The sequence below is a fragment of the Micromys minutus genome (genome assembly GCF_963924665.1).
Source record: "Micromys minutus genome assembly, chromosome: 19".
Classification (NCBI taxonomy): Eukaryota; Metazoa; Chordata; class Mammalia; order Rodentia; family Muridae; genus Micromys; species Micromys minutus.
In genome coordinates this window covers 10544153-10687625 of record NC_137954.1, presented here as the reverse complement: position 1 = coordinate 10687625, position 143473 = coordinate 10544153, and the positions used below count along the sequence as shown (strand labels likewise).

General features: G+C 41.3%; 6 protein-coding genes across 10 annotated transcripts in view; 4 read left to right on the top strand and 2 right to left on the bottom strand.

The window, feature by feature from the left end:
• NDUFB3 (NADH:ubiquinone oxidoreductase subunit B3) overlaps positions 1-749 on the bottom strand; it is a 10243-nt gene extending 9494 nt beyond the window's left edge. The window contains exon 1 of one of the 2 annotated variants that reach the window (XM_080933353.1): positions 535-749. The gene's annotated coding sequence lies outside the window, so the exon portion shown is untranslated. Of the gene's footprint in view, positions 1-502 lie in introns of both variants that reach the window. The other variant, XM_080933352.1, reaches the window with a different exon arrangement.
• Positions 750-18380: 17631 nt separating this feature from the next.
• On the top strand, positions 18381-50479 carry HYCC2 (hyccin PI4KA lipid kinase complex subunit 2). The gene is made up of 12 exons (XM_080932734.1): positions 18381-18480; positions 22923-23003; positions 23637-23738; positions 28723-28902; positions 32601-32681; positions 34433-34548; positions 36188-36283; positions 40941-41057; positions 41568-41655; positions 43248-43407; positions 44142-44309; positions 48318-50479. The coding sequence occupies exons 2-12, from the start codon at positions 22953-22955 to the stop codon at positions 48914-48916; spliced, it is 1758 nt and encodes a 585-aa protein (XP_080788860.1). The 5' UTR covers positions 18381-18480; positions 22923-22952; the 3' UTR covers positions 48917-50479.
• Positions 50480-70594: 20115 nt separating this feature from the next.
• On the top strand, positions 70595-104095 carry ORC2 (origin recognition complex subunit 2). 2 transcript variants are annotated; one of them, XM_080933420.1, is made up of 17 exons: positions 70595-70779; positions 74133-74236; positions 74918-75061; positions 76680-76769; positions 79743-79832; positions 80362-80393; positions 89008-89068; positions 90770-90960; positions 91589-91687; positions 94448-94557; positions 95873-96005; positions 97865-97961; positions 98971-99105; positions 100079-100250; positions 101779-101840; positions 103029-103147; positions 103957-104095. In XM_080933420.1, the coding sequence occupies exons 2-17, from the start codon at positions 74143-74145 to the stop codon at positions 104041-104043; spliced, it is 1716 nt and encodes a 571-aa protein (XP_080789546.1). In that variant the 5' UTR covers positions 70595-70779; positions 74133-74142; the 3' UTR covers positions 104044-104095. The 2 variants fall into 2 exon arrangements, with proteins under 2 accessions (XP_080789546.1, XP_080789545.1); XM_080933419.1 differs by having other exon boundaries at positions 98959-99105.
• Positions 104096-124026, bottom strand: NIF3L1 (NGG1 interacting factor 3 like 1). Its single transcript, XM_080933421.1, has 7 exons — positions 124003-124026; positions 121579-122034; positions 119202-119364; positions 116178-116304; positions 113141-113279; positions 111499-111582; positions 104096-106890 (listed from the first exon to the last, which is right to left on the bottom strand). Exons 2-7 carry the CDS (start codon positions 122009-122011, stop codon positions 106706-106708), a joined length of 1131 nt encoding a protein of 376 aa, XP_080789547.1. The 5' UTR covers positions 122012-122034; positions 124003-124026; the 3' UTR covers positions 104096-106705.
• An 88-nt stretch (positions 124027-124114) lies between these two features.
• On the top strand, positions 124115-137590 carry PPIL3 (peptidylprolyl isomerase like 3). 3 transcript variants are annotated; one of them, XM_080932711.1, is made up of 8 exons: positions 124115-124387; positions 124938-124988; positions 126489-126563; positions 127566-127659; positions 131556-131623; positions 134330-134448; positions 134656-134734; positions 137239-137590. In XM_080932711.1, exons 2-7 carry the CDS (start codon positions 124986-124988, stop codon positions 134702-134704), a joined length of 408 nt encoding a protein of 135 aa, XP_080788837.1. In that variant the 5' UTR covers positions 124115-124387; positions 124938-124985; the 3' UTR covers positions 134705-134734; positions 137239-137590. The 3 variants fall into 3 exon arrangements, with proteins under 3 accessions (XP_080788837.1, XP_080788838.1, XP_080788836.1); XM_080932712.1 differs by lacking the exon at positions 137239-137590 and adding an exon at positions 135719-136280; XM_080932710.1 differs by lacking the exon at positions 134656-134734.
• Positions 137591-143121: 5531 nt separating this feature from the next.
• CLK1 (CDC like kinase 1) overlaps positions 143122-143473 on the top strand; it is a 10184-nt gene continuing 9832 nt past the window's right edge. The window contains exon 1 of the mRNA XM_080933377.1: positions 143122-143241. The gene's annotated coding sequence lies outside the window, so the exon portion shown is untranslated. The remainder of the gene's footprint in view (positions 143242-143473) is intronic.

Sequence of the window (143473 nt, the reverse complement as noted above, 5' to 3'; positions counted from 1 at the left end):
TATCTCAAATTTTCCTCATTTAAAAACGGAGATGGCCATAAAAATATGAGAAAATACAAATGAAATGCTATTACATTAGTACCCAATCCTTAATCCTAGGATTATGCAATAGTCTTGATTTTTTTTTTTAAATTTAAGTACGGTATCATAAATACTTACACCAGGGAAATCATACTTAAAATATAAGCTTGTGAAGCAACCATTGCAATTATTTCTTCTAGTTTTAAGTATTTTCGGATTAGAGTTGTCCTTTACCCTATTCCAACACAACCCAAAAAGCCAGGAGGCTAGGAGTAAATTGCATCTGCTAGCGACGGGTTAAAAGATCTCTGGAATTTAACCACCACAGTAATTCTCAGGGCATCCTTCATCCGCCTCCACTCGCCCAGCTGTGCCGGCCAGCAACGCACCCTCCTCCCGGTCTGAGCTGGTCCTCTCAGCACTGTCCACTTCTGCATTTCCCTGCTTAATCCAGAAGTCTCCCACCAACTCTCTAAATTACCTGACAGCAATCTGACCTCCCAGGACACTCACTATTCAACCTTCCAGCCGGAGCCAACCGGAAACGGACGTTGTTCCCTCTAGTTTCTTACGGCAGGAAAGTGGAGAAGACGGTAAACGTTCCGGAACTAGCGCAAGGCTCCCAGACAAGACAGAGATGACATGAAGGAGCCTGGAAGTCGAGACTGTTTCCTACACTTGGCAGCTGGAGTCTGACTGAGGTAGAAGGCATTGAAAAATAGGAGGCTGAAGCCGTGTTTTCCTTGCCCTCGGACGGAATCTTTAGGCGGTGCACCGAGAGGCGGGCCAAACCCGTAGCGCAGCCAATGAGAGCGGCTGTTATTGAGCGCGTGGGCCCACTCAATGAGAAAGCTGGTTGTTATGCTGCAGTTGGCAGGCTGCTGCGGGAGGCGGTGGCGGTAGGGAGCCTGAGGCTGCGGGGTGACAGGTAGGCGGCAGTGCTGTCTTGGGTGGGGGGGCGGTGTACGGTGCCGGGTGAAGAGGGCTTTCTTCTCCGGCTGCGGACACGGTCTCCGGCAGCTGACGAAGGTGAGGTAGGGAGGCGGCTGCAGGAATGTTGGCGGATCCGAAGCCCTGCAGACCTGAGAGCAAGCTCGGGAGGGTCGTGAGGAGACGGCTGCTGAGGCGGTTTGGGGATGTGTTGTGGGGTAACTTGGGGCCCTAGGAAGGGCGTTCGGGTGTCGGTGGCGCGGGCTAAGGCGGGAAGGAGGCGAGAGCAAGACACTGTGGTAGTGAGGGCTGAAGGAATGTCTTGCAGGAAGCGTCGGGTAAGAGAAGGACGCGGCATTGCAGACACCTGAGTGAAATCCTAGGGGTTGTTCTTAGGGCCGTTTCCTGGGATGGGGAGCCGGGCGGAAAAGAAAGATATTTATTGGTGGTCAGGTCTAGAAATTAGTGTCTGTACATTATGTAACCCCTGGCAGTTATTTTTTTTTCTTTTAAATAACTCGACTGATCCTGGTAGAGAAGAAGAGCTCTTGCAACCCCTTGATGTATCTGAACACTTTCTTCTTGTTGGCTCCAGTGTTTTCTCTACCGAGGTAGGGTCGGTAGGAGGAGGACAACTAGAAGGCAAGAGTAGTCACGAAGCGCTTATCCCAAATATGGACTTGGGTTGAGAGACAACACAACGTTAGCTTTAGCTGAATGTCAGACTCGTGTATTTTAGTTCATGAATTTGCTTTGCGGCTTTAACCTTCAGAAAAGTGGAGAGCCGTTTAAGTCTATAGAAGAAGGTAAATGTAGATTAGAAAATGAACAGTAAATGCGTAGACAACTCGCCCCCAGTGTTTGGATGTTAAGGGTTGTGCAAATCAGGTGGAAATCTTGGCAGAGGAGTGTCAACTTTTAAGTGATTTCCCTAGTTAAGTCTGAGAAGCTAGTTGTGAGTTGTGCCTTAGGCTTAAAAATAAGCTCATTGAATGTCCTGAACGTAGATAAAATTTTATTTACAAGTTTAAGACTTCTTGTTTTGAAAAGTCTTTTAAATCTATGGTTTGAATGGTGAAATACAGTTCTAAAACAAACTCCTGTCGGCGTGTATTGTGGAAAGGCTCTTTTATAACTCACTGGAAAAATATCCTCAAAGACTGGAAAACTAAAAAGTAGCACTGTAAATTACTAACATGTAAGCTGCTTAAGATGCTGCCGTCAAGTTAGAAGATTAGGACAAATGTGTTATCAAGGAAGTATATTGTCTTTCTGGGCTTGTTATTTAACTACGTGTTAGAAAACCTTTCAAAGATATAAATTTTTTCGACTAGTGATCATTTATACATAAACATTGTACATATACATAAAATATACATATAAAGTTAGAATATGGGCTTTTTTCTCTCAAAATATTGTTTGAGTAGATATGGCCATTAGTATTTGTTTTGAAATGACCAGCACACTGAGGTATTTGTTAATGCTTTGAATAAAAAATTTTAGATGATATTGGTGTTTTATTACTTGTCTTTTATATTTTTACAAGAATAATGGTATTTTCGTCACAAAGAAAACTTAAATTTTTGCTTTAGGTGAAATTCTATAGTGCTTTACATACAAAAATATGGTGTTTACATTTTATAAACAAATATTTGCCTTTAGGTAGGTTGGTTTAAGAGAGCATGTGTGTTTCTGTGTTTCTCTTATGTAACCAGCCCACTCTAGCTTTCTTAGAGGACTAATGGCTGATTTTCAGTGGCCAGTAGGTGTCATTGTAGAATGCCATAAACTGAACACTCTTAGGGAATTACCAAGAGTTTAAAAAACAGTCCCCAATTGGCCTCTGATGGTATCTGGATGATTATTTATAAATCATGGAGATTCTGTTTTTCAAAAGATTTCAGTGTCAAAGCTATTTGTAGTGAGTTGACCCACTGATTGTAAGAAAATATTTTTTTGCTTGTTTCAAAGTGAATCTTGAAAGTTTGCTTCTTAATAAACCTTTAATCAGTCTTCCTCCCTTCTTCCTTCCCTCCATCTCTCCTCTCTTTCTCTTCAGACAGTCACTGTGTAGAGCAGGCTGGCCTTGAACTCACTCCTCTTCACCTCCTGAGTACATGCACCACCACAACCAGTCCTAAAGTCTTTAATAGCTAGTATGGATTTGTTTCATCGCTGTTAGTACACAGCTTTTACATTTTATTATAGAATATTAAGTTCTAGGATGAGCCTTATTATAGAAAAAACAGTACTGCATAGTTAAAGTTAACTGCTTTCTAGCCACTGTTTTTTTTTTGGAAATTTTTTGCATTTACATTTTAGATGTTATTCCTTTTCCCACAATTCCATCCCCTCTCCCCTTCCCATTGCCTCCATGAAGATGCTCCCTCTCCCACCTCAGCACCTTGGTGTTTTCCAACACTGGGAAAACGAATTTTCACTGGACCAAAGGCCTCTCCTCCCGTTGATGTCAGAAAATGCTATCCTCTGCTGCATATGCACCTAAGGCCAGGGGTCTTTCCATTTGAACTCATTGGTTGGTGTTTTAGTCCCTGGGAGCTGTGGTGGGTTTGGATAGTTGATAATTTTGTTCTTCCCATGGGGATGCAGACCCTTTCAGCTCCTTCAGTCCTTTCTCTAGCTCCTTCATTAGGGCTCTCATGTTCAGTCTGCCGATTAGCTGCAAGCATCCTCCTCTGTATCAGTATGGCTTTGGCAGAGCCTCTGAGGAGGCATCCATACCAGGTTCTTGCCAGGAAGCACTACTTGGCATCATCAATAGTGCTTGGGTTTATTGGGCAAATATGGGGTGTATCCCCAGGTGAGGCAGTCTCTGGATGATATTTTCTGTTTGTCCCTTTATTTCCTCCCATGAATGTTTTGTTCTTCCTTCTAAGAAATACTGAGGAATCCACTTTCTGGTCTTCCTTCTCTTTGAGCTTCATAAGTTCTGTGGATGGTTCCCTGGGCATTCCAAGCTTTTTGGGTAGTATCCACTTATAAGTGAGTACATACTATGAGTGTTCTTTTGTGACTGGATTACTTCACTCAGGATGATAAAATATGGGTAGAAACCTCAACCAAGCTGTACTGTCAACAAAAATATTTTGTTGTTCTTTTTATGCCAAAGCCACAGACTTTTTTTTTTGTTTCATCGTTCATTGCTCCCCACCCCCGACCCCCACTGCCTCCAGAATATTTTCCTTTTTCATTTGTGAGTTTTGTAGACTATGTACTTTTCCCACTATAGGAACTGAATATTTCTCAATGTCTAAAATGTAATATAGTGGATTCCAGTGAGTGCTGGCACAGAAGTCTATGAAAGTGGTTTTACACCAGTAATACAGTTCTTTGCTGCCACAGTCTTCTGATGAGCTTGTTTTTTTCCTATGTCTGTTTCTTATGCTTGCCATAATATAATTCTTTTTAAAAGGAGGGGGATTTGAGGGGCTGGGGAGATGGCTTAGCAGGTATAGCACGAATTTGGATCCCCAGGACCAACATATATGCCAGATGAGCATTGATGGCCAGTTCATAATTCCAGTTCTTAAGGAGGCAGAGATGGGAACCCATCAGTACAAGCTGACTAGCTGGACTAGTCACCTTGGCAAGCTGTGGGGTCAGCTGAACATGCTTCAGTGTATGCAGAGTGAATGAGGAAGATACCGAATCAACCTCTGGCCTTTACATACATACATACCTGCACATATGTGCACCCTCACACAGCAACCACACTATGTGCACAGAGTCACACATGCACACTACTGATGAAAGAGTTGGACCTATTTTTGAGATTCCTCTATGAAGAGAGATCTCAAAATAGTCCAGGTTTTTTAGTTTGTAAAAAAGGACAGACACGTGTATGTTTTATCTGTGCTTCCCTTTATAATTTTAAAGATGGAATATGAAGAAGGTAGATGCATTTGGAGAGAGGGAGAGAGGGGATCCCTGAATGATTTGCTTTATATCTAGACTTCACTTTAGAACCTTTGATCTAATTCAGCTTCTGTCACTTGAGGGTATGAAGCAGTAACAGCAGCTTTAGCTGAGTGAACCAGCTGCCGGATCTATCGGGATTTTATAGCTCAATAAACTGTTTCTATTTAATGTCATAACTAGAGTAGTTTTCTAGCCAGAAGTTGAAGTTGCCAAAAATAAAAATGTGCTGAATGTTTTGGTTTGAGTTAGTTTCTACTTGGCACTTAACTACTTTCTATAAGTCAAACAATTTCTTTTTACAAATTAGTTTTATAATAATTAATTTACAAAGATATTTACTCATCTTATTTTCCTCATGTGTCAGAAAGCTATATTGTCTTAGAATTAACATTTAGAAATAAGAATTGCAAGTTTAGCTGGATGGTGGTGCCATACACCTTTAATCCTAGCACCTAGAAGGCAGAAGCAGGCAGATCTTTCTGAATTCCAGGACAGCTAGGGCTGTACAGAGAAATGCTATCTTGAAAATAAATGTTAAAAAAAAGGAATTACAAGTTTATTTGATTAAACAATTTTCAATAGAACATTGATATATAGATATTTGCTCAATAATATGTAGTAAACTTAGAATTGCAAATCTTTTGACCTTGAGATAGGTCAAGCTTAGAAATTTAAGGACTTTAACAGGTGGCACTGCCACACCTGGCTGTATTTTCTCTTTTATCATCTTGTTAATGCACTGAAGCTACAATCCTGATGTTATCTTTCTTGTTTGCTTTTGTTTCTGGGTTAGTTTGAGATGGGTTTCACTAGTAGTCCAAGCAGGATTGGCCTCTGGCTTCTTAATGATGGGATTATTAGTGTGCTTCTACCTAGCTTTGTAATGCTTCCTTTAACATTTTATTGATGGGACTGGAAATGTGGCATGACAGTTGTCAGTGTACTGAATTCCTTTAGCCCTTCGGCTGAATTGTAATTGTGGTGTGCCCTCAGAGAATAGAGGCTCTTCAAGCCAGTCTTGCTTTCTCCCTGCCCCTCCCATTACAATAGAAATACCTGACACTTTTATCTTTATTAGGTTGAGGCATAGCTGAAGTGGGTCCAAGGTGTCTAGTACCACAGATTTATTGCTAAAGTTAACTTTCCTCCTTACTGGTTGGGTATTGTGTTTGGATGCTAAGAACAAATAAAGCCTGGCAGTGGTGGTGCACATCTTTATTTAATCTCAGCACTTTGGAAGCAGAGGCAGGCAGATCTCTGTGAGTTTGAGGCAAGCCTGGTCTACAGAATAAGGTTCAGGACAGTCAAGGCTATGCAGAGAAACCCTGTCTCAAAAGTAAATAAATATTAAAAATAAATAATAATACATTAAAATCATATACGAAGCAAGTAACCTCTGCTTTAAAAATACAGTTCACTTCTTTGTTTAAATTTTTAAGAATCAGAAATAAAAAGTGTAGGACTGATACACTTGAGAGTTGCCAGGGATCCAGGCTCCTTCTTTGTTTTTCCTTTGTCTTGTTTACTTTGTGTCTTTCACTCTCAGGGTCACCTAATTATACTGGTTGCCCAGTTCTAGGCAGAAGAAAGAAACACGAAGTGGGCACTCTCGTCTTTTAAGAAACATCTTTAGAAACCCTATGCAGAACCTTTTTTTTTTTTTTAATTTTAATGAGTGGAACTTATTTGGTCTTTCATTATACATGATTGCAAATTAAGTTTAGAAATGGCTTAGTTGATTATATAGACTAGATCAGTGGACTCAGTGTTATATGTAAACCAGTAGTCTTTCATATTTGTTTCTCTTTTTTATTGTCTTTTGTTGATTGCCTGTTGTTGCTAAACTGTTCATTCAATATGAATTAACTTCTGTGTACTTGATCTTATTAAGAACTAGAAATGCAAGCCCAACAGAGACATACTCTGTTCTAGAGCAGTTGTAGTTTAATAATAAGACTTGAAAACTTCTATGCAAGTTTTAGAGGAAAAAGAATTACATTTTTGGGTCTATTGGGAATAGTTACCACTCTGCCTTTGTTTACCACAGCAGTTTTTACAAGGTGTGAAGGGTGACCTTTTTAGAGGAGCATTATTAAATGGAAAGGAATGAACTTTTCATGTTCTGAGGTAGAAGGAAAAGGCTGTCCCCCTAATCCCAAGAGAAAGGAGTCCTAAGAGTCACTCTTGTATTTTATATGTTTAACATTTTCCTCTGATGTAATATCTGTGTATTCAGTAATCTTAGATGTTATTATTTTTAAAGAATGCACTGATGTACCACCTCTTATAAGCATTCTGTATTCCAAAGGTTCTGGAGATGGTTTTAACATATATTTTCCTCTTTAAGGTACATTTATTAGTTTTGTCCAGAAAAACAACCACCAATAAAGGATGTTTCTGAGTGATTCATTCTGAAACTACTTAAAAATTGACTCATGTGGCTAAGTTAACCAGTCTCAAGAGCTGCAAGATAGTTGGCAAGCAGCTCAACTGAGTTGATAGTGTAGTTCCTGTCAGGGTCCAAATGCCTAAGAGCCAGAAATGATGTAGTTACTCTAAACCAAAACTGTCTAGCTTTAGATGCAGAAAGGTACCCCAAGGACAAGAAAATGGTGATGTCCTGGGGGAAAAGACATATTCAGGTAGGAAGAACACACTTTTACCTGGGGTAGGTTTAGCATTTTTTTGTTGTTGTCGTTCTATGTGGGCCTCCAATTGTGCGAAAACCACTCACCCCCAGCAAAGGAAATGTTTCATTTAGTCTACAGATAGTTAACTGCCGTCCACAGGAACTTCAAAGAAACACCTAAGATAATGTTTAACTATATAATGTTTAACTATGTACGTGAGATTGGCAATATTTTTAGCCAAGGTAGAGGCAGAAATATATCATGAAACAATAATGAACACAAATGATATTTAATGTCTCTAATAACTATTAATTTGATGATGAAAATACCAGTAACTTCTACTAGAATTCAAATCACAGAAAACTTTGTGTCCCCCATGTTCATTCATAATCTAATGAAAATGTAAGCCTTAGTTATAGGGTGATAAAAGAATTATAACTTTGTTCTTTTTGAAGTATTATGTTCTTTTCACAGTCCTGGACCCTAGGCTGACAACTTGGGGTAGGAGAGGAAGACTGCATTGGAGGAGACACTTTGTAAGGGGAGGTGATTCTTCATTTGAGAGTTGAAGGAGGGTAAGAAAGAGGCTTAGGCAGGGTTACAAATTGGGTTGCTTTGCAAGACTGGTGTTTTGTTTTGTTTTTAAGGATTATCTAATTTATATCACAATCTTGCTAATGGGGCCATTTGTTCCTAATCCTAGTAAGGAAAGGAAGTGCTCATTTAAAAAAACAAAAAAAACATTTAGCCAAAACTTTATATCTGTATCTCTGGTCACCTCTCTTTTTACTTCTTTCCTTTTATATCTTTATACATCATGTAAAGCTGAACCTACTGGGTGTATTTCCTTTTCTCCTTCCTAGTGGGCTATTTTGTTGTAATAATTCCGGTTTATTTTATGAAACCACACACAAACCAAAGTCATCTTTTCCTTTTGGTTGTAGGGAAGTTTACAAGGCCATAGGATAAGGTGGGTGACATGTAGTAGAAGTAAAAGCTGTAGATTCTAGAGCTAGTTCTTTTCTCTGGTGCTTTTGTGGCTTGCTGTAATCTTGTTGTATGACTGCTGTAGTCAGGGTTAGCTGATAATGTGGTCACAATAACAACAAATCTTCAAATAATAGCTTGGGTTGGTTGGTTGGTTGGTTTTTTAAGAAAAGGGTCTATTTATTGCTTTGTGAAATCTGCTGCAGGCCTGGGTGCTTACAGGCAGCTGTCTTCACTTGGTGGGTCAGCAATGCACCCTGGTGACTGCTGGCTGTCAGAACAGCAAAGGACTCATATGCTAGGTACTGCTTTCTGACAGCGAAATGCCTTTATAGAAGTCATTTTACCTTTTGATTAAAACAAGTTGTCAATTCACATGTAACTAGAAGATAGAGAAATAAAGGTCCTCTTTTGTGCACTGAAGAAGAGAAAAGAACCAATGTGTGTCTGTCACCTCCATTAATGAGGAAATGCTGCTGGCACCTTGTGGCTTGGTGAAGCAGACAATCAGTTCCTGAAAACGATTAGGTTACATGGTCACATTGGGAGCTTACTTTTTTGCAGGGTCCAAAAGCCAGGCAAGAGCTATTTCTTGAAAGGAGAATGATCATCTTCAGGAGACATAGTTCCTTTCTATTGAAGCAGTAGTTCTCAGCTGGGGCAGTTTTGCTCCCAAGGGGATATTTGATTACATTTGGAGCTATTTTGTCAATTTTAGAGAAAATGTGAGTGACCTCTTGTGGGTAATGACTTGGAATCCTCTAAGCATCCTACTTTGTATGCATAGGGCAGTCTCTCGAAATGTGAGGGATGACCAAAATGCAGGCTGCGCCAAGGCTGAGAACCCTTGCCTTATGTGAGTTCTTGGCCTAGTAGTCTGTTGTGGCTTTTCTATAGAGACATGCTGGTTGCTTTATCTAGCCACCTTATCATCTGTCATAGGCATTTGAATACCATCAAGTTTGCTGGATTTAAAGGCCAAATGGTGACGTAGTTGTACTGCCACCTTGATTTGTTGCTTGTTCTTGTCTTTGGCCCCTTTTAAAACTGGCAAGCTTCTGGGATATCTGGGAAATATGACAAAGCAACATACTAACATGATTTATGTTATTTCTAGAATATAAGCTGGTCTTTCAGATAATGTGTGTATTATTTTTTTTATTATTGTGACAAAATGCCTGACAAGAACAAGTGAAGGAAGGCAGGGTTTATTTTGGCTCAGCATTTAGGGCAGAGTCCATGGCAGATCATGGCAGCAGGAATGTAAGGTCACATTTCACTCACACAAGTGAGAAAATGCTGGTCAGCTCATTTCCATCACTTCAGTCCAGGACCCCAGCCCACCGGTTGGTACCTCCCACATTCATGGAGTCGTCCCTTTTCAGTTAAACCTTTCTGGAAATACCCTCATAAGACACATGCAGAGGTGTGTTCCCATAGTGATTTTAAATCCAGTCAAGTTGACAATTAATTATGATTAACCAGAACAGCTTCTTTGTAAGCGGTAAAGGCTGGCTGAGACATTCATTTGAAGGGCATATTTTGGTATACTCTGAGGGTATCATTAATATGGAAAACTGTTAAATCTTCATACAGTTCTTCTAATATGTGGCATAAATGTAACTTTTACTAAAGGACCTTGTTGACCAAGTGGAATAAACACGATGTTCGCGGCATAATCAACATGTGCGATATTCTGTGGATGACACCTTCAAAGTTTGGGTAGTCTTGCCAGGTGTGGGAATACATCCTGTAATTTAATCACCTTTAAAGCAGGATTGCAAGTTTGAGGCCAGCCTAAACTAGATAGTGCAAGACCCTATCTCTGGAGGAAAAACAGTTCTTAGAGTCTAGCTTGACAGTTGATCTCACTATTTACTAATTATGTGACCTTGGGAAAACAATTTAATTTCTCATTGCTTGTTTCCTCATCTGTAAAATTGGGATAATGACAGTTATATAGGATTCCTGTAGGTAGGTAGTTATGTAAAATGTCTGAAATACCACATGTGTGCTGACTAGTTTTATGTCAACTTGACATAAGCTAGAGTCACTGGTGAGGAGTGACTGAATTGAGAAAATGCCTACATTAAGATTGGGCTGTAGGTAAACCTTTACGGCATTTTTTAAATGTAGGAAGGCCTGGCCCATTATGGGTAGGGCCACCCCGCACAGAACAGCCATGGGGAGCAAGCCAGTATACAGTACCCATCCTTAGCTTCTGCATCAGCTCCTGCTTTTAGGTTCCTACCTTGTTTGAGTTCCTATCTTGACTTCTTTCAGTGATGAACAGTGATGTTTAAAGCATCTGCCAAACAAACTCTTTCCTCCACAACCTTTGGTCTTGGTGTTGCATTTTAACAATAGTAACCGTAACTAAGACACCAGCATAGCACATGTTATAAAATACTAAACTAAATATATTTGGTCTTTAGCCATCTCCCTTATTTAAAGCAGGGTCTCTTGCTGTTGATCGTTTCTACTCAAGCTGGCCCTTTAGTCTCCTGGGACTTTGTTGTCTCCAACACCCATCTCCCCTTAGGAATGTTGAGATTACAGACACGCTGCTATCTCCTCTGCTTGAGTTTGCAGGGCCTGATTCTGAACTTGCATGGCAAGCTCCCCGTCCACTCCGCCATCTCCACAGCTACTTTTTAAGAACATATACTTCGCAGTTTGCTTTAGGCCTGTGAATAATTTCCACAGTCATGAAAAACTTTAGTCTGACAATGTTTCTAACACTTCATTGCTTTCATGGAGGCCAGGTCTTCTGAAGCATTGCTCTGTTCTCACTGCCATCACCTGTGATTTCCAGGCTCATGCATTCTAGAGCGAGGAATTGGACAGGGACCTGTAGATAGTAAAGAAGACAGCAGGCTAGAGTTAGAAGATGATAATAAATAATAAAATGATGATAATCAATAATAAAAGGACTGTGACCCTTAGCTGTTTCATAGCACCCACTTTTTCTCGCATTATAGTGGGCTTGTTTAGTTCTTTATCATCTGGCAGTCTTGGTCAGGAAGCTTTCCCATCTTTTCTCTTGACTGGTGTCTTTGTTCTATTCTCAGCCTTTGTGGAAGGTTTTATGGGACCTTATTCTCCCTTTTCTTACCTCAGTGCCACTTACATAATCTTTTCTTGCTTGTATTCAAGATGACTATTACTTTGTGTAGACATTGTGGCTATAATAGGGAATAAATACTTCTTCCCACAGGAGCTTGTGCTTATATTCTAATACTATAAATTATTATTAGATAGTAAATAAATAGATAGTAAATAATAGTAAAAGTAACTTTTATTCTGTTCTAATTGTCATCTTGGAGGCTTACTGACTCCATCTACCAAGCTGTAAGCTAGGCCTCACTAGGCCTGGAAGCCTCGAACCTCTACAATTTTATCTAGGCCTATGATGGTTTCAGCCTGTGAGACTTACTGCTGAATAAGCTCACCCTTTCTAACTCTTTCTGAACTCTTGACTGGCTGGTAAACTCAGCTGTTCTGGCTCGGAAACTCCTCACCATGCTGACTGATTCAATGTGGTTTCTCATTTTTTCCTCAGTTTCTCCGCTTGGCTCATACTAACTTTGGCATCTGTTCTAATCTTCTAGCTTATTCTCATTCTCTGGCCCATTCTGTCTTTGCCTGAGACAAGCTTGTTCGCTCACTCCTACCTGTCTCTGTAGCACTGACCCAGTAAAACCGCCCTTTCTCCTCTCCTCTCTCTTCACTGCTCTCTTAAATAGGCTCTTTTTTCTCTCTGTACTAATGAGAATTGGGCATATCCTATTCTGTGGAATCTTTCTCTGATTTGTCACTTTGTCTGCTATTCAATTAAACATCACTTTCAAACATTGGTACTTCCTTTTACAAAGTAACTTTACCTTCATTGTTTGGGATTAAAGGTGTGTGCTAAGACTGAGCCACACCACAACTAGAAATAGGTTTTTCCTGTTAACAGTGTGATTCAAATATCCTGCAACAAATAAGTTTGTTTGTTTTTGTAATGCTGAAGATTGAGCACAGGACCTTGTATGTTAGGCAGATGGTCTACCCTTGACTACAGCTGCTTAACATTAAATAAGTAATAGTAACTATCATCAGAACAGTAAATATAATTTGGGAATCAAGAGTAATAGAAAACAGGTGGAGCTCTCTTCCAGGCGCTCATCTTCCTTTACACTTTGAAAAGTCAAGACTTGAATAAACTAACAAAACACTGTAAGCAGCTGGCTGCAAAGGCAGTGGCAACACAGCAAGAATGAGATCCACATGTTGAAGAGACAGCAAGACAGTGTCACTAAAGCAGGCAGGGAGCCAGGAGTGGAAAGACAGTCGTTATTACTAAAATTGCATAACTTAAAACCACTTATCTAGGGCATGTTTTGAGTAGTACTAACTGATAGTCATTGTTCTCTTTAGTTGACTGACCTTCCAGCACCATCGAGTTATATAATGGTGGCTTAATTCTGCATAGTTTTAAATTGAGTATTACTTGATAGTTCCTAACATTTAGTGTCTCTCTCACAATGTCTTGGTAATTAGCTGTTTTAGAAATTATCAAGTAGTGAAAAGTTTTTAATTGCTTTTATGAATGATTTTTAGTTTTTTGCCCTTCAGCAAGAATGCACCCTCTAAAGTTTCCATAACTCCCCTACTAATGCCAACTAGGGAGCATGTGTTCAAATACATGAATCTGTGAGGAAATGTCTCAAACACCCCATTCTACCCACGGGCCCCTGTAGGCTCATAGCCATCTCATGATGTAAAATGTATTTAGTCCAAATTCAGAACTCTTTACAGTTGTTAATACTTTCAAAACTGTTCAAAGTCTTTTTCAAAACGCTTACTATGACTCCTTAAGCTGGTTGTGGAGATGCACACACACCTTTAATCTCAACAATCAGAAGGCAAAGGCAGTTATCTCTCTGATTTTGAGCTGTCCTGGTCTACATAGTGAGTTTCAGGCCAGCCAAGGCAGAGTTTTATACTTTTACTTGTTACCTTAGAAGCTTCCAGATAACAAGTTATGTATTGCTTTCCTGTTTATAGTTTGAAGCAGAAGAAATTAGAAATACTATATAAGACACATAAAATGTAATCAGTAATGGTTATAATAAAGTATGTCTTAGGTCTTCCTTTTTTTCCATTGGGTTTCTAACTAGCTAGATTTCTAGAGCTCCCTGTGTAACTGGGAATGACCCAGAACTTGTGATCCTCTCACTTCCACCTCCAGTGTCAGGATGCGCAGTTGTGCACCACCACACCTGGTTTATGTGCCTTGTGTGCTCCAGAAGCACTCTACCAAGTGAGCTACATCTCTAAGCAAAACTGCATTCTGAAGATTACATAGACCTTTGTGTTATATTTTGGTTATCTTCATATTGTCAGTGTTCATAATATGCATGTGGGTATGTGCTGAGCCCAGTATGGCCTTGGTGGGGACAGAGTGACATGGTTCTGTTGTGCCTTTTCAGGATCTCAAACCCCAAAAGACAGCCAAAGAGCCAATTCTGATGCAATCACACTGAGGTCTTTTTGATTCAAGCTTGAGCTTGGGCTCACCACCAACCCTGGCACAGAAGGACGGGAGGGTGAAGCCCTGAGCCCAGTTTTAAGCAAGCATTTATAGAGGCAAGGAAACAGGCAAGGGGGTATTCAGCTTGGCACACATCTGAGTGAGGGTTATAATGGAATTTGCTCCCCTTTAAAATGATTGGCTGGTGCTGGAAGCCAAACCATAATCTTTTATAAGTAGATATCTTTACAATATGCATGTATAAGCACATTGTAGGGGCTACAGATAAGTGTTAGGTAAACTTTATAATTAAAAACTTGCAAATAAATATTATATATGAAAATTAAAGAGATGCAAAGTCTGTACAAGTCAGGGAACTTCTCTACAGTTAGGGAGGCATTTGAAATGGAAGCTGTGGAGCATCACAGTAGATTTTAGTTTCAGTATTGAATGTGATGTACTTAACCACCATCAAAAAATTCATGACAGAATTAGACTAGAAAAATGATTTGCTTTATGTCCTCTTTCATAACTTGTATCTTTTATAACTGAATTACCTGCATTCAGTCCTTTCTCTTTACCTAATATTTAGCCTTTCTTGATGTATTTTCTTTACCCAACTGTACATTTGTTTGCACATATTGACTGAATTCAATGAGAGAACATGTGAGGGTTTTGGTTTGGTTTTTGTTGTTGTTGTTTTCTGGAGATTGTGTGACCTTGCTGTCTTCATTAGGGTTTTACTGCTGTGAACAGACACCACGACCAAGGCAACTCTCATAAGGACATTTAATTGTGGCTGGCTTACAGGTGCAGAGGTTCAGTCCATTATCATCAAGGCAAGAACTTGGTAGCATCCAGGCAGGCATAGTGCATCCCAGGCAGGCATGGTGCAGGAGGAACTGAGAGTTCTACGTCTTCGTCTGAAGGTTGCTAGCAGAATACAGACTTCCGTGAAGTTAGGATGAGCCCAAATCCACAGTGACACACCTACTCTAACTAGACCACACCTTCTAATAGTGCCACTCCCTGGGCAGAGCATAAACAAACCATCATACTTTTTTAAATATTGTAAACCTGTCCATTTTTCTTCAAATTTTCAAACTTTCAGTTTTTTAGAGCTGAATAGTACTTATATTTTTCAAAATTTTTCATTATTCATTTATTTGTTGATGGGCAAATAGGTTGATTTAAATTCTTTGCTATAGTAAATGAACAAGCAATAAACTTGGGGTTACCAATATCTCTGTAGTAGATTATGGCATTCTCTGGGTGTTTGCCTAAGAACGAAAGAACTGGGTAGTTCTATTTGTACTTTTTTAAGAAATATGCAAACTGATTTCCACAGTGGCTGTATTTGCACCTCCACTGAACTAAGTGAATTCACTGACAGAAGCCATTCTGATTGGGTGAAGGGCTATCTCAAAGCATTTTAATTTGCATTTCCCTGATGTTCGGGGTATTGAATACTTTTTAAAAATAGTTGTTGGCCATTTTTATTTTTTAAAAAAAAACATTATTCAGTTAATTTGCCCATTAGTTGACTGACAGTTTTATTTCTATGGTATTCAATTTCTGTAATTCTTTGTAAGATCTGGCTAGCAGCCTCTTGTCTGAAGTGTAGCTGGAGAAGATGCTCCCCCATTGTGTGGGCTGTCTTGTATCTGCTGATTGTGTTCTTTGCTCTAGAGGAACTTCTTATTGTTAAGCAGTCCCTTCTGTTGATACTTGGTGTTAGTTCCTGTGTGGTTAGTGTTCTTCAAACAAAAAAACCAAACAAAAAAATCTCTTAGCTAACCTAGTATAGGGTATCTCCATGTTTTCTTCAAAAGTTCTAGTATTTCTGGTCTTAAATTAAGATCTATGACCAATTTTTAATTGATTTGTGTACAGGTGAACTATGCAAATCTAATTTTATCTTCTGTGGGTAGAAGTCCAGTTTTATCAGCACCATTTGTTGAATAGGTTCTTTTTTCCAAAGTATAATTTTACCTTCATTGTCAAAAGTTATCTGGGTTTAGCTTTGCCGTTTTATTTCCAGGTCTTCTATTCTCGTCTTGGTCTACTTTTCTCTTCTTATGTCAGTACCAGTTTCCTTAACATTCTGTCGTCTACAGTGGGATTTGAGGTAATGTTCTTGCTTCCATGTGAATTCTTTTCTCTAAACCTATGAAATAGGACATAGAAATTTTGGTAGGTATTTCATTAATTCTATAAAATAGTATAAACATTTTCATAATGTTAATTCTGCCAACACAGGAATGTGAGCTCAACAAACTAGACCATAATCTTTTTTTTTCATAATATTTTAAATTCACATTACAGCCCATCACAGCCTCTCCTGCTTTCCTCCCAGTCCCACCCTTGCAAATCACTCCCTGAATTATCCCCTCCCCTCTCCTCATAGGAGGGGAAGCACTGCTTAGGTACCATTCCCACCTTGGAATATCTAGTTGTAGCAGGACTAAGCATCTCCTATCTCACTGAGGCCTAACCAAGCAGTCCAGGTAGGGGAAGGGGATCCAATGGTAGGGAACAGAGTCAGAGACAGCCCCCAATCCAATTGTTATAGGACTCACATGGAGACCAAGCTGCACACACATCTGTTAGAAATGTGAGGGAGGCCTGGGTCTAGCCCCTGCATGCTTCTTGGTTCATGGCTCAGTCTCTAAGAGATCCCATGGACCCAGATCTTCTTGTGGTGTGCTTGACCCTTCCAGCAGCTCAGTTCTCTCCCCACTCTTCCACAAGACTCCCCAAGCTCCACCTAATGTTTGGTTGTGGGTTTCTGTATACTTTTCCATCTGCTGCTGAGTGAAGCCTCTCAGAGGACAGTTATTGCTAGGCTTCTGTCTGCAAGCATAACAGAGTATTATTAATAGTATTAGTAGTTGCTCTCTCCCAGGGGTGGGTCTCAAGTTGGATCGGTCATTGGTTGGTCATTCCCTCTGTCTGTGTTCCATCTTTATTCCTGTAGTTCTTGTAGGAAGGACAAATTTTGGGTTGAAGGTTTTGTGGGTTATTTTTTTTTTTTTTTTTTGGTGTGGGGGGGCAGATTTAAAAAATTCCAGTTGCCATTGTCAGTGCTTTTTATTTATTTAAAAAAGTGTTTGCCCAAGTCTGGCTCGATTGTGAATATCTATAATCTCAGTGCTTGGGAAACTGAGGCAAGGAACATTGCAAGCTCAGTGCCACCTTGTTTACATATTAAGGCCCTGTCTTAAAGGGGGCGGATAGGATTTAAATTTGCTTATTTACACAGTGTTTTGCTGTACGTGCCTCACACACTTAGATCTGTGTTCTAATTAGAATTTTCTTTTAAAGCATTTAATGGGAGGCCAGAGATGTTCATGCAAACACACACGCATGTGTAAGTCTGAACACTACTTTTAGAAGTCAGTTCTCAACCTTCCCCCTGAGGGTTCCCAGGATCATCAGACTTGGCAGCAAATACTTTAACCCAGTGAACCATCTTGCTGGTCTCTGGAATTTACTTCTGTGAACAGTATAAGGTTAAGGATCACAGTACATTGTTTTCCATAGAGATAGCCAGTTGACCTCTAACATCTTTAAAAAAAAAAAAAAACTCTTCTAACTGCATTGCACTATTATCTTTGTTATAAGCAAGTTAACATGACTTTATAAAATCTGTTTTCCACTTGTTACTTAATTATTTAGTTTAGGAGTGAAAATGAGTGGGTAGGTGAGGCTGTGGAGACCTAAAGAAAACTTGTGAGAGAAAGCATGCATCACTATCATGTTTCAAAACTTATCAGCATTTTTTGTATGGAAAAACTTAATTTTATAGATTCTTTTTCAGCTGAATCTCTAGTTATTTATATAATCTATGTAGTATCTTAAAGCTAAAATTGAGACTTTCGTCTCCAACATTTTTTTCTTAGATATAGTGAAGATACACAAGTACACTAGTTATCAATGTTAGAGGAGCTACAATGAGTAAGTGCATGTGCTTACTCACCAAGGGTCAGGGGCCTGAGTTGAATGTAAAAAGCCAGTGTTTCTGCCAGTGTCTGTAACCCCAGCGCTGGGGTGTGATACAGAGACGGGCAGATCTCTGGGACTTGGTAGCTGCCCGAGTACCCAGAGATGGTAGTGATCCGTACGCAGTACTGTGTGAGGGAGGGAGGGGTCAGGCAGCAGTCAGTAGAGCCACATGACCATGTGCAGCCTTGCACATGAGGATACATGCATGGTCAGTGATTATACACACACACACACACACACACACACACACACACAGGGGTGGGGAGCTGTTTTATGAATTTTCCACTTAAATTTTTTGTGTGTCTGTTCTTGAGAATGTTTTCTTAATATTTTCTTTTTTTATTTTTTATAGAGTTGGAAAATATTTAACTCTCAACAAATGAATTCCACACTTGAACTCTGCTGCATTCCTGTGCCACCTCCTCCTTTAGAAAACTGATCTTAGGACAGGTAAAATTATGACCTTAACTTTAAAAAAGTGAAGAATAAATTTTCCCATATTATTAAACATGTTAAGAATTTTTGGTAGTCTTTGGTGAGTAGCATTTTATCTGACATGATCACATTGTTCTGTCTTTGAATTCAGTTTTGAATTATTTTAGTAATTTCATTTAACAAATGTGTTATCTCAGTTTTACTTCTATTTAGTTCATTTATTTAGCATGAGTGTGATATCAGGGTACATCTAGATCACTGTTATCCAAAGTAACTTCTGTGACTGATGGCTGTGTTCTTTTTCTGTTCTGTCTGATATGGAAAAATAATCAAATGTAAATTCTGAGTATTTGAAATGTGGCTAGAGCAAATAAACTGCTCTTAATAATGTTTATTAATAATGTACAGAATATGCAGAGTCAAAGCCAGGTGTTGTTTTATGCCTGTAATCCTAGTACTTAGGGGGTAGAGACAGGATGATCAGACAGCAAGAAGAGACTAGAAGAGAAAAGAGAGCCCAAATAAATACTTATTCCCAAATCTTTTTTGCTTTAAGATCTTGCACACACATCCCACTGTTTATATAGAAAACCAGGACAGGTCAAAAGGAGAATGGGGGTTGAGCAGAATCACTAAATTGAATCTACCCAGGAAATCAGTTGGTTAGAATTCAGAAATGGCAGACAGGGCCAGCTTAGTAAAAGCTTTATACTGACAAGGTTCAAAATAGGGACAAGGAGCAAAAAAACTTGCAAAGGCAGTGCTTCTGCTACATGGAGTCTGACACCAGATCCAGCATTCTGACAAACAAACTGGTGTGTTTTATGAAATATCCAGAATGGCTGTAGGGAAGGGGGCTCAACGCCATCAGCCTGCTAAATGAGTAGATACGATGTAAGTTCACCAGCATAGAACATACAACCACATGTTGCAGGCTTTTTAACCTCATTGAGGTCTGACACTCTGGTTGTGTATGTGTGCATTCCTCTCCCCACCCCATAAGGGATAATGAACTTGGCTGGAATGGTCTCCTAAACTAAGAGTCTGTAATTGTATGAATCCACATTAGGAGAGCAGGATAACCAACATTAGGGCTCAAGCATTAGAGAAAATACTAGAGATGAATTTGGAATACAGGACAGATTGTCTCATGAAGTGAAGTCATCAGTAAAGACTTGTAAGGACAGTAATGCTATCCAGGGTACATTCTGTTAGATCACAGACCCCCCCCTCCCCCCCGTCTCATGTCTCTCAAAAATCAGGCATGGTTCTTTATAGCCAACAGGCTTATGTTATGAAGTCTAGAGCACATAGATAGGTCTTGGGAAGGAAGGGAGGAGATATCTATATGCACTTTCACATAATACAGTTTTAAGTTTTGCCTTAAGGAATTTAGTCTTTTCAATAACAGCTGCCATAATCTAAACTTTAGAAATACACTTTGAAATATCTTCATAGTCTTTTTCCTTTTTTTTTTTTTTTTTTTTTTTGGTGAATATTTGGTAGGGTTTGAGACAAGCTTTCTCTGTAGCCTACCTGAAACTATCGCTGTAGACCAGGACCAGGCTGGCCTTGACCTCAGAGATCTGTCTGTCTATGCCTCCCAAGTGCTGGGATTAAAGTCATAGGCCACCATGCCTGGGAATTTTTTATCAAATGTAAGATTTGGCAGCAACAGTTGTTACTGACAATCTCATTGCACTGGCAATTCCATAACTGTTTATTTAAGAATCTCGATTGCCTTAACACGTGAGAGCACCTATTTTCTTTTTATTTATCCTTATATCCTTAGCATTTTATTCAATATAGATAATAATTAACAATTATCACCCCAGAATAAAAATGCTTCTTGAATTGTCAGAAACCTTAATAATTGTATTATTACTATTTTAGTACTACTAATAATAACAATAACAGCTAGCATGGAGGATATATGCCAATTACTATTTTAAGACTGTGTTTATTCTGTTAAAAAAAAATCTCTTGTCAGCTAGGCATGGTAGCACATGCCTTTTTACCCTAGCACTGTAGAAGTAAAGGCAGGAGGATTGCCATGAGTTAGAGGTCAGCCTAGTCTACACACTGAGTTTCAAGCCAGCTAGGACTTCCCAGGAGACCTTGTCTCAAAAAACCAAAATAGACAAAAACTAAAAATGCTTTTGTCATAGATACTTCTATTGTCCTTGTTTTATAAACAAGGAGTTTGAGGTGACGGAGAAGCAATTCTTCTAAAACCACATATTTTCTAGGCGAAAGTTCTCTTTAACCCATTTGAAGGTATTGGCATTTTTCTTCTCACTGCGTGCAGGGAACAAGTTAGGCAGGCGCTCTACCAACTGAGCCACAGCTCTAGTCCTAGTTTCCTTTTTCTGAAATAGGGATTCATAGTTTTGCTTAGATCTCAGAGCAGTCTCTGAATGTACACTCCCCATAGCCTACCTACAAAAATCAGTAAATAAACAAATGTAAGACCCTTGTTTTGTATGTTGTATCAGGATTTGCATACTTGAATATCATGGTTATTGTTCATTATAAGACATTTCAAGCTGTAATAAAGATAGACTAATATCATTAAGTTTGTGTACTGGTTACTAAGCAAAATGGCTATCAATGTCGGATCAGTCACATTTTATTTCCGATGCAAGGGACTGAGGAGATGACTCCGTAGTTAAGAGTGCACACTGCTCTTGCAGAGGACCTGAGTTTGATTCCTAACACCCATACCTGGTGACTCATAACCACCTGTAACTCCAATTTCAGGGAATCTGATGCCCTCTTGTGGCCTTTCAGGTACATATATTCACATGCACATATCCACAAGAGACACATGTATACGTACTTTTAAATATTCTTATCTAATTTACTCTTTTCTTATCCTCTGCCCTCATTTTTTATGAGTCTCTCATACGTTACATCCCCACCACAGTTTTCCCTCTCTCCATTTCTCCCAGTCCCTCCCTCCGCCTCCCCTCTCTCCCATACCCTCTCCTTCACTTCCCTTCAAAACAAAACAAAAAAGGCAGGAAGAGTAGGCACAAACCCTCATGTCAAGGCTAGCCAAGGCAACCCAGGAAGAAAAGTGTCCCAAGCTCAGTCAAGAGTCAGAGATAGCCCCCACTTCTGTTAGGGGGTCCCACAAAAACAAGCTATACAACCATGACAAACAGGCAGAGACCCCAGCTCAGACCCACACAGGACCCATGTTCGTCAGTTCAGTCTCTGTGAGCCCCAATCAGTGCTGCTTAGTTGATTCTGTGAGGACATGTTTTCCTGCTGTCCTCCACCTCTCTGGTCCCTAAAATCCTTCCCTCTCTTCTATTTTCTGGACCCCACCTAGTATTTGGCTCTGGATCTCTGCATCTGCTCCCATCAGTTGCTAGATGATGTCTCTAATGACAGTCTGTCTTGGCTCCAGTGTATGAGTATAGCAGAATATCATTAGAAATCATCTCATTGCCTTTTTTGTTGTTGTTCTATCCTGGATCTCTGTGCTGTCTTGCCTCTAGAGGGCTCAATAGGTCAGTAGAGCCCATGAATCTCCCTGGGAAGGGAAATTGAATAGATTGGGGGTGGGGGGTTGACTGGGAGTGGGTGGGGATGGGAACAGGAGGGATTATGTGGGAATGGAGAACAGAGAAAGAGAGTACTGGAATAGGGGTGGAATATAGAAACCTAGTGCACTTGAAACTCCCTGGAATCTGAGAGTGACCCTCAGAAAGCCCCCTAGTAATAGAGGCTGTGGATCGCGAACTGGCTATCTTCCTTGACCAGGCAAGGCTCCCAGCAGTCTGGCTGGAGAACCAGCCCAGCCACAAAACCTTCAACCTACACAATCTGTCCCACCTGTAAGATGTGCTGGGGTGATGGTTTTGCAGAACTTGTGGGACTGGTCATGCAATAACTAGTCCAGATTGACAGCCATGTCACTGCCTGGGTGACCTCTGCCCCTCTTTTATTTGTCACCATTGAAATATGGTTTGAGTGAAGCTGTTCTAGTTTTTTTTTGGGCTCCATTAACAAACACCATGACTAAAACCAACTTGGAAAAGAAAGGGTTTTTTTTTTTCCATCTTACACTTTATACAGTTCCATCACTGAGGAAAACAAGGTAGGAAGGAGCTTGAAGCAGAGACCCATGGAGGAGTGAGTGCTTGCTTGAAGTCTCACCATTAGCTACACTTTTTAATCCATCCAAAGGTCCCCCAGCAGGGTACTCCAATCTGAGAGTGCCTTCTGGAACACTCTGAAGTGGGAAAAATGTGAAAGGATGAAAACAATGGGTTTCTGCTATATTGCTCAAAAATAGAATTTATTTTTAGTAAGTTTTATTTGTATGTGAAACTGAGGGTGAGCCACTATCTAAAATATAAACAAGATAACTTTCTTGCTTAGTGAAATATATATATACCTTTGGTAATGTTATCTTCAGGTTCATTTCTTTAAAAATTGTGTTTTAGAGAAAAAAGAAGAATAGAAGGTAAAGGAAGATGCTGGGGTCAGAAAGAGCTGTTGTCGAAGAATGGTTATCAGAATTCAAGGTAAATGGGTTGGGATAAGACAGAATAAATTCTATATGTCAGAGTTTAATGGTGCTAGTATGTTCTATGAAGAGCCCTACAAAAGCACTTTTAAATAGAAGTTTTGGAATATGGAATACTGCCTATCATCTGTGGTTCTCTCAAGTAGAGCTAATAGGAATAAGGGTCAAAGGAATTATGTAGAAATAAAAATAATTGTTAGGATCAAGATATATCCAATAGAAGATTGGCGTCTTCAAGTTTTAATAATAGTATTTGTAATAATAGTATTTGTTCCCTGCTTTGATTTCCTTTGGTTAATGGTTAAACAGATTTGATGGGAAAATGCGTAATGTATGAACACTTATGAGGTGTGTTGTGGAAGCATCAGTAGAGGAACTGGATACATCCTGCTCTCTCAGGATGGTAGCTTTAAGGTGATCTGTTTTTGTGAAATCTGTTATGTTATATAACTTATGATCATTTTTCATGGATAAACAGCTAGAAAACTTGCATGTTAATTATTTAATGTTAATTTTACTAATTGTTTTAAATGTTCTTACGTGGCTCTTACTCAAGTTGCACTCATTGTAAAATAAATTTGTTTTCTAAATATTAAATTCACTTTACTGTCCTTTGGTGGTTTTATCGTAGGCATTACCTGACACTCAGATTACCAGTTATGCAGCAACCTTGCACCGGAAAAAAGCCCTTGTACCAGCCCTCTATAAAGTTATTCAAGATTCAAACAATGAGGTAGGAAAGCTTATAAGAAAAGTAAGTTCTAAATAGTGAGACGAAATCTGTGCTGAAATCACATCCATGTAAGTTTGTAGTCTCCTGTCTGACCTGTGGAGCTGGGAAGCTTCTTTCTTCTACTTTTCACCCTGATAGTTGCTTTTGCTTCCCCACCTCCACCTTTACACCTCTTTTCCTGATGAAGGTGGTATGCTATGATTCTCAACTTCAGACACCTTCATCTCAATGGATTATTTATTTAATGTATTTTTTTCTTCATGTTCTCTAATGTTCCTTCTCTGGAAACCAAATTTTTACAGTATACTGATACAGCCTTCTTTATTTTAATATCATTTACCCTTATTTCTTAGTACTGTACTGATGTTTATAAGCACTCTGATCAGTTGTAAGCTGATAACACAAAATTATGCTATTTATTAAGTTTACCTGGAAATTATCAGAGGATGTGTTTTTAAAAATCTAAATAGCAAAGACCAATAAACTTAGAATTGACGGTCAACTGTTATTCAGCCTGTGATAGAAGATGCAGCAACTGAATCTCTATGTAAACTTACGTCAGATACACACAGTGTTTGTCCATTAACACACTGGTGTGACATAGTTCTCTCCCACTGGATTCGTGTATGCTTTAACATGAAAATGAAAGGAACACACAGGAAAGTAGCTTCTTATCTCCCCAGATACAGCCTCCGAAGCTGCCTCTGCTGTGCACTGCAGTGAGCTTGAAGAAGTTCAGGTAACCAGCTCCTAACCAGAAGCCTAGCTTAAAGTGCATCTGTACTGTGGTCTTCTCACCCAGCTTGCTTACTGACTCCTCCTTCTGTCTTTGTTTGGATTGGCTCTCAGACTAGACTTGCATCTGCTGTCATTTCTAGCAGCTACTGCAAGATTCATTTGCTGCTTTTTCTCCTGCGGTATATTGCTGAATTTTTGAAACTTCAGACATGAGCCATGTATGTGTGTGTGCGCGTGTGAGAGTGTGTAGATATCTATTTACTACATACTCACACACACACATGTACATACATATGTATTTGAAATTTTCTAAATAATAAATGTTATATTATACCCTACCCCTGATTTTGCACTGTCTTAACATTTAAGCTTTGCTTATTAAAATTATTGTTTTATGCTTTTCTTTTTAGATTGTAAGCTCTTCATGGGCAGTGTTCATATTTTATTTATGATTGTTACTTCCCCAGAATGTAGTATTCTATCATATATATATATTGAATATTTAATAAACATGTGCTTGGAATATGGCTGGGGGTTAAGTGTAAATAAATAAGCAAGTAAATATTGATTAGAAAATAATGAAATAAAAGATTCTAGACTCTTTAGTATAAAAAGTGTTCTCACTTTTTAAAAAACTTTTAAAATAGACTTTTAAAAAAGTTATTCAGACTCCGCCAGGCAGTGGTAGCACACACCTTTAATCCAGCAGAGGCAGGAGGATCTCTGTGAGTTTTAGGCCAGCTTCAACTAGAGTTTGAGTTCCAGGACAGCCAGAGCTACACAGAGAAACCCTGTCTTAACTGAAAACCAAAAAAAAAAAAAAAAAAAAAAAAAAAGTTATTCACACTCTTCTGTTTTATAATAACATGGTTCTGCTTTACGGGAGCACATGAGATCCTGAAGCCGTGGTTCAAAATGGAAATGGTAGCTTAAGGAATCCAGGCTCACAACTTCAGCATTCAGACTTTGAAAAATCCAGGATAACAAATTTGAAAGGACCCAAATTAGTCATAGACAAGTGCATTTTAAGTCCTGATTTTGTTATATTCTGAAGCATCATTAGATGTGCTACCAAGATGTTATTTCAGAAAATGGCCATGTGCTTTATTAAATATAAATTAAAGTTAGGATAATATAGTCTTAAAATCAGTGTTGCTTTAAAGACATAAAAGTCCTAGATATAAATTCTAGAGGTTTAATGTTACATGTCATAACAACCTTTGTTACAATTTGACTTTTTTAAACTCTATACCAATGATACTGCTTTTTATTACCCTTTGTTTTGTCTTAACAGATCTTAGACACTTTAGTGCTTCTTCCATTTTGAGCCCTCCACTCTGCTGAGTCCCCTCTGTCCATTTTATATTGTCTTTGACTCCATCCTCTAGCTTTCTACTTTCCCTGAGGCAGGTGTGCGAGTGTCCGAGTGTTCTACTGTCTCTCTTCCCATCTGCCTGCAGTGTGCAGGAGTCCTGAGATCTGAGTCAGGCCTGGGACCTTGCAGTTCCGAGCACTTTGCCCACTGACCCATGCCTGCTCACCTCCTTTCTTAAAAGCAAAGCAAGAACTTCTTCGAGTTTACCTTCTGTTACCTAGCTCCATTTCTTGACCTCACATTATTGTTAGATTAAGATTCTGTTATTTCACCCAAGATGCTCCCTAATGTTCTCATCAGACAGTATGTCTCAGGAATTATGGTTAACACTGTATGCTTAATTTAGGAAAGGTGTCAGTTACTCCTAAACTTTGAAAGCCAAAGATGATGATTTTTATCACTTTTGATGTAAATGATAGTACCATTTAATGGGGTTTGGTTTTTGTTTATAGTTTGTTTGAGACAAGGTCTCATTGAGCTATGTAGCTGAGAATACCTTTGAACTTTGTCCTGTCTGCCAAGTGATAGGATTACAAGTGTGTGCCACCATCTCTGATTTCCATTGAGAACTTCAAAATAGCAGTATGATGCAAGTGCTCAGAATTAAGGGCACATCACAGTGGCAGGCCTTTAGTGGTCTCATTTTGTAGCTGTATTTGATTAAAAGCTGCTGTGTTACCAGCCTCGCACCTTCAAAATAAGAGTCAAGCCTTTAATCCTAGCACCGAGAAGGCAGAGGCAGTTGTATCTCATGAGGGCAGCTTGGTCTATAGACCAAGTTCCAGGACAGCCAGGGCTATACACAGAAAAGCAAAACAAAACAAGAGAGTAATAATTTTGGAACATGTATTTCATTCGGATGCTTAGAGTGGCTTGTCTGCCAGACACTCTGTACCACAAACTGAATGCTAATTTCTCCATTATAAGCTGATTGTGATTATATCACAGGCTGTAAAGACTTTAGAGAAAGCAATCCTTGGGGAATCTTTTTCTAAAGGGAATTTGAAAAAGTATAGATTCATAACAAATCTCTAAGCATGCATAGTCTTTAATTGCTCAGAACAGGACTGTCATCATTTAAGACATATGACAGCGATTCACTATTTTCAAAAGTATTAATACTATGTTAGTATAGTATTTATAATGAAACAATCTTTACTAATACTTTAGCATAAGAAACCTGTTAGAGGGCTGGAGAGATGTCTCAGTGGTTAAGAGCACTGACTGCTCTTCCAGAGGTCCTAAGTTCAACTCCCAGCAACCAAATGGTGGCTCACAACCATCTGTAATGAGATCCGATGCCCTCTTCTGGTGTGTCTGAAGACAGCTACACTGTACTCATATACATAAGATAAATAAATCTTTTAAAAAAAAAACAAAAAACACCTGTTAGAGTGGAAAATCAGCGCAATTTTAGAAAACCTTCATTTAAAAGTCTTCTTTATTAACAGTTCCTATAATCTTCGATAAATCATGTGATTGTTCAGACAGATTAAGAAGATAATTTAATTTTTTTTCATTTTTAAAATTTGCCCTGATTTTTATTTTTCTTAGAGCACTGAGTATTTACTAGACTTGGATGTGTACATGCATTTTCTAAGCTTTAAAGTTGTTCTTCAAGAACAAAAGTCAACGTATCTAAATATTAACTGTATAGTTGGCAATAGATCCATTGACAGCTTTATAGTTATAAAAATAGTGCCCATTCAATAATACTGAGTTATTTAAAAAGATATATTTAAGTAAATTTGAATGTAAACATGCCAGTTAGGATAGGGTAAGCATATGAAATTACTAAGCTGTTCTTCTTTTTGTTTGGTTTCTTTTCAGTCTTTATGTGCAGTTAAAAGTTACCCAGGCCTGCATAGTCTACAGTTAATAGGAACAAAACCATCCCGAGTCAGGAGTGTGTAGAACTGCTCACATCCTCGACTTTTCAACATCATAAGGGCCTCACTTCGTTTCATGAGGTGACTTGAGAATAATTAGTCAATTAAGCATTGAAAGGCGTGTTTATATCAGTAAGCCCTGGGGAATCTGCTTACCGTCCCCTCCCCCATGCCCTGCTATGCTCGACCTTTATGTGGGTGCTGAGCATCTGAACTCAGGTCCTCACACCTGTTCAACAGGAGCTTTACCTGAGCCATCTTTGTGTGTATTTAAAATATATTACCTAGAATTTTGGATGCCCATATCATGTGTTTTACTCTTCATCTAATGAGTGCCATGTAATTTGTTTAAGCCATGTCTTTACTTGAAACTTGAAGTTTCTTTAAGAAGAAATGTCTTAAAATGAAAGATGGGCCAGTGAGATTGCTCAGTGGATAAAGGCACTTGCTACAATCTAAATTGGATCCCTGGAACTCATAGGATGAAATGAGAGAACTGGATCCCGCAAAGCTGTTCTTTGACTAACATACATGTACCATAGCATTAAAGAGCCTGCACATACATACATACATACATACATACATACATACATACATACATACATAAATTTAAAATAAAATTAAAATAGAGACTAGAAAGTTTTGGTAAGAACAGAAAGCCAAACTCAGCAAGTATAAATATAATACATACCCTGAAATAAACACACTGAAAAAATAATTATATCTAATAAAGTTAGTAGCATGGTATGTCAGAAAGTATAGTGATAGTGTGTGGTACGAAAGTACTTTACAGGTCGTGGTTTGTCGGTTTAATATGCAGTCTATTAAAGGGCTTTGTCGAGTTAACTCACATATGGAGGAAAATTTATTTTTTAAATATTATAAAGGTGCATTTGCCTTTTAAGAAATATGTTACAGCTCAAGCAATGGAAATAATAATTCTCTTGGTCTTTTTTTGTTTTGTTTTGTTTTGTTTTTTTAGCTCCTGGAGCCTGTCTGCCACCAACTTTTTGAGCTCTATCGTAGCTCCGAAGTTCGACTCAAGAGGTTCACACTGCAGTTCCTGCCTGAATTGATTTGGGTTTATTTGCGACTTACAGTTAGTAGAGACAGGCAGAGCAATGGCTGCATTGAAGCACTTCTCTTAGGAATTTATAATTTGGTGAGTTGAAAGTGGAGTTTAGAAAATTTAAAATATTTTTAAATCCTCTGAAATATTTGAAGATTATTTAGAGAAAAACAAATTGAAATACTATTGAATAATATTTTGAGCTGAATACAATTAAGCTAGATACAAAATAATCATTATACGTGATTTGTAAGGTTGTTGATTATGTAATTGATAACATTGTTAGATCACGTGACTTTCTTCAGATAGTTTTATTTAACCAGTGTCCGTGAATGCATTTGTTTAAGAAACAAGTTGGATACTGAAATGTGCTGTGTACTTTTAGAGCAACTTCTGTACCTCAGAGGATGTATTCCTAGGTGACTAATAATGCAGAGAATGCATAGAAAAGGATATGAGAAATTGAAATTTGAGTCAAAGTTACTACAACTCTCCAGAGGAAATGGTCTCTGAAAATGTATACTTTAGATCACTTGAGATTAGGAATAGGTGAGATTTTAGGAAGAAGTAATTGTCTTAGTGTATCTGTTGCTATGATAAAAACACCATGACCAAAACAACTTGGGGAGGAAAGGGTTTATTTCACGTTACAGTATTTTTTTTAGACTATCATGTAGGGAAGTCAGGGCAGGAATTCAAGGTTGGAACCTGGAGGCAGGCACTAGAGCAAAAGCTATGCAGGAATACTACTGTCTACTGTTTACTGGCTTGCTCCTCAAGGCTTTCCCAAGCTGCTTTCTTATACAAGTAAGGACCACTTGCCAAAGGTGGCACCACCTAGGACATCAATCATTGATCAAGAAAATGCCCCACAGGTTGCCCCACAGGTTTGCTCACGGGCCAGTCTGATGGAGATATTTATATGCAAGCTAAGAGAGACAGCTCCTCCCTGGTCTCATTAGTGTTGGGGCTTTGTTTCTCTTCTCCCTGTGTAGCTTAGGTGTAAGTCACACAGTATGTGGTGCAGGCCAGTCTTGAATCTTTACTTGGTCTTAAGTCTTGATCTTCTTGCTTTAGCCTCAAAGGCTGATTGCAGACGTGCCCTACTGTGCACACCTTTTCTGGTTTTGGAGACAAGGTCTCATTATGTAGCCCTGGCTACCTTGGAACTCAGTGTGTAGATGACATTGGCCTTTAACTTACAAAGATTGTCCTCCTGTCTCTGCCTCCTGGGTGCTGGGATTAAAGGTTTGTGCCACCACATTCAGCAAGAAAATCTTTTTAATGTGAAGAGCTCAGGTTGTCTTTAATAGGCATTCACTGGGAAAGCAGATGAGAGTTTTGAGAATATTGCATACTAAGAGGATAGCTGTAGTGGTGATGCAGATTTCATAGTTTCCATTTTCTTAACAGTTGGATAATATTGCATTAGGTAAATTTACCCAGTTTTCACTAACCAGCCCTCAGTTGATTGACATCTAGGCTGTTTCCAATTCCTAGATGTTATAAATAGAGCAGTAATAAATGTGGATGAGCAAGTATCTCTGTAGTAGGATGTAGAATCTCTTCTGTATATGCTGAAGAGTGGTGTGGCTGGATCTTGCAGATTTTTTTAATAAGACTTCATAAAACTTAAACGTTCCTGTTTTGTTTTAAAGTTAACCTGGTTTTAACATCCTTGATTGTTTTTAAGACAGGATCTTACCACGTGTCTCTGGCTGGTCTTGAACTATGTAGACCAGGATGGTCTCAAATTCAGAGATCCACCTGCCTCATTCAAGTGCTAAGGTTCAAGAAGTATGCCATCATGCCTAGGTGTTGGTTTGATTGGCATTTGTTTTGTTTTTGTTTTTGAGACAGAATCTCAAGTATTCCAGACTGGCTTCAAACATCATGTAGCTGAGTCTGGCCTTTTAATTTCTGACTTTTAACTTTCAACTTTCCCTTCCTCTTCCACCTAAGTGCCAGGTGTGCAAGTTTACAGCATCATATCTGGCTCTTTTTTTTTGTTCTTTAATGCTATTAGCTATCTCTGACTCGATACTATAGAGTCTATGAGAACAGTTTTCTGTGCATGGATTTTATGCTATTCCGTGTTACTAAGGAAAGCAGAAGGCAGTGGGAGGAAGAGCGGCAGCAGGGCTTCACTCCTTGTGCTGTTATCTAGAGGCAGGTAGTTACTGATACCTAAAGATTAGAGTTTACTCACTAGAGAAATGAAGGACAGCAATATTCCTTTTTTTAAAAAAAGAGAACAAAGACTTGTAAAGTTTGTAGCCAGGTGTGGCAGCACACACTTTGAATACCAACACTAGGGAGGCAGAGGCAGGAAGGTCTCTCTGCGTTCAAGTCCAGATTGAACAGACAGGGTTACAAAAGGAGACCCTGTCTCAAAACAACTTTTAAAATAACAAGGAACTGGATGTGGTGACTCATACATTTACTCTCAGCTGCAGGAGTCTGATGCAGAAGGTTTTCATTCCAGGTTAGCCTGAACTACATAACAAGACAGGCCGTAGTCATGTTAGACCCTGTCTCAAAATAATTTAAAATAGGAGGAGGAGCCTGGTGTCATAGCACACATCTCTAATCTTACTGCTCAGTGAACCGAGGTGCAAATGTGAAGCCTGTCAGGATTACATAGTGTATTCTGGGGCACCCGGGCCTATCAAGTGAAACCTTGTCTTGAACAAACAAGAACACATAAGAATTTTCTTACAGCTCTTCTGAAATTACTTAAACACGTCTATTTCTTGACTTACACTAATACCATCAACACATAACTTGTAACAAACAGTTCAGCAGTTGATTGTTGAGGAATTACACATTTATTTTAATCAAGATTTATTTTTGAAAAGTTCTCACCATAAAAATGTTGCCTATAACTGAGCATGGGGAGCCCATTGGAGGAGTTTGAGAGAGGACTGAAGGAGCTGAAAGGGTTTGCAACCCCATAGGAAGAACAACAATATTAACCAACCAAACCCCCAGAGCTCCCAGGGACTAAAACACCAAAAAGTATATGTGGAGGGACCCATGGCTCCAGCCACATATGTAGCAGAGGATAGCCTTATCAATGGGAGGAGAGGCCCTTGGCCCTGTGAAGACTTGTTTCCCCGGTGTAGGGGAATGCCAGGGTCGGGAGGTGGGAGTGGGTGGGTGGGAGAGGGAGCATCTTCATAGAAGAGGGGAGGGGGATGGGATTGGGAGAAAGAGAATAATATCTGAAATGTAAATTCATAAAGTAATAAAAAGAAAAGAAAATATGTTACTATAGTACTGGACATTTAAATAAGTTTGTTTATAGTAAGCATCTCACAAAGAAAATGCATCAAATTTCTCACTATACACTAGAAATACATGTAAATTCTGTCAGTGATGACTCAGTAAAACTGGAAACAATACATTTCTATTATAATATTGTGATTTTCTTATTTTGGTCAATGTAAATCCTTGGCTTTAGTTATTTTTGCTCAGCCATGTTTCTACTAAAGATCTGATCAGTTTGTTTTCCTCTAAGATCTAATGTGTGTCCTGTGCCTTGGGTTTGCTGTCACATTGAATTTGGAGTAGTAAAATTGTGTTCAGTATCTGTGAGCAACAGCCATGCCACAGATGTACAGCAGTTTGCTCAGATTCAGAAGAGTGCGCTAGAGTGATAGTGCCTTCTGTACTATTGTTTCTACTCTCCCTCACTTAGTAAAGGTACATTCTATACGTTGCGGAAGTAATTATTATTTATTTTGCTACAGACTTAATATTACAGTGGTTTTGTTCCTTTTTTACTGTAGGAAATTGCCGATAAAGATGGAAACAATAAAGTGCTGTCTTTCACTATCCCTTCCTTGTCTAAGCCTTCAATATACCATGAAGTAAGTAATGTTTGGAACATGGAATGTTTCAAATTATGTTGAGAAAGACATAAAAAATATTTTTTGTCAGAGGTAGATATTGTAAATACTTTCTCATTTCTGGTTTTGAAGCATGATGTTCTGTAGCCCAAGTAGGTTTCAAACTCACCAGGTGGTCAAGGATGACCTTGCACTCCTGATCCTGCTTCTACTTTCCAAGGGAAAGGATTACACCACCACTCGAGGTCCCTAAGACATAGTCTTCTCTTTTTGGTTGTGGGCTAAGATGGCTCAGTGGTTAAGAGCGCTGACTGTTCCTATAGAGGATCCAGGTTCAATTTCCAGCAACCACATGGTGGACCACAACCATCTGTGTGTCCCGTTCCAGGAGAGCTGATGTCTTCCTCTTGCCTCCATTGGCACCAGGCACGCACCTGGTCTACGTATACATTTAGTAAGAGAAAGGGGTGGAGAGAGAGGGAAGGAGAGAGAGAAACAAAGCTGACTACCTGAGTTGAATCCCAGGGACCCACATAGTGGAAGGAGAGAACTGACTATGTAACAAATTCTTTTACAAGTAGATGTTATGTGTGATGCCAAGGGAGTTAGTATTTAGTGGAAATTTTTCCTCTAGTTCTTGTTTATTCATTTAATTTTTCTTACTAGGATCATTTTCACCTTTTAAAATCAACTTTTTAAAGATTTATTAATTTTTATGTATATGAGTACACTGTAGCTGTGTTCAGACACACCAGAAGAGGGCATCAGATCTCATTACAGATGTTTGTGAGCCACCATGTGGTTGCTGAGAGTTGAATTCAAGACCTCTGGAAGAGCAGTCAGTGCTCTTAACCTGAGAGCCATCTCGCCTGCCCTAAATCAATTTTTAAAATGAACTTTTAAACAGTTTTTATTATTTAGCAAAGTAACCACTCAGAATGATGTTAGAGCTTTATGTTTTGGTATAAAGGAGTCTAGTTGCACATTCTATTTTTTCACTAGTATATATGTTTTGTTTATGTTTATTCCATTGAAGAATGTGAGAATACTCATGATTATAGATAGACAGACAGACAGACAGACAGATAGATAGAAGTTGCTGTTGAGCTGATAAGTAAAATTCAGTAAGAAATGTATCAGGAGTCAAATTTACAGTCTTTTGTGGCCTTTGATGTGTCAGATTGTGAGCTACACACATCCTGTTTGCATTCATCTCAATGCAGCTATTAATTTTTTTAAATTAATTTCCCTGAGACTTTGTGTTAGAAATAGCATGCCTCCTATTTAGCCAGGATTCATTTTAACATAGAATGTTTCTAAATAGTGCATTTTAATTAAGTTATTTGTATTGCGTTATAAAATAAAATGAATGGTAGCAACATTAATAAATGATTATTCTAATTTGAAGAACATGAGGGCAGTTGTGTAAATAGTAAAGAGTTTTTAAAGTCTTCAATACTATTTATTATATATAATAGTTAAATTCTGTGTTCTAGAATACAAACAAATATAAGTTGATTTCTTTCAAATCTTAGTGCTTTCAGCAGCTTTTATTTTTCCTAAATACAGAGTAACCCAATTTTTTAAAAAATTAAGTGTTTTCTATACGTTATTTCTAAAAGAAAGCATAAAATGTTATTGAAGAACAGAGAAAACTTACTTCAAATTAAATTTTATTTAAACAAAATTAAATATGACTACATAATACAGACTTTTTTTTTTTTACTCTATTTTGAATACATTATCATATGTGCTTTTTGTTTGTTTTGTAGCCTTCAACAATTGGATCCATGGCTTTGACAGAAGGGGCATTATGTCAGCATGATCTCATCAGGGTTGTTTATAGTGATCTTCATCCTCAGAGAGAGACATTCACTGCACAAAACCGGTAATGGTCAAAATACATAGTAGGGGCTGGAGAGATGGCTCGGTGGATAACCACTGGCTGCTTTTCCAGAAGCCCTGGGTTCTATCCCCAGCATCCTGTGGTGGAGAATAACCATCTGTAACTGTTTAAAGTACACAGCAACAGTGGTGAATTTGTGTCTAATGGCTAAGTATAATTACTTTATTTCAAGCTTGGTACCAGCATGGCAGTGCAAGAAGACAGTGTGCACAGTCTGTGTGGCTGGGACACAGGTGAATGCCAGTGCACTAAAGTATCATGCAACATTACCTTCTGGCTGTGTGTGTGTGGTACGTGTGAAACATAAAAGAGTTTTAGTATATACTTGGGTCTTACCTCCCAAGAAGGCACACTTTACAAAATCAGAAACATATCTGGTCTTTGACATGTTAGATAAACTACTCAAAAAAAAAAAAAAATGTTTTGAACTTTGTACATGAATACCACATCTGTTCCACTCCTTCCCTCTCCAGCTTCCACATTAGGAATCTTTTCTTTAATTATCGTTACATGTGTATAATATGTATATATGTACATATATGCACATGTGTATATATAATCAACTGAATCTATTTGCTTGCATGTGTATGTGTGCACTTGAGGTTGGACAGCCTAATTGGGGGTTTCTCCAGAGAGAAAACTAACTCTTTCTCACTCAGCAGCCATTGACTGCCTGTAGCTCCTCATCTAGGGGTGTGCAGCAGGCTGGACAGCACCCTGTTGTATCACTGTGTCTTATCTATAACCAGATTTCTCCCCTCTCACTATAATTGATGTCAGCTGCTTGGGGGAAATTTTCTGCTTTTGGGGCAGTTCAGCAAATTCTATTAACTGTTAAACAAGGTTAATATACTGGATTAAATATATATGTCACAGTGCTGGCAAGGATACTCGGCAGTTAAGAGCACTGACTGCTGTTACAGAGGACCAGGATTCAATTCCCAGCACCCACATGGTGGCTGACAGCCACCTCTACCTCCAGTTTCAGTGCATCAGTGCCCTCTTGTGGCCTCTGTAGTCACCAAGCATTCGTGTGGTACACACACAGACTAGCAAAGTGCCCATAGCATAAAATGATTAGTAATGAAAATTCCTCCTTGTCCTTAGCAGCCCCAGATTTCCATTTTCTGATCTTAATGATTATGAATGATTGCACTGTGGTGCTGTTGGAGTTTTTGCAGATAATGCTTACTGTGAAGTAGTTTGCAAATATACATAGTTTTGCCCGCAAAGTAAATATGCATTACTTCCACACAGTTCAGTAATGAAAACTGACACCTTCTGTCCTCCTGCCTTCCATTTCCCCTTTTCAAGACTTATCCAGTGGTTCTCAACTGGGTGTTCATTGTCTCCTGTGTATACCACTTAGCAAACAGTATGGGATTAAAAGCATGTGCCCCCATGCCCAGCTTTAATTCATTTCTTAAAAAGGAAAATGTAACACTGGCTATGGCTCATAATAGTAGGAATTGAAACAAACAATTGAGGAGGACACTATAGTAACCTGATTAATAAGTCATAAAGATTTACATTAAGGCATTGTTATAACTATTTAGTAAGGAAGGAATTTACTGTTGTCTCTGATAGAGATAAATAATTTTGATTATTTCTTGTTTTCTAGGTTCGAAGTCCTGAGTTTTCTCATGCTGTGCTATAATTCAGCTATTGTGTATATGCCTGCGTCATCCTACCAATCTCTTTGTCGAATGGGTTCTAGGTGAGAAGAGGATTTATTATTCTCGATATTAATGTAGTTACTTGGAAAATATTATATATGCCAGGCTATTGTAATTTTTGGTATAGTAGTAAATAAAATTCATGGAGCTTACATTCCTATAGGAATGAAAGTTATTTTAAGGTCCTGGAGAGATGGCTCTGCAGTTAAGAGCACTGACTGCACTTGCCCAGGATTTCCCATCATTTACCTGGTAGCCCACAACTCTCCGTAACTCTAATTCCAAAGTCTTCTTTGGGCCTCTGAGTACTGTACTCACATACATACGTGCAGGTCAAATGCTTAGACACATAAAAATAAGTAGTAAAATTATAAAGAGAAAATTATTTTAACATTCAACAGAATATTTCCTAGCTCGATGAGTTAGGTCGAGTCCACTAAGTTTAGGATTATTTATCATCAATACATCAAATTGTTTTCTAGGTGCATTTTTTAAAATAAATCATGGTAAGAATTTTTAATATTGAACCTGTGTATGGGAAAAACCTTTAGAATGAGAGTCTTGGGACTGAAGATGTGGCTCAGCAGTTAAAAGCACTGACTGTTCTTCCAGAGGTCCTGAGTTCAATTCCCAGCAACCACATGGTGGCTCACAATTATCTGCGATTACAGTTCCAGCAGACCTGACACCTTCACATGGGCATATATGCAGACAAAACAGAAATGCATGTTTAAAAAAAGTAATAAGTTATTTTTCAAAAAGAATGTGTATCTTTCCCTTATACATTTTCATTTGTTTAAAACATGGCTTCATAGAATGCTGGCTGACCTTGAACTTCTGATCTCCCATTGGGATTATAGAAATGCTCCTTTATATATTTTGTAAACTGTTATCTATATTGTGCCAATATTGTGTAATAGCCAAGGAGCATTCTCTGTGTGCTATAGAGAATAGTCTATATTACTTCAGAATTTCTTAAGAAGTTGGGTTTGGCTGAAACTTACATATCTACTATAGAAAAGAATACATAATATAAACTGGGTTAGAGTTATCAACTTTCAGTTCTGAGCTTATGTGTTCCAAGTGACTTTTCACTTCAGGAAACCTCGCTGCTTGCTCCCTCCAACCCCAGTTCAGTCGCATGCACTCCTAGCACTCGGGAAGCAAAGGCAGGCTGGTCTCTGACTCCATGCTGAGTCTGGACTACGAAACAAAAGCCAGGGCTACACAGGGAGACCCTGTCTCAGAAAAAGACAAATATTCATATGCAGTTCCTTTCTTTTGCTACATAACAAATTCTTTGACCAGAAAGATGGCCTAATAGGCAAATGAGCTGGTTAAGAAACCCTTAAATTGTGAACTTGCTCTCCAAAAGTCAAATTACAAAGCTGGATGCAGTGGCTTTGATCTATAGCCCAGTGCTGCTGCAGCCAAACGCAAGGCTCTTACTGGATGGAGTACAGTGGTGGAAATGATGGCACAGTGGGAGAGAACTGCGTCCCCAGAAGTTAATTTCTGACCTCCACCCACATACTGTGAGATACACATACACACTAAACAACTTCTAAAAAGAAAAACCAGCTTCCACAAGTTTAGCCGCCTATAACATCACACATTTGTTATTTCATAGTTTTTATAAGGCAGAAATGTAGGCGTGGCTTGCCTTTCTAAGAAAAGTTTTTTTTTTTTTTTTTTTTTTTTTTTTAAAGACAAGGGTCTCTACATGGTTCTGGCTGGCATGGACCTCACTATATAGACCCAACTAGCCTAACTCACAAAGATCAGCCTGAGTCTGCCTCATGAGTGCTGGGACTAATGGCTGCTGCTACCACACCTGGCAACTTAGAGGTCTTTTCAGGCTGTAGCAAAACAGAAGGAATTGTAGTCTTCCAAGGCTTAGCACCTTGGCCTGAATTCTGTCCCTAAGATATTGTAGGATTATAAGTTTCTTTCTCTTGGCAGTCTGCTGGAGTCCATCCTCATGTTGATGACACATGGGCCTCTTTACACAGCTTTAGCCACCACAGCTTGCTTCTTCAGTCAGCGTAAATTGAGAGCATCAAGCATGATCTGTCACTTTAGGAATAGATATACATATACCGTACAAATAGTGTGTGTGGAATCCTTTCACCTTTGCCACGTTGTGCTGAATAGAAGTAAGTTACATGTTCCACCCTTAGTGGATATAGAGAGAAACAACATAAACAGCAGAAAGGAAGGCTTATAGGGATCAACACTCTGTCAGTGAGAAATGCTCAGGTTCACACTGCTGTCCTGTTACTGAGAGGAGCACAGTCTTGGCTGTCACAGAACTCATTAGTTTGGGTAACTGAATTTACAGATTATCTTTAAATTTAGTATATTATTGTATCGCACTTATAGTTGTTAATGGTGAAGAAGGTTCTTATCTCTAATGTAGACTCTGTGTCCCCTGGATAATTTCTAAAAACTTTGTTCTCGTCCTTGATTTTTTCATTGATATTCACATTTTTCATCCTTAATAGTTGCAAATGGTCATTTCTGGTATGACTATTGATACAATAAAATCATTGGGTTATTTTAAACATATAAAAGTATATAAGTGCCACAGTAATTTGATATCTACTGTTGTCCATTAGAGAATGAATGAGCAAGCTTCATCTTTAATAGTATGGTTTTTGATTTAATGTTAGACTTCTCTGTAGGTGAGGCTGGACTCATATTAGTTTTGTGGGTCAGGCTGGCTTCCTTTTTGTCTCTTGAGTGCTGGGATTATAGGCATGTGCCAATTTTATAAATATAATGCTATTTTCAATTTGTACTATTTTATTACATTATTATATTTTCTATATGTGTATAATTTTTAATTGATTGAGACTATCAGGCATGAAAAATTTTCTTCTGAACCTACTATTATAATTAACTTGATAATGTTATGAACATAAGCACACTATAACTTAATATTAATGCTATAACTATATAACTATTAAGATACAACTTCTGGATGCATCTCAGTGAAATGAAAAGCAGTTGTTCATAATATTTTGACTAACCATGGCTTTAGTGATCTCTAGTGTTACTATCTACAGAGGTGGTAGTATCTCTGTTGGGCATCATTGCCTCTCTTACACCTCTTGCATATCATAAGATGTAACTGTAGCTTTTCTTCTGTAAGTAATTGTTGTCTCGGAGGCTTACTGTCTCAGTCGGTTAACCTGGGCCTAGTCCTGGAAGCTTCTAGCCTTGGACAATCTAATCTAGGCCTAGAATGTTTTCAGCCTCACAGACTTGCTGCTGAGTAAGCTCACCTTATCCTAGATCTTTCTGAGCTCTGAATGACTGGTTCAACTCAGGTGTTCTGGCTCAAACTCCTCTCCAAGCTGACTGATTCAATCTGACTCCTCTTTGGGCCTCTGGCTGAATTGCTATTTGACCTCATACCAACTTTGGCAATCTGTTCTAATCTTCTGGCTCCTTATTCTCTGGTTCGTTCTGTCTTCACCTGTGTCTAGCTTGTTCTCTCTGCAACCTGTATCTATAAAACTCTTCCAATAAAAACTGCCTCCTTTTTTTTCTCCCGCTGCATGGCTCCCTCAAGTAGCTTCCCTTTCCTCTGTTCTCATGAGAGAGAGTTGGGCATATCCTATTCTGTCAGATCTTTCTCTGATTTTTCATCTGTCCACCTAGATGGACATCACTTTCAAACATGGGTCCATCCTTCTGTAAACTAACTTCACCTTCATTGTCTTGGGTTAATGGCTATACTAAGTGCATATCTGTATTCCAGCCAAAAAGGGTTAAGGGATGAGTTACACAACTAGAAACAGGTTTTTTTTTTTTTTTTTTTTTTTTTTTTCACTAAATAATACAATCTCTGTTTGCAGTGTGATCAGATATCCTGCAACAAATAAGATCCTCAAAAGAGGGCCAAGAAGTTAGGCTAATGTGTAAAGATGGAGTATAATTTAGAAGAGCAGTCTCACATCTGGCAGAGTGCAGAAGAGATTCAAGAGCAAGCTTGGTTACAGGAACAATAATCCCAGTCTTTAATCCTAGCACTCAGGTGACAGAGGCACATGGATCCCAGTGGGTTCAGGGCTAGGGCCTGTGCTACATAAACAGTTCCAAACCAACCTGAATTATACAATAAATCTGTCTCAAAAAGAAAGAAAACAGTGGTTCATGCTGCCCAGTAGCTACCAGAGTCCTTAGTCTCCGGTATCAAGGAGTCTAGGCAGCACATTTTGCTGTTAGAGATTGCTCACCATGTTTCCACTATGGAAGGAACAACATCCACTGCCTGTGAGAGTCAGAAGCCCCAGGACTGGGCTGCACAAGGAAGAAAATGAATAGGTAACAATTGTACACTTTTAATTTTGCTTAAAATAAAACATCAAATGATAGTGGCCTCGCAAACAACAGTATTTTGAAATATTGTTTTAAGATTTATGTACTATCTAGGAATTCCCCAGTACAACTTAGGATGGATAAAAAGCTATGTATTCATGTTGGGGGGGGCAGAAAAAGGATGTCTGTGAGGAAACTTACTACTTTTTATGGAGTCCATTAGAATTCATGTTTTATGAATAAAGGCATGCTTTAAAAAATTAAAAACCAACATCCTCCACCTGGTTCTGACTCTGGCATTTAGGGATGAGTTGTTAAGTTTATAAATTTTGTCAATAAGAAAGTCAAATGTTAATTGCTATATTTTTCTAGGGTTTGTGTGAGTGGGTTTCCACGACAACATGAGAAACAGTGGAAGGAACTCTGTGGTCGTATCGTATTAGATCCTGAATTTATGGTGCAACTTCTTACAGGAGTTTACTATGCCATGTAAGTAAGAAGATGAGTTCTTCTGCACATGGGAACATTTTATATTTCTTTATCGTCTTTAAGGAATTTTTGATTTCTTGTAGGCCTGTTTCTTGTTTTCTAATGTGGTTTCTATTCAGCACTTCATAAATAACCAATGAATAACATGACTAGTCTTAATATTAAAACCAGCTTAGAAATTTTATGTTTTCTATATAAGAAACTATTGTTTCTATATAGTTATCATGATTATCATCAACACTTTCAATAGATTTTTTTCTGAACAGCAGCACATGTTAAAAAAAGTAATTTGTATAAAGAGAAATCTGTAAGCCTCTATGAACATAGAGTCGAAATCTTCATTTTGTTGTTATAACCAAAACAAGGACAATTCAGAAATGATAACTTTAAAGTGAGAGTTTTGCTCTATAACTAAAGCAGTAGAACTTGGGATAGGTTTTTTGCTTTTGTTTTTTTAAGTTCTAAAGTTCAGAGATATCTATTCAAAGTACTAAATAATCCATCCCATAGGTATAATGGGCAATGGGACCTTGGCCAGGAAGTACTTGATGACATCATTTATAGAGCTCAGCTAGAACTCTTTTCTCAACCACTCTTGGTAAGTTTATTTGTTTGTTTTTAAGCATATGCACACTTCTTTCCATAGGGAATAGAAGTCTATTTATTTAGGTCCTAGTTCTGAAGGCATATTGACTCTTAAAGCATATATGTGGACAAAATGTCACCACGGGGCAAAGAGTAGGTGGGTATTGATATTCAGGAACTCACTCTGAAGACCAAGCTGACCTTGAACTCAGAACCCCCTGTGGCTCTTGAGTGCTGAGATTAAGGGGAGTGCCTTTATGGAGGCAATGGAAGGGGGGAGAATGGGATTAGGGGAAAAGGGACAACACCTGAAATGTAAATACAGAGAATATCCAATTTTTAAAAAAAGAAAGACAAAAAAGGCATGCACTGCTGCCACCACCTGGCCTACAGTGTTACTTTAATTGCAAAGAAATAAAAGTAGTCTAAAAGTGTTCTCAGAACAGTTGAAATCTGGTATTTCCTTAATGAAATTGTATATTTGAGAACATTTAATAAAGAAAAAATAATAATAGCTTAGGTTAAGTGGGAAAATATATATGTATTTTAAGTCTACATATGAAAGAAATAACAAAATATTAGTAGTTCTAGGTGGTTTAACTGTATGTGGGCCTTCTGCCTTCCTCCTTTGCTTTCTTCCTTCTTAGGCTTCCTAGTCTGGCTTTGAATTTATAATTCTGCCTTGGTCTTCAGGTGCTGTGATTATGAGGCCACCGCACCAGACTTGCTTTTGTTTCTTAGCAGTTATTTCTGCAGTGCTTCTGTGATATTTAAATGTTTATGCATTTCTACCTGGGATAGTTTTCTTTTTAAGTTATTTTATTTATTTATTTATAATAATTTTTAATTTTAAGATCAAGATAAATTTACTGATGTGTAGCATTTTTCTCATATCTAGAGCTATATTCCAAACAAGATGGAAAAACAAGCATCCTCTATATTACTGACAAGGGCTTAGTGTAGACACTTAACCTGGGTTACATTCATCAAACCTTGAAACAGCTTTCTACTCAGGCTGTGTGGGTAGATCAGACATCCTCGTGTAAAAGGAAAGACAGACATTCCTCTAGTGCAGTCTTTGCTGGATTACTGGTTAAGAGACAAACCAGTTAGATAACAATGTTTACCAATCAGATTTCCCAGTCTTCTCCTTAGAGGCATAAGACACGTACCATCAGCGTGTGTTTAGGGAAAATCTCTCATGGATGCATAGGAGTGTGGAAAAGTATTACTGTTTTCACACAGATTGTTTTCTGCTATTTATCCCATGAAAAAGCAGGAACTTACTCAAACTTGTTTTATATCTTGGTTACAAATATTAAACATTTTTCTTTGGAATGCCCTTTCCTTTTGAAACTCAACAACTTAATATTCCAGTAGGGTACAGAACTCATATTTTAACAATAAATTTTATTTGAAAAGGCCAACTGAAAAAAAATACATAATATTAAAAATAAATATTTTAACACGTGTTTTTTTATATTATACAATTTCATATGTTATACAAGCTGTACATGTTCAAAAACAATGGAGACATGTATTATAGTATAGGCTAAAAACTATACATTGGTTGTAAATTTGTATAGATTTATGTTATCATTTTAGGTGGCAAATGCCATGAAAAACTCATTACCGTTTGATGCACCCGATTCTTCTCAAGAAGGCCAGAAAGTACTTAAAGTGGAAGTCACTCCAACAGTGCCGAGAATTTCTCGGACTGCAATTACAACAGCTTCAATTCGTCGTCATAGATGGAGAAGAGAAGGTAAGTATAAAATTCCCATAGTTTACTTATGGATTTAAGTAAACTTCTCACTGTTTATACAGAATGTACAAATGCTTGATAGTAATGCTCTCTGTATTAAAGTAAGATATTTTCACTTAAAATGGTACTAAAAATGTGATAATGCTTAGTTATTTTAATGTAAATATATATATATATGTTTATAAAGTAGGAAGATGTTAGACTATCTAATGATAAAATATAAAATAAAACTTAGCTAAATTTTGTCTCTTTTTTTAACTAGTGATAAAAATAGGGGGAGAAAGTTGCTTTAAGCTTATTAGCTGGAAAAAAGGTACATGTATGAGCACTGTGGGAGAAAACTATATGCCTGGTCCAACTAACAGTATAATACAAACTATCCATGAAAGAATTGTTTCTTATTTTTGGATTTTTAGATTTGCTTCTTTTTTTTTATTCTAAGAGCTGAACCCAGCAATATTTTATAGACATTTGGTACTTAACAGTCAAGCTGTCTTGCCTAAGAGAAATTGTCATTTTAATGATCCTGATTTTTCTGTCCCATTCATTTGCAAACCTCACATTGTTCATCTGCTGCCTTATGTGTGTGCAGGCTATGCACACACATGTAACTATAGAGTGTTTGTGTTACTATCATATCCATATATACATTCTCTTATCTGCCTGGGTCAGAATGCTCAGAAAAGAATAGAGCAGCACAAAGAAGTACTAAAATTTTATATGTTGAATCCCAGATGGCTTTGACTTCTCAAACGAGGCTGACTCGAGTATTCCTGGCTCCCCGATCCAACACGGCTCCACTGACCTAGGGATCAAACGTGTGCAAGAGGGGGAGGTGCTGGTGCGCAGGACCCCTGAGCATGGCTCGCCGGAGCCCAACTCAGCAGCAGCCACAACAGAGGGTAGGACAGAGATGAGGAGGCAGAAGTCAGTGAGGCAGTTGCTGGAGAAGGATCCTGGCTCTCTGTCCCCAAGCAGAGCACCTTTACATTCTAGTGTGTGTCTCCACTACCCCTGGGTGTACTAGCTCCTCTTTGCAAAGCAACCCTCCTCCCCATATGCCTAGCACCAGGTTAGGTACAATCTTCAGTTGCCATTTGTGCTGGCCTGGAGTCTGCATCCCTGTGTCTTCAAACAGCAGCTTGGCATGGCTACTAACAAGGCAGAGGCCTGGATGAAAAGGTCTGCAAATGCTTCAAATTTTTCATTACTGAGCATGTTTACTCTTAACATTAGGGAAAAATGCACCCAATGGTCATGAGCCGTATTAGTCAGTGTTAGGATTTATTCCTTAGAAGTCTGTGAAGAGAATTGTAAAACATTAGTACATGTAAGAAACTGAAGTGGAGCTGGCATTTATGTTTCTGAGGGTGTCCAGTTAGCAGCAGTCTGACAGAGAATGCTGGTGCTGACTGCTTCTCAGCAGCTGGGTCAGGTTGTGCAGTAACTTACTGACATCTCCATAAACATGCTGTCCTGGAGCGCACTGCACTTCACCTTTGCTGTAGTGGTTACAGCTCCCACGTGATTTACAGATCAAGTGCAGAGAAGATCCTTGCTTCTGCAGTGTAATTATTTGCACATAAGAACTCTGTGCTCCATCACTACCTGTAAAAAAGAACATGTCTCTCTGACAGGAAGGTATTTGCCTGCTGCTTTGTATGAAAAGTCTTATGAGCTAGCTTTGTGGAAAAGAGAATTGTAGCCAAATGGTTTCATTATTTAGTTTATATTACCCCGGAGCACCACTATAAAACCTTATACTGATAAACTTGTAAATAGCTTTAAAAGACATGGATGAATTCTGTTTATTTTAAAGACCAAACATAAAATATTTGCCTTCTACTTGAAGGAAGTATCTTTCTCTTCGGTGTATTAGAAATTTGAGCATGCTCAGTAAGAATTTCAATGTACACCCATTTGACCAAATCGACTTTACTTTGTCTAACAGTATTGCATGTGCATGACTAATGACCCCAAAGTTGATTTAGAGATCCTTCTTGATGTGGCTGTGGAAGATGTGGCCTTCCCTTTTTGTCTTTTTGTATCTTTCTTATCCCTAGCAATTAGATGCATCTTGTTTAAATACAATAAAGGAAGGAAGAAAAGAAGGAAGGGAGGGAGGGAGGGAGGGAGGAAGGAAGGAAGGGAGGGAGACAGGCGGGGGGGGGGGTAGAGAAATAAATTGAGATGAGTAATTTGTAACCCAAGGGGACCCAAACTGAACAACAGTCTATTTCTCATTCTTGATAACTAAGTAAACCATTGATGACTATATATAAAATGATTGTTAATATGTTGTAAATATTTCCACTAAAAGTAATGCCATATATTAGCAGTTGATGAAACTCTTACAAGAATGACACTGGCTGAAGCATTGCTTCTAATTTATCAATCATATACTTTGAAAACAGAACCCAAGTAGTAATTCCTCTTGAATATCTGTTTTAATGCTACTGAGTCCCATTAGTGTTAAACTGTTAGTTTGGGGTAGATTTCAAGGAAAGTCAATACATTTCTTTAGTGTGTTTGAAGCTAGGTGTGGTAGTGCAAGCCTTTAATTATGTCCCTCAGGAGACAGAGACAGCCAGTCTCTGTGAACTTAGGGCAAGCCTGGCCTACATAGTGAGTTCCAGACCAGCCAAGAACTATATAGTGAGACCCTGTCTCAAAAAAAAAAAAAAAAAACTTTTATCCTAAATTAATCATGGTAAGTATTAGTAGATGCAAAATCTATAGGAAAGCGACTATTAACAAAAAAAGTCAGTGAAATCCCTATCAAGTCGTGTCACTTTCAGAAAAACTATAAAAAGAAATACATTTTGCAACTCAATTACATTTTTACTTCCTGAGTTTTTTGTTGTTATTTTGTTTTGGTTGTTGTTTTTGGGAGACAGGGTTTCTCTGTGTAGCCCTGACTGTCCTAGAACTTGCTCTATGGACCAGACTGGCCTCCAACTCAGATCTTCCTGCTCCTACCTTTGTGCTAGGATTAAAAGCATGCATCACCACACCTGGCTTTTTTTGAGGGCTTTTAAGACAGAGAAAAGGAAATTGATTTAAATGTACAAGAATTTTGGTAATTCTTTCGAATGCTGGCGCCTTTTTAAATATTACACATATAACTTATTTTAAAACAAAACATGTTTGTAGTAATGATGTTTTTAAATAGTTTAATAATAAAAATGTATTTATTAGGGTGGGCAAAATTGTTAAGTTATTAAAGGTGCTTGCCGTGCAAGCCTGTCAATCTGAACCCGTAAAAAGGTGGATAAAGAAAACCAGTTCCACAAAATTGTCCTCTGCCATCTGCACAGGCACACAGCAGACACCTATAGTAATGCTAATAACAGTTCGAGTGAGCTTGTTTGTTTAAATTAAGGGAAGGCTCTAAGCTTTTAAGATAGTGCCTGTGAGTTATGTGTAATCATTGTTCCATTACATTGAAACAGCATTTCTAGCGTATAGAGTAGCAGTAGATTCTCTTGCATGGTGCTTTTACGTTATCATCGCTCTTACGGCCATACCGCTTGGGCATCAGACATGCATGAGCAGCACCTGAAGCTGGCACTAAGTCCCTCAGTTTCCTGTCTAACTGTTTAGATAAGCACAAGCTTCATTAATATTTCTGAGTATTTGGAATTATTATACTAATTATAAGTCGAATATTAAGAGATACTATGAATGTGACCTAAAATGTTTATTTTCAAGGTGTATAATACTCAGTTCTTTTGACAGGATTGAGAGAAGTAGTCTCAGTTGCTATTATTTTTGGTAAATGTATTTTTCACATGGCTTTGCATGATGATTAAATATTAAATTGCTGTAGATACTTATATTTTTATATATTTAACAAGTTGCCCTTTGCTTTAAGAATAGCCTAATTTGGTTCTTTTTTAGAAGTAAAATAACTAATCCATGTGAAGAAATATAGCTAAGAAATATTATTTTTCAGGTTCTATGTTAAGTAAAAGATTATGTTTGAATATATACATTTTTCTTAGGTAACCTGTATCTCAAATTAGTATTTACATTGTTCTCTAACATCTTACCTTCTCTATCACATTAATATCTGTTTTATAGATTCATACTTTCTTTCAGTCTGGGAAAAGTATTTTCAGTTTTTGAAAGAAGAAACATTAATTTTGAGACTGTTTGATGACACTTTTCAGTAAGAATTGGGCTGTCTGGGAGCCGCAAGCTCACTGTCTCGTGTGATTCGATGAAGGTCCTTTTGACAAGTGCAGTTGCTGTGTGCGATGCGCGGCAGGATGCAGCTGTCTGTGAGGGACAGCATTCCATCTCCTGCCAAGGACGTAACAGTTAGACACTGCCTCACAATCAGTACAAGCAAATCAGTGTGAAGGGTGTGTCCATAAGACATAATGTGATTGTGAAGTTATTACAGCAGTGAGTTGGCAAATGTAGTAGATATTAAAAAGAAATGTATTACAAAGCTATATAGATGCAGTTAGCTGTCAAATAGATTGTGTTTTATTATAATTAAAAAGGGCCTGGCCTGTAGGCCTAAATGACTGGGTACAATTCTGGGTAACTAAAATTAAAAGAGAATCCCTTTTTTGTATAATAGGTTAAAGAAAAACAAGGAAAGGGTTTTGTTTAAAATGCATAGATATGGTGACTTTTGATGGATAGAGTGTGGTTTTTAAAGTGTTACATTTTAGTTTTCTATGCCTTAGATGTCGATAGTTTACTAGTTAATATTTGTGGACAATTTTTACAAAAGCAGGGAAAATAAAGCCAGATGAAAGCAGTGAGCAGTGTCAGAGTTCTGTGTGGAGGGTATTCCCTAAATTACAGACCTTTAACAAACACTCGTGAGACTAGGTCGGTGTGCTCATAGCTGCCTTTATTTAATTTAGCGATAATCCGTCTGATTTATTTTTTAGGTGCTGAGGGTCTAAATGGAGGAGAGGAGTCCTTAAACATGAATGATGCAGATGAAGGGTTTTCATCAGGGGCTTCTCTCAGCAGCCAACCACATGGGACCAAACCAGCCTCCTCTTCTCAGAGGGGAAGCTTACGGAAAGTAGCAACTGGGCGATCTGCCAAAGATAAAGAAACAGCATCAGCCATCAAATCCAACGAGAGCCCTCGAGATTCAGTAGTTGGGAAGCAATTTGTACAACAAGCAGATCTCGGCATAGATTCCGTTGAGCTGACACCGATGAAGAAACACTTGAGCCTGCCTGCAGGCCAGGTGGTGCCAAAAACCAGTAGTCTAAGTCTAATCCGGACAGCCAGTGCTTCCTCAAGTAAATCTTTTGACTATGTAAATGGCGGCCAAGCAAGTACCAGCTTTGGGGTTGGCACTGAGGGAGTTACTAATCTAGCCGCTACAAATGCTAATCGTTATTCAACTATCAGTCTACAAGAAGACCGGCTAGGTCACGCTGGTGAAGGTAAAGAGCTCCTCAGCCCAGGAGCACCCTTAACCAAGCAGTCTCGATCCCCAAGTTTCAATATGCAGCTAATATCCCAGGTGTAGTTTCGATGTCCCCTTGTACTGCTTACCTTGTACACTGAACATTTCATTGTGCAAGACACATCATCCCACATTGTGAAAAAGATGTCACTGTCATCAGATTTGACTTAGCTTAGGTATCTCATACTGTATTTTGTATGGAAACAGCAATAAGGTTTTCCTTCCCTTTCTTTAACCTCTCCACCTATTCCTTAAATGTGTTTGTGAAGCAGTGTAAATGTTTGCCTTTTCCATGCCTTCCTTTCTCCCTGGGTGATGTGCAATCCATCGTAGGCTGATCGGTCCCATTTCAACACTGTGAGACTGAGGAGATGTTAGAGGAAATGGTGTATAGGATCCCTATGAAGTGATTCTTTGGCTTTTGTTTAAAAACAAAACGGGTTTGTTCACATAATCTATGGAACTATGAAGATAACTGGATCATATTTTTCTCTTAACCAGGAGTGCCTCAGAGATTCTGCTGTGACTTTGGGCTTCTCTGAGTCTGTGCAATTTGATATTCTTGGGAAACATGGGGGAAGGCAGTAGACTACTGCAGTTTTTTATTAAATGAGGCTAACTGCCCCCCTTACTTTATCCCAAGGACGCATATTTAATTATTGAGGCATTTAAATCAATTTGTGACCACCTCCATTGGAGGGTGGGGCTCTGAGTTGATTGTGTAATTGATAATGCACTTTCTCAATGGCTCTCTAGTCATTAACAACAGGTCTTCCCTCTTCCCATGAGGACTTAAGGACATTTCTGCCCTTAAAGTCTGAACTAAAAATCAGAGACTCAAAGGGGCATGTTCTATTTCCTAGGAATGATTGATATTATGGTGCTGGGGTTTTGTTGGGGGAAGGGTGTTGTTTGTTTAATTTGTGTGAGATTGTATATGAGGTGATGTTAAATTGTTTTCTTCTTTTCCCTTGTGAGTTGGTGATGACTGAAGTAGAAACTGTACGTCTTCAGGTAAAGAGGGGGATTTCTCAGTCCACTCTCTGAGACGTCAGACTCGAGAAACCCTTTCAGCTGCTTCCTAGACGTACCTAGATTCAGTCAGACATTGGATATAAAAACCTAAAGTCCTGAGATCATATACTCCAAGGAAATACATCAGGGACAGATAATTGGTTGAAAACACTGATGCTTCAATGTGACACATTTGTATAGAACATTTCTACCAGAGGGTACTGACTTGATTTCTCCACAGGGACCACACTGCCTTTGTGTTTCTTGCAGTTTGTGTATCTTCTGATTATCTGCAAAGTTTTTGTGTTTATAAGCTAGATGCTGAATGTAAATGAGTAGCATTTGGTAACTGCTCAGAGGCTACAGAAATGCATTATTAGTTAAAGGATTTCTGCTGTGATTTGGTTGGATAAGACTTTCTTATAATCTCTTCTGGGTCTCAGGCTTGGTTTGAAAAAGAAGAGAATATATTAGGATTTTAAAAACCAGTATTGTGATTTCAATTGCTATGAATTACCCATTTCAGAAACATTTACACACACCCTCGTACATGTAGACATTTTATGTTATTGTGAGTGAAAATTACACTGCCTTTATAGGAAGCAAGTGTTCTCTTAATTGACAAAGTTGTTTTATCTCTTTATCTCTATTTACCATAAAATTTGATAAATTAAATAACCAGGAAAAGGCCTTTTTTTTTTTTTTTTTTTTTTTTTTTGTTTTTTTTTTGTTTAGCACATAAACCACCATTTTTGGAAGAGTCGTCTGTCTTTCTGTCTGTTTGTTTAGGGAGCACTGTGTTAGAATAATCCTTAATGAGATTTGATAGTTTAGAACATTTTTCAGCTCCCAGCAATAGAGAACTAGAACCTCAGCCATTGCACACATCATTGCCAAGATTTGGAGTAAAGCTAAAAGCTGATGTGTGGTCTACTGATTGTTTATAATACGCATACAATATATGTGTCCATTTATCACAGGCCATTTTAGCCCTATTCCTACTAATTTAAGAGATATCAAGTAAACTAAAATAACAGATTTGTAAAACAGTGAAAATGTTTTTGTAACCTACTAAACAGAGAAGCTTTCTAGTGCATAAAGGAAGGTATCCATCCTACACAGCCAAACATGCCTACTCTATGCTGGAGTTCACTGGTCTCAGTTGCACACAGATTGGCATTTAAACCAAGCGTTTTAGATAAAGCACAAAAGGACACCAAATAATTTGAAAGTAAGGCATAAACTGTTGTAAATATAAGAAAACATCTTCTGATTAGAAATGTTATAATTGTAGGGTTGATTTTAAGGCACTTTTCAGAATTGGAAATGGTGGCACACACCTTTATTCCAGCACTCCAGAGGCAGAGGCAGGTAGATGTCTGAGTTCAAGGCTGGCCTGAGGCACAGATGGAGTTCTAGGACGCCAGGGTTACATGGAGAAGCCCTGTCTCAAGAAAAGGGGGAAAAGGTTTTCTCATCTCACAGGGCATCTTTTATCCATTGTGTAGACTTTGTATATACATCCCAAGTAATATTTTTTAACCCTGTAACATTTGCTTCCTGTTCTTTGGGTTATAATTTGGTCTCAATGAAAAAATTCTTATACATTTTCTGTATAAGAGAACATTTAAAATGAAGTGAATTAAAATTAAACTATCCAATTTTCTAATGAGAATTTCAACCACTTTGTGTTCCCAGCATTGAATTTAAAACGGTTTTTGTTCAGTTATTCAGCAGCTGTTAGAAATGTTTCTCATAGGAAGTCAGAAATGTCTGTACTTTATCTTTTAACATTTTTAATAATTCTCAGCTTTCATGAAGCCTTGTCACGCGAATAGAAAAAAGACATCTGGGGGAAATTATTTGTTTTATATAATTTAAAAAATGATCGATGCCATCGACGCTAGGTTAGGTTAAGGACTACAACATCTGAAGATGTAGGAGTTCTGTATGACTTTGTTACCTTTACTGGTAAGAAAGCTAAGATATAAATTAAGAAGTTAACTTAGAAGCCAGGGAGGGAGGAGTTGTCCTTTAAAATCTTGGTCCTTTACCAACACCCCTTTCCCAGCCCACTATTTGTGCCTGTTTATTGCAGATCAGGATTTCTGTGCTAGAAGAGATCCTAGAGATAATTTGACTCTTTTCTCTGCCATACACACTTTCATCATCAGGACACTGAGGCTCTAAAGAGGTTGTAAACTAAGGCCCATGACTCAGAAGCAGGGCCATAGTCAGACCTTGTCTCTAGTCACATGCTTATTGATGCCCCATTGCCTCTGGTTATCCATACTTTGGTAAATGTTACATGAAACACTTCCATTTCTGCTATTTCTTTATGTTTCTGGTCTAGTAGCTGATGGACACATTAAGAAAAGTATTAATTCTAGAAGGAAAACAGGTAAAATAATGAATACAGATGGGGATGTGTTTGAAATATGAGTGTCTGTAAAGCACATTATTTTCTAGTTTATGCCTTGTGAATTTCCTACCACATAACAGTTATATGCTGCCATGTTATTTGTATTTCTGGGGATTTGTTTAAATGCAAAATAAACCCAATGAAATTTCCTTGATCAGTGTTTCTAACTATTTGAAAGTGATTTTTTTTAATCAGCCAATTTTCAGTCATCAAAGGTACACTGTGGAGGATTGCAAAGTAAAGATAAAACTTAATTTCATTCATTTTTAATCTACAGAGAGACTGTTCCTTACTGTGCTTAGAGTAGAGAAGAGCAATATTCCTCTATGTGATTGAAAACATTTATAGTGAGTGTGAAACTTAGGAATCATTTATAACATAGACCGTGTGAAAATGATTCGTGTGGTAGTCTCAGCTACATGAGCTCAGCATCTCCAGCCAGTAGCTCCATTTAGCGCTTTTAACTTTGTTAAAAGAGCTTCACGTTGCATTTGTTTGCACTGCTTTTGTGAATGCGTAATGCACTGATGATTTTTCCCGCCTCACCTGTGAGGTTTCTTTGGGTTCATTTCTGAGTACTTCAGTTGTTGACAATCAGATGTCTCATTTAACTCACTCTGTGTTCATTTATAAATAAAAATACTAGTTATTATCTTTATGGGTAGGGTAACATACTGTACCAACATGTCATGCTAGTGATCAGATACCTACATAAATCTTAGAGCAACTTTTCTGCACTGTGGTTATATTGAGCATCGATCTTAAAGTGGCTTCCAAAAGTAAGTGATTTAAAGCTAGCTATTGGCAGTTTAACCTCTTAAAAATAGAATATTCACCAGATTATATAAACATGGAATACAGTGGAAACAGTCATGAGTCATCAGATTGGTAAAGTTTTTCATGCAAAGGAGATGAGCCAAAGTCTAATATTGTTTAGTTTGTGTGGCTCTAATGGGTGTATCACACTGGTGTGTAATTACTACATAAGAGGCACAGCCCAGCATCTTGCCCTTGTTGGTGTGTTTTGTCTAATGCTGACATTTGTTTTCCTCCAGTATTTTTGTGATATTGGCCATTGTCCTATGAGAAACATAATCAAGACCAAATAATTTAGGACACGGTTTCACAGAAATGTGGGTGTCGTGTGAAACAACTGGCAGAGCAGCACAGAAGCAGACTTTCTACGTTTGCTTCTGAATCTTGAGAGATGGGTTCTTAATGTTTACAAATTAAGGCGTATTCATATGTCTGATATTAATTACGCTACATTTAATATGGTTTTACCAAAACAAAGTATAATTAGGTATATTTTAAGGTATAAGTCAGTCTTTTTATAAAACCTGTGTATCTGGAGGTAGGTCTTTTATTTGACAAAGAAAAATGAACTTAATTGGATAATCTATCCCCATCTACAACTTAGCTGTGTGACTTGCTGTATTTGAGTGTAAACAGTTCAGTGTTAATCATATCAGAAGACATTTTTACATCTTAATCAATTTACAAAATTTACCAAAGAAGAAATGTTTCTGATAAATCATTTTTTAAGCATCTGTTAAGGAATGTAGCGGCTTTAATGTAGTGATTCCTTTCAGCCCCGAGAGAAGCAAATATGAACACATTATTTGAACTGGAGAACACATGTAATAAGTAGACAGTACCCTGTTTTTCCCTATATGACATAAGATGTCAGTACTCCACTGAAAGAGCCAATTAAAGAACAAGTCTAATTTTATTCCTTATGACATATTTTTATTAAAATTAAGGATTTCGTATATCAGTATTGGATATAAAGGGGGGAAATGCCTGAAGTTGGTATATTGTATATTATGGGTTGCTTAGGGGAAATTACTGAAAGGTACCCCTCAATGGACAGTGGCATTTATTTCTAGTATAATACTAGGTAAACGGATATGGTTAGATAGTTTACATTTGTCTGTGTTCACTCTTGACTGCTTTTTGTCTTTGTATATGATTGGGTTAAAGGAAGCTAAAATAAATAACTGCTTTTAAAACATGTAAGCCAAAAAGACCTAAAGGGATTAATAAGCTGTTTAGTGATTTCTTAAATAACAAATTATACTTGTTTTTAACTGCTATTTCAAACAAGTTCTTTAATCTTTTAATACCACATTATAGTTAATAAATAATTAACTGGTGTGTTGATACATGCCTTTAATCCCAGCACTTGGAGGCAGAGGTAGGCAGATCTCTGAGTTAAAGCCAGGCTGTTCTACAGAGTGAGTTACAGGACTGCCAAGGCTACACAATGAGACCCTGTCTCAAAACAACAAACAAAAATGTATTGCTCTTAGGAAGAGAAAATTGGCCTTCAAATTATGGCTGATAATGGTTTGAATTTTTATTTTATTTCATTATCTGAATACAGTGAAAAGATAAGTTCCATGTGATGTTAAAAATATTAGTATGAGGTTTATCATGTGTTTTGCTCTGGATCTTTTTGGTTCTTGTAAAAAGTAGGCTGGCTCTACATTCACTTTAAAACTGGTTAAATGAAACTGTTTTAGCAATGCACGGATTTTACTGCCTTGGCTTTATGTGATGTGATTTCTGTAACAGCAAACAGAATTCCCATTTTTATTATTTGTTTCCTAAAAAGGATATGTTTGATTGTTATTGTTAACCAGTATCAATTCATAGCTTGGTATAAACTTCCCGAGTATTGAGAGGATTCTGCTGGCGAAAATTCTGGGCAGGCATGTAAAAAGTATGATCTTTATTGAGAGATGTCCTTTCAACTTAGGACTAGTGAAAAATCTTTTTTTTTTTTGTTTCAGAGCTGAAGAAGAAAAAATCAAAATGCACATTTAAGACCATATGTACTGGTGCATGTGAGCCATTATCTTGTCTTATTGAATGGATTAATGCTGTTGATTGTTGAAATGTGAAATGTGTCACTGTTGAACTTGTAAATATTTACCAGAGATGAAAAATATTTTAAGTTATTGTAAATAAAGATGTATAAAATTGAGTATCAGTCTGCAATGCAGAAATATAACATCTCAGATGTTAAATATGTGTCTCTTGAGGGATATGTCATTTCTCCTTGATGTATCTAGCTACATTAAGAATGTAAATTTTCTTTTGTACAGTATAAAAATACAGCTCTATTTGGCTTTTAACTGGATTTCCCTGAGTTGATTGTATCTTACCTTAGTTTTATACTTTACCGTAGTCCTTTCATTGTATGTTTAAATGTGATTTTACTTACGTGTCTGATTTGATTTCATTTTGAAATAGAAACTGTTTAGTCCTGGCTGGCCTAGAGCTTGCCATGTAGACCACCAGGCTCGCATATAACTCACCGAAACCCAGCTGTGTCTGCCTCCCCCTATGCTGGGGTTACATCATCACACCTGCCTAGGTATATCTGAACTTTTAATATATATCTTACAAAGTAAGGCAATACATTAAACTTATATGACACCAGGAACTAACACAAAGACAAAGATGTTGGTGTGATAGTACACATTTGTAATCCCAGCGCTCGGTGGCTGAGGCTGGAGGACTGCTGTAATCATCCTGGGCTACAGAATGAGAAAATGAGTTTCAAATCAGGATTAGGGCCACTAAGATGCATAATCTGGTAAAGATGTTTGTCTCCAAGCCTGATGACCGAAGAATAACCACTGGGACCTGTATGATGTAAGGAGAGAAACTCCAAGGTTTCCTGTGACCTCTGCACATACACACAATACGTAAAAATTGTTAATTATAAAAGCATAAGTGAAATTGATTCATAAAATAGAGAACAGCTCTACATTTCAGTCATAGGGACACAAATTTAACACTGAAAGCAGCCAAGCTCTTGCTTCTCGAGGAGCCGGCTTTATAAATGAGAAAGGTCAAGAATTTCCTTTGCCCTTCTTCTATACTCCAAAGCTGCTGACTTTTCTTTCTAATGCACCTCTGGGTGGCAGGGTTCACATGTGTGTGCAGAAGCCAGAAGAAAACCTGGGGTTCCATCCTCAAGAATGGCAGCCTCTGAGACAATGCCAATGGCCTGGTGCTCATCATTTAATACTAAGCTAGCTGGCCAGAAGTCCCAGTAATCCTCCTGTCTCGGCGTCCACAATACTGGAACAACGTGTACAGGAATATCATGATGGTTTGTGTTTGAGGCCAGCCTGGGCTACTAAGAAAGCCATAGTTGGTCGTTTTTCTGTGTGTTCTAGGGTCTTTATGCTGATACAGCAAACATGATTCCTCAGCAGTTGTTAACTGACAATAAAATGCTAAGGGGAGGTCGGGGACTTGTGAACCTCTTCCCTTGCAACCACTGATTGCCTGGATATAGATGTCCAGGGAGGGGATGAGCCTGAGGATTCCCTCATCCCCTCACTATAGAATGTTGACTAGCCTAGTCTTGTATTATACATGTTATGTATAGGTGGTCACAGCTCTGATTTCAAGAGTACAGTGGCCATGCCGAGAAGGAAGCATTCTACAAACACATTTAAAAAAAAATAATAGTGCATAACTATTATCCAGTTCTCAACAGTAGCAAGGTCATTCTAAGTTGTCAACGAAACATCTTAGATCAAAGGTACATAACAGATACCCACAATATTTTATTCTACAGTATGGAATACATATTCTCAGTAATCCATGAGACTCTCTAGAATCAATCATATTAAAATGTTTGTAACTTATTTATTTGATCATACTGGATGAAAACTAGAAACAAGCATCTAGAGAAACTACAGAAAAAATATATTATTGACATATTAATGGACATCAAATAAATATAGAGAGAAATAAAAATAATTCACTCATTCCTCTTATTTTCTGCCCCCTCTTCTGAGCCTTGGAAGCCAATATCTAGCTTCATGCCAATCTGAAATTTTTGTTTCTTTTTTTAAATCTCTGAGGCCCCCAAAACAATGTAGACAATCGTTTCTGCTTTGATAGAAGTAGAGGGCAAGGCATTGCTCCTAAAAATACCATATACTTTGGTTTCAGGACAAAGAGGATGCCACAGTAATTGGAAGGTGCCATTCTGCTGATCGTTTGTGGCTGATGACTCAAATCATTTATACTTAGCAGTTTTTCCAGTTCTAGGTCTCTGCAATAAATACTGCCTGCTGCAAAGAAAAGCTGCTCCGATCAAAGCACAAGAGCACTAATCCCTGAGCTTAAAAATACTTAGAAGGCAATTTGACAGATCATATCCATTTATCAGAATAAAAAGATCTTAACCCACATAGCCCTGCAAACCTCTCCCTCCAGGCACGGCTTTTGACCAGGTTCACCAGCAGGATGTGAGTTTCCTCCCGAGGAACTGGCACCAAATCCAGTCAGGAAGTGGCTGGTTACCTCTGTAACGGTCATGCCACTGTTGTGCCAGTAGCCACACCTTGTATGCCACCTCAGAAGTGTAGCATGCTCGAGTCAATAGCTAAGTAAGACTGTCGGTGACAGTTCACCCCATCAACCTGTGTAGCACCTTCCAGGCCTACAAAAGCTAGAGAGGAAGCTTCCAACTCAGTTTCAGATGTGTTTCCCTTTTGTCCTGCAGTCAAAATACATGCTATTTCCAGCAACAAGGTCTTACCCTCCAGTTCTTGTGTCAAAGCAGGGCAGTTGCCTGTGTTGTTTTGGAGGGCTCAGGTTTAAAAAAAAAAAAAAAAAGATTTTCAAAGACCAGATTTATATAAAGCTTTTCATGAAATTTATTTATAAGGACAAAAATTGAATTTCCCAAATTTAAGTATGAGTATGAATGTATCTTGTCCTTCAGATCAACTTAATACTTTGAACACATAGATTGATGATACATTTTTTATCTGAACTTACTGCATATGTGGTATGTAGTTTCCTCCAGGTTGTAAGTAGTATACTTGATCCTGCTGTGTTTTTGTTTCTCAGAGCAACACTTTATATTCAAGTTTGGTGGTGACATAGTTAGAAATTACACTGGTTTAGGAAAATGGCCATAGGAAGTTCATGGCTTTACCCCAACACCAGGGTGTTGAGCTAGATTTACACCAAGAATCATGCAAAAGCAAAGAGTTCTATTCAGGCTTGCACTCAGGAGCCGCAGGCCCTTCAAATGCAGTGAAGTAGCACAGAAGGCCTTTGAGCATGGGTAGTTCAGTCTTTTTATTGTGGTCAGGGTGAGGGGCTTATTAACTTGACAGTTACATGATTGGCTAGCAGTGGTTTCAGTTGGCTTTAGCAATCTATATCTACCTATGGCCTCTGGAACGTTAGGTATTTTCCTGCTGGTGGCCTGTGTCCTTCCTGGAACAGTTTTTGTTTTTTTCAGTAATTAGAGTTTAACCTTGGGACAGGGCCTGGTTATAAGATGGAGTCTGTCTTGTCAAGTTGGGGCCCTTCATTCTGCCCTTCACAAGTACCTAAGGAAGGCGCAATCGTGGAACTTGGGTGTCCATTATTTTTGGGTGCAAGGGTTGATATTGAGACCTGAGGACCATCAATGGAACTGCACTAATTTGTTCTCTATTAAAGTTGTTTAACCTGTTTTGGGCCTTTAGCAAGGCCCAAAGGTGAGTGTTCATAAGAGTATAACAAGTGGTCCAACAAGGGTAGATATGAAGTTAGTCAACCAGGGACCCATTAAACATGCTTTTACACCATCCTTGATATTGTTCTATTTCCAGTTTTCCATTTTGTGTTCTCCTTCTGAGTTCTGCCATATTTTCCCTAACTATTCCAGTATGGTCTGGATAGACACAGCATTGTCCCCCTAATGCAGCACATAGTCCACTTTGCTGTAAGAACAATAGACCTAATCCCCTTTTTCTGCAACACAACTTGAGCCAGGGAAGAGTAATAAAAGGCAAACATTGATATTTCTAGTCTCTGAACATCCTGTTGATAGCCAGCCTTAATGACCTGTAATGGGCATCTTGCAGTACCAGAGCAGAGGTTCCAATGCCTATGGCCCCTGAAATACCTATGCCTAAGAGGGTGGACAAAACAATGGCACTTATGGGTTCCATTTTGAATCATGTATGATGACCAGGAGTGGGATAGTTAAGGCTATCTCCTGAATGATGCATTATCCTTGGGACGATTTGTACCAGGACACAGAAATCAGAGGAGGCATTTTAGACTCCATGGTGAATGCGTGGAGTTAGACAGTAGAACATGCCCACCACGTGTTATCAGGAGGAACCAAGTATCCTGAACCTGTCAGAGTTACTCTGGTGTTACATAAGAGGGGTATCTCGGGCACAGCATTACCTATACAGAGCCCCTGTCCCAAGAGTAACTCATCTGGGGCCCCCTTGCTTCCATCTGCAATGCTGAAGTTCCTGACATTCTGTTATGGAGGAAGTAAGGGCTATTCTGTCACTGAAAGGGGTAAGATAAGCTGATTCCATGACAGGCTTCAAATCGGCACTTAAGGAGACTAAGCCTAAATCTCTGTTTCCAAGAAATGGACAAATGCAGGTAAGATCAGGCAAGCTCAGGCAAGTCAGTTACTGGGGGAAGAAAAACCTACAGGCTCCAGGTGTCTAGTCCAGAAGCTGCCATGCCACCTGGCTGGAGACGAGGACAATGGGTCAGCAGCTGTTCCCAGACTTACTCAGCAACACTTTCCAGACCTATGACCCAGTAATGGTTCTGGAATGTCCACAGAGATGGACCCAACAGATTAAGATGGAGGCCACGTACCCCAGAATTCCCCTATTGTGCTTTAAGTTGGGCCTGTGAGCTCACTTGGTCTATCTTGATAATGGGAGAAGCCAGCATGCTGGACTTCGGCAGAATAAAACACTCCGTGTTTACACACTGTTTGAGTCCAGAGTATCATTCTTTGGTGAATCATGGACCCTTACATTATTATATGAGGGTTTGGCATTCAAGCATGCCAACAGTCCTCAGATCTGCGTGAGACTGATTATGCACTTGGAAAGTGGCTTCAAGAAGAAGTAATGGGCCAGGGTCCGTTATTGGTTTTGGAGGATAGGAGTGTTTGGGTGGGGGGGGAATGGGGGGGAGATGCCTTAATATGACCTAGGCCTATAGATGCAGATTGTGTAGGTGTTTGCATATCTAATTTGATTGTAAAGAGGCTGCCATAGTTCATTACACCCAATCTATCTTTATCATAATTTCAGAGCCCCCAGGTTTCAGGGGTTTCCTAATTCCCATCCATTGTCAGCAGCCTTTTTTACCAGCTTCTGTGAATACCTACCTGCCTGCCAGGCAGAGTCCAGGTGGGTCAGGGTCTGCTGGCAGATTTCCTGGCCTTCTGACACTTGAAACAAAAAGAAGGGATGGATACACTTGAAGCTCAAGGCAAGGGGCTGAATATTCTGTTAATGTTGGAAAAAGGAACAGGGAGGCCTCAGATGGGTACAGATATCCAGTGTACATCAGCCATGGTCTCTGCTAGCTTGTGACTGTTTCCCATGATACTGTAAAGTATAAAATGGCTATGAGAAATGCATTTGGGGCTGCCATGGTATAGACCTGTAGCCTCCTGATTTCTAACTTTTGTCTTTGAGTCTTCTTTCTGTCTTTCCTATAATCATACTCTTTGCCCCCTCAGAGGACTGTCCGACTTCACACCAGTGTAGGGTGGCGTGCATACCAGGGATGCTTTCAGAGTGTGGGGATTAAAGTGAACAACACTGGGGAAGAAGTGAACACTTGGAAAAGAAAGGGGAGCTCAGAAAAACAGAGCTTGATGTGGCGTTATCCCTTGGGAGTTAAGACATAGGAAAATATAGGTAAGGGAGCTCAGGAAAATTAAGAGAGCTCAGGAAAAAGTAAGGGAGCACCAAAAAAGTAAAATACACAAGAAAAAAGAAAGAAAAATGGGAAATGGAAACAGCCATGTGCTTTTTGTGCAAATGCTTAAGATTTTGCAAACAAGTTTTGTCCTTGGGTTCCTGAGGAAGGAACAGTAAATTTAGCAACCAGGACAAAGGTTGGGGAAATGCTTAAAAACTATTATGATGTTCATGAACCAGGTAAAATGCCTGTAGATACTTTTTAGTCTCTGGACCTTGAGATAGCTTAGATTCTAGATAAGTTCACTCAAAGTCCAACGGGGATCCCACCAAATGTGTCCCGTACTCATGCAATCCCAAGAGCAGGAGGAGAAGGATCCAGCACCCCCACATTGTCACCACCAGGTCTTGTTGCGGTTTTTGTACCAGGGCAAACAGAAGTGATGTGTGCTGAGCCATCTACCAGCCCAGGAAAGTTCAAGTAGATTAACTGGGTTGAAGCAGAGGTCGGGGAACTAGGTGCCAAGGGGCATAGTCTTCCTCTGCTGGTGGAGAATGTCACCTGTGGATGCATCACTCAGAGTCCAAGTTAGGTTCCAAGGCTGGTGAGAGCTAGAACCAAGGAAAGAGCCAGAACCTCCTGGAAGCATGTTATTTTCTGACAGCCTGTGTCAATAGGCTTAAGAACACTGGAGCTTGAGTTTTAATGGGTTTCCTTGGTCTCTGGTGGCACGCCATCATGGTACCAGATGTGGGTGGATGTGGGTCTGCAAGAGGGGCTTACATGTGTTGTATTCAGGAAGCAATCTTGTCAACCTTGAGCACAGTAGGTGCTATTAAGGTCTTAACCACAGCATAGGGTCCTTCCCAGCAGGGATCTAGGGTTTCCTTCTGGTGCCTTCACAGGAAGACCCAGTCTCCAGAGAAATAGCAGTGGGGAGTAGGAGTTGGTGCAGCTTCACAAATAGCCCTCAGATAAGGCCAGAGCTTCTTTGGTTACAGGCTAGGAGTTCAAGAGAGTCAAGTAAGTGATGGTCATCAACTTCATCTAATATTTCAGATTCTAGGTTAGGTAAAATAGGAGGAGAGTTTTCCAAACATGATTTTATAAGGGGTTAAACCCAACATATATGGTGTGTTGAAAACCCCATATAAAGGGCAAAGGGGAGGGGAGCCACCCAGTCGACCTTCAGTCTCCACGGTTAATTTAGTAAGGATCTTTTTTAAAGTTCTATGCATCCTCTTAGCCTGTCTTGAGCTTTGTGGCCTGTAAGCACAATATAGTTTCCAATCTGCCCAGTGGCTTTTTCCATGCCCTGTGCTGCCTGAGAAGCGAAGGCAGGTCCATCATCAGAGCTTTGGAGGGCCAGCTTTTCATACCTGGGAAGCACCTCCTCTAGTATCTTCTTGATCACTATTTCTGTCATTTCATGCCAGGTAGGGCAGGCCTCAGTCCATCTTGAAAAGGAATCTACAAGCACTAATAAGTATCTATGATCCTATTTCCCTGGTCTTACTTCAGTAACGTTCATTTCCCAGTGGGCATGAGGTTTGGTGCCCTGCACCCGGGATCCTTTATCCTGTGGTTGATTGTCTGCGTTGGTGAGCTTACAGTTCAATCATTTGGAGGCAGTCTGTTCAATCTGAGGTTGAGGATCTTTAGGTCTGCCTTTTTCATTAGGTCCTCAGTTTTTTTGTTGCCCAAGTGGGTTGTCCAGGGCAGGTTGGCTGCTGGGCAAAATTATTTTACAGTCTCCAATGAGCCACCAGTCATCAGGTTTATGGGACATAGGCAGTTTTCAAACAGAGATAACATCCTCTTTGGGATATTGAGGCTTATCTCATAGGATTGGAATTCCTGGGCAGTTGGAAAATGAAAGGATGGAGAGCTACTGCCATGGCTGCTAAATCTACCCTGTGATTGCCTTTTGGCAGTATGGACAGTGTATAATAGACAGGTTCTTTGGAGCTAAATGGTCTCCAGTAGGTTTAGGGTCTCCTGTTTGTTTTTAATAGTCTTTCCTTTAGCCATCAGGAGTCCTCTCTTCTGATAAATGGCCCCATGGACATGGACTGTCACAAAGGCATGCCTGTTATCTGTATAAATGCTGAGTCTTTGCCTTTTCCCAATTCTTGAAATTCTTGAAATCACTTGAAGCCAGAGCCACCAGGCAAGGCAGGATGCAGCTGCAATCAACTACGGCAAACAGCATCCAGCAATCAAGAACGCAAGCCTGGCTGGCTGAGCAGAAAGAAAACGCTTCCCTGGAGGGTTACAGCTCAATAAGATGAGTACCCTCAGGTGCTTCTTGGTGAAATAACTAGTGCACTTTATTCCTTATGGACAGGGACCTTATAAATATTCCGGGGATAGGATTGGCTCGGTCTGAGATGTATACTTTATTTGCATGGTGAAGGACTCCAAGTGTTGTCCCTACATGATTGATTGTCATGGTCCTCCTAGTGGGGTGTTGGAGTCACAAGTTCAAGGACAATCTGGCCAGGAGCTGGTTAATGTTCTCAATCTACCAGGGTTTTGAACCTGCTTCTGGTTGAACCTGTCCCAAAGCCCCTGCATACCATTGTCCTTTGCACACAAAGCTGCTACTGTCTGTAAACCATGTGGCTTCTGCATCTATTAGCAGCTAGTACATTAGGTCTTTCCTGTCTGAGTCCATGAACCTGGCTTATTATGACTGTACAATCATGTGTGGGGTCTCCAAATCTGGGTCTGGGAGCAGGGATGCTGGGTTCAAGGCAGTACTTGAATGAAAAACAGATACACAGGGGAGAGGGGTTGGGGAGAAGAAAGGAGGAAGCTGGCTAGCAGCAGGCTTTGGTAGTGAGTCATGCATGAATTGCTCATTCAGCCCTCTGGGGAATGTTTGAGAACTCCTTCAACTGCATGGACAGTGGTAATGTAAAGTCCTTGCCTCAGAGTCAGTTGGTCTGCATCTTTGACTTTCAGGGTGTGGCAGCAATGATTCTCAAATGAAGAGGCCACCCAGACACCATAGGGTTTAATTTCTTTGATAGGTATACCACTGGGCAATTCCAGAGGCCTAACATTGAGTGAAGACTCCTTTAGCTATGCCTTTGCTTTCATCTGTATATAGCTGGAAGGGTTGAATGTCAGGTTGTCCCAGTGCAGAGGTCCATTAATAAGGCCTGTTTGAGTCTATTGAAAGTGCCTTCCTGGGCCTCCATCCACGGGGAGGGCTCCCTTTTCCTTGGTGGCCTCATAGAGGTGCCTTGTCAATTCTGCAAAATTATGGACCCAACAGTGGCAGAACTCTGCCAACTCCAAGAATTCTCTGACCTACTGTCTTGTGGTATGGGGATCTTCAAAATGGTCTCTTTTCAGGCCTCCGATAGCCATCGCTGACTACCCTTTAGGCTCCCAAGTTTACCTCTTGGCTGATTTTAGCCTCCTTAGCTGATGCCTAATTTCCCATCTCAGGTACAGGTCTCAGTTCTACACTAACATTCTTCCGTGGTCTCTGCTGCCACCAAGAGGTCATCTACATATTGCAAGAGGGTGGTATTGGGGTATTCCCACCTGTAGTCACCCAAATCTTGTAAAATCTCATCAAAGATGGCTGGTGAGTTCTTGAATCTTTGTGGCACTCTGGTATGTTGCATGTATTTTAAAAACACACTTGCTCCTTTGCCTGGGACTGTGCTTTTGGCTTAGCTCTGAGACTATGCTCCTGCCAGCCCAAGTTACCTCCTTCCGGGAACTCGGCCTGTGCTCAGACCTCTCCTGGTTTAGCTCTGAGAACACTGCCTCTGGCCTCACTTCCAATTGGCCCGTTCCTCCCTGCTAGCTTTGCCAAGCTGCCAACAACCTCCCTGTCTCCCTAGCCCCATGGATGGAGAATAGTTGACAGTTTTATATTTTAAAACTAGCCAGATAACACAATGGCTGGGTAAAGAATCTCCTACCCTAGTCTTAATCAACTAACAGCTAGCTCCCTCCAACCTTCTCGGGTCCCTGCCCTAGTTGGAGGCAGAATGCCCTAGGTGCCTTGAGGCCTTACATGGTTGTTTATGCTTCTCCCTCCAAAGTCTGACCAAAAAGACTTCCTCTCTTCCTGTGTCCCTTCTCTTCCCCTTGGGATCAGGAAATTCCACTTTTCCCTTTGCCCAGCAATTGGCTTTCTCCATCTTTATTGAAACAATCAGGAACCAATTAGGGAACCAGATTTTAGTATCGGCTCCTCCCACTACACTGGTCCGTATTAGTTGTCCATCGAATCTCTTCCCTGGGACTTGCTATTCAAAGATAAACAAAGATTGGCTCTGAGAGCCTAAGGGCAGGCTAAAGAAGGCATCATTGAGGTCCAATACTGTAAACCAACTCTTGGAATGTTCTAATGAACTCAGGAGAATATATGGGTCTGGTACCATGGGATGTATGTCCTCTCCTATTTACCTCTCTGAGAGTCTTGGGCTGGTCTAGTCATTGGATTGGAGTTCAGTTTCTTTCTTTCTTTCTTTCTTCCTTTTCTTTTCCTTTTCTTTCTTTCTTTTACATAATCCCCTGCTTCTACCTTCTTTCTTAAAAGATTTATTTATTTGTTTTATTATATATAAGCACACTGTCTCTATCTTCAGACACACCAGAAGAGGGCATCAGATCTTGTTAGAGATGGTTGTGAGCCACCATGTGGTTGCTGGGAGTTGAACTCAGGATCTCTGGAAGAACAGTTAGCACTCTTAACCACTGAGCCATCTCTCCAGCCATAACCATGATTTCTTTGAGGACAATTTTCCATGGGATTGGGTGAGAACTGAATGTTGTGCCCCTGTGTCTACTAAGAAATTAATAGGATTTTCTTCTGCTTTAAGAGTTAGGTTGGGTTTGGGAAGGGGGTCTGAATCCTGTCACCTCTAGTCACTAAGTTAATGTCCCATATTCTTACAATATGCTTCCCCTCTTATTGGGGCCATTACCTTTTCTGGCCATGAGATGGTGCAGTTGGTAGAATTTCTTCCCCCAGGAAATCTGCTGATGTGGCCAGAAGGATCTTGACCAAGTTGTAAGTTTGTTGCTCATTGGCAGGGGTCATAGCTCATAAGTGTTTCTTCCGAGTGTTTCTCTGTTATTATACACTTTCTCAGCTACCACCATCAATTCCTGCAAACTCTTACTCCATAGCTTGTCTATTCTCTGCAATCTGTGCCTGGTTTCAAAGGCCATAATGACTACTGACTAATTCTCTGAGTCTAGGGATGTGTTGGCACAATAGCCCTCCTTAATCCTTTCTTTAAAAGGCTGCAGGTGATTCTGTCTTTTCCTTCTGCACATTATGTACTTTGGCCTAATTAGTGGATCGGTGCACAGCTGCCCTGAGACCTCCCATTAGAGTCTGGTGGTAGACCAGAAACCTCTCCTTACCTTCTGCTAGGTAAAATTCCAGTCTGGTCTGGCCAAGGGAAAGCCTGCATCAATCATAGCTTGGTTAGTAGTTGGGAGTCCCATTTGCTCCCAGAACCAATCTCTGAGCCTCATTTAAAATTCTCTCTTTGTCCTCGGTAGTGAAGAGGATCTGCAAGAGCTGTTGGCAGTCATCCAAGGTGAGCTGGTGGGTAAAAGTGACAGACTCTAGTAAGTCAATTAATGCACCTGGTTTCTCTTCTAACTCAGTGTTCTGGAGTTTACCGTTACATAAATCACTAGTGGCAAAGGGACAATACTGCATTGGTTGGTTCCCCTCATTTTCTTGGGGACCTATTGCCCTCAAAGAGAGAACATTGGCTTGGCTGTGGGCAGTCAAGGCAGCTCTTGTTGGCCTCTCCCTCAGGTGTGAGGTGGGCTCACTCAGGGGAGCCCTTGATCCCCTCCGGGAACCTCGGGTTGAGGTGCTGGATGAATCCCCTAGTGAAGGTTGATAAGGCAGGGGTGAGAAGAAGAGGTCTTCCTCAGTGCCAACCTGCAAGGCTCAGTAGGGTTAGCTTCAGCCTTTTGTTTCTCACAGTTTTTCAGGGTAAGTAAGGCAGTGCTTGGCTGCTGTGGTGGCAGCAGTGACTTGAACTATTCTGGTGGCTCCTGGACCAGATCCTACCAGGGGGTGATGTAGGGGACTTGGTCTGAGTGTCTCGGTTGTCCAAAAATAATGGCCTTGGTTCTAAAAATCATGAGTATGTGCCAATTCCCCTCTGGGGACCAGTCAACATTGAAAATTGATCATTCATTCATGCAAAGAGTGGTTAGTCTGTCCTTCTTAATATCTAAGCCTAGACTTCTAGCCATAGTTTTATAGTCCTTGAAATGGTCTAAAAAGTTAAAGGTGTGGTCTGTGCCTGTCCCATGGCATCAGTCACAAAGACAGACAGAGAGCAAACAGAAGGATGCAAGACAATAAGACATTCAGTCCTCCTGGTGATTGGAGGCAAAAATGAAAGACAACAAACAGCCTTACGCAGTGTTGCAGGAGCGACCTGGCTCGTCTCTTCAAGTCTATAAGGGGATCCAATCCCTACATGTGGGTCTGAAATGTCTCCCAAGTCTCTTGGCCCAGGGTTGTCCAGCCAGTCCACCTAGACTGTCTGCAGGCTACTCAGATTAAGGGTGGAGTGCCAAGATACCAAGACAGAGGACACGTGATCAGACACCTACCAAATTTTGATTCAGTAGTTTGGGGGGTCCTGCGGAGAGGGGTGCTTGGGGATCTTGGACAAGCCCCCAAATGCTATGCCCAGACCCACAGGACCCCAAAGACCACCAGGAGTCAAACTTGTATGCAAAAGCAAATAGTCTTTATTCAAGCTCCAGTTTGGACCCTCGGGCCCCTCTGACAAAGTGGGGGAGCACAGAAGGCCTCGAGCTCCTAAGGTTCAACCTTTTTATTGCAGTTATAGCAGGGTGAGGTGCTTATCAACTTGGCAATTACATGATTGGCTAACAATAATTTCAGTTGGCTTAAGCACTTCATCTATATCTACATATAGAATGTTAGGTATTTTCTTGCTGGTGCATGTCTAGGGTGGTTCCTTCCTGAAACAGTTTATGGTTTTGTTTTGTTTTGTTTGCTTTCAGTAATTAGAGTTTAATCCTAGGACAGGGCCTAGAGTATAAAATGGAGGCCTGGTTACAAGATGGAGTCAGTCTTGTCAAGTTGGGGTTCTTCAGCAGTACCTGGCATGAATATCCTATTGATGAAATATAATACGTAATAACTTGGGTTATCTATAGGAGAGTAGATTCTAATAGCATAGAGGGTAGGTATCTGCCAAGCTCTTGTGCTGTCTAAAGTTTATAAAGGTTGTATGTGTTTTATCCAAGAACCAAATGTTCAAAGGTGGGTGTGGGGAGCCCTCACCACAGGACTATTGTTTTGACATCACTGTCACCATTTTAATGCATCTGCCATTTCTGAAGCTACTAACAAAGCCTGCTTTAGTTTCTCTTCTTGCATAAGTTCTCACTTATTCAAGTTCTCACTTGTGCAGGTTCTCACTTGTGCAGGTTCTCACTTATGTAGATTCTCACTCATGCAGGTTCTCACTTGTGCAGGTTCTCACTTGTGCAAGTTCTCACTTATCCAAGTTCTCACTTTAGTCTCTCTTCTTGGCACAAGTTTCCATTCACTGTGTCTAGAGCTGTTCCGTTAGGTACTTTCCACCTGTGACCTGTTACCATGGCAACATCTACGTCAGACTTCCTGTTGCCCAGTTTTCTCTCCAGTATACTCTCTCCAGTATTGGATTTGATCAGAATACCCTGTCTTGTTCCACTCCTTCACATCTCCTGTTCCTTCGTCCTCATCCCCTCTCCAAGGTCTATCGTTGACTGACCTGCAGGCCAGGTCAAGTGGGAAGTAATCCGGGTCAGGATTAAATAATTTCTCCAACAAAAGTGAAATACTGACGTATCAAAACTATCTTCACATTTCTCAACTGGAATTTTTAACCCAGTTGTTCTCAACCTGTGGGGCATAACCCATTTGGCTAACCTCTGTCTCCAGAAATATTTACATTATTCTTAATGGTAGCAAAATTAGAGTTATGAAGTAGCAACAAAAATAACTTTATAGTTGGGGGGTCAGCACCACATGAGGGACTGTATTAAAGGGTTGCAGCATTAGGTTGAGAACTGTTGCTCTAAACCTCTTCCAACGTGTCTGACTCCATTTCTTCCATCCCACCATTATTATATTCCATAGATAATCTTTCAATACAAATGTGACCAGTGCCCTAAGTCCCAACTTGTTTTTTAACTATTTATTTACTTTACGTATATAAGTACATTGTAGCTGTCTCCAGAAGAGGGCATCGGATTCCATTAAAGATGGTTGTGAGCCACCACGTGGTTGCTGGAATCGAACTCAAGACCTCTGGAAGAGCAGTCGGTACTCTAACCACTGAGTCATCTGTCCAGCCCCATATACAACTTGTAATTCACAATATTAGACACTTTAACACTTTACTCTTCTATTTTCATTTTGCCTTTCTTCCTGGAAAACTTAAATCAATTCAGGCTTTAGTTTTCAGATCTCTTCCTTTAAGAGTGTTCCTGATTCCTTCTGGTTTTTAAAGTACATACTCTTGTGCCCCGATGCTAGGAACATAAGTTAAAAATCATTCTCTGTAACTTAGAAAACCATTTTGTGTGACTTGAAATAATGCAATGCGCGTGAGAGAAGTTTGCCACCAAGTAGCTCTGGTAAGACCTAGAAGCAAGCCACTGGCAGGCCACCTGGAAGCCCAGTTACCAACCCAGCCCAGGACCGGCCTCGATATGCTTAAAAACATAAACAAAAAGCTTACACCAAGGTGGTGTTAAGATAGCGAACCAAACTCAAGTTGCGAGTACAAAGGTTGGGACTTCGGGATTGATCTCTAGAATCACACCGCTGTGCTGAATAGACATGGCATTTCTAACCTGTGTTTTTATGTCCGTCGGCAAGAACATGTAAGTATTCAGCTGCCTTATCCAGAGATGCCTCTACTTGAGTATTGTGTTCTTACTGTTAGTACTAAGTATGATTCTTTGTTTGAAATAAGCGAATCCAAATGCCATAGTCCTGTTAGTGGACAAATATTTTCATGTATCCCAGCTAGGTTCATTCCCTTTCCTCCTCATTTTCTCTGTACAAGCCCCCTTTTCGTCTCTTCACTTCGTCAGTAGTATTTTCTCACTCACGCTCAGACTCCGCCTTCCCTCAAACCCTTGAGATCCCTTTACTTCAAATGAGAACAGGTATGTGCTGTTCTTCAAGCGAATCCATTTTCAGTATCTTTTTTTCCTCGTAGTAGCTAGACTTAACAACTTTAAGTTAAACACCAACCAATCATACAACCGGGAACATTCCCCTAAACTTCCAGACACCTAGCTCACAACTGTATCTCCAACAGGAGGATCCGGTGTGCTCCCGTCTAGACCCTTCCCCCGGAAACGGAAGAGAAAAAGAAAAGCCCCGGAACCCACTATTGCTGTGTGTGTTGGGGGTGGGGGGATCTGTTTTCTGGATGAACTAGGTCCTCTGGCCCCAGTCAACGGGCTTGCGGCGCCGTCGCTCTTGACGACTCGGCTCCCCATTGGTCTCTTCGGGCACCGCCCACCGGCGGGCGAGGGATTCGGAGTGCTGCGCGCACCTTCCCCTGCTGAGCTCGGAGGTCCGGCTCGTGCCGCTCGGATCTTTTCCTAGACGCCGGCCTTCCCAGGCCATTCCGGGGTGCCCCGCGGCGGCGGGAGTCCTGACAGGCCGCACGTGTGAGCCTCGCGGCCGTGCTCCCTCCCGCCGGCTCTGACTCGGGAGGTGAGTTCGGATGCACCCCTGCTGCAGCCGCGGCTCCCGGCGCGCTTCTCCCGACTCCTGTGGCGGGAGATAATGAGGCCGCGGAGCGCAGGCTGGGGGGTGCTTGGGGAGCATCCCCTCTAGGGTGCCTCACCCCTGAGAGGCACTGTCTGCGAAAGCCATGTCTGTCCGATGGCGAGAGGTCTTCTGCGCGGACCATGCCTGCTTTCTGGCCAACACGGCCCTTTATTTGGAAAGAGAATTGTAAGGAACTGTAACGAAAATGGCAGTGTTCTGCCAGAGGAGAGGGAACTCTGAGGATGTGGCCCAAGGGACTGCGGGATAGACGACCGCTGAAGTCTGTTCTGTCGACCCAGCCGGAGTCCCGAACGGTCTCCTTAAGGCAGTGCTTGGTTTTAAAAATGTGTTTACTCGCAGAGGAAAGCATGTGGCTGCCAACACTTGGCCTTGTAGTTGACTGTGAAGGGAATTGACCCTTGAACCTGTAGATAATCACTATCCGTTATAGATGCTCATTATGAATAGCTGGATTTCATTAGTTGATTTTGGGTGTGTGCATTTGTGTGGGATGTTGGTGCATATGTGCGGGTAGTGTGTGCTAATTTTAGATGTCTTTCTGGATCGCACTTAACTGAGGCAGGGTCTTACTGAAACCAGGTCCTTGTAGGTTAGCCAGCTTGCCTCAGAGATCCCCATTCTGCGCCTCCCCAGTTCTGAACACTCCTCGACTTGGAAATGGCTACAAGGATCTCAGCTCCCATTCTGACGCTTGCAGAGCAAGTTCTTTTATCCACTGAGCTGTCTAGTCAGCTCCTATTGATGTTTTATTGTGTATTTGTTAGGTATTGCCCCCCATAACCCCCCCCAGAGGAATAGTGGAAAAGAAGGAAACATTCTCTTATGAGGTCTTGGTAGACTTTTCAGTTAGGGTGATTTTGTTTGTATTACATAAGATATCTTAAAAATCTGAGATGTTGCATAAATGCGTTTGGATACAAACAAGGCTGAGCAGGCATATCCAGCCTTTTTGACATTTCCATACAATGTTGCTGTCATCTACAAAGTTCCTGGCTAGCATCACAATACAGTTAAAAATTTTTTTTTCAGAAAGCACTCATGATGTTTGAGGAAGTTTACAAGGATTCATGGCTGTCCTTGACTACATAGGGCGGCTCACCTAGTGATTAAAATACTAGATCTGGGGATGGGATGTAGCTGTGACCCCACTACTCTTTAAAACTGAGACCGTCAAATCATGAGTTCAAAGCTGACTTGTATTATAAAGTGAGAACATCATAAAAAGTAAACTGAGGGGCTAGGGGTGTGGTGCAGTTGTAGTCCTTGGCTCAGCACACTGGAAGCCCTTGGCACTGCATGTGCTAGTGGTGGTGACACAGGCCTGTAACCTAGCACAATCACAAGTTCAAGGTTATCGTTGGCTATGTGGTTGGAGGCCAGTCTGGGACTCACGAGATAACTGTTTTACACAAAAACAAAGTAAAAGAAAGGACACCTGGTGTTGAAGAGATCACCCAGCTGGTAAAGTGCTTGCCTTGTAATCATGAGGACTGGAGTTCAATCCCGAGAACCTACACGAAAACTAAATAGTGGCAGGGAGCTCAAAAGTCCAGGAGACAGAGAAAAGTAGTTCCTAGGGCTTGCTGGTCAGCCAGCCTAGTCTACGAGTTCTAGGCTATTGAGAGACCCTGTCTCTAATACTAAGAAGAATGATTCCTGAGGAATAAGACACACACACTCACATACTCCTCTGACCCACACACTTGCAATGGTGTGGATGCACATTCACACACACACACACACCCCATAGGGAAATGGCCTGTGGTAATATTTAGTTACCTAGAATATTTTTGTAAGAGTCCTTAAAAACTCTCAAGAATTATTTAGCTTTTGCTAATGAAAATTAGGAGACATTCTTCTTTGTAGTCTGGCCCTCCCCCACACTTTCTCTCCTCTCTTTGCCTTGAAGTTCAGAGCCAAATGTTTTTTTTTGTGATGACTTTATGAATAGTTTTCAGAAAGGGGAAGGTTTTTATCCAGTGGCAGGAAGTGCTTTACAAGGTAAATGAAAAAGGAACAAGCTATATAATCAACTGATCAGGGATTTAAGAATCAGTCAAAACTGTGTCTCTGAATTGGGTTAGTTTTGGTGAATCATTATTTAACTGCCTTATTTATTTATTTATTTATTTATTTATTTAAAGTAGAATAATTGCACACATATACAAAAATATACTTAGCTCACACTGGGGTATCTAAAGGTACCTAATACAGTATCTCACATAATATATCAAAACAACTAAAACTCTTTTTATTCAAGTGTAAATCGTTAGCTTTTCATACAGGTATCATATAGATGCATTACACATTTTGTCTAATATATTCAGATTATTTATAAAATGACCCAAGAAGGACATGATTTACTAGATATGGTTCTGACTCTATGGATGAAATAGTTATTATTTTTCCCTACAAAATGTAACCTCTTAGAGTTCCCAAGGTTAAATTAGAATACTTGCAAAGAGCTAGGTTTAGTGATACTTACTTATAATTCCAGCACTTGAGAGGCAGAAGCAGGAGAATTTTGAACTCAGGGCTAGCCTTGGCTACATAACAACACTACGGCAGAAAACAAAATTTGTAGTGAGTTCTTAGCTTTCTCCTTTGACCTGCCTCTTACCAGTCTAGACTTTTCCTCAGTCTTAAGTTCTTTAGCCTGGTGCTGCTCTGTTCTCTTCCTGCCACCATAGCAGTTTTAGCTTCTTGAGAATAATTATCTGTCCATCATGCTCTTAGTTAAAGCCCTTCTCTTGGGGAGGGGCACCTTCCTTCATCTACAGCTGACCATGACTGACTTCTAGTTTCAGGTGACTGGATGTTCAAGCTGCAGAATGCATAGCACCTTACAAGGTAAAAGAAAAAAAAGCCATTTAAATACATTAGTTACTAAACAAAAATTTAGCAGTATTGATCTGTGTATTAAGTTGTGAGAGGTAACCATTCTTTTTTTGGTGTTTGTTTTTTTTGGGGGGGGTTGTTTGTTTTTGTTCTGTTTTTCCAGAAGGAAAGGTAAAAATGGGATTTCTGAGAGCATGTTCTTGTTAGGTCTTCTTTTGCTGTGGTAAAGACTATGACCAAATCAAGCTAGGGAGGAAAGGGCTTGGCTTACATGTCCCAGTCTCAAGCCATCATCAAGAGACATACTAATGGAATAGTGCTTTGTACGGTCCTACCTTTAATAAACGTTAAAATGTGTGTTCATTTCACAAATAAGTTGAATTAACTTGAGCATTGGTGTGACCCCTTCATCTCATTGACTTTTTGGTTTTATTTAGGTTGGCCACAATGAGCACACTGCAGTTAAAGGAAACTAAGGTGCCAAGTGTTCAGTTTGTGGGAGATGATGATGTTCTTAGTCACATTCTGGATAGAGAAGGAGGTATGCACTAAAACATTATAATACACAATATTCACTCTAGTCAGACTACTCTGATTTTCAGTTTGCTTCTTTGGAAATTTAACTGTAAGTCAGTATAAAACCTGAACTAATGAAATGCTTAGTAGTGGTGGAAAATAACTACCTGCTAACTCTAAATTCAAGGAGTGTGTGTATCCGTGTATCTGACTTAGTTTCGTACTTTTTCTTTTCTTAACGTTGGTGGGTTCTTTGCCCACCTGTGTATCTATATTCCACATATGTGCCTGGTGCCCACAGACTCCACAGTAAAACATTTGAATACCCTAGGGCTAGAATTACAGCCACTTGTGAGCCACCATGTGGATGCTAGGAGCTGAACACAGGTCCTCTACTAGAGCAACAAGCACTCTATCCTGCTGAGCTGCCTCTAGCCGATGACATAGTACTTTTAATGAAAGAGAAAGCATTGGCTTCCCCCACAGCTTTATGTACTGACCATGAATTTGGTGTAGTTTGTCTGCTGGCACATATGTAATATGCACATGGTGGTCAGAGGACAGCTGGAATTGGTTCTCTCCTTCCGCTGTGCTTCATGAGCCTGGCACGGTGGTAATTTTACCCACCAAGCAGCTATCCGGATAACTAATGTAATCTTAGAAAGAGTTCGCACCCCTGTGTTCTAATGTTTTGTATATTTTATAGGAACTAAAATAAAGAAGGAGAAAACTCAGCTTTTGGTCAATCCCCAGAAAATACTAAAGAAGGCACAATGTGAATTAGAGAAAAGTGACCTGGAAGTCTTAGAGGATCAGAACTACGTAGAAGTCTTGGGAAGAAATATTCAAGGTATCCAGTCGGGTGACACACCCAGCTTTTGGCTAGTAGCATTAGCTGCTTTCAGAATGCACAAAAATAACTCAGTAGACTAAAAAGTCATATGTATAGTACAGTTGTCGAATCTAAAGGCATTTCTCTCAAGTTGTTTGTTTTGGTGCATTTTTTAAGTCTGATTTTTTAATTATGTGTGTGCAAATGTGCAGGCCAAAAGGGGGCATCATCTGGGGTTATAGGTGGTTGTGAGTCTCCCAAAGTGGTTCTGGGAACTGAACCACCTCTCCATCCCCCAGCTATTTTTTTTTTTAATTAAAAAAAAAAAAAAAAAACAAAAAACTGACCAGTCCTTGGTCTATGACCCTCTCTAGCCCAACCTCCAGAGTAGTAGACAGACATGTTCTATCTTGCCACAGACAGGCATATTATTGCTTTTAGAGGAGAAAAGATTGATTTCAATTCACAAATTCAGAGGATTTAACACATGGTTTCTTGGGGCCGTGCTATTGGGCAGGATTTAGTCTGTGGCTGCTTGCTCTGGTGCTTGTAGGCAGAACATCATAGGGGTTGGTAGCATGTGCAGAGGGGAGGTCTTCCCTTCATGAAGATAGAGAAGCAGAGGATAGTGACATTTGAAGATCACTTTACAGATTAGGTCATTTTATTGGTTTCTTGGTTCTCTCTGTAGAAACAGGAAAATTCATTGAAATAGTGTTTGCTCCACCTAGACATGCTCACAGTGGTGGGGTTGGTTTTTACTGGGGTTGGGATTTTTTTGTTTTTGTTTTTGTTTTTGTTTTTTTTGGAGGTCAGCCTCAAATTCACTGAGATTCTCCTGCCCCTGTCTTCTGAGTACTAGGATTAAGGTCATTTAGTACCAGGCCCAGCTCCTGTAAGCAACTTTTGAGTAATTGTGGCATCTTTATTTACCAGTCAGAATTAACTGGGGGCAAGTTCCCAAAAGCTATGTACAAACCTTCTCGAGCAAACAGTATATGCCCTGGGATGCTCTCAAGCTTCTTGACTTTCTGTATGGCACAACCAAGGGAACTTTTATCAAGGAGCTTATGATAGCCCCATGTCCAGGAAAAAAGAGCACCTTTTATTAATAAAGTTCCTCACTTAAGAGACTTTTCTTCTTTTCTCAGATTCTATTTTATTTATGGACGTGTGGGTGTGCCATGGCCTATAGGGTATTGGATCTGCTATGGGCTACCAGCAGGTGTTGGGAGTCCAACTCAGATTCTCTAGAAGAAGAGGAAGCATTGTTAACCACTGACCCGTTTCTCCAAGTCAGGTTTTGTTTTGCTGGGGAATAGAACTAGTGAAAACAGCCTTACATCCACTGTTGGTCCATTACAGCTCACAGTTTTACCTGCGTGATTTAATTTTCATATTAATCTCTCCAGTCTAGAGATAAATCTATAAATGGCATGCTTCTTGTGTAAACATGTAAATAAACAAGATCAGTCAATTTTTCTTTGTGTATGTAAAAATATTTTGTGTATAAATATTTGATGGTAAGCTTTTATGAAAGGTTGTAAGGGATGTAATGTTTAGATTCTAGCTATTTAAAGCTTTATCACTTTTCCTTAACCTTTTACCTCAATGCATGTTCCATTTTCTTTTTCAGAATCCTTGGGAAACAGCTCTGCTGTAGATGGTAGGAATAAAGTTTATTCTTTTCAACACAGAAAACACCCCAAAGAGATGACTAAATTGGGTATGTTACAGTCTGCCTTCTGTAGTCCTTGTAGACTAACACCACAGTCTCCTGATTATCATCTTACTATATTCTTAAAAGGATGATGAAATCAGTGGTTCTTAGAGTTTAGAGACTGAGACATTTCCCTAAAGAATAATCATTCACTGGTGTGATGTCATACACCGAGAATTCTAACACTCTAGATATAGAGACAGGAGTATACAAGTTCAAAGACATCCTGAGCTGCTGTCACTTAAAAAGAAAGTCATGTATATAATAACAGAAGTTATTGACCAAGTACTATATGCCATGGTCAATGCATTGTGTAATATATATGTCTGTTTGCCTGTCGCGTAATAGAGGAGTGTCTGTCAAATGGTGTATTGAAATTTCAAACACGTTGCAGAGCCAGGTTTAGATTTCAAAGCTTACACCGTTCTGTTTCTACCCAGCCTCCATCATCTTACTTATAAGCTACAGTGGTTGCTCAAGGTAGAAAGGCATTCTCTGGAAGATGGTGATGCCAGTCCTTGAAAATCAATAGAAATTACTTCCCTTCTCACTGTCTTCTTAGCACTTAATGTCAGAGAGGAAGCTGGAAGTGGTGGCATGTACCTGTAACTCCAGGTACTCAGGAGGCTGAGGCAGGAAGACAGTAGTCTTGAAGGCTAATCTGAGCAAAACAGTGGGAGCCTACCCTAAAATGTCCATTTTTATGTCCATATGAAACCAAAAGGACATCAGCTAGTTGCACAAACTTGTGTAACATTACATTGATAGACAGTTTCTTTCCTGCCCTCCATCCAGGGAATCAAAGCCTTTTAATCCAAATGTTAGATTTTTCTACAGAACCACAGACTGAGCTGTCTTTTGACCTGCAGGTATATATGCAGATAGAGCACTCATATACATACATAAGATAAACAAATCTTTAAAAACAAATATTTTAAACAATCACTCTTCCTCCCTCTCTCCCTCCCTCCCTCCCTCCTTTCCTTCCTCCCTCCCTCTCTCTCACTAATGTGTATAATTATGATTATTTACATGGGTTGGGGATTATTTAGAAGACTGAACAGCTTACCAGTGGCTACAGCACTGAACAAAGTCTCTTCCTTTCCTAGTGGTTATCTGTAGATTCTTGGGGACAGATTGGGCCTTGTGAGCTCTCCACACTAACAACTCTTAACTGCCTATAAACCCACAGAAGCATCAGGACCCTGTGAGCCCCATCCTACATGACAAATAGGGATGGCTTCAGTTTTGTGCTGGTGCTCATGCAGCATCTTGTCATGCGTGAAGATCACTTGGCACTGCTCTCCGCCCTTCCCTCTGGCTCTTGCCTTCTTTCAGAGACGGTGCCTGAGCGTTGGCGGTGGAGACACTTTGATGGCTGAGCATTGCTTGTGCACTTATTCCTAGTACTTAGGCCCTTACAAATCTCTGTAAGAACCACTGTCTACTACAAAAAGAAGCTTCTCTGACCAAAAGCAAAGGAAGTCTCAAAAAGCAAGACCATAAAAAGCAAATAGACTATAACAACAATAGCCACAAACCACACAATGACTTACGGATCAAGAAATTAAGAAAGAGAATTGCTCTGGAGCTTCTGGGTGTGTCAGCTAAATTTCAAGATCAGAAGATGAACATGGTGACAGAGACAGTAAGAGCATATAGACCAGTAAGATGGCTGACATCTAAATACAGCTGTACTTTCTCCATTTAAAGAATAAATGAAGTAGGCTAGAGAAATGGTTCAGCAGCTAAAAGTATGTACTGCCTTTGCAGAGGACCCAGGGTAGGTGCCTAGCACCCTGATCAGGCAGCTCACAAACACCTGCAACTCCAACTGTGGGGGGACTGATGCCCCAGCCACTGTGGGCATCTGTGCTCAACACAAAAATAACTATATAATTAGAAATGATGAGGACAAACCATAAAAAGAATAAAAGAAGATAATTTGATTAATATATAGCATTGTATGAGTCACACATTAGGGTGTATCTGTCCCTCATATGGGCTCCATGGGCTTGTCACAGTGAGAGTGGAAGTGTCACTGAAACGAAGAGTAGACATTTTATTTAAATGTTACCTAAAAACCAGATATCTTACCTGGTGCTTAACCAGAGAAGCAGCCATCTGTTCAACACTGTATTATATTTTATGCATCATTCATGTGTACAGATTTAAACAGAAACACCACACTATAGGAAGTTTAAGAATCTTGAAACATGACTTTAACTACATATAGTTTTCACTTGGTGTTTAGATCTCAGCTTGTTACCTTTGCATCACCTAAGGAGGTTGTGGCTGTAACATGTGATATGAGAAGGAAGGAGGGCTGGGCACAGTGCAAGCCTGTGATCCCAGGACTCAGGAGGCAGAGGCAGGCAGATCTCTGAGTTCGAGTCTAGCCTGGACTGCAGAGCGAAATTCTAGGACAGCCAGGGCTACACATAGAAACCTTGTCTTAAACAAAGAAAAGAAATAAGAGAGAAAACGATAAACATGTCAAAGGAGAAAAGAAGTAGAAGGTGTATAAGCTGTTGTTAGAGATTCCAGTAAGTCTGTCTGTTTTGCTGTTTGAGAAATGTGTGTATAGTTGGGAGATTTAGATGCTAGGAAGGAGTAAAGGATGCTCAGTGGGTAAAGGCATTTAACACAAAACATGACAAACTGAGTTTGGTCTCCAAGACCCTCATTTTGCAAAGAGAAAACTAACTTCTCTAACTTCATATACACACTATGGCATACATACACCACCCCCATGCACGCACGCATACAAACAAGTGAATGTAATGTTTTTAAAGATAAAAACAAGCTGGGAAGACATCTTAATGGCTTTTTAAAAAGCCGTACTCTTAATATGGGTAGGTTTATATATCTTTCTGATAAAATACAGGATTTTGTTTTAAGGAGTTCATAAAGTGAAAGCTACCTCCTTCTGTGTCTGGTGATCAACAATGGTGTTTTTTTTTTTTTTTCTGATTATAGCTTTAGAACTAGCAAAAACATCAGGAAAAATTGATCCACTTGACTCAAATGGTCCTGAAATCATGAAAAGCACTACTCAAAAAAGCAAAGGTAAGATGCCATCAGGCGATCTGTGTGAGTTTTTATATATTTCCTTCTTTTCTACTCGTAAAATTTATTTAACAATGCAGTTTTAAAATCCTAGATCTATACGTATCAGCCAATAAAAGGCAGAAAGTCATCTGTGCCATCCTGTGTTGTATGAATTGACGAGGATACCTAAAACTATCATCAGGCCCTGCAGTCGTTTGTCTGAGTTAGCCAATTTCTCATGTGACGTTTGAAAGTCGAATGGCTTGTTGCTAATTGCGGGACACCTGTTTTTTAATTAGCCATTCCAAGGAAGAAAAACAGTGTACTTTCTGATCCAGATGAAAAAGGCTCAGGTTTTTGTTTCCTGTTAGAATGCTGCACTGGTAGGAGTAGCCCTAAAGTCCTTAGCTGTCATTAGCCTGCAGTTGAATGGGACTCAGTACAATATGGTGGCCGACGTGTAAAAAGTGCAGCTTTGCTGTCAGCAAAACTATGTCATGATCTAAGATGAAATACCTGTAGTAAGTGTGACCTTCGTTCCATTTAGGGCATTCTACTTCAGAGAAAGCTCCACTGAAGGTACGTAATTGACAAAACAAGCAAGAAGTGATGAATGACAGCTTTCTGTCTGTGTCCCAGTGTTACGGTGTATGGGCGTTTGCTTCTGTCTGTGTCCCAGTGTTACAGTGTATGGGAGTTTGCTAGTTACACACCTGTAATCTGAGGCTCAGACTTACAGAGTACCACACTTGGAATAAAACTGGAAAATGAACCCAGCTTTCCCCTTAATAACTGTTGTCTGTTCTTTCTGCCCCTTCACAACTATCCTGGGTAATTTTAACTTAGTAGACCTGGTCTAGGAATTTGATGAGTTTGATTTTACATTTATAATGTTCTCTTCTTGGAATATTTGGTTCATTAAACCTATTATTTTATATTTGAAGTCTGTGTTAGCTTAGGTAGCTTCATTCCAGGATAGCCGAAAGTAATCCACAGTTTTTGTCTCCTTTGTATCTTAGTGATTTTGATTTTGATTTTTCACTATGCCTTGTCAGGTGATGCTTGATTGTGGATAAACCTCCATAGTGGTAAAAGAATCTAACATTTGAAATGTCAGTGGTGTGTGTGTCTGGCCTATAATGACTAAAGAATTAGATATACCTAAGGCTTGGTTGGGTAAAGGGACTCATTGTGTAAGGAGTGAATAGAAATGTCCAATACCAAGGTTGTGGTCTGGAAGCCCTATTTAGACAAATGATTATAGACATGTCAGTCATTGACTTTAACAGTGTTTACTCAATGTGTTGTGTTAGATTATTATAAAGGAAAACACTGGGGTAATGCAATGGTGTAATAGAAATTATTAATAAGTGTCGGCCCAGGCCTTCTACCCTGCCTTTGGTTATTGAGTTCCCGGATGAAAACATATCCACAGCCTTTATTTGTATTTATAGTATGCTTTAAGCAGCACAAGAGCTAGGCATCTGCCTAGCCTCCTTGCTGTTAAATCTACTTTCCTATCAATAACCCCAGGTTATTGTTTACTATTCACTGTGTTCCATTTCTTAATTCCAGTTGGGCAGTCCTAGGACAGTGATCCTTATACCATGATGGCCTTCCTTCCTGCACATTCTTCTGCTACTTCTCTGACTCTAAGCCTGAGAAACCTCAACCCTGCCTGTTTCTTCTGCCCATCTTTATTTACCAATCAGAAATAACTTGGGGCATTGTGGGGGGGGGATACTTGCAGACTCGCCCTTGGGGGTCCATATTTAGCATTACTAAGCCCACTCAGTCAGTCATCGGTCTCAAGGGAGGGAGTGAGGATTAAAGAAGAAAAAGACAATTAGACAGCATTGTAGCATGCTGAAGCGGGTTTAATTTCTCTCAGTCTGCTTTTATATCATTCTAGGTATGTGCAAAGTAGTCAAGGAACAAGCAAGGCATAAACAAAAATCCCAGGGTCACTATTTCTAGGGACTCTTTCTAGATGAACAAGATACAAGGAACACATTCCTCGGCTCTATTTTTCTTGAGCTTGTTTCCTTGTCCTAGCCCAGTGTCAAATATTCTTGCCAAATTCCTAGAAGTGGCCCCAAGACCACTTCTGTTTTAGGTTGTTCTGACAAGAATGCTTCCTTACCCATCGTTGAAAATGCATTATCCAAGGCAATGCATTTCTGTCTTAGGTTAGTAAGGCTTTGTACAGAATCTTGCCCGTAATTGGCTGCCAGCCTGTTAAACCAGTAGCTCTTTCTGGGGATCCACTTTAAGTTTCAAGCCATGTATTTTGGCCAACAATATGTTGATGTTGTTAAAGGCAAGTTTTATCAAAATGGGCAGAAATAAAAATATTCCCAGGAGAAGAGCCACCATGATCAAACTATATAAGCTATTCTTGAAGCTTAGCTGAGATGACAATACTAAATAATTAATTAATGATGAAAAATAAGCCATGAATAATTTTATCAGCAATATTTGCAGCATCAAAACTTATTAGAGCAACATTTTTTAAATTCATAATCTCAGTGTGCAAAGTTAAGATATCCAGAGAGGTGTTAGAAGTATGCCAAATACCCTGCAAGTATCTTTGAATTTTCTCCCAATTACAGTGACTGTCATTGTAAATTTAAAAATGACACAAATCTATTGGTATGTAGCATGGCACTTGGGATGGCTTCTTACTCTTAAACTCTGAACCTCCTCTCTTATAATATGAACAGTATCGTAAAGGGCATCAATCCATTGTTCCAAGCACCTATCTAAATCCTCTTGAATACTCAGAGCATTAGTAACATTTTTTGCTAAATGATTAACAAAAGTGGCATCTTCTTTTGTCAAAGCAGTTGCAGAAGCAGTGGAGCCAGCTTCTTGCTACCTTCTTGCATCTGCTTAAAGCCTGACTCCTTTCAGTATTTGTGAGCTTTTTTCAGAATACCAAGGTTCAGATAAATTTACAGGAATTATAATAAAAGCTGGTTGGTGTACTATCATTACAACTAGACCATTGTCCCGTGCAGAAACACAGCTGGACAAAAAACAATAAAAACTGGAAACATTGAACTCTAGCCTTTGTGTTGCCCATTCACTTTTGGTCACTAGTGAATGTGTCAAAAAAGGCATAAATTAATGCTTTGCAGCCTTTTCTTTCCCTGGAGTTTGGCATCTTGGGTATAGGAGCTGCATAAGTAACAAAAAGAAAAAGAAAAGAAAGACAGAAACATTGAACACATTATCAGAGCCAATAACAAATGTAACATTCCCAATTAGTAAAAGATTAGGTGGGGTAACACAGGATGTTACATTTACCTTAACCCCAAAACCTGTTGGATTTTTATCCACAGCAAACATGACATCATACAAGGCAACTGTCAAGTTTTAAATATGTTTCTGAAAGCTTCAGAACCAGCTTTCCAAATGCCCACTGTCATTTCCATTTTTCCAATATTGCATTGATTTTTCAGACCAGTCCGTGACTGAGTCAGAATAACTAGTCACATTAAAGGAAAGAGAGGAGTCACTATAACAATGTTATTATAACAACGTTCTCTATTTTAATAATTTTTCAAGGCAGTTTCCACAGTCTCCATGTTCTCTGTCCCACAAGGTCTAAAAGCTTGAAGCAAGACAGTTTGTCCAGTCTGGGATATAGGCAAGCAAAGGCAGGTCAGGAACATATGCCCAGTACAGCTTCCCTGTCACTATCATCAGGGCACTCAGCAAGCTCACAGGTCAGCATCATCCTTTGCCCCAGCATCAGCCTGTCTCACCAATTGCTCTGGCAGCCACGGTGCTCCTGCAGCATCCTGGGAAAAAACAGACAGTCCTTCTTCCCCATGTTAATAGCCAATCAGAGCCATGCCACATGCTAGTAAGTGGATCCTGCCATTTCATCCTGGCATAAGTATGCTCAGTTGTAAGGCACCATACACACTCAGCAGCAGAGAGTCCCTTGGCATCCAGGGCCAAAAAATTCAAAATAAAATTTAAAATCAAAATAAATTAAATTTAAATTCAAAATAAAAATAAAATTCAAAATAAAATACAACTGCCCCTTTTTTTGTTTGTTTGTTTTGTGTAACTGATATTTTAGAGCTCCATGGCTCGTTCCATAATTCCCTGCACAACAGGAAGCATCTTTAAGTTTATATTCAGAAGACCACCAGAGGGGACTTAAAATCTTTAGCTTTTATTGGATTGTAAACTGCCAATGTTCATTAGCTTTATATATATTTAACTATAATTTTTAAAAGTTTATTTTGCAATATCAAAGCATAACGATAATTTTAGAAGGCAAACAGTGTAAACAGTCCAATCTCTAAAATCATACCAAGTATATTATTTTCGTGTTACAAAGTTTGGCAGCTGTTTCTCATATGGATGCATGATGGTGCAGCTTTTAACACCTCATTAAAGAGACATTGTTTCAAATTCTATCTTTTATAAGTCTGGTTTCTAGGACAGGAATTACATAACATATTATTCCAATTAAGAGATATCTTTAGAGACCTGTTTCCCTGGGTTGGATCATGCCATATGTTGCTACCCAGAATGACTCCAACCCTCAGTTACCAGTTTTAAGCCAAATTTCTGTTACTAATGTTAGAAATTTTTAACCATATCCAATAACTTATAAGCCAATAATCTATAACCAAGACATGCAGAACATCATTATACATTTAGGACCAGTCAGAAACAACAATAAAGTGGCTACATACATTTACATACTTAGACTAGACAGATAAAATTTTCCTTACTTTTTCTAGTTGCAATTTCAGGGAAGGAGCATCTTGACAACCTGCTGAACCCAAGTTTTCCAGCAGGTAAAGTTTTAACCAGTTTTTCTTTTGAATATGAAACACAGAGAGCATATATACAAAATGCCTTCTACCATTACCCTGTCCCACTTTTACAGGGCTTACTCACTGCCGACCCACATTTTCTATATTTCCTTTGCTCACTTCCTTTTCGCAAGGTGTCCTTCACTGAACGCTTTATACTCGAGCTGCAACATTGAGGCGCCACCTGACCAAGCTGGCTCAGTCAGTCAACTGGGTCTCGAGGAAGAGAGTGAGAATAAAGAAAAAAAGACAATCAGACAGTACTATAACATGACTCCAACAAGTGCTGAAGCGGGTTTTATTTCTCCCAGTCTGCTTTTATATCATTCTCGGTACGTGCAAAGAATAGGGTCCTAAAGCATAAACACAGTAGTCAAGGAACAAGCAGGGTGTGAGCAAAAGCCCCATGATCTCAGTTTCTAGGGACTTAGCAAGATGATCACGGTACAAGGAGCACATTCCTCAGCTGTGTTTCTCTTGAGCTTGCTTTCTTGTCCTAGCCAATGGAGCAATATCTTGCCAGTTTCTTAGAAGCAGCACCAAAAGTTCTCCACACATTACAACAGAAAGTAAAAGGTAAACCTCAACAAGATGGCTCAGTAGGGAAAGGCACCTTATGCCAAACCTGATTGGTAACTTGAGTTCTGTGGCAGGAGAGCATTGGGAAGGAGTGTTAGAGGAACTTTTCAGGGCAGTTGAGGTTTTGGTGGAAGAGGTTATGGAGGTCCATGTGGAGGAGAAGGTGGTGGTTAGTATCAAAGATGACAAAGCGCAAACTGTAGAGAACACGGCTTCCTATTGGGTATAGTAGATATATAGTGCTCTGAGGAGCACACTTGAACATCACCTGAGGCACATCATGTGAGTGTCTCTGAGGATGGCTGTTTTATATTACCAGGTGCTCTTGCAACATAAGTTTTTCCATATTCAGTGTACTCCAGCATGCTTTGTCTTCTTAAGAAGAAAGCTATAAAAGTGTAAACATTTATTACCAGCAAATTTGAAAATCAAAATGCAGTTTATTGTCATGAGAGTGTTAGCTGGTATGTTGTTCAGAACTGAACCACATAAACAACCCCCCCCCCCCCCTGTAACAGAAAGGTGTATGGACTCTTGTCTCATATTTATGCTTAGTAAGCAATTCTCTCATTCCCCCCTCTCCCTCCCAGATATAATTGCTCTGGTGACATTTTTAGTAGATTTCTGTTAAGAGGATGGAGGTAGACAGGGGTTAACAAGCTGTTTGTCTTCATGAAAGAATTGTTTATTTCAGTAAACTAGAAAAGTTGATTTGCAGATATGTCCTGGAACTCAGTCTGTAGCTCAAAATCTCCCCTGGCCTTGAACTCAAGAGATCTACTGTCTGCCTTCGGAGTGCTGGGATTAAAGGTGTGCACCATCACACCTGGCTCTCCGTTCCCAGTCTGAAAGTAACTTTATTAGAATGTACTTGCACTTTAAAAAAGAAATGAAACAGGTTACTGCTCTTACTAAAGATGCAAATTTGATTCCCAGTACCCAATCACAGTTCCAGGATATCTGTTGGATACCTTCTTCTGACTTCTTCAGACTCCTGTACACTTGTGGTGCATATGCATACACCCAGGCAGACATACAGATAAAATGAATGGTTTAAAAGATGAAGCAGAAGAGGTACCTAGTATTACCAGAAACTCTGGGTGTCTGGTGTTGGGTGCCATTCATGTTATTATGGAAACTGGAATCTCCCTTTTTAATTCTTAGTCTTGTTAAGGAGCTGGAAAGTTGGCTCAGCAGTTAAGAGCATTTGATGCTTTTTCAAAAGCACCTAAGTTTGGTTTTCTGTATCCACATGATAGCCCACTATTTGTTCCAGGATGTCTGACACGCTTTTTTAATCCATGTGTGTCACCAGGCACATACCTAATATACATACATACATGTAACCACACCATGTACTTTTTATAATATAATAAAATAAATCTAAACAAATTTAAATAAATATAAGTATTTATGAGTTAATTCAAAGGGAAGCTCAAGGGCAGTTTTATTAGAGTTCATAAGAAAAAGAAGAGTTGGATATGATCAGTAGTCAAGAGTCCCAGGTGATCTCCCAGAGGATCTGGGTTCATTTCCCAGCACCCATACAGCAGCTCAACCATATGTAGCTTCATTTACAGACCAGCAGGGATATACATCATGCACAGACATCTACCTAGACAAAACACATTAACAACAACAATGGGGGCTGGGGAGATAGATAAAGGCACTTGCTGACAAATCTAATGATCTCAGTTCAATCCCTGGGCCCCACATGGTGCAAGAGAATTGATTTTGCAAGGTGCTCTCTGATACCTATATGTACAAATGTTTTATACACACACATTAAATAAATAAATGTGATCATTTTAAGGAAAGGAAAAGACAGACAACTTGAAAATCTTGGCAGCTCTCAGCAAAGAGGAAAAAGAGCCTTGTTCTTTAAGTTAGATAAGAGGTTAGGTCACTTTTTATCTTGTACTTTAAATTTATACCAGGTTCAAGTCTAGAAAAACATCACACTGTTCTTTGCAAGGTTTGTGGGTCAAATATAATGGACAGTTTATAGGACCAAAAAATGATGGTCAAAAATCTATAAGTCAAAAGATGGATTGTTCAAAGTCTTTTGGGATTTTTGGGTTTTTTTGTTTTGTTTTGTTTTGTTTTTGGAGACAGTTTCTGTATGCAGCCCTGGCTGTCCTGGAAAACTCACCCTGTATGGCCAGGCTTGCCTTGAACTCAGAGATCTGTCTGCCACCACTACCAGGTCCTTTCTTTTTTTTAATGTTATTTTGGAAGGGTTTGGTTTGGTTTGGTGTGGTTAAGATAGAGTCTCACTATGTAGCCTTGGTTGTCCTGGAGCTCCTTTTGTAGACGTAACTGGCCTTGAACTTACAGACTTCTGCCTACCTCAGCCTATTGAATGTTGGATTAAAGGCATGCACCACTACAAGTCAATTTCTAATGATTATATTAGGTGGCAAGGGTTTGGCTCACTTGTGGGTTGAACCTTTGTTTTTCTAAAACATTTCCTCTGACCCTTCTCTTAAACTTCGTAATCTCCCAGAATATTACTTCCTTTCCTGTTGCCATGCCAAAACAGCATGACCAAGGCAATTACAGAAGAGTTCATTTGGGCTTGCAGTCCCTGAGGGTTAGAGTCCATGATGCTGAAGCAAAGGTGGCAGGCATGGCTGCTGGATAGAAACAAAGGACTCACACCGTGAACCACAAGCACAGCAGAGAACTTGAGTTTCTAACGAGTCAGACCTTACCAGAGTGCTGTTTCTCCTCCATCGAGGCTCAGTCTTAAAAACTTGCCTAAACCGTGCCACCAGCTGGGATCAAATATTCAAATGCACAAGACTGTGGGGGACAGCCGCATTCAAACCACCAGAGTCAATCCATATTACATTTCTCAAACTCTATAATAGGCAAGCAATGATAGCACTCAGGGTGAGTTCCTATTTAAGAAGGCTATCTGTTGGGCTGTCTGTATCAGGAGAGCTTTGAATTTACCACATGTAACTAGGATTCAAGTCCCTGTAATCTAGAGAATGCAGAACACAGAAAAGAAAATATAAAACCACTTACAAGAACTTGAAAAGTATCTTAGTCACTGTTCTATTATTGTGAAGAGACACCATGGCCAAGGCACAGCTGTTATAAAAGAAAGCATTTGACAAGGGGCTTCCTCACGTTTCAGAGACTTAGTCCACTGTGACAGAAAACATGGCAACAGGCTTGAGTGAAACTTAAGAAGTAGCTGAGAACTACATCCTAATCTGCAAGCAGAGAGGGGAACTGGGCTTGTCATGAGCTTTTGAAACCTCAAAGCCCACTTCTTCCAAAAAGGCCACACCTCCTGATCCTGTCAGAGAGTTCCACTCACTGGAGACTAAGCAGGCAAATGTATGAGCTTCTGGGGCCAGTCAGCCCACCATACAAAGAGATCATAAAAAAGCATTTATTCGTTTATTTGCCTGTTTATATCTCAGCAACTGGAAAGTGAATTCAAAAGCAAGGGTCCCCATAACATGATGGCAGAAGCAAAAGCAGACAGAAGGGATGAGCAAAGGAGTCTGACGGTGCTGCGGGAGCATATTGGACAGAGAAGGCAAGCCTCGTGCCTCTGGGCAGAGAGAGGAGGTATCGAGGCCCTCCAGAGCCTCTGCAGTCTCCAGTCCCTGTGGCCTCCTGCCCGTGATGCTTGTCCTGCCTGAGAAGTGTGCGTGTGTGTGTGTGTGTGTGTGTGTGTGTGTGTGTTTACTTGTGGGATTGATTGTTATTTTGTTGGTTATTCATATTACTGTGCTTTTTAAATTTTTGAACAGAAAAACAACAAAAATGAATTTCTGTCAACACAACCTCATAATCTAAGAAAAAGATTAATAGGTATGAATTTTATGTGATGTTTTGTTGTTGTTTATTTTGTTTTTGTTTTTTGGGGTTTTGTTGTTGTTGTTGTTGTTGTTTTGTTGTCTTTTTTTCTGAGACAAGATCTCATGTGTAGCCCAGGCTAGCTTCAGATTCACCGTATAGACTTGGCTGGTCTTAAGCTCCTCCTTATCCTGCCTCTGCTTTCCAAATGTTGAGATTATAGGCATGCCTAGTAATAGCAGCTAGGTCAGAGAGCGCACAGGTTCTGGATATCAACGGTTTGACTTTTCCGTCCTGTGATGGGCACGCACTGGTTCTTCTGTCTTCAGCCTCATTTGTGTGCTAGCGTAATGTTGGTACCACCTTAGAACTGCTTTGAGGACTAACAGATAAGGGGCATGAACCATGCTCAGTGCCACTCAGGTTAGTGCGACCGTTGATTCCAGCAGTTCCTCCTGTCCTTCCTGCTGCTTTTCATGAGAGAAAGGACGCTCATGTTCCTAGACTGTAGGGTTGCATCTGTACCTACAAAGCTGTGTCTTGTCTTTATTTTCCTTTTTATATGCATACATTAACATGCCAGCTCTGCACAATAGGGAATCCTCCTGTCACTCAAAGAAGTTATTTCACCAACGTTTTGGGAGTTAAACATAACCCTGTATTTATTCTGTTGAATATAAAGCCAGTGCTATCTTTATTTGGGACGCATAAAACGGGCTTCTGTTTCTGCGAGAGTGGGGGAGTGATGGCTTGTAGAAGGAGCCGATGTGAATCAGCTGCAGGCCTTTCTGCCACTGACTCAGACAGCTGACTCACAGCGTGCAGTGTCTACAGTCACAGGGGTCATGGCTGACACAGCAGCTCAGCAAAGCCATTCAGGGCCTTGCTTCTTTCAAGCATAACATTGCCACTAGCATTTTTCATCTTTAAGATTGATTCTTCATAATCAGAGTAGACTCTGGTGCATAAGCAGGTGATTTCCTTTCCCACAGGAAGAAAATGCAGATGCTTTCAGTAATTCACAGGCCTTGGAGGCCCAAGGGTTACATAGCCAGCTTAGTTTCAAGGGTGTGAATGGAAGCAAGAATTTGGCAGCAGGGAAAGGTGATTATCACATTTTTTTTACTATATAGTGGTACACATTACCACACCATCCAAAGAAGGGAGTTCTATTAGCAAAGAAAAGGGCAGAGAACATTAAGTATAACTGATACCTTATTACTGATATTCCTACCAGTGTGTTAGATACATTTCAGGGGACAGAGAGGTTGCCCACCAGATAAAGCACTTACTCTACATGCATTCAAATAAGAATTTTAATCCCCAGGCCCCATAAATAATGGGAGGGTGTGTGACCTATCTGTTATGACAGTATGCTAAGTCAGGGTCTCCTGAACAAGCTGGGCCAGTTCCAGGGTCAGCAGGAAACCCTGCCAATGTATAACATGGGAAGTGATCAAGACACCGAAGTCAACCTGTGCATCTGTGCATGCATAGAAGGCAGCTTCAGACAGTTCATTCCAGTATAACTTGGCAGTAGGTTAGTCAGGTTTGCTAAGACCTTAGAGAATGTATATAATTAGCTGTGAAATTATAAGGAAGTAGTGACCAAATTGTAACTAACACCTCTTACTTCAAAGCCCACATTCTTGGTTTCCCTAGATAGCTTTTCTTTCAGCCTGTCAAATTTTCCCAACTGCTTTTGTCCCGCTGCAGCATCCAGGTCTCACTGTGACAGTGAGAGTGAATATTCTGCTTCCAGCTCTGAGGATGACAAAGAGGTGGCAAAAGACGAAGAGGACACTGATGTGGTCAGGGGCTCTCAAAAGAGTCGAGTTCAGAATAGACTACTTCCAGCTCCTGTTTCCAAAGAGAAACTGCCTGAGAAAAGGAAAAGAGACAAAGCAGTGAGTGCACCGGAGCCTTGGGCCTCAGAGGAGAGTTGTGCAGTCCCCTTGCAGTAGCTGCCAGCCGGGCAAGTCGGCAGCAGAGACCAGCAGCCGCTTTCTTTACTTGTCTGGTTTTCTTAGCTTTACACATGAATTCCCACACATACATGTTTCTGTCCTTGAACTTTCTTTTTACTTCTGGGTGCGTATTTATAGTCAGTGCTGTAATATACATGGGGGTCTCTATATTATGTAACCCTGGCTGTCCTGGAACTCACTCTGTAGACCAGGCTGGCCTTGAACTCACAGAGATCCTCCTGCCTCTGCCTCCCAAGTGCTGGGATTAAAACTGTGCACCTACCACACCCTGCTGATTAGTCTATTTTTAAGTTGTGTTTTATGAGAGTCATTAACATTTGTCAGTAGAATTAAATGACCTTTGATCCTTGGCCAGCACGCTATTCCTTTAGAAGTGCTATCAGTGAGGTGTTTTGGTTAGGCATGTTGGCACATACATGTATTTTCCAGCTATCTGGGAAACACTGAGGCAGAAGAATTGCTTGAGCTCAATGTTAACTAATATATATGTGTTATGTAGCACAAATATCTGAAATACTCAGACCTCACTTTCCTTTGTTCATTTCAGAGTGACTTGGTAGAAGAATATTTTGAAGCCCATAGTAGTTCAAAGGTCTTAACATCTGATAGAACACTGCAGAAGCTGAAGAGAGCTAAAGTGGATCAGGTATGCTATGAGGGACTTACCAGCATTCTGTTTATTGTGAGCTGAAATACATCAGTAGCACATTTGGAGGGAAATGAGCAGGAGCAGAATTATTTCCCTGATAAAGTAAAACACATGCTAATATACTGTGGACATTATTCTGGCCTCTTTGGGCACCGTGAACACATTTGGTGCATAAACATACATACATACATATACTTTTAAAAATCCATTAAAATAAAAAAGGTTGAGAGTGACTGAGGAAGATGCCCAACTTCTGGATGCTGCATACTTGGGAATGTGGCCTACTGCTCACACAAATGCAATAAATAAGTGATAGATAGATAGATAGATAGATAGATAGATAGATAGATAGATAGGTAAGTAGATAGATAGGTAGGTAGGTAGATAGGTAGATAGATAGATAGACAGATAGGTAGATAGATAGATAGATAGATAGATGGATAGATAGGTAGGTAGGTAGGTAGGTAGGTAGGTAGGTAGATAGGTAGATAGATAGATAGAAATACTAATGTCTGCCATCTATCTTTTATAAGCAAGAAACCTAAGTGGATCCAAGGGCAGATGAGCCCTTCAGGCAGGTCGCCTCCAGGAGCAAGAGCCTGATGATGGGGAAGGGAGGGACTAGAGACTTGGCATGAGCATTTACTTCTCCTGCCTGTGGGTTATCTCAAGGTTAGCAGATCTAGGCTATGCCGGTGTCTGTCTGACCTATTGGACCAGTCAGGTGGCTGAGGCGTGTTCTTATGATGTTGTAGAGACTTCAGGAGGAAAGCAAATAACCTCTGCAGCCTTGGGTAAACACTGGCAATCTTACTTGTGCCTTGTCTTTGGCGAACCAGATGGCATGGCTGAAAGTAAGTTCTGGGGTCAGGAAGCATACCCCACTCAGTTAGAAGAAGTGGGCAGCAAAGCAAGACAGGGTGTGGACAGTGTATTGGAGTCTGCCTGAAAATTGACATTTCAGATATGAGTGTGTGGATGAAGGAAACACCACAAGTTCATACTCAAGTAAATGCTCTCACAGCCTCGTATAGTGACCGAGGATGATGGTGCTGCTTTCTGTGCTCTGTCTGCTCTAAACACCAAGGACATGAGTGCTTAAGATGAGTCTCATTTATCTTTTAAATGTGTGAATAAAACTATGGGACCTGATATTTGGGAGTTTGATTGTAACCTTCAGTATTGAAAGTGTGTTAGGGTCAGCAAGGTGGCTCAGAAGGTAAAGACTTAGCACAAAACTTAGTTCTGACATCAGTTCTCAGAACCTACATGGTAGAAGGACAGAGCTGAATTCTCAATCCACAAACCTCTATACAATAAGCTTACAACCAGCGGACAAAGATACAAACTGCCCATCCAGAAAAGATAAATTAGACCCATAGAAACCCTTAGAAATAATCATAACAACTTCATCAGGCTAGAGATGTGCCAGAGAAACATACACGTCGGCTTCCATGTTGCTTCCCTTAAGGTGTCCACGCTTCATCTCTCCTTTTGCCACTCCTCCTGTTGCTTGAGTTCCTGTATTCTCTGTTCAAGGTTCTGCCTCCACGGTTTGACATTTTTTATATTACAATTCTGATAGTTTGCTGTTCTTTTTTTTTTTTTTTTTGATTGATTACTTCTAAAAAGATATTCTCCCAAGTCTTTCTTCCAAACCTCATTATTTTCTCTTTGCTGCTCAGTCTGATCTTTGAACTGTTGTATGTTTTGTTCTAACATCTTTTCCAGCTCCTGTCTCCCATCTTCATTTTCATCTTTCTGTCTCTAATCTACAATTTCCTGTGCCTTCATTTCTAATATTTCTTCTAGGCTGTGTTGCCAAGTCTTAAACTTCTCTTTCTGTTGTTCATGCTGCTCTATAATTTCTTGTATTTTTTTGTTCCAAGCCCTGTGTCCATAATTTTATCTTCTCTTTATGAAGGGACGACTTAGTTAGCTCCCAGTTGTAGTTGTAGAATTCTTATTCAGTCCCAGGGACCAAGCCTTCACACGGAGCCTTGTATATCCACAACACAGTACCACAACAAACGCCGAAGACACAGCACTTGTAAAAGATGGCTTTTGAAAAGGAGCAAATACAAATTTATTATGGATGGCAAATTATAAAGAAACTTTCATCTTTTCTGAAAATTCATATTAAATCATTACCTTACATTTTAAAGTTTTTTAAATCTACAGGTTTGGTTTTCATTGATTGTTCTTGTTTTTAATGTTGTGTTACTATTATGCAGAGTTCAGTTCAGGGCTTATACTTGCAAAAAATCATTCCGGCACTGAGCTACAGCCCCAGACTCAGGCTTGGGGAGGCTTTACTGTTTTGTTTTGTTTTGTTTTTTCCTTTGATTTGTCTTTGTCTGAATTTGTTGTGTAAACTTTGGCCATCTTACAGTAACTATATTTTTAAATATTAAAACTTTATATTTGGAGTGTATTGTAATCATTTAAATGGTTCTAGGCAAACTTAGCAAAGTTTTGTGTTGTTTTTATATACTTGAAGTTAGGAGAACTTTAAAAGGAGCTGTAGACACACAGCCTTTTATAACTGCAGGTCCAGGGGATCTGATGTGCTCCTCTGACCTCTACATGCACCAGTAATGCACAGAACACTCATATACATAAAGAGAACCAAATTCCTTAAAATAGCTTTTAATTAAAGCCGTATGCGATGTATTTTTTTATATTCAATTGACATACTTATGTTCATACTTGATTGAAGTCATTATTTTCACTAAGAACTTTGTCTTTTTTTCAAAGAAAACTCTGCGTAACTTACTAAGCAAATTTGTGCCTTCCTTTTCTGCGGAAATTGAACAATTGAATCAACAGCATGAGAAACTGTTTCGTAAATGGATGCTACAGTTACAGTAAGTTATCACTGTAACCCATGCACAATGAGGAATAAGTATGTGTCTGTGTTAAAATGTGATTTGCCAGGTGTGGTGGCATGTGCCTTTAATCCCAGCTCTTGGGAAGCAGAAGCAGATGATCTCTGTGAATTCTAGGCCAGCCTGGTCTTCATAATGAATTCCAGGACAGACATGGACTACATAGAGAAACCCTATCTCAAAACCCAAAAACTGTGCCAGGATGGTGGCAGTGTATGCCTTTAATGCCAGCACTCAGAAGGCCAGCCTGGTATACATGGAGAAACTCTGTCTCAGAAAAAAGAAAGGAAGGAAGAAACAAACAAAAACCCTAGTTTGCTGTATTTGATTTCAGGTTGGGGTGCTCAGTGGTAGAGCGTTTGTACAGCATATGTGAGGCCTTAGATTTTTTTCCCCCTTTTTCATTGTTATTTTTTTCATTTATTATTGTATTGTGAGTGAACGTGTGTGTACTGCAGTGCACGTGGGAGGTCAGAGGACAACTTATGGGAGTAGGTTCCAAGGATAGCAATGTCAGGCGTGTGTGCCAAGTGCCCCCCCATTCCCACTCTCGCTGTTGTGGGGTGGTTTGCTTTTCTGTTGCTGTGATCAAACACTATAACCAAAAGAACCTGGGGAGGAAAGAGTTTATTTCATCATATTATAGTAGTTTATAGATATAAAATGGTGGTTTGGGGGAACGAAGGCAGAAATGTTGGCAGTTTTGCTCCTCTTCCCTGCTTCATTCCAGAATACTGTATCTTTCTAGAAGGATGTGCTCCATCCCTGTGGAAGGTCTTCCAGCTGACACTGTAATAAAGTACAATTTACATTGTAGTGGGACTCACTGTTGCACATTAGTCTGTTCATTTCAACTCTTCCTTAGCCTGTTTTAAACGTTGCAGGGCTGGCCATGGTTTCTCTTATCTTCAGGTCTGCAGAGAAAGCTGACAGTTGGGACAGTGAGTGCTCAGATATAAAAGGTGAACACAGCAACTTAGCTTTGTAGGTGCCCTGGTCTGGCCTGTCCTTTTAATTTTATTCATTTATTTTTTCAGGAGGCAGAGCCTCACCATATAGCCTGACTAGCCAGGAGCTTGCTTTGTAAACCATGCTAGCTCAAAGATTACAGCAGTCCTGCCTCCCCAGTGCTGGATTAGAGGTGTATGCCACATATCTGGCCTTCCTTTTGCCCTTTATTCTTTTATGTCTTCTTTTCTGCAATCCGTATGAGCTTAAAAGAAACTGGTTGGTGATAAAGCTGGCAGTCAGGAGTCTTAAGGTTTAATTTTACAGATGTTGTCCTTCCTTACAGCCTTGGGTTCAACATTGTGCTTTATGGTTTGGGGTCCAAGAGAGATTTACTAGAAAAGTTTCGAACCACCATGCTTCAAGATTCCATTCATGTTGTCGTCAACGGCTTCTTTCCTGGCATCAGTGTGAAATCAGTAAGTTTACTATTAAAAGGAGTAATATTATGGCCCCTCAATAGTGAGGGTGAAATTTCTGCTTTGAACACTAAATGTAAAGGATTTTGCATTAGGCTTCATACCAGTTAGATCATGTGTTTGTATTCAGAGCAGATCTTTAAATCTTTGTCTTTGAGTTTCTTACTGTGAAACTGACATGGGGCAGGGGAAATGGCTCGTTCTGTGAAGAAGTTTAGTTTCCCAGACTCTGGTGTTTTAAAGACCTGTGCTTGTAATCCCAGTGCTGGGGAAATGGGGGAAGGGCTGATCTTAGGGCTCACTGGGCAAGCAGCCTAACCTATCTGATGAGTTCCATGCCAGTGAGAGGCCGTCCATGGCGAAACAAGCTCCAGGTTCTGTTTCTAAAGCCTGTTTCTAAAGCAGCTCACAACTGTCTGTAACTCTAGTCCAGTCCCAAAGGGTCTGATACTCCCTTCTGGCCTTCTAGGACACTGCATGTACATTTTGCACATACATACATGCAGGCAAACCCAAACATATTACATACATATTAAAATGAAAAAAAAAAACAAAACTTTTAATTGATCAATAAAAATAAGTGTGGACAGCACCTGAAGAACAACACCAAGTTTGTCCTGTGGCCTCCACATTTACCCACACACAAATGTGCACCCAAACAAGCGCGCGCGCACACACACACACACACACACACACACACTCACACACACACACACACACACTCACACACACACACACACACACACACACTCACACACACACACACACACACACACACACACACACACTGTCTTCCTTAGGGTTGCTACTGCTATGGTGAAGCACCATAACCAAACAAGGTGGAAGCAAATGGGGAGGAGAGGTTTATTCAAGGTTTATTCAGCTTACACTTCATATCATAGTCCATCACTAAAGGGGGCCAGGCAGGAGCTCAGGAACTGATGCAGAGGCCTTGGACGGTGCTGCTCACTGACTTGCTCCTTACGGCTTGCTCAGCCGCTTTCTTACAGAACCTAAGACCACCAGCCCAAGGATGGCACCACCCACAATGGCCTGGACCCTCCCCATCACTCAGTAATTAAGAAAATGCCATACAGGCTTGACAATAATTGGGTCTTAAGGAGGCATTTTGTTAATTGAGGGTCCCTTCTCTTCAGTGACTTTTGCTGTGTCAGATGGACATAAAACTAGCCAGCACACTCACAAAGAAATTGAAGCTTTGTATCATTTTGGTACAAAAATAATAAAAATATAAAAAGTATATAGTTTTATAGTACATTATCATAGACCATTTTTAGTTCAAACGATTATCATCTGAGAATGATAGCGAGGTTTTGGATATTGGATATGTTCTAATGTAATATCCCTTTCCAGTGTCCCTAGTGCTGCTATTGTTTCTGTTGACACATTCATAGCTGCCTCCCCCACTGCAGCTGCCACCACTACACACACGCACCAGTTTTCCTTTGGTTATTTTGAGCAATTTTTCTTTTAGCCTTAAGTATTAAAAAACTCCAACCAAAAACAAATTAGATATACTTAAATACCCAGTGGAAATATTTTTAATTATCTTTTTTAAAGATTTATTTATTATATGTACGAATGTTCAATCTCCATGTACACCTGCACACCAGAAGAGAGCACCATGGTTGTGAGCCACCATGTGGGTGCTGGGAATTGAACTCAGGACCTCTGGAAGAGCAGTCAGTGCTCTTAACAGCTGAGCTAATTCTCAAGCCCACCTAGTAGAGTTTAATTGCTTTTTAAATTTTGTAAGAACGTCCAAATCATTTTTAACTTATGAAAAAGATTAATTTGTTAGTTGTATTTTATAGAACTTTTGCACTTCTGTGATGTAGATCCTGAACTCTGTAACTGAAGATGTTCTCAATCATATGGGCACTTTCCAGAGCGTTCTGGATCAGCGAGACTGGATAGTAAACAGACTTAAAGAAGGTAACACAAAGCACTTCATCTGTAGTGTTTACTGTGATGTTACATACTGCATAGCTGTATTAAAGTGTTTTAGACAGAAAGATGGAGATCGTTTTAGTATTGATACTCAGTTCTAATTTAGATTTCTTTAAATTAATTTGTATTCCCTATTACACTGTTTGTTCTGTGAATTTCACCTAGCTAAAAGGAGTTACACCTAATTATCTTAACTCTGTATGGCCTGTTTACTTTAGAGCAATTTTACTTTTTTTTCCTCAGTGGTATGAATTGCCTGTAACAGATTTGCACATTTTTGTCTGATATTTTAATGTTTAATATTGTGTATATGTGTGTGTGCCTGTTTATAAGTGTGTGCGTGGGGGCAGTGATGATCACACTTGACTGTATTTATGCATATGGGTGCCAGAGGTTGACATAGAGTACCCACCTCTCGTGTGTGTGTGTGTGTGTGTGTGTTCTCTCACTATAATGCTGAGCTAAGAGTTTGGCTAGGCTAGCTGACCAGCGAGCACCGAGGATCCTCCAGTCACGCCCTCAGTTTCTCAGTCCCTGGGATGACAAATTTAAGCTGCTATGCCCAGGCTGCTGTTTTCTTTTGTCATTTAATGGTGCTGGACTCAGGTTTGCATGTTTGAACAGCAAGCAGTTTATCACCTGACCCAGCTCCCCAGCTCCAGATTAATGTTCAGTTATTTTTTTAAGAGTTTATTTATGTATGTGAGTACAATGTCACTGTCTTCAGACATACCAGAAGAGGGCATCAGATCCCATTACAGATGGTTGTGAGCCACCATGTGGGTGCTGAGACTTGAACTCAGGACCTCTGGAAGAGCAGTCAGTGCTCTTAACCACTGAGCCATCTCTCCAGCCCTTGTTGCTCATTTATAACATGCTTGCTTAGCACCTTACTTTGACATATCCCTTAATACCTAGGCATTGTGTGTGTTAAAGATGTTACAGTCCTCACTGAAAATAATTGAGTTCATTTTTGTTTTAGATTCTTCTTTAGAACTCTTCCTTCTCATCCACAATTTGGACAGCCAAATGTTAAGAGGAGACAGTAGCCAGCAAATTCTCGGACAGTTGTCTTCATTACCTAACGTGTATCTCATAGCATCCATTGACCACCTCAACGCGCCTCTTAGTAAGTTTGTCATTGTCTCTCCTCGAGAGACTTCTTAAGTCTTATTGAATGTTCTTGCTGTTCTTCAACTTGTCAAAAAGGTGGTCTCAATTTGATTTAAAAAGTAATTATTGTAAGTAAGAGTGCTTTCCGTTTGCATCTGAGTCACATGAGGAAGTGTCGGCCTGTTCTGGTTCCATCCTACTATGCCTGAAGCCCCAGCGATCATCTGACATATTTAAAGATGTAATAATGATACAATGGAAGGTTAAATTAAGTTTAAAATATTTATTTATTTATTTATTATATATATATTTTGCTTGTGTGTGTTTATTATATACCAGAAGCCCGTGGGCATAAGATCCCTGGAACTAAAATTATCAGTGATTGTGAACTATTACATACATGTGTGCTGGGAATTGAACATTGGTCCTCTGCAGGAATAAGCCTTCTAGCCACTGAGCCGTCTCTGTAGCCTCCTCATTAAGGTTTATTTTATATACTCACGGAGTTCCACCTGCTGGGATTGAGGATGTGTGCCACTGTACCCAACTGCCTTAGTATGTTTTATAAGAATTACTGATGGTGCTGTATTTAAGGCACAATTAAAGCTTAACCAATGCTGTCCGAGTAAGGCAGCTCATACCCTGGTACTTGTGAGGCTGAGGCAAAAGGACTGTGGATATGAAACTAGCCTGGGCTACATAATGAGACCTTGTCTCAAACCAAATAAAAAGATTGAGGTATTGATTGACAGAGGAAGCAGATTGTGAGCTGCAGATTTATATAAGGAAGTGGCAAAAGGAAATGGTTGAATACAATGTGTAAACCCAGAACTTGGTCTACTTGAAACATGTGCTTTACCCTGAGCTGCATTCCCAGCCTTTGGGCCCTTTCCCTTTAATGTTTCTTCCTTCTTTGCTGCAGTGAAATCTCATGTAACATGACTGTATGAGAATAATTTGTAATTCTTTGCTTTGATCGTGTTCTGTAGTGTGGGATCATGCAAAGCAGAGTCTTTATAACTGGCTGTGGTATGAAACTACTACATATAGTCCTTACACTGAAGAGACCTCCTACGAGAATTCCCTTCTGGTTAAACAGTCTGGATCTCTACCTCTCAGTTCTCTGATCCATGTCCTACGAAGCCTTACCCCCAATGCAAGGTAAGAATGAGAACTATCAGTAAGATAGTATATATAAAGACATATACACCTACACACATGCACACTTAGGGCTGCAGATGTGGCTCAGTGGTCAGGTGCTTGGCTAGCATGCTAAATGCCCTGAACTCAACTCCCAGAACCACTAGGAAAATAAGTAGTGTGTATATTTAAGGACTAGGAATGGAGACCAGTGGTAGAGCACTGACTTTGAATGTACAAGGCTCTTCAAAATATAAAACTGGTTTTGTACAGTTGAGGATGTCCTGCTGAACTTTTCAGTGGTGCTGCTTTAGTGTGATCCTGCTATTAGTTGTGATAAATACTATGATCAAAAGCCACCTGGGGGAGAAAAGGATTTCTTTGGCTTACACTTCCAGGCCACAGTCCACCATTGTGGGAAATTAGAGAAAGAACTCAAGCAGGAACCCCAGGCAGAAAGCATGGAGGACAAAGCTTGCTGGCTTGCTCAGGCTCATGCTTAGGTATCTTATAGCCCAGCCCCACCTGCCTAAGGTGGGTGGCACCCACAGTGGGCTTGGCCTTCTTCCATCAGTGAACAGTATAGGCCGTTGCCCTCACAAATGTGCCTGCAGAGCAGTGTGATCTGAGAGGTCCCTCAGTTAGGAGGAGTCCCTTCTCAGGTATCTCTAGGCTGTGCCAGGTTGATAATGAGCACTAACTGGGACAGAAACCAAGCTACCTTCTTGCTGTAAAGGGTTAAAAGGGATAATAAAAATAGTTACCAATACTGGGTTATATAGTAGGCAAAATATTCTATATTAGCATATGAAATTGACCAATAAACCAGAATAGTTTTTTTTTTTTTTTTTTTTTTAATCAAATTGTTAGGGCCTGGGCTCAGAGTTATAAATAAAACTGTTTCTGGTCTTCAATTCCCAGCACCATATGGTGGCTCTCAGCCATTAGTAACCTCAGTTCCAGGGAAATACAGCAGGCACTTACATGACATACTTGTTTACATGCATGCAGGCAACTTTTATGTTTCTGAACAAAAACGTTCATGTGACTAGAGCAAACTCAGAGCTTTTGTTGTATTCCTTGGTGAGTGTGAGGTGGGTACTTGCTATGCTACTCAGCAAGAGAGTCTTTGTTGCTGATGTGGTTGGATGCTTTTGAGACAAGGTCTCACACTGTGTCGTCTTTGCTGCCCTGGAACCCAGGGTATGAACCTGACTTTCCTGAAACAACCCAGAGATTTGCTTATGCTTGCTGAGTTCCGAGACTAAAGGCCTGTGCCGTCACACCAGCATAGCACGGAAGTCTGCAACTGTGCTCAAGCAGCCTGAGACCACAGAGTGTCAGCAGACCTGCCTCAGATTTTATTGTAGAAAATGTGGGATGGGGGGGAGGGCAAGCTCCCAGACAGAAAAGCTTTTCCTTGAGGGTGTGGTTTTCTTAGAGAAAGGAACAAAAGGCAGTGACACTCAGCTGAATGTTTGATGTTCTTACTTACATTTGCTACACAGAATAGTTACTGAGTCTGATTTGACTTTTTCTGTTTTGGCAGGGGGATTTTCAGGCTACTTATGAAGTTCCAGCTGGATAACCAGGACAGCCCTTCCTACATCGGTACCAACATATGTGATAATTAATGTGACTTTCTGTCCCTCTGTGTTCCCTGTTGTAGAGTCCCTTGGGAGCCTTGCGTTTCTCACAGCAGAGATGGGGGCTGCTCTGAGGGAGGGTATGTCTGTCCAAACCTGTAGCCCACATCCAGCATCTACACAGATACTACTCAATAGATTATGTGCTAATGGGAACTAGAACAGACTCACTTTTAAAATTCCACACACTACTGGAACTATGGATGTGTGTCTAGCAGTTTTATTGTTTCCATATCTGGGGCAACTTATTTGTTACCCTTTATAATATGTTAATGTGTACAAACATTTTGATGTTTCTAAAGATTTCTTTATTTGTTTTATGTAAGTACACTGTCTTCAGACACACCAGAAAAGGGTATAGAATCCCATTATAGATGGTTGTGAGCCACTATATGGTTGCTGGGAATTAAGCTGAAGACCTTTGAAAGAGCAGTCAGTGCCCTTAACCACTAAGCCATCTCTCTAACTTCTGATCACCCTTTTTTAGTTACCTTCCTTAAAAGTCAGTTTGTATGACCTTAATGTGGGTCCCAAACAACTGGAGTAGAGGCCGTCCCAAAATCTATTGCCTGTATGTGGGATGTGTTCTACTAGCTAGGCTGCCTTGTCTGGCCTCAGTGGGAGAGGAAGTGCCTAGCTTCACAACAGCTTGATGTTTCAAGGTTGGGAGGTACCCAGGGGGTGCCCCCTCCAGTTCAGGGAAGAAGGATTGTGGGAAGGGGTGGTCAGGAAGGGGGCAGTGATAAAGTAAATACATTTTTAAAAAATCAATTTGTACTGCTTAAAACTGCCCACGAGATTACATGCTATGTAGTTCAAGGCCAGCCTAGTCTTCAGAGCAAGCTCCAGGACAGCCAAAGTTACACAGAGAGAGACCCTGTCTTGAAAAACTAAAAGGGGAAAAAATACTGATTATGTTCATCATGGTAGTCCAGACCTTTCATCTCAGCCCTCAGGAAACAGAGGCAGGTGGATTTCTGTGAGTTCCAGGCCAGCCTGGTCTACATAATGGCACCAGACTGAAAGAGCTATATAGTGGGACCCTATCTAAAAAAATAAAACAGGGAAGGGAACAAAAAAGAAAAGAAAGTGGGAAAAAACAAAACTCAAGCCAACAAAATACTGATTAATGTACATCTTTTTATCTCTCCAGGACTTTCTTTTCAAGATTTTTACCAGCAGTGCCGGGAAGCATTCCTTGTTAACAGTGATCTCACACTCCGCGCCCAGTTAACTGAATTTAGGGACCACAGACTTATAAGAACGAAGAAGGTAAGGACTCTGTTGGAGCCTGGGGTCTGGGGTTGTGTTTCCTGTGCACTAAAGACAAGGCAAGTGAAGCAGCCAGAAGGGGGAAAGAAAGAATGTCACTGGAGCCAAGGGACAGGAGAATGATGGTACTGTGTAGTGTCACTTGCTTCTGAGAGGCCAGGAAGCCATAGACTGAAAGCCTCTGCCGTTTGGAATATGGGTGAGGTGGCATTGAGCACGCGGCATGATGTGCCTGGTTGGAGAAGGGGGAGGCATTATATGTCTCTGCACCATGTATGTATGATGCCTAGTTCCTGTAGAAACTAGAAGAGGGTGTTGGATCCCTGCAAATGGAGTTAGAGAAGGTTGTGAGCTATGCTGGTGTTGGGAACCAAACCCAGAGCTTCTGGAAGAGCAGTTGATGTTCTTATTGCTGAGCAATCTTTCCAACTCCAAAAGATATTTTGAGGTGAAAGCTACTTAAATGTCTTCCAAACAAGGTGAAGGCTGGGTGTGGTGTGGCACATTTTAATTCCTGCAGTTGGGAGGAAGAGATAGGCAGATCTCTGTGAGTTCCAGGCAAGCCAAGGTTACATATTGAGATCCTGTCCCAAACACAGCAAAAGTCAGTAAGATGAAACTCATAATAGGGGAAGTCAAACAGAAAAGGCCCTGTCAGGTTTGGAAAGGGAAAAGGGATGAAGGATCTAGCAGGTGTGTCCAGCTACATGTAGCCTATGAATAATAATGAATCTGGTCCAATCTGTAAATGTATTAAAAACAGGACATTTTGAGGAGATTAACAGATGGAATATTCTTTTATCTTGTAGGGAACTGATGGTGTAGAATATTTGCTGATTCCTCTTGACAGCGGAACATTGGCCGATTTCTTGGAGAAGGAGGAAGAGGAGGCATAGGCTGTCTCTTACCCTCGAACTTTATGTGGAAGACTCATTGCCCCAGCTGCCGCTCCTCTAGTAAGAATGCTGGTTTACATCCAACATGAGGTCATTCTCTCCAGCATACAAGGTGTTCTGTGGAAGAGGCGTGTCATCCACTTGGCTTTGATTAGCCTGGCTGGTGTACTGTCTCTAATACTATGCAGTGGTCGTTGAGTTGGGAAAAAATGTGCCTTTAATTTATTACCTCTCTGGAGACTTCTTGCTGGTTGAACAGTATGCTCAGGGATTATTTGGAACTCGATGTTTTTGGATTATTTTATACTGGATGCTACCCCTAATTTTTTAGGGCAGTTTAACACTCCAGAGCTGAATTATGACAAGTGCACTTGCTTCAGATCATCAGATTACAAAGAGTTGAGAGCATAGAGATCTCACAGAACTGATGAAGAAGGAGGTGGTCCTGACTTTTTCTGAAATGATGAGAAAAGGTATCAGTGGACTAAGATGAGCCAGCTTTTTCTTTGTGGACTTAGGCCACACATACTAAAGACAACTGACATTATTCAACTGAGATTATGGGAGAAGTGTAAGGGATTATGTTTATGTAGGGCATGTGTCCAATCTAGAAAGCATATTTAAAATAGCTAGTATCTGTCCCAGACCTTGATTTTTATGATACAAATGAGAAGCCAGGCTAAGAAATAAACTCCTTATTTACATTTTATTGTTTTCAGGACAGTAGAAAATAAAGACATTTCATCATTCTTGTACGTTGACATTTTTCATTTTCTCAAATAGCTGGCAGGGATAGGTAGCACACACCTTTAATCCTAGCACTCAGGAGTCAAAGGCAGGCAGACTGCTTCTCTCCTTTTAAAACAAGACATGACCTGACATTTGTAATCCCAACATCAAGAAGTCAGAGGCAGGAGGAAAACATGAATTCAAGACCTGGACTAGTTAGTGAGTTCTAGACCAGTCTAAGCTTTGGTGATGTCCTGTTTCAGAAAAGCAACAACCATTTAATAAAAAATACACATTGGTAACATGAAACCTGCTGGTCTGCACTTTGCGAGTGTGGAGTGTGGTATGAGTGTGGTGTCTGTGCAGAGGCTGAACTTGATGTCTTCCACCACCTTCTGCTTTATTTTTGAGACAAGGTCTCTGGCTGAACCAGAGCTCCCTGTAGGCAGGACGGGCTGGCAGTGAGCTATCAGCCTCAGCCGGTCCCACCAGTACATAGCCTGCCCAGCTTTTTACGTGAATGCTGGGGACCCAAACACAGGTACTCTCACCCTCTAAGACATCTCCCCAACCCCATGGACTTTTACATGTTTGCTTAATCTTTCTAGTGTAACTCCTACAGTATAAACATCTAATTATATAATGTGACATCTTTGTAGTTTGTCTTTAGTTTTTGTTAATAGATGTCACACTATTAATGAAAGGCCACTTTGCAGAGTCCTTTTGTAGCTAGCTGTTTTGAAGTGTCTGAAAAGGATTGGATGCACCATACAAATCTAATGCCAGATCACTGTACACTCACACACTTCTCTGAACAGCATCATCCCTCCATGCATAGCACTTATAGCCTGTCTTGAAGCTGTAATTCCTGCCTGATTTGTTTCTAGGCTGAAGGTGTAATTTCACTGGGGAACTCTTTTTGTTAATTTTCAGGTTACCATGAAAAAGTAATGGGTTCCCTTATGACATTTCCAAGTACATAGTATCACTGTATTGGTTTTCATCCATTCCCCTCCCCATGATCCCCTCTCTGCTTTCTTAGCACATGCATCTTTCTGGCTTTATAGCCTGCATAGCACACACAAATTCTAGGTGCTTGCATGTGTCTTTTTTTTAAAAATTTACTTTATGTCTTCAGACACACCAGAAGAGGGCATCAGAGATCCCATTACAAATGGTTGTGAGCCACCACGTGGTTGCTGGGAATTGAACTCAGGAGCTCTGGAAGAGCAGTCAGTGCTCTAACCACTGAGCCATCTCTCCAGCCCAGCGTATGTCTTTCTGAGTCTGGCTTGTAGAGTGACTGCAGAAAATGCCGGGTAATAATCAGAGTCATATTTTGAACACGTAACACCATTTATTAGGAGGAGTTTGGAGCTCCTAATAGTTTGGTGCATAGTCAAAGAATAAAGTCCTCTGGGGGGAATTCTGAGTGAGACAACTCTTACACAAGTTTCTTCAAAAACACAAAATTGTTCTTGAGATGTGCTTTTGTGCCCTTCCCAGGTTGAGCACGTCGATAGGAGTGAGTTCACTTTAGATTATTCATTACAGTTGGCTGCTACTGTTCACACACCTCTATGGAAAATATGTGTTTGCTACATGAGGCTGGTCCTTTGACTCAGAGGATAAACTGTCTGATGCTCTTAATGAACTTGGCTATTGCATCGGTTCACCTCATGTTTAGTTGATGCTGCCAACTAGAATGGTAAACGAGTCCCTGCACCAACAAAAACAACCACAGGAAGATTAGTCTTTGATGTACTCTTTACAGTTTTACAGTAGGAAAAGCTATGACATTTGGTGAGCCAGATCAGTGAACTGAAATGAGAAACCCACTGCAGTTCTGCAGAAGGGTGGTGCTCCACTTCCTGCACAGTCCTTTTTCAATCCAGGTGATCTGTGGCTTCTGTCATCATGAGGTCCTCGAATTTTAGACCACATGGAGAGGGTCCTTGTCTGTCTCAGACAGGATAATATTAATCTTATTCTCCAAGTGAACACCCAGCATTTCTTGAAGCTCAGAAAGGAAGCCTCTTTCCGTGTTGCTATGTTCACAAAGGATGACATTTATCCCTTTGGAAGCAGCATCCAGAACATCATGGTGGGACATCTCGCCTGCAAAAAAAGAACAACAACTTAAAGATCAGACTCGGAGTCTGCACTCTGACTCTGACAGCAGAAAATTTTGTATTATGGATGAGTGAACAAGACTCTGTATTAGTGGGTACAGAGATGGAAGACATATGGTATGGTCAGATGTAGGATGCTTGCCTCATGTACAAGGTCCTGTGTTTGCTGCCAAACACAGAAAAAAGTTCAAACCCAACTGTACACATCACTTTAGGATGCTGAATCATGTCTATGTTCAAGAGCAAGGATACAGGAATGGAATAGAAGACAGAGAAAGCACTGTGTATACACACATGCATGTATGTATCTTTGGTATATGTGCAGAGGTCAAAAGTCAGTTCTCTCCTCCCTCTGTAGGATCTGGAATTGAAGTCCAGTCATCTCTTGCAGGGAAGTGTGTTTACCCACTGACCCCAAAACGTGAATTCCATTTTGTTTCATCTGTACTTTAGTACAGGATTCTGAAGTGCCGGCACCTTTACTATGACCTGCTACCTGAGTCCACATGGTGGGATTTTCCTCTGAGGTTTGTGCTACTCAATGTTTAGGAACATTTTAGACAAATATTTTCTTTGACTGCCAAAATGCTGCCAAAGATGGCACTGTATACCCGTACTTGTAGAATTTGGGGCACTAAGGCAAGAGGACCAAGAGCTCCGGGCCAGCCTCAGCTAAATAAAGAGCTGGAGGTTATCCTGGGTTACAGGGAAACCTGTCACAAATAAGTAACCAAACAAAAAAGTGCCTTGTTAGGAGGTTATTGTGTCTGGGCTGTGGCACACGCCTCTAATCCCAGCACTCAGGGAGACGCAGGTAGATCTCTGAGTTTTGAGGCCAGCATGGTCTGCAGAGCAAGTTCCACAACAGCCAGGGCTACACAGAAAGAGCCTTTCTCAAAAAGCAAAACAAAAAAAAAGTTAATGTGAGAAAAATATAGGAAAAACTCAAATGTTTTGGATTTTTAAAAGCACCACTTGTGAATTTGCTAAGTGAATTTGAGAGCAAAAACACTGTGGCAGAGGGGGATGGATATAATCAAGACACGAAACTCCGGAAGCACATGTCTGCCTGTGTGTGTCATGTACAGTTTGGTTTGTCCATAAAAAGTTAAACTCTGACCAGTATTTACAGACATAAGGCCATTACAAATAACTTTTTAAAAATATTTGTTGTTTTGTTTTTTCAAAACAGGGTTTCTCTGTGTAGCTCTGGCTGTCCTGAGAACCACTCTGTAGACAAAGCTGGCCTCAAATACAGAGCTTCACCTGCCTCCCAAGTCATAGGACTTGAGTCCTGCACCATCAGGCCTGTATACATTTTTCAAATGTATAAATTAAAAAAAAAAAAATGTGTTCTTGGGAAAGTGAGCTATTCTCAACTCTACAGAACTGTCAGCTCATTGTTGGGAACAGGAAAAGTTTGTGTTTGAGCACCATTTAAAAATACGATGGGCTGGAGAGATGCTCTTCCGGAGGTCCTGAGTTCAATTCCCAGCAACCATATGGTGGCTCACAGCCATCTGTAATGGGATCTGATGTCCCCTTCTTGTGTGTCTGAAGACAGCTACAGTGTTTTCATATAAATAAAGTAAGTAAATCTTAAAAAAAATACATTTTGCAATTGCTTGAATTTATCTCATGCACATATTATAACTTTTAAGAAGTGGGTTTGTTGATAACTGTATGTGTGTCTGTGTTTGAGAGTGCATACTACCACGAGGTATGAGTGCCCATGGAGGGCAGAAAAGGACTGAACAACACATGAAGCTCAGATCATCAGGACGAGAAGAGAAGAACTAGCAGGGAAGAGAGGAGAGGATCCTGGAGATCCCAGGAGTGAAAGAAAGGACGAGTGTGACAGGATAGCCGTGCTCAGAGGACACACATGGAAGGGTCACAGAGAAACAAATAAGACAGTGGCAGAAAGTAAAACAGACCCGAGAGAAGCTTCGAAGGAAGTGGGTTTGACCGTCGACTAGAGCCTGCTCCCTCTGTGCTGACCTTAAGCAGCAGAGGACAAGCAGGTGTACCTCCAGATTTTTGGCCCTATCTCTGAGCAGTAACCAGGTCAAGGGGTGCTGTCTGTTGCTGTGCACTTAGGGATTTCACATGGAACTCCCGCCCCGTCAGCCTGTGCCGTCAGCCACCCAACACTTCCCTAATTAAACTTCTGTGGCTTCTTGGTTTAAGAATATAGTCATGACAGATCCAAAGCCTTCCATATGTATGTAAGGATTATGTGCACACACAGGTATTTATTTACTCCGGAACCATTTGGACATGAAGTGCACATAGTTGACACTTTTCCCCCTCAATGAGTCCTTGTATCATCTTAGAACTATGACACTCCCTTATGCAAACATGGGAAGTTAGTACACTTACTAATTTTTCTCTCCACCTTATATTTTTAGATAAGGTTTTTTGTTGAAAATGGAGTGCAGCAACTCCTCTAGACGGGCTGACAGTGAGCCCCAGAGTTCTGTCTTCTCCCTAGCACTGGGATTGTAGGTATGGGCTGCTGTGGTTATTCTAATGTTGGTCCTGGAGCAAACTCAGGTCCTCATGCATACATGGCAAGCACTTCACCAACTCAGCATCCCCCAGCCTCATTTTTTTTTTCAGTAAAAATTAACCAGGGCTGACCTGGGTGCACACTGATGCAGGAGGATGACAGGGTTGAGGCTAGCCTGGCCTTCGCTCTAAGACTTAGTTTCAAAAAACAAAAAGAAGGACGTGGTGACACATGCCTTTAAAGGCAGGTGATTTCTACATTTCCAGGCTAACCTGGTCTACATAACAAGCCAGGCCAGTCAGGGCTACATTGTGAGGCCCTGTCTCAATAAACAAACTAAATAAAATGTTTTAGATTATGTCCTCAAGGACAGAGTGGGAAGCCAGGGGTCAGAAAACAATCATGGTTTATGTACCAGAAATGCACAGTGGAGTCAGTACAAAGAAACAACTAAAGAGAGTTAGAACAATGACAGTGTCAGGAACGTCTAGGGTTTGGTTTGGTTTGTTTTGAGCTTACCACTGAACGTACAAAGGGACACAACAAAAGGCACTCTTAGGTGAGCTTACCACTGAACGTACAAAGGGTCACAACAAAAGGCACTCTTAGTGCCAATGGCTAGTCCATCATATGTACACTGGAAAACTCAAATTTGGGACTGTGCGTGGTGGCACAAGTCTGTCATCTCGGCCACTGGAAACAGGCAAAAGAATTGCAGTTGCTGTAAGTTCAAGATCAGGCTAGTTAACACACGGAGTTCTAGGTCAGGTCAAGTCCAAAACAGCCAGGTATGGTGGTGTATACCTTTAGTCTCAGCCTGCAGGAGCAGGAAGATCTCCATGAGTTCACGATCAACTTGTCTACAAGGTGAGCTCCGGGCCAGCCGAGACCACCCAGTGAGACCTGTCGCACAGGCTTGGTGGCGGTGAGGAGGCTCGGTGATTAGGGGCACTTGCCCTCAAGCTGACAACCCATGGTCAATCCTAGAAACCCACGCGATGAGAACCAGCTCCTAAAAGTTGCCTTCTGAGTTCCACATGTGCACTGTGGAACATAAAACTTAAAAACCACCAAAACAAAACCAATAAAAACTCATTCGGGGGATTATCAGAGGTACAGTGTAGTACTTTCGGTAGAACATATACTTGAGTAGAGATAAGGGAAGAGTCCAAAAAGATTTCAGAGCTTGACCTGCCTTTTGGGCCAAAAGGAACCTCTTTCCAGCCCAGGTGGCAAGGGAGAAAGCATCCCACTTGCTGACATAAAATCTGAGAAGAAAACTGGTTAGATACCCACTGAAATCAACTTGGGGCAAACATAGATTCTAAAGTGATTTCTTCCCTCTACAGACAACACAGCATGCCTTTGATTGGATACGATTCCTGTTTTGGCATAGCTCAGTAGCATAGTGTTTTTTGCATGCAGGAGGCTCCTGTTCAAGGCCCTGCACTGTAAACAAACAAAAGGGGAAAAGCTGTTGATTATACTTTAGCCCTGCCCCACACAGCCCTGAAATCTGCTAGTTCTGAATGTCTAAGAAGTAAAGTGTAGAGGGAGGTGTAGATTCCCTGATTGGTTCTTGATTGTGTCAATAAAAGAGGTGGAAGCCCATTGCTGGACAAAGGGAAACAGGTAGAGAAAAGACACAGAGAAAGGGGATTTCGGACCAGGCTTTGGAACAAGGAAGCGACAGTCATGTAGGTCTTGGGGCACCTGGAGTTTGTACCCTCCACAGCAAATGGGGGCCAAGGAGGATGAAGAGAGCTAGTTGATAAGATTAGGGCAGGAAATTCTTCGCCCGGCCATTGAGTTATCTGACTAGTTTTAAATAACTGTTTTCCATCTGTGGCGTTTAAGATGGGCAGGAGGAGAAAGCAGGCAGCCAGGGCGGTTGTTGGCAGCTTGGTGATGCTAGCCAGGAGTGACTGGGGGAGCGATTGTAGCTCCCAGGAAAAACAGCCAGCTGTCAGCAGAGCAGAGCCTGGTGGCGGCTGATCTCGGAGCCTAGCTGGGAGCCCTAGCAGAGCTCCAAGAAGGCGGAAGTAAAATAAGGTTGAGGAATAGATCCAGAAATAGTCCTACCTGTGAGGTAAAGGTCGGCCTCCACTCCTTGTAGAACGCTGCCCCCAGAGCCAGCACACAGAGCCACAACTTTGATTGAGGACTCTTCAAGACAAAAGCACCAACAGGTGTTACTGTCGAGATACGGTCCTTTCAGTTTAACATGAAAATTATAACTCTACAATTATAACTCTAATGCAGACTGACTAGACCAATGTAAAGAATTATGCTGTCTGATTTTAAAAAGGGTGTGGTGGTACACCACTTAGGAGGCAGAGGCAGGTAGAGCTCTGTGAGTTCAAGGCCAGCCTGATCTGCATAGTTTTGGGACAGCCAGGGCCACTCTGTGAGATCCTGTCCCAAAAAATAAATGCAAAGCAACAGCAAAGCCAAAGTCAGGCATGGGGATGGTGCATGGAGTCAGGTGGGGATGGTGCATGGAGTCAGGTGGGAATGGTGCATGGAGTCGGGTGGGGATGGTGCATGGAGTCAGGTGGGGATGGTGCATGGAGTCAGGTGGGGATGGTGCATGGAGTCAGGTGGTGATGGTGCATGGAGTCAGGTGGGGATGGTGCATGGAGTCAGGTGGTGATGGTGCATGGAGTCAGGTGGGGATGGTGCATGGAGTCGGGTGGTGATGGTGCATGGAGTCGGGTGGGGATGGTGCATGGAGTCGGGTGGGGATGGTGCATGGAGTCAGGTGGTGATGGTGCATGGAGTAGGGTGGGGATGGTGATGGTGCATGGAGTCAGGTGGTGATGGTGCATGGAGTCGGGTGGGGGTTGTGCATGCCTGTAATCCCAGCATCTGTAAGGATGACTCTAAGTTCAGGGCCAGATCTCAATTCTTGAAATTTGACCTTGGACAGAACTAGTGACCCTTCCTCCCTCCACTCTCCAAGTGCCCAAAATTAGTGTGCCAGCATGTCTAGTTCCAAAAAAAATTTAAGAGAACTTAGGTAAATGATCCATGTTTGATACCACAAAGGGAACAAGACAAGGGCATAGTTCCTTCTAACGCAGCTGCACAAACCCATAAGCCTCTGAGCAATAGCAACGTTGCAGCCCTGGGCTTTGCCTCACTGCAAATAACAAACCTCAGCTAGGTCTGCAGACAGTAGCAAGAGGGTTGAGGGACCGACCAAACAAGCTAGAGGAAGAAATGCAACGCCGAAGAGGAAGATGCTCATGATAATCTTGCTGCTGTTCCAGAGGACCCAAGATTGGTTCCCAGTGTCCACGTCTGTGGCCCACCACCTCCTATAACCCAGTCCCAGGGTGTCTGACAACACACAGAGATCCCCCTGCCTCAGCCAGGTGCTACAAGTAAAGGTACGCATCGCCACACCCTGCCCAGTGTAGAACGTGGACCTTGTGATTTTAACCCCTCCATTCCCTCTGCGACAACGACCACTTATAATCAGCAGGCTTCCAAGGCCAACTAGAGCTGGGCACAGAATGGCTAAGAGACCATTTATCACTTAGGCTGGGGAGCTGTAGTCCACAAAGTAAGCCAGTCATCTCCCTGAGCTCCAACAATTTCTACCACCCACACGGAGAACACAGTATACACCTGAATCCCAGCACTTTTAGATAGAAGCAAAAGGAACAGGAGGTTGGGGCCACTCTATAAGATCAGGTGTGAGATGATGAAAGATACTTACCTAAGGTCCTCCCCACTCCAAGAGCGAAGCGAAGATGAGACAGCTTTAGGTGTCTTTTGATTCGCTCTATCATTGTTGCCAGGGAGACAGATTCATCCAGTGTACACAACCGTCCCATTCCAGTATGCAGAAGCAAAGGCTGAAAAGAAATACAAGTTAGAGGTGCTGTGTCCCAATTCCTAAAGAAGGTACGAACTGGAATCATAAGCTTACGATAGGAAGCTTCAGCTAAGGGTTGGGATGCAAGCCTAACAAAAACATTCTAGCTTCTGGGAGCTCACACCCTCCTAAGTATTTAACACATAATCAAGGTAGGTGCTGCTGTTAGGGGAACACAAAAGAATGACAAACTGGGGGCTGGAGAGATGGCTCAGCAGTTAAGAGCACTGGCTGCTCTTGCAGAGGAGCCAAATTTGGATCTCAGCACCCACATGGCAGCTCACAACAACCTGTAACTCAAAGGGATCCAGTATCTCTCTGGCCTCCAGAGGCACAGTCTACACAAGAAACACTCACTCACACACAAATTATTTAAGAAGGGGGACTGGGCCCGGAAGGGAGTTCTTTGGTTTTACTGGATGTAGATCTTACAGAAAACCAGAAAGAAGATGAAAGGGGTGATGTCAAGTACACTGGGAAAGGACGGGCTGGATGAGAGCAATGTGGACACAGAGGCCTAGCTCAAAAGGTTCCGCAGTGACCAATATTAGCAACTGGGCTTCAGATGATTCTTGTGATAGTTTGGCAAAGAATGTGGCTGTTGTCCTAAAAACCTGCCTCAGGTTAAACCAAAAGGTTTGATAGAGGAGAGTTCAAGAAAGCCAAATACTGACTCTTGCCTTGTTACTGGTGACCTCTCTTACGCACCTCTACAATGAAAAGGAGCAGGCAGGGCAAAAAGAAAGATAAAATGGAGCTTGAAGAAAAGAGCACGAGGAAATTAATGCAGGAGCTGCAGTGTGAGCGCAAGAGTCAGGTAGAAAGCCTCAGGTGAACTGGGACGCCTCAGGGCAAGGCCTCACCCAGCTAACTTTGTTTTCACTTCTGTAAACAAAGTTGGTTACCCCAACTACAGAGGATATGCTTGATCGTGCACAGGTAGTAAGTCAGGATGTACGCTTGCCCCCAAGTGGACAAAGGCATGAAGAACATGACCTTGTAGGCTCTGCCTTAATAAGCCTCTGGCTATTGTAATTCATGCCATTCTCGGGGAACCCCAGGTGTAGACCTGGCCAGTGTCCACTGTCCTAGCCAGTACTTGATAAAGTTTGCTTCAAATTTGGCTCAAAAATCGTGGCTATGGTCTTGTTCTTGCCTGGTGGGATCAAGAGAAGCGTGCTGCAGTCAGCAAAGCCACAGAGGAAGCACCGTCTAAGCCCTGTGACACCAGACAGAACTACAAACAAGACTTGGCGTTTACCCTGATGGGTTCGTTCTGGCTTTGGTCCAGTGTTTCCTCCCTATACGCCCTTCCTCCTTTTAGGAATAGTAATGTACGTTCTGTGCCACTGTGTTTTGGAAATTTGGGATTTACTTTTGATGTCACAGGGTTACAAGTAAGAGACCGCCTGGAGTCTCAGAAGAGACTTGGACGGTGACTTTGAGACAGTGCTGAGACTAGTGAGGTCCATGCAGACAGAAGTCAGACTAAACTCATTTTTCCTGATTACATGGCCCTGAGCCTTTCCGGGGAGGGGGCAACAAGTGGCCTGAGTGAATACAGCCCTGCTTGTTCGTTTGAATACTCGGTCCCCAGTTGCGAAACTGTTTAGGAAGGATTAGGAGATTAGAAGAGGTCACTGGAGAAGACTTTGAGGTTTCAAGACTCAAGCCATTCCCAATGTTCTCTCTCTGCTTCCTACTTATGGATCAAGATGTGATCTTCAATAGCAAAGTAACTAACACAGAAGGATAATAAATATCCAAGTCTAAAACCAGAAAGAAGTAAGTTCTGATGATTTACTCGTCCTAGACTGTCACAATATGTACTGGCTGGTTTTGTGTCAACTTGACACAAGCTGGAGTTATCACAGAGAAAGGAGCCTCAGTTGAGGAAATGCCTCCATGAGATCCAGCTGTAAGGCCTTTTCTCAACTAGTGATCAAGGGGGAAGGGCCCAGCCCATTGTGGGTGGAGCCATCCCTGGCCCAGCCCATTGTGGGTGGAGCCATTCCTGGGCTGGTGGTCCTGGGTTCTATAAGAAAGCAGGCTGAGGGCTAGAGAGAGGGCTCAGTGGTTAGAGCACTGACTGCTCCTCTAGAGGTCCTGAGTTCAATTCCCAGCAACTACATGGTGGCTCACAACCATCTATAATGAGATCTTCTGGTGTGTCTGAAGACAACTACAGTATACTCATTCATATATAATAAATTAATAAATCTTAAAAAAAAAAAGAAAGAAAAAGCAGCAAGCTGAGCAAGCCAGGGGAAGCAAGCCAGTAAGTAACATCCCTCCATGGCCTCTGCATCAGCTCCTGCTTGAGTTCCAGTCCTGACTTCCTTTGCTGATGAACAGCAGTGTGGAAGTATAAGCTGAATAAACCCTTTCCTCCCTAACTTGCTTTTTGGTCTCGATGTTTTGTGCAGGGCTACAAACTCTGACTAAGGCATAATAGTTTCCAGGAATGTATGCTCACCATATTGATTGTGTGTGTATTTGAGTGTGTGTGCGGTGTGAATGTATATGTCTGTGTGTGAGTGTGTGTATGTGTACAGTGAGTGTATGTCTGTGTGTGTGTGAGTGTGTGTGTGTGTGAGTGTGTGTGTGTGTGTGTGTGTGTGTGTGTGTGTGTGTGTGTGTGTGTGTCTGAGTTTTACGGATCAAACTCAGGGCGCCAGGCTTTTACCACAATCACCTTTAGTTACTGGCCCTTGATGACTGTTTTACTCAACAGTTTACAAATGAATTTACAACACAACTGTAATGCAGTTCACCAACATTCACACATTAAACACACGCTGTCTCTGCATGCCAATTACACATCACCACAGCTGTTCAGATGCAAATGAACATGAGGGCAGGAAGAATTCTTTCTTACCTTCTCCAGTGAAAGAATTTCAGTTTTCTGATAAAGTTGTCTGTCCTGGGAGAGAAAAGCTAGCACCTGCATCAAAGCCTTCTGAGTACAATTCAGACTGATCCGTGTTTGCTCCTCACCATCACACCTAGAAAAACAATCAGTTCTGATTAGGATAAAGGTATAAACTGCTATAATAGATTTATATGAAGCCAAAGAGCTGAGCAGCAGATTAATACAGTGTCCTCAAACTCAGTGCTCAGAATCCTGACACCGTACGGAACAGTGCTCTCAGAAACCCCCTCACATCTTAAGCCTTAAAATAACAATAGCTACATCCTTCAACAAGTCCAGTAAAATGCATTTTTGAACAATCCAGTAAAACAGGATATTTTTGAACAGACCTAAAGAAAACAGATTTTTTTCCATGGGTATACATGTATACATGTACGTGTACATGACACAATGTGTACGTTCCATAGTGGAGATTCCAGAGTACAACTTGTGGAGTCCATTTCCTCTTTCTGCCATGAAGACCCCAGGGATTAAAATGAAGTCCAATTGGGGTCCTCAAGATGGAATTAGAGCTGCTCTGGGGCCCAGTGCCCATAGTCTCACCACTCAGGGGACGACACTAAAGGTCTGTGGTGAATGGAAAGTCAGACTGAGCCACAGCCAGACCTGCCTCCAAACAAAAACAAGACACATGAGAATTTTCTGATCATAGAATTCTAGAAATAAAAGCCACCTTAAAAGGTTACCTAAGGGCTGGACAGATGGCTCAGTGGTTAAAGCACTGACTGCTCCTCCAGAGGTCCTGAGTTCAAGTCCCAGCAACCACATGGTGGCTCACAACCATCTGTAATGGGATCTGATGCCCTCTTCTGGTGTGTCTGAAGACAGCGACAGTGTATTCATATAAATAAAATAAAATAAAATAATAAATAATTTTTAAAGGCCAAAAAGAAAAAGGCTATCTGACCTGGTGGGGTGCCACATGCCTATAATCCCAGCCCCTGGGAAGTAGAGGCAGGCTCATGAGTTAGAGGCCAGCCTGGCCTATATGAGACTCAAGCTATCTCAAAGCTTAACAAACCAAGTATAGTGCTCCAAGCCTTTGATCCTAACTCTTGGAAAGCAGAAGCAGTGGGTTCTCTGTGAGTTCCTCAATTGCAGAAAAGACTCTAAACAAAACAATAAAGATAAGGTAAAGCAAACAAATGGGCTGGAGAGATGACTTAGCCGTTAAGAGTGCCTGCATTCTTGGCAAAGGATCAGAGTTCAGTCCCAATACCACAGCATGAGTATAATGTGTGTGCTCAGTGTGGCAGAGCATCCCTTCAATCCCAGTACTCTGTGGGCAGAGGCTGGGCAGATCGCTGTTAATTTGAGGCCAACCTGGTCTACAGAGTGAGTTCCAAAATAGCTAGAGGTACACAGTGAGAACTTGTCTCAATCAACCAATCAAAAAATTAAATAAAATGCAACCAAAATAAAACAAAACTTTATATCACTACGTAAGTTTGTAAGGATATCTACTTCTCAGGTGAGTGAGATGGTACATGCCAATATCCTAATACTTGGAAGGAGTCAAAAGGATCAAAAGTTTGAGGCCAATGTGGACTACAAAGTAGGACCCTGTCTCACTAAAGCAAAAGTATACATAGGAAAGGATTATTTAGATTTTGAATCTTTGTTTTTATTCAGTGTGTGTGTGTGTGTAGAGCAGCAGTGCATTTGTGAAAGAGTCAGAGTTGGGGTCATTCTAAGGCCAGTGGGAAATTTCCACCACAAACCTCTGGGCACAGACCCCTCCCTTCCAGGAAGAAAAAGCCAAACTGTCAGACAAAGCTACTGTAACTCCCAACAGACCCCCCTCACTTGGGAAAGCTCTGTACGGTACACTGAGTCAGTTTGAAAGTTGTTTCGCTCCACTAAATGTGCGTAGTACATGCCTAGTTACTATTGTTCAAGTTTTGCCCCAATTGTCGGCAAGGTATAAAATCCCGCTCGGGGTCTCGCTTAGAATCTGCTCAGGGTCGTCTGTCTCCCCCTGGAAGTGGAACGACCCTGACTCTCTTACTTTTGCATCGATCACCACCTCTGTGGGTCTCTCTCAAGGGGTCCTGGAAGAGGTCCAATTCAAACCTCACATTTGTATGGGTCCCATCAGACTTGGCAGCAGGTACTTAACCCACCAGCCTATCCCTTTTTTTTTTCTTTTTTCTTTTTTGGTGCCTGGAATCACCAGGGCCCCACAGGTCATGGGTGTGTGCTCTACCACTGACATAACCCAGTCCTTATCTTCCCTGAATGGCATTAGAATACATTTTCCCACCCTACCTCTAAATGACCGAGTAATGGGCCTCGCCAGGCACCATCTTACTTGCTCCTCATTTTAGGTGCATGGGAATCACTGCTTCACTGAAAACTGATAATGTTAATATTAATACATCACTAGGGTCTGTCCACATCCTTTAAAGTAAACACAGTTATCTTTCAGCATCACCAGGAGGGTTAAAGACGCTTGACGTAGGGCTGCAGGGGTAGCTCAGCTGTTAGAGTACTGGCTGCTCAGGCAGAGCACCCACAACTGTCAGCACCTCCAGCTTCAGGGGACCCATTGACCTTTTCTAACCTCCTCTGGCCCCAGACATATGTGGTACAGACCTAAGTGCAGACAAAATACCCAAACACATAAACAAATAAAATTTAAGAAGAAATAGAGCCAGGAATCGTAGCTGACATCTGTTCCCCAACGCTTGGAGCAAGGGCAGGAGGTTCCAGCCAGCCAGGCATCATGAAACCCCGTGCCAAAGAAAAACTAAAGCAAACAAAGAGATGAGCAGGGAAGAGTAAAACTTCCTATCAGGCCAGCATGAGCTCAGCCTTTGGAGCCCCTGCAGCAGAAAGAGAGGACAACTTCCCCCAAGCTGTTTTCTGGACTCCACACATGGACTATGGTAGGCACGTGTCCATGCAAATACACACACCAAATAAATAAAAAAAAAGCAGGTTTGTAAACCAGAGGAACATATCACGTACCTGGCAGGAAAAGAGGTGACAGAGACACCTCCCAACCTTTTCACTGCAGACACGACTTTGTCCAGGTCTGCACTGCGGTTTGCACTGAATTCTAGTCGGTGAGTTCCCTCTGTGGGGTAGTCCGGAGCTGTGGAAGGGTGGATGGGCCTGGTAGTGCAAGCTCCTAAAGAAAAAGTGGGTGGACATCAGGCTTCTGTGGTGCTTTAGGATTAGAAATTAGCTACTCTAAGTAAAATCTCTATGAAATGTCTCAGAACTCATTGTCATGTTTGTACACACAAACTACACACCCCTTAACACTCATTACCAGTTTCTATAATCTAGATTTGGTCTAGGTCTGGATATGTAAAATCTATTTTCACCCTTATTTTCCCAAAGAGTCATATTTCAGGAAAACTGGACAAAAATTGAATCACTGTTTTGTTTTCTTTTTTAATTACCCACTGTTTGGTCAATCTATTCATCTAAAACAAACTATTGGTCACTGATACTTATATGGTGAATACATTTATAATGACCATTTTGTTATAAGGTGGTGTGTTCCTTTAATCTCAGAGCTGGGAAGGCAGAGGCAGATGGATCTCTGAGTTTAAAGCCAACCTGGTCTATAAGTAAGTTCCAAGTCAGCCAAGGCTACACAGAGCCTAAAAAAAAAAAAAAAATAACCAGAACAACAACAACAACAACAACAACAACAACAACTGAGTACCAAACTCAGGTAAAGCCGGCTGAGTCCCGTCACTGTGCGGGACGGGGGCGTTGACGGAGAGCCTGAGGCTTTCTGTATGTGGTTCGCATGCCTCTACTTCTAGCTCTGGGAAACAGGAGGAGATCAAGCTTGAGACTAGACTCTACAAAGTAAGGCAAGGAGGGCAGCAAGACGTCTCACTGGATAAAGGAACCAGTCACAGAGGCCTCCTGCCTGAGTTCAGTCGCAGAAGCCCCCGGTGTTGGGAAGGAATCAACTCTGTGCTCCTACAGCCACACAATAATAACAGAAATAAAGACAAAGCAATAACAAACCAGACAAAAAGCTTGCTGTCTACATAAGGAACCTAACAAGCACATCCCAAGGATTCCAGCAGCTGTGAGGCCTGGGATGCTGACACCTCATTGGTGACAACTGATCTATCTATGAAGCCTATCCAGCAATGAAGACGAAACTAACACATTATCCTCCCTGTCATGGTTAGTTTTTGTCAGCTTGACACAAACCAGGGTCATCTGGGAAAAGGAAACCTCAACTGAAACAAAAATGCCTCTGTCACACTGCCTGCAGGCAGGTTACTGGGACTTCTTGATTAAGGACTGATGTGGGAGGACCCAGGACCCTGAATAGGTGGCCCTGAGTTGTCTAAGAAAGCAGGCTGAGCAAGTCCTGAGGGGCCAATCAGTAAGCAGTGTTCGCCTGTGGCCTGGACTTCAGGTTCATGCCCTGACTTTGCTTCATGATGGCTCATAACATGACACAAACGCTTTTCTTCTCAAGGTGTTTTGGGACACGGTGTTTATCACAGCAACAGAAAGCAAATTAGGACAATCCTCTACCCTGAATTTAAGGCCAGCCTGAGATACATGAGACCCTGCAGCAGAACCACAAAAATGTTCCTTTGTTTGTTTTCCTTTTGTCTATGATTTGGTGGGATGATACAGTGTCTGGTTAGATAGCTCAGGCTGGCCTTAAATTATAGCTCTTTCTGATTTGACTTACTGGAGGCTTAGAGTACTAAGCTTATACCACACCAAGACTAATTTACAACTTTCGTTTTTAGTTTTCTTAAGAGATTTTGTTTAGATTTATTTCATTATTTCTGTGTATTTTGCCTCCATGTGTGTATGCATAGGGGTCAGAAGAGGGCACGGGTTCCCTGGGACTGGAGTTAAATGGTTGTGAGCCTCCAGGTACATGCTGGAAACCCAGGTCCTCTGTAAGAGCTGAGACAATTCTCCACCGCCAACAAATATTTCATTTTCTAAATGGAACCTGGGCTGGAGAGCTGGTTCAGTCACAGAGAGCACAGGTTGCTCTTGCAGAAGACCTGGGTTCAATTCCCAGCACCCACATGGCTTTTCACAAGGGTCTGTAGCTCCAGTTCAAGTGAGTCTAACACTCTCTTCTTGCTGGTATGGGCACTGCACACATGTGGTACACTTACATACAAGCGGGCAAAACATTCAGCAGACATAAAAATAAAATACATCTTCAAACGAAACTTAAATTACCAAATTTAGGCAACACATCATTTTTAAATATTATATAAAGATAGAAAAACTTGTTGCCCCTAAAGACAATTAAAACTTTACTAGGATGGCATTCTAAACTTTCAAAGTATTTGTAGGGAAATCACTAAGTACGGAAGGACAAGGGTTTTCTCACCGAGCCCTTTGGCCAGCCAGCTGTTGACTCCCCGAGGAGCGGCGTCATAGGCAGTGTGAGGAGAATAGATGGCCACTCTGTTCTCCAGAGCCCGGATCACAAGACGCTCCTTCCAGGTCTTCCAAGTTACGTGCTTCATGGGCCGGAAAACAGGAGGGTGGTAGGAGAGAATGAGGTCTGCCTTCTTTTGCAGAGCCTCCTCCATCACCTCCTCCGTCAGGTCATTGGTCAGGAAGAGCGTATTTACAGTATGGGGTGGGCTGGGCTCCACCAGTAACCCCACATTGTCCCAACTCTCAGCAAATGAGAGGGATGCAAAGTCGTTCAAGGAAGAGAGAAGAGCCTTCAGATCCATGCAGGAACGAGAAGAGCTGCGGATCCACGACCGGGCTTGTCGCACACTCGCAGGGACCAGGTGTGCCGAGGACAGCATACGGGAACCAGGCAGAAGGGTGCCTGCGTCACAGCACAGGAAATGGTATTACGTACCGTTCACGTCTGCACTTTGAGGCATGAAGCATGTGAGTAAAACAGCTTTCAACACTGACTCAGAGTCACAGTGGCTCTGCCGCCTTGAAGCATGTTGGGCTCAGCCAACCCATCTGAACTCATTTTCTTCAAAGGCATCAGGGTATCACCTAGCAGAGTATGATGCAATAGAATGCTCAACCCTCTTATTACCCTCGATGCTTTCCCCACCACTGCCTCAACCTTACACCCTGCATCTCGGCTGCACACACACACAAACCCACACACCAAGATACCCGAATAGATACAACTAAAATATTCAACGGGCTGAAGATATGGCTCAGTTGGTAGAGTGCTTACCTACCATGACAAAGGTTCGGTCCCCAGCACCACAGAAACTAGGTGTAGTGGCACAGATCTGTGATCTTTGGGAGGTAGAGGATAGGGAGCAAGGCCAGCCTCAACTATACAATCAGTTCGAGGCCAGCCTGAGTTACTTAAGACCCTGTCACAAACATTGTTTAAAATTCTGAGTGCACAAGCAAAAACTGGGGCAGATGGGTCGCTCCACAAATGAACAGAGCCAAGGCAAGAAGCCAGAGCTGCTTGCCTCTGAACACACGCCAGCTGCCACACAGAGAAACAGAAGAGGAAAAGCATGGGCCCTGCAAACTTCCATGGTCATCAACTGCACAGTGGAAGGGCAGTGTCACCAAAGAACCAAAGCAATTCAAAACAGTAATGTATTTACAATGCGATATATGACCTGAGAGTTAACAGTGGATTAGAATAAAGGAAACATATCTGCCACACACAGATATTGCAAACATAGCTTTTATTCACCTATCTGCTAATCTAGGCCCCGTCCTTAGATTAAGCCTCTGAACAATCTTATCTAGGCCTACAACGTTTTCAGCCTCTGAGAATTATTGCTGAATAAGTTCACCCTTTCTAAGCTCTGGGGGGCTGGTTCAACTTAGCTGTTCTGGCTCAAAACTCCTCTCCAAGCTGACAGATTGAATCTGGCTTCTCTCAGCCTCTGACTGAACTGTTCTGCATGGCCTCAAACTAACCCTGGCAATCTGTCCTGACCTTTGGCTGCTTCTTGTTCTCTGGCTCCTTCTGTCTTCACCTGTGTCTAGCTTGTTATCTCTCTGCAACCATTCTCTATATAACTATCCCAGTAAAACTGCCTCCAGTCTCTCTCTGCTACCCCTTAAGTCTTCTCCTGAGACTTGGGCACATCCTATTCTGTCAAATTTTTCTCTGGTTCTTCACTTCGCCTATCAATCAGACATCGCTTTCAAACATGGGTGCTTCCTTCTACAAACTAACTTTACCTTCATTGTTTGAGATTAAAAATGTGTGCTAAGGGGTTGAGCCACACAACTACAAAGGTTTTGTTTCCTATGCCTCAACCCCCAAGCAAGTAACACGATCTTGGGGGTTCAGTGTGACCAAATATTCTGCAAGGAGCTACCAACAAAACTGATGTAACCTGTGATTTTATTGTTATTCAATAAACTTCTATTGTGAGAGGACATGAATGTGTCCCGATCTGTTTCACACTACAGACACATTTAAAGCAATATTTAAATGGACTGGAGCTACAGTACAGCGGGGAGATTGGACTATCCACGGCCAATCTACATTATCTCTAGCCCTCTGAACAGCCATTTGTTATTTTTCAATTATATGAGAGCTCTCTTTACACTCGCATATGGTTCTTCCTTCTTTCACTTATGCATGGCTCTCGGCCTTTTCCAGAATGATCAAGGGCCGCGTGGCACAGCCTTTATTCCCGGAGTCAGGACCCTCGCCCCTCCTGCAGCAAGGCAGTTTTCCTCCGCAATCTCTCCTTCTAAGCTCATATCCCGCGGCACAGCCGGCGCATTTGTGCATCTCCAGGGAGAAGAACAGATAACCCCGTGAGCCTTGTATTCGTCCACTACTCACCAGGCGCAGAAACGCTTCTGGGGTGTCACTTCCGCTCTGGCCTGAAGCTCCTGGCAACGTAGGAAAGGTTGGGCGGAAGTGGTCCGATGCGCTTTGCTTCCGACTCCAGATAGTTGTATGAATGAAGTTGCAGTAGCGGGTTCTACTTCTTAGGTTGTCAGTGAGCCCTCTCGCTGTCAGAGGAAAGGTCGAGGGTTGAGGTGCGTGGTCCTCCGAGCTCTAGTCGGTGTGCTGAGGAGAGACTGACCCAGGAGTAGGGCGTTCTGTGTGCAGGGGCCCGCACTCCACTTCCGGTGGTGCGCAGACACTCTAGAAACCCGCAGGGATGCCGGCACCTACGGTTGAGCCTTTTCTCTTCCCCCAGTAGCGGTGCTGAACGAAGTGGGTAAGTGTGGGGTAACGGCTTTTAGCCTTTTATTCGTACACTCAAACGCCTGCTGCGCCCCACGTTGGTGCAACTTTATTTCTTGGGATACTCCTGGTGAACTCTCTCAGACTGGAAATGGTGTTTCTGGGACTTCTAAATACGATTGTGAAGTTAGCAAAACTTGGCGTTTGGAAAAAAACAAAACAAAACAAAAACAAAAACCTGTGAACTATAGAAATGTATTATTTAGACTTCTTAAGTAAAGTAGGTGTTCCAGGTAAAGGGAGAGGGAGCTCCAGTGCCTATTTAGAGCACTAGACAAGGGGGGGAGGAATCTGCCTCCCCTGCAAAGGAAAAAAAAAAAAAAAAAAAAAAAAAAACGCCTTGAAGAAAATGTATAGCGCTGGGATGGCTTGTTGTGATGGGTAGCATCTCAATCGACACTTCTATAATCGGAATTTTATTTAGAGGATGCTATCCTAAGTTTTTTTATTGTAAATCTATCTTAAAGATGAACAAGTATGGTGGGAAAGATAGGGTAAAGTGAACTGATTCCTCTCTCTTTTAGGAGCTTTGAAAAATTAAATAATACTTCTTAGAACCATCAAGAAGGAGAATGGTGAGTATCGAGGAATTATTCTAAGTGGGTGGTTGGTTGCTTGTTTTGATCTCCTTTGGGTTCCCTGGAGCTGGAGACACAAGCAGGTGTGTGTGCCGGGAACTGAACAGGTCCTCCTGGAAAAGCAGCAAGTTCTGGTAACTGCCAAACCTTCTCAGCGGCCCATTACATGTTTTTTTAATTATGAATAATATTTGTAGGAAGTCAGACGGGATACTGAGTGTGTAGCTCAGTGGCAGAATACATTCCTGGGATCAGGGAGGGGAGGGGATGAGGAGAAGAAGAGACTGTGTACCATTATAGAGGGGACAAAGTAGAGAGAACAAGTGGACATGACCGTCCTGCTGGTGGCACAGGTTGATTGTCCTGGCGCTAAGGAGGCCAACCTGTTCCCAACCTGGTCTCTAGGGGCTCCCAGACCATCCATGTCGACGTAGATACTGCATCAAAAGCACAAAAAGAAATAAACAAGCAAATAACGTGCCCTTTCCCTGCAGGTGTGAGTAGCACAGGTAGAACCTGAGGTAGAGTAGCAAGGGGCCTCGCCTGTGTCTCCACTGAAGCACCTCCACCCACTTCCAGCCTGGCACACTCACTGCTGGACACTGTTTAAGAAGAGAGGCGCTGGGGCAGGTAGATTGCTGCCACTGTGAGGCCAACTCTGGCTTCATAGAAAGATTTGACTCAAAAAAAAAACGAAGCCTCCAGATAGTTTTCTTCATCTCTGAAATAAGATATGGCTAAAAAGTAAAGGTCCCAGGCTGGAGAGATGGCTCGGTGGTTAAGAGCACTTCCAGAGGTCCTGTGTTCAAATCCTAGCAACCACATGGTGGCTCACAACCATCTGTAATGGGATCTGATGCCCTCTTCTGGTGTCTCTGAATACAGCTACAGTGTACTTATATATAATAAATATTTAAAAAAAGAAAAAGTAGAGGTTACAAGTAATAGACACCACAAGAAAAGGAAGAGGCCACCGAGAAAACATTGTGGCCAGTAGGTCTCAGAAATGCCAACAGCTTTTGGTTTGTTGCCTTTAGTAAATGAAGTAATTGCTTTTTTTAAACCAGGTTTCTTAAAATCAAACTCTCCAAAGGAAATAGTGGAAACTGTTTTGAAAAAAAAAAATCAATTCATTAACATTTTTTTCAATTAAATATTAGGAATGTTGAGACATAAAAATTAGTAATAGACGTAACTTGTTTTTAATTCATGAAAATTCGAAGTAAAAATAATTATTTCTACTATAGTGCTTGCATCTGAAATTTAACAAAGATGTCACTTTTCATCTACATAAGTTTTCAAGAGATGTTTTTCCTGCTATTGAAATTAATTTGGAGAAATTAGTGTGACTTATTTATTGGAGCTGCTTTATGCAAACGAGTCATCCTTAATGTCTTTAATCAGATTGCCAAATTGAATATCCCAGTCAAAGAAACGGTACAGAGCCTATAGTTACTGGAAGAAATGTCACTTGTTTTCACGTTCCCCACCTTTTAGTCTGTGACACTGCATACAGATGTGGGCGACATCAAGATAGAAGTCTTCTGCGAGAGGACACCCAAAACATGTGAGGTGAGTGTCACTGCGAATCAAAGCTCATCACATGACGGGGAGCACACCTCTCACCCCAGTACTCAGGAAGCAGAGTTCAGTGGAACTCGGAGGTCCATATGGCATGTAATCCCAGTGCTGGCAGGTGGGCAAAGACAAGAGGACTCCTGGGGCTTCCTGGACAGTAACCAGCTCCAGGTTCAGTGAGAGGCCCTGTCTCAAAGGGGAAAGTCTGAGGGCAATAGCTTAGGACCCTCAACCTTCTCTTGTTTCTGCACAAAGGCTCATGTACCTGCATGCATGTATGCACATATAAATAGGTAGGTGCTCTTCCCAAAACCATTACGTATCCAGTATCTTTTTTCTTCTTTTGCCTCATTTGTTTTCAGGAAGTTAAGATATAAGAGAATTTATTCTGTGACTACTTAGTTTGTTGAAATGACATTGATAAAAAGAAGAAAAGTCAACTATTTTTTATTCATGCAATTACTTGTTAAAAGACTCTCCAGCAGAGGCTGGAGAGATGGCTCAGAGGTTAAGAGCACTGACTGCTCTTCCAGAGGTCCTGAGTTCAAATCCCAGCAACCACATGGTGGCTCACAGCCATCTGTAATGAGATCTGATGCCCTCTTCTGGTGTGTCTGAAGACAGCTACAGTGTACTCATATAAATAAATAAATAAATCTTTAAAAAAAAAAAAAGGACTCTCCAGCCGGGTGTAGGGAACAGTGATGAGCAAGGGACATTCACTGCCCTCCCTCCTTCACTCACGCTGGGAATGAAGACCAGCAGCAAGATAAGTGGCTGTCACAGAGCACAGTGCCTTAAGCTGCAGAGTGCAGGGCGGAGCATGCAGGGCTCCTGGGACCAGCTGAAGACTCAGTATTTTATTCCAAGAGCTGATGCCTAAAAGTCATAGTTAAATATGCTACAATAGCGTTTTCAGTGACCGTGACTGAATCTTTTATCTCAAGTATGTTTCTGCCCAAACGATTTCTCAGTCTCCAATTTTATTCTCTCCAGAATTTCTTGGCTCTTTGTGCCAGTAATTACTACAATGGCTGCGTGTTTCATAGAAATATCAAGGGCTTCATGGTTCAAACAGGAGATCCAACAGGTAAGTTTGTCCACTAACTGAAGTTAGGAAAATTGGATATATCATATGAAAAAGAGATGTGCAAAACAATTGAAAAATAACACACTTTATAACAGAGCTACATTGGCAATAGCAAACAAGTTTAGGGTTTTGTTTCTTTAAGGATATATTTACTGTTAAGTGTTTTACCTGCATGTATGCAAGGGCCCTGAATGCATACCTGGTGACTCCTGAGCCAACATTTGCATTTCAGGAACTGAACTGAACCCAAATCCCTTGTAAAGGCAAAGTATGCTTTTTTATTACAGCATTTCTTTCATCCCTCCAAACTTCCCATGTACCCACCCATCTTTGATTTCCTTCAAACTCATGGAGTCTTTTTCCATCGGTCGGATACATGTATCTGTACATATTGTCCATGTTTAGAGCAGTGGTTCTCAACCTGTGGATCGCACCCCTTTTCTGGTTGAATGAGATGTTCACAGGGATTGCTAAAGACCATTGGAAAACACAGATACCCACATTAAGATTTATAACAGAAGCAAAATTACAGTTATGAAGTAGCAACGAAAATAATTCTATGGTTGGGGGTCAGCACTACGTGAGGGACTGTATTGAAGGGTCCCAGCATTAGGAAGGTTGAGAATCACTGAGTTGAGTCATCAGAGAGAAGGAGCTGCACTTGGAAATGCCTGCATAAGATCAGGCTGTAGGCAAGACTTGTAGGGCTTTTCTTTCCTTTTCTTGTTTTAAGATTTATTAATTTATTTATTGTATGAGTACTGTAGCAGTCTTCAGACACACCAGATCCCATTATAGATGGTTGCGAGCCACCATGTGGTTGCTGGGAATTGAACTCAGAACAGTCAGTGCTCTTAACCGCTGAGCCATCTCTCCAGCCCCTTGGGCATTTTTTAATTAGTGATTGCTGTGGGAGGGCTAAGCCCATTGTGTCTGGGGTTCTATAGGGAAGCAGGCAGCACCCTTCATGGCACCTGCATCAGCTTTCTTGCTTTTTTTTTTCTTTTTTGTAACAAAAACAATCTCACTTTGATGACTGTTCCTCCTATTGCCTGTAGTCATGGCACTAGGATTTTAGGTCATCATAAATTAAAATTGATTTTTTTTCACTCAGAGAATATCAAGATATTGGGATTATCTATGTATTCTCTGAAATTTGCGGGGTCAAACAATTACAAAAAAAAAAATCTCACAACATTTATTGTCATCTAATGATAGTGTGCAAGTAAAATATGAGTAAATGTAGCTCCCAGCAGAAGACATCTTTAAAAACACCAGACAGCTTTCTCAGCTTCTCCATGTTTGGCCACTGTTAGCTGGAAACACTTGGGAGCAGTCATATTATCTCCTTTCAGCATGACCCGACCCAGTTGTCTTCTTGACTTTGTTTTAGAATGAATTTCTTCTGCATCATCTAATTCAGGTTCATGTACTCATCAAAGCCAATAACACAACCCTCTGTTCGTATATTCACTCGCTCATACAGCCACACCTGAATTCAAGACCTATTTTACAAGTATCTGAAGATGAGGTTGAGGTCCTGGCCGCTGTACGCCATGGTGGAAGTCACAGAGACCACACGAGTAGGAAAGCTTTCTTGAATTCTTACCACACTGCTTTTCCTTTTCTTTCTTTTTTCTTCCTTTTTGGTTTTTCAAGACAGGGCTTCTCTGTGTAGCCCTGGCTGTCATGGAACTCAATCTGTGCACCAGGCTGGCCTCAAACTCAGAGAGATCTGTCTGCCTCTGCTTCCTGAGTGTTGAGACTAAAGATATTTGCCACGGTTAGACTCGAAGTGAGTCTTAACTACCAGGAGACACCCCCACCCCACCTCACAGACTGATTCATGAGAACAGAGTTCGATGCAAATGCAAGAGGTTTATTTTCTGGCACATCAGGGTCGACCCTCAATCAGCCCCTCGTGGTGAGTGACTGGAAGGTGACCCTGAATGGCTATGACAAGCAGTTTTTATACTTTTTAGGGGTACAGGTTACATCAGCAAGGTTACAGTTTAAGCTTATTGACTAAGCGTATTGACCTTTGAATCTATTGGCTAGCAAGCATATGACACACATTTGAACTCTGTCTGGAACAGAGGGTCAGGTGACTATCAGTCAGTACATTCTGCAGTTTTTCAGGAATGTTCCTGCTCCTCCCAAGGACTGTGGGTGGAGAGTGGAACTTGGCCTAGCCCTGACCTGAGGTGGTAGGTGTGAGGCTGGTGAAGGCCCCTAGGGTTCTTCAGCACTGTCACCCTGCTACCCACAATGCTTTTGATGATGAACTGTTGTTCTGTGGAACTGTGAGTGAAATAAAGCATCTCCTCCTCCCCTAGTTGCTTTTTGGTCGTGGTGTTTCGTCACAGCAATAACCTGTTAAGACACATATATTCCCAGATATAACCTATGGAGTCTGAAAGGCATTACTTGTATGTATGTCTTCAGAGCTAAGCATTGGGCAGTGGATAGCCAATTGGTGTATTCTTCCCTGGAGAGACACCTCTCCTGGTCTTGGCATTACTCAGTTGCCTGTAGTTCTTTGTGTAGGGGTGAGTCCTCAAGGGTGTCTCCCCTTGCAGTTTGGCCTGGTGTCATCCTGTTCAGCTCATCAAGTGTTTGGTTTTTGGTTTGGGTTTTTTTTTTTTTTTTTTTTTTTTTTTTTTTTTTTTTTTTTTGAGACAGGGTTTATCTGTGTGTAATTTTCATTTGATTCTTTGTATGGTGTATTAGTCAGGGTTCTCTAGAGTCACAGAACTTATGATAGTCCTTATATAGTAAGGGAATTTTTTGATGACTTACAGTCTGTGGTCCAACTCCCCAACCATGGTCAGCAGCAGCTGTGAGTGAAAGCCCAAAGATCTAGCAGATGCCAAGTCCCACAAGGCAGGCAGACGAAGAAGGGAGCCTTCCTTCTTCCAATATAGGTCTCCAGCAGGTGTGGCTCAAATTAAAACCACCACACCTGGATCTGGGACTCTATTTGTCCCAGATGACCTTGAACTCAGAGATCTCCTTGCCTTAGTTTCCTGGGATTCATAGCCTCTATGCCTCAAGATCTCCATGCCAAGATCCAGGTCAGAAACTTGTATTTCCCAGCCTCAAGATCAGGATTAAAGATGAGCCTCCCAGTTTTAGATTGTAGTTAATTCCAGATACAGTCAAGTTGACAACCAGGAGTAGTCACTACACCTGGCTGTCCTGGAACTTGCTCTGTAGACCATGCTAGCCTCAAACTCACAGAGAGCTGCCTGTTCCTGTGTTCTGGGAGTATTCATAACAGCTGAGCCATGAAACAAAGCTTCATCACATAGCCCACCCAAATTTGCCTCACACTCAACAATCCTGCCTCTCTCTACCTTATGGATTCTGAAAATACAGTCATGTATCATAATACATTAATTAAGAAATTGGTGTACTTGCTTTTGGTCCAGCCAGCAGCAAGATTTTATTTTATTTTATTTTTTTTAGGAGGAGGAGGTATTAGCCCTTGGCTATAAATATGGGCAGTATTAATAAGGAAGGTTCTCTCCTTGTGAGGATGCTAGAATTCAGCTGGTGTACAGACTGTTTTCTTAGGCACTTGGAAGGCTGAGACATAATTTACTGGTAGACACTTGAATAATACATCAAGTCCTGTGTTCAAACTTCTAAATGATTTCTCTTTCTCCTAGACACACAGACACACACACACACTTATATTGAAAGAGTTCTGCTAGGTCTAGAGATTAACTCTGTGGTAGTGCATCTGCCTAGCATGTGTACTGCCCTAGGCTGGATTCCCCACCACCATATAAATAAATATATACTATGGTATAAAGCACTCCTCCTGTTTTAGATATGGAGTCCCTGTTGAAATGTAATTAGATGCCTCTTAGTTTGTTTGTCTTGTTACACAGGTACTGGAAGAGGAGGTAGCAGTATCTGGGGCAAGAAATTTGAGGATGAATACAGTGAATATCTGAAGGTATATATATCCCTGTGGTTCCAGTTCCAGTTGGAAACTTTCTATATGATGTAGCACATTACATGCCTTTGATTTCAACATGGGAGACAACGGCAGATGGATGAGTTCAAGGCCAGTTTGGTCTACACAGTGAGTTCCGGGTCAGCCAAGCCCGTCTCAACAACTAGTCATTATGAAGTTAATGCACATTTTGTAGTGTTTGCACACTCGGTGAGCGACTCCAGAGTGGAAATACTTGGCAGTTCTGCCTGGCATAGGCTCTGGAGTCGAGCATCTCTGCACTGGGATGAAAGAGCTTGTCCTTGGGTCCAACCTGAAGTATTCAGCGACACATGTAGGAAAGGACTTACCATCTCACCACGACGAAGTCTGAGTTCACTGACATGAGTTGCTGGCCTTTTGAAGATCTGTGTAGCCTGCGCTGGCATTAAAGGGGTCCACCACCACGCCTGGGCTCTCGCTGGCCTTTCTTGATGAGGGAAGGAGAGACTTCTTGGCGGCAGTATTAGCCATCATCACTGTTTTTATGTTTTGAAGACTTGTTTTTACAATTTGTAATTATCTGTAGGTGTGCATTTCAGAATGTGAGCATGTGCCCATGTGTGCAGATGCCTCAGAGCTGCAGCTGGTTGTGAGCCATATTCCAGCTGGGCACCTAGCGTGGGTCCTGGGAGAACACTACTGATCATGAGCCATATCCCCAGCTCATGTCTCCAACTTTTCTGTTTCTCTGTTAGACATTTGGATATCCTGAATTTCCTTTACTTAATATTTTGTGTTAGTTTCCACTGAGAAGTGCATATAAAGAATCAGTTACTAGGGGGCTGGAGAGATGGCTCAGTGATTAGAGCACTGACTGCTCTTCCAGAGCTCCTGAGTTCAATTCCCAGCAACCACATGGTGGCTCACAACCATCTGTAATGGGATCTGATGCCCCCTTCTGGTGTGTCTGAAGACAGCTACAGTGTACACAAATTTAAAAAAATTTTTTAATAAAAATATATACTTATTTAATGTATGTGAGTACACTGTAGCTGTCTTCAGACACACCAGAAGGGGGCATCAGCACTCACTACAGATAGTTGTGAGCCACCATGTGGGTGCTGGGATTTGAACTCAGAGGTGCATGCCACTATACCCAGCTAAGTAAATACTTTGTGTGTGTGTGTGTGTATTAGCACACTAATTTGAGACAGTCTAAGCTATATTTTTTCCTTGACCTGGGGACGTAGCTAAGTGGATAGAATACTTGACTGGCAGGTAGAAAGCCTTGGGCTCAGTTCCCAGAGATACAGAATAAGGCAATGGTGATGACACCTGTAATCTGGCATCTCAGATGTAGAGAGAGACAGGAAGGTCAGAATTCTAAGGTCAGTCTTCAGCAACATAATGAATTTGAGACTTAGCCTGGGCTACATGAGATCCGGTCAGAAAACAAAAACCATTGTTCTACACAGCAGAGTTGATTGGTTTCAAGTTTCCCAATCTATATGCCAGAAAAGCTCTTGTACATATACTCCAAGAGACACATGCCCATTAATGATCAAATGAAAACATTATATCAGTAGTGAAAAAGCATACTGCAGTCTTTGTACATGTGGCTCATGTGATCTTGAACAACTCCTACCTCAGCTCACCAGATGCTAAGATTCTAGGCATGTGCCACCACACCTGAACAGGCGTCCTCTGTCACCGAGGTAATGATGTATCATTTAGATGTAGCTGCACCTCCCTAGCTTTTCTAGTTGATGTCACTTTACCAACAGGCAATGCCAGATTGATTGGTGGTTAGTTATGTTTTGCTCTTGTAGACTGGCTACCACTCTGGCATATCTTTGTTTATTTCAATGAGATACTGTCAATTCTTTTATACTATGCCTTGTAAAGTAGTGGTATTGATAATGTTAGAACTATGTGAGACCTCAGGTCAATCAGTCCTGGGCTAATAAGTGGACTGGCTGGCCATGGTGGAAGATTCAAGGATTAGTTCTTCATGAGCATTAAGAGAAGAAATCTGGGGGCTGGATTGATGGCTAAGCGCTGACTGCTCTTCCAGAGATCCCCGAGTTCAATTCCCAGCAACCACGTGGTGGCTCACAACCATCTGTAAAGGGATCAGACACCCTCTTCTGGTGTGTCTGGAGACAGCTACCGTGTAGTTACTTATATGCATAAAATAAATATTTAAAAAGAAAGGAAATCCTTGGGCAGGAGAGACACTGCTGAGCTTGCCAGACAGCATCACTGCCCAGTTGTTAGTCTACCATCTGCTCAACTCTTGTGAGCCTCTGCGTCTTAAACAGACCCCTGAAGTAGTCCAACATCCCTTGTTACAGATCAAGAAGCTAGCCTAGTGTCCAGTATTTGAGAGGAGATTTGGAGGATTTCAGTTTTGTTGCCTGATTGTGTTTTCATTGTAGTGTACTATTCTTTAATATAAATGTAAGGAATGTTTCTGTTATACACAGATAGAAATAAAAATGTTTGTGAATGCTTCTCCCAAGTGAAAATGATAAAGACTGGCGGATATGGTAATTATATAAGCAAATCACACGCCGGGTTTTAGTGATACAGTCAATACACAGCCTGCACATTTTGGGTTAACACCAATAGAAGAGCTAGCTAAACTCTTAGTCCCCTGAGAGCGTTTCAGTTTGCCTTTGGAATTTGCAGTTGACTTAACGAATGCCCTGGTTTCTCTCTCAGCACAGTGTCCGAGGCGTTGTGTCTATGGCTAATAACGGCCCCAATGCCAACGGGTCTCAGTTCTTCATCACCTACGGCAAGCAGCCGCACTTGGACATGAAATACACGGTGTTTGGAAGGTGAGTGCTGTCGTCATCTCTCTGTGGCGCATCACTTACGTGGTGTGACCTCAGCATTGCTAATCCTGGAAAGACCAGTTCTGCAACTACAGGTACCTGGACTTTAGGCCCCAGTCATCAGCTATCAGCTCTGACCCTGAGGAAGTTATATACTACCTAAGCCTCCTTCCTTCCTTCTTTCCTCCTTCCTTTCTGTTTTTTTTAAAGAGTTAAAAAAGAAAGAAGAAAGAATTTTTCCAATAGATCTAGAACTTGACTGTGTGGCCACACCTTGCCTGGAGGCAAAGTAGGTGATGATTTTTTTTTTCTAGCTGTGTGGGTTGTGCCTTCAGGAAAGTGTGCTTGATCTGATACTAGGGAGCTGTTTGGCCGTTCTTGCTGAATTATGTATTATAAACACTCAATCTTAAAGCTGCTTTTATAATTCATTAGGGCCTGGAGAGATGGCTCAACGGTTAAGAGCACTGACTGCTCTTCCAGAGGTCCTGAGTTCACATGGTGGCTCACAACCATCTGTAATGGGATCTGATGCTCTTTTCTGATATGTCAGAAGCCAGCTACAGCATACTCATATACATAAAATACATCTTTTTTAAAAAAATTCATTAGGAGGTAAAATATATTTGTGCAACGTGTGTCTGTCACACTCAGTGATAAAAACACATGGCCCTAGAGTACCAGAATAAATTTGGTTTTAACAAGATGTTTTTAAAACAGTGTAGCCTAGACTTTGCTCCTCACTCATGGTCCTTCTGTCTCAGCGTTCCCTGTTCTGAGATGAACAGGCAGGAGTCACTTTGCTTGGCTAGAATTTTATTGAGTAGTTTGGATGTTAAGTTAGGTTAAAAATGTAAAGGCTCCCCTGTTTACTTGTGTTTCAAATACCTGTGTCTAGCTTAGCATATATTTATGCAGCAACTGGTACCCTAGACTGAAGGCATGCCAACAACCTAAAACCAAAGGTTAACCTTAGGTCCGTGGATTACTTGCTTCTTAGATTTGTTTCCTCTCAATTTTATTTGTATGATGTTTTAATTTATGCTCACCATGTGCGTGCCTGGTACCTGCAAAGGTCAGAAGAGGGTTTTGGGTCCCTTAGAACTGAACCTGTGAGGTGCCATGTGGGTGCTGGGAACCAAGCCCAGGTCCTCTGGAAAAGCAGCCAGTGCCCTTAACCACTGAGCCATCTCTAAACTACTTGAAGGTTTTATGGGAGGAAGACATGTAAGTGTTCTGTTGGTTTCCTGACCCTACAAGTCTTTTTTCCTAGTTCTCTGGTTTCCATGTGGACTAGAAGATAATCACAGAACTTAATGGCCTTGACACAGAAGTAAATGAAAGGTGTAGTCGTGGCCATCTCTTTGGGCTTTCTTCCTTACTGCTTCTCTTGTGCTTTGTGTGTATGTGTTTGCTTAAGACGGGGGAGGGGGGGGTCTCACTGTGGAGTCCCTGCTGACCTGGAGCCCCCTATGTAGATTATGCCTGCCTTTCCCTCCCCAGTGTTCGGATTAAAGCCTGTGTCTCTAAGCCTGGCTATTCATTCTTAGGTTCCTTTTTATCTTAGTGGAAATGCAAAATAAATGTAAATCTGTTTTTCCTTTCTTTATTTTGTTTTGTTTTTTTGCTTTTAAAGTGCATGATTCTAGGAACTGGGGAGACTGCCCATAAGTTAAGAGCAGTGGCTGTTCTTCCACGAGACCAGGGTTCAATTCCCAGAACCTACATGGTGGCTTCCAACCTCTGTAACTCCAGTTCCTGGGGACTAACACCCTCTCTGGCTTCTTGGGACACAGCATGCATGTGGTTTACAGGCATATGTGCTAGCAAAACATGCATACACATAAGATAAAATGTAAGTTCATATATAAAACCTATGCAATTAAAAAAATTTCCCTCAGTAACTGTACCAGTGCTGATTCCAGCCAAGGTTTGTTTTTTTTTTTTTTTTTTTTTTTCTTTTTTCTTTTTTTTAAGACAAGGCTTCTTTTGACCCACAGTTTTTCTAGTTTCAGTCCATGATCATTTGTTCCAGTGATTTTCCTGCTTAGCATCTCATGGAAACATGTGGTGTACTAAAACTGTTCACTTCATGGCCAAGAAGCAAAAGAAAGAGGAAGACATCCCACAATCCCCCTTAAGAGCTTAACCCCATAACCCAAACAAAGGCCTCCCTCCATGCCCACCTTTCCTCCCCCTCTGTGTGTGTGTGCCAGATGAGAATGTTCATGGGTGTGAAAGACAGGTTGAGACTGGATGGCTTCCTTAATCTCTAACTGATCTGGAGCTGATTCAGCTAGCCAGCAAACCCCAGGGATCCTCCTCTCTCCCTCCACTCACCAACTCAGGGATTATAGATGTGCTGTGGAGTTGACTCATATCCTCACACGGATGGCAGCCATCTTCCCACACCCTGGGCCCTATCTCTTAAAGGCTTTTGTACCTCCCAGCAGTCCCAAACTGGGGACTGAACCTCTGAGAGACAGTCAATTTCCAAAGCAGCAGGTATACATGTTCTTGAGGACACCCAGTTGTCATGACAAAGACCTGGGGACGTGTGAGTCCTGAGCCTTCTAAATTCAGGACCACATCACTCTCCTTGGTGGCTTTTGTGCATGGGACCAACCTTTATGCTCCACTTTGCCACTTGTGACCAGAACACACAGTCCAACCAGGCCACATGATTGTAAAAGAAGACAGAGGAGAGCACTCTCCTCTGAAGACTGTAATTGCTGTGGGTGCTTTATATTCCAAGTGAGAAGTTTTTTACAGGCTGTGTTGTTTCTCTTTCAGGGTAATAGATGGTCTGGAGACCTTGGATGAATTGGAGAAGTTACCAGTGAATGAGAAGACATACAGACCCCTTAATGATGTGCACATTAAGGACATAACTATCCATGCCAACCCATTTGCTCAGTAGCTGTAACAGACCTGGACACACACTTGGCAAACACTTAACTGGAACACGCCCATTGTGGTTTATCCAGTTCTGCTTCTGTCAGAGACTGATCCTTCTTCTGGCATTTATGGTAATGGCTCCATGCGGAGCCCTGCAGCTTCACCCATCCCCCCATCTTGAGCATATTCTGTGTCACTGTTGTTGTTCAATGTTTACTTTAAATAAAAAGCAATGCTTTTTTTAATCACATGAGTGTCCATATTTTTTTAAGATTTTTTAATATATATATGAGCACACTGCAGCTGTCTTCAGACACAGCAGAAGAGGGCATCGGATCCCATTAAAGATGGTTGTGAGCCACCATGTGGTTGCTGGGATTTGAACTCAGGACCTCTGGAAGAGCAGTCAGTGCCACTGAGCTGTCTCTCCAGCCGTGTCCATTTTTAAATGCTGATCCTCGTGCGCAGGCGTTTTTGGAGCCCCAGATTACCATGCTAGTTTCTGTGCTGGAAATATCATTTTCCCTTCCCTGTTCATGTTCTGCAGGTAGTAGGAAGAATGCTTGGCTGAGTGTGGTGATGCTCGCCTTTCTCAGCACTTCAGAGGCAGAGGCAAGGGCAGCTCTGTGAGTTCGAAGTCAGCCTGGTCTACAGAGTGAGTTCCAGGACAGCCAGGACACAGAGTAACATTATAACAAATAAACAACAACAAAACGAAATGAAAAAAAAAAAGGAAGGGAGGCTGGCCTGTTACAGTAGCACTTGTGAAGTGGAGACGGGATCATAGGATGTGCTTCAAAGCAGATCCTGACTCAAGAAAACAAGAAGACCATGATATGGTCCATTTTCTCTCTGAGGGAAGTTGGGTGTTGTCTTTTATTTTGTTTGGGGTAGTGGGTGGCTCTGAAACTTGGTAGGTTCCCCAGGCTGATTTCCTCCTCTTGGTCCTTTCTGTTTCTAGTGCTATGATTGCAGATGTGACCCCTCACATTTGGTTACCAATTTTTAAAAATAGTGCCAATACATTGACATCTTGGTTCTTAAGAGCTTATTCGGCTGGGGTGGATGGTTTCACACAACTTTGGGCTCAACATTCTAGAAAACAGTGAGTCAAGGCCAAGCTAGTTTAAGTAGAGAATTCTAGTCCAACCAGGGCTATATAGTAAAATGGAAGGGGGAAAAGGCTTATTCTGACAATGCTTGACCACTTACAGCTATAGATAACAAAGATAGAGAGGCATATTGGTTGCCTGGTGTGGGTCTGACGTTGGCACCATGATGGTCAGGCTCGGGAGTCCCTATCTGCACACACTGAGGTGACTGGTCCACACTGGTCACGTTAGTCACTGGGTTTGTAGCCTTCTGTTCTCTTGTTAACTGGCACTATCACGAGGACAACTGCAGTCGTGACTGCCTGTTTTACTCCCTCTAAAAGGAAAGCTATGGTAGTGTGGACTGGGGCCAGCCTGTGTAGATCTGTCTGTGAGACCTGGGGTCTGAGGACCTGAAAGAACTGGGCCGACTGCCTTGCTTCAGGTCCACAGTGCTTCTCTACACGAATGTAACAGCAGTTACATTCTAAGAGAGAACATCCCTGACGCTCCCTCCCCCCATCCCACACAGATTATTTCAGTCCTATTACATCTCGGTTTGGTTTGGTGCTCCCCAGGAGACTTGCAGACTTTGTGGTTAATGCCATTAGACTAAGACATTTGTTATGAAACTTGGGTCCCTCAAAAATTCACCACCATTCAAAAATTCTGACCACAAATGTATTTTAACAAGGAGGCGTTAATCAGACACTGGCACTAGGGCTACATCTGGGACTCAGGAGTCCCAGATGTAGCTCTATGTCATATTAGAGATTTATAAAGGCAAAAAACAAACAAACAAACAAACAAAAAGCCAACAGCCATAAGGCTAAATTCTGTTTGTTCAGACACTCATCCTTCAACCAGTTTAACAAACAGATGCCTTGCAGATGCTCTGGTGATTTCAAGCAAGTGTTGACAGAAGGTACACAAACAAGACTGAACAAAGGATAGCCCCAGCATTCAGGAAGTTTTATGTGCTTGGGCAAGTGGGGCTTACAGGTCAGAGGCAATTTTGTTTTATAGGCTGCTTAAGCACAGTAATTTAAAAACATGTTAGCCAACATACAATGTGTATCTTAGTTTCACTTAGCAACAAAGACCTTCAGATCCAGCCACCTTTCCCCTGCACGTTGTGAAGGCAAGTTTTGTTTGAATAGCTAAAACTAGTCAAAACTGTATATTGAGCTTCTTCCAAGTTTGGATTCATAGATACGTAAATATAGTAGTGAGCAAACAGACATGTGGTTAGACAGTATAACACAAGTCTTTCAGCCAGCAAAGTCACACTCGTTACTATTTCACTAGTGAACATTGTTCTTTCCACGAGCACACCCGTAATCTAACACATGAGAGGCAGAAGCACGTTTGAGGATAATCTGATTTATATTGGAGTTCAGGTCAACATGGGCCACAAGAGTGAGGCCTTGTGCCAATTCGAATTGTACAGACTACAGCAATAAAGGTGATGGTGTGAAGCAAGATTTATAAGTTACTAGGCTAAACTGAACACAATAGTTACTTTTCTGGGTGCGGTGGCAGAATCCCTGTCAAGCGGCTCACAGGTTTCTTTTGGCTCCTTGTCCAAGAGTTCAGTCTGACAAGGCAACAGGAATCCGAGGCAGCTGACCACACTGCACCCGCAGTCAGAAAGCAGATACATTTGCAGGGTTTGCCCTGCAGTGGCATGGGTAAGGGAGAGATGTCCTCCTTCCTCACCACCTGCACTGTGGAAGAACAGGCCCTGGGGGCATAAAATCAGGAGAGCTGGCTCTGCCCCTCACTAGCTGCAGCACTCCGGAGGGTAGGCCCTTGACTGTGGGAACAGATGAGGTCGTTGACATTGTGTGAGCTGGCTGGGACAGTGCTAGAAACCTTGCCCTGATGGCATGGGTGTGGGAGAGCTGGTGGGCTGACCAACTTAACTATCACCCAGGCCCACCCCAACATCTATCCCATCTATGAAGCGCTGGAGCATGTGACAATCCTGCAATTCTGTGACACGGGGCAACAACAGGATATATGAGAGGAGTCCCAGTGAGAATCCACTATAGGTAGAGTAGCAGAAACCAGCAGCCTCAAACCAGACCAGTGACTCACTGCAACGAACAGATTTGCACATAAAGATGTGGAGGCAAAAAGAGTATGCTGTGGGACACACAGTGACACACTGGGAAAACTGCTAATTAAGGTTGAAGTCTACCATTGACCACATAGCCTTCTGAAGTTCTGTGTGTAATGGAGGCTCCCTCCTTAGAGTCTCTCCTTCTCTGACCTTGTCTAAGCGCCCAGCTGAGCAACGCTGTGGAGCCTCAATTAGATTACAGGATCAATTTCCTTTCTTCTGACAAAACTGTTCAGCCAGCCCCTGAGATTCCTGGATGCTAATGAGGAATTCCAGATACCTTTTTCCTGTCCTGGATGCCCCTACCCTCAGTCCCCACAAACCTTAAAGGCCTTCACTCTCTCCCTACTGACAAGCAGTCCTGGTGTGGTTTATTTATCATACATACTCACAGGGCTCCCTCCCCTTACTCTCTCTGCTCCCTTTGCCCTGGTGGATCCCATCAGCTGACTATCCACAACACACCACAGCTTCCATGACAAGATTTTTTTTTTTTTAAGTTTTGCTTTTATTTTCTTTTGGGGGATAGGTTGCAAGGGTGGAGGGTGGATACAAAGAGAAGCTGAGTGGAATTCTGTTACATGATGTGAAACTCACAAAGAATAAAATGTAAACAAAACAAAACAAAATTCCAATAAAAGCTGGTTCTTAGATCGGTGCTCCCCCACAAACATACTTATTTTGTATGTGGATGTTCTGCCTGCCTATATGACTGTGCACCATGTACATGCAGTACCCACAGAAGAGGGTGTTGGGCTGTAGTTGTAAGCTCCCATATGGGTGCTGGAAATTGAACCCAGGTCCTTTGATAGGAGCAGCCAGTGCTCTTAACCACTGATCCAACTCTCCAGCTCCTAGTTCCTCTTTTTTATTTAGTCCAAGACCCTGTCTGTAGGATTGCGCCATCTATATTTAGGGTTAGTGGTCTAGAAGTTCTCACAGACATGCCCAGAGCTTTGTTTCCATGGTGATTATAAATCTCATGGAATTGACAACAGAATTGCAGCTGCCATTCCTCCATGCCCCCAGTCGGCTGGTTAGTTGGGAGGTGGGGTAACAGTCCAGGGGGCTACAGTGAACTATGGTTTCTGGGAAAGACAAGTATACTTTTTTCTCCCATCTCTTTAGCATAATTTCAGGTGAATCAGATTTATGAGATGGAGTCGGCCAGGTGATTGACAGTTTGGGGTATATATTCAGGTTATCATCATCATTATTGTCTTAGGGTTTTACTACTGTGAACAGACATCATGACCAAGTCAAGTCTTTTTTTAAAATTAATTTCTTTATTATACATCTATATAAGTACACTGTAGCTGTCTTCAGACACACCAGAAGAGGACATCAAATCTCATTCCCGATGGTTGTGAGCCACCATATGGATGCTGGGAATTGAACTCAGGACCTCTGGAAGAGCAGTCAGTGCTCTTAACCACTGAGCCATCTCTCCAGCCCCCAAGTCAAGTCTTACAAAGGACAATATTTAATTGAAGCTGGCTTATAAGTTCAGAGGTTCAGTCCATTATCATCACAGTGGGAGCATGGTAGCATCTAGGCAGGCATGGTGCAAGCAAGCTGAGAGTTCTTCATCTTCGTCTGAAGGCTGCTAGGAGAAGACTGACTTAGGGTAAGCATTCAATAAACCATCCCTGCCTGACTGAGATCAGTGTTTGTGTGGTTTGTGGGACAACTCCCGGACTCCAACATATGTAAGCAAAACATTCATACTTGCACATTTAAATTGTTTTTTTAAAAATGGATTTTTAAAAACTACTTTTTATTTTTTGTGTAAGATGATGTTGCAGGAATTGGTTCTCTTCCACTATGTGTTTCCTGGAGATGGAACTCAGGTGTTTGGTGGCATTGTGTCTTCACCTGTTAAGCCACCTCTAGCACCCTTGTACCCTGGTTTTAGTTCTGGGCTGGAATTTGCTATTTAGATCACATTGAACTTGGACTCAGAGATACCCTTGATTCTGCCTCCTTATGTGCCCCCATGCCCAGGTCTGGATTAACTCTTAAGGGTGGAGGTAATGGAAGCAAAGGAGTTGCAAAGCTGATATTTATCTTTTTAGAGTTAACAAGGAAATAGGAGGTGGGATGATGAGGACCCATCCTCAAAGCCTTCAAGACTACTTACACTACTAGGCTCCTCTTCCACCATCTCTTCCGTTTCTAGCTTGGGGGGATGTATTTAACATCAGTGCATGTCATACCCAACCACTAAAAACTGGTTTAAGACAGGTCACAGAACCGTTGTCAGTGAGTTAACTATCCAGAGAAACTTTGTTGGTGTAGTTTAAAAGGCTGCAATCAGGAGGGAAAGAGGGAAGAAGGGAGGGAGGGCGAAAGGAACTGGGGGGTTAAGGGGAGGGAGGGCAAGAGGGAGAGAAAGCGAGGAGCATGCTGTTACTGTAACCGGCGAAAATCCTAAAAATCCTCCAGAAGCCACAGCAACAACAGCCATCGCCTTCCCCCACCCCCATTGAATGGGGAGAGGGCCCGCGCCTGCGCACTCGGGATCGGGATGGGCCCCGCCCACTACGTCACCAGTATTTCGGAGGAGAGGCTCTTCTCTGCGGCTGTCCGCACCATTTTGTGCTGCGAGGTCGTCGCTGTTGGTCGCGCTCTTCGCCGTCGCCTTGCAAGCTTTGTCTTCGGGGTTGGCGTCTCTGCGGAAAGGTAAGACGCGGTGTCTGGCAGGGCTCATCCCGGCGCTGCCCCGGCTGCCGACTTCTGGCCGCCATCTTCTGTGTATGGCGACGGTCCCCGCAGGCTCCGCGTCCCAGGGAGGGCGCGCCGGCTGCTCGCGCCCGAGCGCCCGCGGCCGGACCTAAGATGGCGGCAGGAGCCGCGCACGGCCTTCGGAATGGCGGCGCCAGGGCGCGGCCTTCGCTGGATCCGGTTTTTCTCC

Excerpts from the sequence above, each read along its gene's own strand:
- ORC2 (XM_080933419.1), top strand. The coding sequence starts at position 74,143 with ATGAGCACACTGCAGTTAAAGGAAACTAAGGTGCCAAGTGTTCAGTTT. Across the intron at positions 76,770-79,742 it reads CAAAGAGATGACTAAATTGG|CTTTAGAACTAGCAAAAACA; the intron begins GTATGTTACAGT and ends TTCTGATTATAG. Across the intron at positions 96,006-97,864 it reads CTGGCATCAGTGTGAAATCA|ATCCTGAACTCTGTAACTGA; the intron begins GTAAGTTTACTA and ends TCTGTGATGTAG.
- NIF3L1 (XM_080933421.1), bottom strand. The coding sequence starts at position 122,011 with ATGCTGTCCTCGGCACACCTGGTCCCTGCGAGTGTGCGACAAGCCCGG. Across the intron at positions 116,305-119,201 it reads GTCACCTCTTTTCCTGCCAG|GTGTGATGGTGAGGAGCAAA; the intron begins GTACGTGATATG and ends TTGTTTTTCTAG. Across the intron at positions 111,583-113,140 it reads TGGAGTGGGGAGGACCTTAG|AGTCCTCAATCAAAGTTGTG; the intron begins GTAAGTATCTTT and ends TTTGTCTTGAAG.
- HYCC2 (XM_080932734.1), top strand. The coding sequence starts at position 22,953 with ATGCTGGGGTCAGAAAGAGCTGTTGTCGAAGAATGGTTATCAGAATTC. Across the intron at positions 34,549-36,187 it reads ACATTCACTGCACAAAACCG|GTTCGAAGTCCTGAGTTTTC; the intron begins GTAATGGTCAAA and ends CTTGTTTTCTAG. Across the intron at positions 44,310-48,317 it reads AGCAGCAGCCACAACAGAGG|GTGCTGAGGGTCTAAATGGA; the intron begins GTAGGACAGAGA and ends TTTATTTTTTAG.
- PPIL3 (XM_080932710.1), top strand. Across the intron at positions 126,564-127,565 it reads GGACACCCAAAACATGTGAG|AATTTCTTGGCTCTTTGTGC; the intron begins GTGAGTGTCACT and ends TATTCTCTCCAG. Across the intron at positions 131,624-134,329 it reads AATACAGTGAATATCTGAAG|CACAGTGTCCGAGGCGTTGT; the intron begins GTATATATATCC and ends TTTCTCTCTCAG.